The 143,226-nt window shown below is 41.9% G+C and overlaps 8 protein-coding genes and 3 long non-coding RNA genes across 22 annotated transcripts in view; 4 read left to right on the top strand and 7 right to left on the bottom strand.

Annotated features, from left to right (window-relative positions):
- Positions 1–8,248: 8,248 nt before the first annotated feature.
- On the top strand, positions 8,249–10,337 carry LOC113568881 (uncharacterized). 2 transcript variants are annotated; one of them, XR_014119138.1, is made up of 5 exons: positions 8,249–8,351; positions 8,550–8,724; positions 8,908–9,146; positions 9,663–9,787; positions 10,040–10,337. It is a non-coding gene; the product is annotated as an uncharacterized LOC113568881 (long non-coding RNA). The 2 variants fall into 2 exon arrangements; XR_014119139.1 differs by having other exon boundaries at positions 8,285–8,351; positions 8,533–8,724.
- A 13,027-nt stretch (positions 10,338–23,364) lies between these two features.
- On the bottom strand, positions 23,365–27,825 carry LOC145652867 (kallikrein 1-related peptidase b27-like). Of its 3 annotated transcripts, none has more exons than XR_014119143.1 (6): positions 27,811–27,825; positions 25,306–25,508; positions 24,928–25,108; positions 24,538–24,776; positions 23,911–24,029; positions 23,365–23,659 (listed from the first exon to the last, which is right to left on the bottom strand). XR_014119143.1 is itself a non-coding variant. In XM_081704590.1 (5 exons), exons 1-5 carry the CDS (start codon positions 25,346–25,348, stop codon positions 23,622–23,624), a joined length of 585 nt encoding a protein of 194 aa, XP_081560716.1. In that variant the 5' UTR covers positions 25,349–25,430; the 3' UTR covers positions 23,365–23,621. The 3 variants fall into 3 exon arrangements, 1 of the variants encoding a protein (XP_081560716.1); XR_014119144.1 differs by lacking the exon at positions 27,811–27,825 and having other exon boundaries at positions 24,538–24,598; positions 24,716–24,776; positions 25,306–25,430; XM_081704590.1 differs by lacking the exon at positions 27,811–27,825 and having other exon boundaries at positions 23,946–24,029; positions 25,306–25,430.
- An 8,867-nt stretch (positions 27,826–36,692) lies between these two features.
- Positions 36,693–38,459, bottom strand: LOC145652868 (uncharacterized). Its single transcript, XR_014119145.1, has 4 exons — positions 38,270–38,459; positions 37,874–38,112; positions 37,244–37,368; positions 36,693–36,992 (listed from the first exon to the last, which is right to left on the bottom strand). It is a non-coding gene; the product is annotated as an uncharacterized LOC145652868 (long non-coding RNA).
- Positions 38,460–60,842: 22,383 nt separating this feature from the next.
- LOC118240544 (arginine esterase-like) lies at positions 60,843–62,927 on the bottom strand. Its single transcript, XM_035521246.2, has 5 exons — positions 62,803–62,927; positions 62,422–62,605; positions 62,036–62,274; positions 61,398–61,522; positions 60,843–61,146 (listed from the first exon to the last, which is right to left on the bottom strand). The coding sequence occupies exons 1-5, from the start codon at positions 62,843–62,845 to the stop codon at positions 60,982–60,984; spliced, it is 756 nt and encodes a 251-aa protein (XP_035377139.1). The 5' UTR covers positions 62,846–62,927; the 3' UTR covers positions 60,843–60,981.
- Positions 62,928–74,960: 12,033 nt separating this feature from the next.
- On the bottom strand, positions 74,961–76,089 carry LOC118240545 (uncharacterized). Its single transcript, XR_004775480.2, has 3 exons — positions 76,021–76,089; positions 75,421–75,545; positions 74,961–75,168 (listed from the first exon to the last, which is right to left on the bottom strand). It is a non-coding gene; the product is annotated as an uncharacterized LOC118240545 (long non-coding RNA).
- A 4,716-nt stretch (positions 76,090–80,805) lies between these two features.
- Positions 80,806–83,986, bottom strand: rpl28 (ribosomal protein L28). Its single transcript, XM_027017749.3, has 5 exons — positions 83,862–83,986; positions 83,144–83,234; positions 82,592–82,715; positions 81,182–81,300; positions 80,806–80,971 (listed from the first exon to the last, which is right to left on the bottom strand). The coding sequence occupies exons 2-5, from the start codon at positions 83,222–83,224 to the stop codon at positions 80,882–80,884; spliced, it is 414 nt and encodes a 137-aa protein (XP_026873550.1). The 5' UTR covers positions 83,225–83,234; positions 83,862–83,986; the 3' UTR covers positions 80,806–80,881.
- A 151-nt stretch (positions 83,987–84,137) lies between these two features.
- Positions 84,138–89,186, top strand: LOC113582132 (uncharacterized). Of its 2 annotated transcripts, none has more exons than XM_035521230.2 (7): positions 84,138–84,523; positions 84,977–85,085; positions 85,470–85,582; positions 85,743–85,842; positions 87,608–87,732; positions 87,886–87,980; positions 88,628–89,186. In XM_035521230.2, exons 1-7 carry the CDS (start codon positions 84,433–84,435, stop codon positions 88,670–88,672), a joined length of 678 nt encoding a protein of 225 aa, XP_035377123.1. In that variant the 5' UTR covers positions 84,138–84,432; the 3' UTR covers positions 88,673–89,186. The 2 variants fall into 2 exon arrangements, with proteins under 2 accessions (XP_035377123.1, XP_035377122.1); XM_035521229.2 differs by having other exon boundaries at positions 87,605–87,732.
- Positions 89,187–89,190: 4 nt separating this feature from the next.
- On the bottom strand, positions 89,191–109,811 carry sec16a (SEC16 homolog A, endoplasmic reticulum export factor). Of its 4 annotated transcripts, none has more exons than XM_027017709.3 (31): positions 109,752–109,811; positions 102,502–105,423; positions 102,005–102,138; positions 101,723–101,817; positions 101,375–101,516; positions 100,865–101,051; positions 100,004–100,160; positions 98,392–98,534; positions 97,996–98,057; positions 97,636–97,774; positions 97,215–97,454; positions 97,032–97,129; positions 96,353–96,434; positions 96,148–96,265; positions 95,878–95,989; positions 95,677–95,782; positions 95,120–95,260; positions 94,797–94,910; positions 94,505–94,694; positions 93,848–94,206; positions 93,682–93,729; positions 93,288–93,452; positions 92,945–93,022; positions 92,793–92,849; positions 92,545–92,686; positions 92,076–92,216; positions 91,899–91,990; positions 91,724–91,777; positions 91,094–91,153; positions 90,497–90,574; positions 89,191–90,280 (listed from the first exon to the last, which is right to left on the bottom strand). In XM_027017709.3, exons 2-31 carry the CDS (start codon positions 105,361–105,363, stop codon positions 90,215–90,217), a joined length of 6,462 nt encoding a protein of 2,153 aa, XP_026873510.2. In that variant the 5' UTR covers positions 105,364–105,423; positions 109,752–109,811; the 3' UTR covers positions 89,191–90,214. The 4 variants fall into 4 exon arrangements, 3 of the variants coding, with proteins under 3 accessions (XP_026873510.2, XP_026873509.2, XP_026873511.2); XM_027017708.3 differs by having other exon boundaries at positions 109,689–109,809; XM_027017710.3 differs by lacking the exon at positions 91,094–91,153 and having other exon boundaries at positions 109,689–109,809.
- A 1,760-nt stretch (positions 109,812–111,571) lies between these two features.
- pdcl (phosducin-like) lies at positions 111,572–115,200 on the bottom strand. 2 transcript variants are annotated; one of them, XM_035521165.2, is made up of 5 exons: positions 115,106–115,200; positions 114,341–114,524; positions 113,822–114,003; positions 113,178–113,453; positions 111,572–112,377 (listed from the first exon to the last, which is right to left on the bottom strand). In XM_035521165.2, the coding sequence occupies exons 2-5, from the start codon at positions 114,513–114,515 to the stop codon at positions 112,099–112,101; spliced, it is 912 nt and encodes a 303-aa protein (XP_035377058.1). In that variant the 5' UTR covers positions 114,516–114,524; positions 115,106–115,200; the 3' UTR covers positions 111,572–112,098. The 2 variants fall into 2 exon arrangements, with proteins under 2 accessions (XP_035377058.1, XP_035377059.1); XM_035521166.2 differs by having other exon boundaries at positions 115,093–115,192.
- Positions 115,201–117,375: 2,175 nt separating this feature from the next.
- stbd1 (starch binding domain 1) lies at positions 117,376–121,260 on the top strand. Its single transcript, XM_027017758.3, has 2 exons — positions 117,376–117,751; positions 118,320–121,260. Exons 1-2 carry the CDS (start codon positions 117,487–117,489, stop codon positions 119,966–119,968), a joined length of 1,914 nt encoding a protein of 637 aa, XP_026873559.2. The 5' UTR covers positions 117,376–117,486; the 3' UTR covers positions 119,969–121,260.
- Positions 121,261–130,310: 9,050 nt separating this feature from the next.
- shroom3 (shroom family member 3) overlaps positions 130,311–143,226 on the top strand; it is a 44,136-nt gene continuing 31,220 nt past the window's right edge. The window contains exons 1-3 of one of the 4 annotated variants that reach the window (XM_027017730.3): positions 130,322–130,789; positions 130,918–131,181; positions 137,928–138,082. In XM_027017730.3, the coding sequence (XP_026873531.2) occupies positions 131,035–131,181; positions 137,928–138,082 (302 nt within the window). In that variant the 5' untranslated portion in view covers positions 130,322–130,789; positions 130,918–131,034. Of the gene's footprint in view, positions 131,182–137,927; positions 138,083–143,226 lie in introns of all 4 variants that reach the window. The other 3 variants (XR_014119066.1, XR_014119067.1, XM_081704333.1) reach the window with 3 other exon arrangements.

The raw sequence follows: 143,226 nt of genomic DNA, 5'->3' as shown, positions 1-143,226 counted from the left end.
GAATGTAGAACAGTACAGTGTAGGGGGTTGATAAGTAAATGTCTATCACATCAAACGGGAGAAAAAAAGACAAAATTGTATTATTACACTTGCAATTAAAGACTTTCAGAGAATTACAGACTATATAAACCATTTTAACAGCCAGTAGAGCAAATAATGGTGCAATTATTCATTTTAGCTTAAGTATAAAAATTATTACACTTGTGGATATGAAATTTAGCTTAAAAAGGATCAGATTAATAATATAATATTGTCTTACCTTTTTTCTACAAGTATCAGTAAAAGCAAATAAAACATATTCTAGTCACAAAGTGAAGTCAGAGTCAGTATGTTTGACAATAAATCTTGCCAAGCTCTTCCAAAACAGTTTCACATGCTCACATTGCCAGATGTAGTGATGTTTCAGGGTTAGTATCACTAAAGGAGCATTTCGGGAGCATACCTCTTCAGTTTAGTCAAGAAATTGTTGGTAGGATAATATTAGTTTTAAACAATATTTCCCTCATTTTGTTCTATATTAAGAATGTGTTATATATAATTCTTTATATAGAAACAGTATCCTTCTGAAACAAGGAACAAATACTCTAATTGTTATTTTTGCATGCAGGGGAGAAACATGTTCTACCAACCAAAGTGTTATCTGGCTCAAGATCTGAGACCAGACCAGACACTTGTGGATAACCAGGTTTTATTTGTAGCAAAATGAGCAATAAATGAAAACAAAAACAGGCAAGGGTATTAGCCAGAAATATATCGGACATGCACAGTGGGACGTGCTCAGCGTTCGCAAAAGAAAAGTGATAATACTTCGCAATCAAAGAACAGAACAGGAAAGACTAAATAACATAACAAAGATGTGATACAGGTGAAACTAGTAAACCGGTGATGAGGATCTGATGAGGTTTAGGGAATACAGGAGTTGTCATGGGCTGGGGTTGGTCGTGTGACAGTAAGTTACAGTGTGCGGGTCTCCCCAGGATATCCAGTCGCCAGGGATGAGTGTGGCCAGGTTAATATCTTATCGCGACAGTTAACAGGTACAAAGAGTTTACCCTCTGGACATTCTGCGGTAATCTCTGTGTCTGTCAGTAACTCCTCAATCTCCTTGTCAATCTCCCAATTTATTGATGCGACTTTAATTTGTGTAGGAAGAATGGCGTTAGGGTCCTCTGTTTCCCCCAGGAGCATACGTGATAGGGCGTGCGCCTTAGTATTGCGAGAGCCTGGACGGTAAGTAATGTAAAAATCTAACAGTGAGAAAAAAATAGACCAGAGGGTTTGACGAGAATTTAGACATGCGCATGTATGCAAGTTTTTATGGTCAGTGACGACGAGGAAAGGATGGTTAGCTCCTTTAAACCAGTGTCTCCACTCCTCCTGAGCTAGTATTACTGCTAAGAGCTCCTTTTATCCAATGCTGTAGTTACACTCTGCATTACTGGCAGCACATAAGCAGCAAAGAATTATATAACAACCGTGAATCAGGTATCCCATATAAACTAGCTAGAGCACTTTCCATCTTTCCAGCGTTTATGAAAGAGGTCTTCCAGGACTATCCGGGCAGATCTGTCATCGTTTCCCTTGACGATGACATCCTGACATTCCCAATGATGTTTCCCTTGACAATGACATTCCCTTGATGAGTTCCATCTGCACGAGTTTAGCTACTTTGGCTACCTCATTTACATATCCATTGTGCAGATGTAGGCAACTAAAGTTGAGTTGGTGACCAACTGGCTCTGCTTCCATGATGCGCCATGAGCTCCTTCAAGGAGCTCAAAATGGCCTTCACCACTACGAGTCTGCAACATCCCAACCGTGCCAGCCCTTTCAATGTGGAGGATGGCATGAAAGGGTGTGTCGTGTACACTGATTTTTTCTGCAACAAATTTTTCAATGAAAAAGAGACAGAAACAGACTATAAACATTCTGACAATGTGACAGGTAAGTATTGTAGTAAAAGAAAAAAAAGGTTGAATAAAGAGATATCAATTCAACTGAGAGGTAACAAAGGGTCAGATGGGATTCATTTAATGCAATTTCTCCTCAGAACTAGAATATGTGACGAGCAGAGCAGGGGAAGTGCTGACCTCTAGTGGGGATATTGTTGGGCAGTGGAGGGAACAGCCCAGTGAACATGTTCTTACAAGAGGCAGTGCCTGAAACCTACAGTGACTCAAATTCCATTTCTGTGGATGAAGTCGCCATGGTAGTTAAAAAGCGATGTAGTGACAGGACAGCAGGTTTAGAGTTGAGCAGAGATGTTGAAGGTACTGAACAGGGTTGCAGTTGTGTAGGGCAGTGGTAGCTCAGTGCTTAAGGTACTTGACTTGTAAACAGAAGGTTGCTGGTTCCAGCTGCCCCACTGCCAAGTTGTTACTGTTGGGCTGCTGAGCAAGGCCCTTAACGCTCAAGTTGTACTTAATTATAAGTTGCTTTGGATAAAAGCGTTAGCTAAATGCCATAAGTTTAAATGTTGTGTGGTTAACATTCAATATCACATGGGTATGGAGCCCAGTTTTATTGCAGCCATGCTGTGTCCAAGAATAATTTAAATATTATATAATACACTGCCTGGACAAAAAAAAGGTCACCGCCTGGATATAACTAAGCAAATAGGTAAGAGCCTCCCATTGGATAATTACGGCATGGGTGATTATGTTTCAGCTGGCAACAAGTTATTTAACCCCAAGTGATGCAGTGAGTAGCTTCTCATTTGTTAAACAACCATGTCGAATGGCATGTTGTCATGGAAAAGAAGTTAATCTGTTTTTGAAAGGTCAAATTATTGGCATGCAGCAAGCAGAGAAAACATCTAAGGAGATTGCTGAAACTACTAAAATTGGGCTAAGAACAGTCCAACGTATTATTAAAAAGTGGAAGGACAGTAGGGAATCATCATCTTCGAGGAAGGAAAAAAATCTTGAATGATCATGATCAGCGATCACTTAAACGTGTGGTGAAATCAAATCGTAGAAAAACAACAGTAGAACTCAGGGATATGTTTAATAGTGAAAGTAAGAGCATTTCAGCATGCACAATGTGAAGGGAACTCAAGGGATTGGGACTAAACAGCTGTGTAGCCTTAAGAAAACCACTTGTCAGTGAGGCTAACCGGCAAAAACGGTTTCAATTTGCTAGGGAGCATAAAGATTGGACTCTGGAGCAGTGGAAGAAGGTCATGTGGTCTGATGAGTCCAGATTTACCCTGTTCCAGAGTGATGGGAACATCAGGGTAGGAAGACAGCTGGCTGAAGTGATGCACCCACCATGCCTAGTGCCTACTGTACAAGCCTGTGGTGGCAGTCCTATGATCTGGGGTTGCTGCAGTTGGTCAGGTCATTTTCACACATGGATTGGCCACCACAGAATCCAGACCTGAACCCCACTGAGAATCTTTGGGATGTGCTGCAGAAGACTTTGCGCAGTGCTCCAAATCTCCCATCATCAATACAAGATATTGGGGAAAAATTAATGCAACTCTGGACAGAAATATATGTGACATTGCAGAAGTTTGTGGAAACGATGCCACAGCGAACGCATGCCGTAAAGCTAAAGGCGGTCCAATGAAATATTAGAGTGTGTGACCTTTTTTTTGGTCAGGCAGTATATTAAGGAAAATTCTTTGGTTGAAATGTGGGAGGAAAACATTTATCAGTCAGAGTAAATGTAGTATGAATTAGTCAGCAGTGTATGCCATAACATATAAGTTCCATATAATATTATACAGAGCCCTGCTGCTCCTCAGTCTCAATGAATATGAATATAAAAACACACGGCAATGCTGAAGCTCCTGCAACTCTTGCATTTGACAGCAGGTAAAACTTCATACACAATCCCTGGACTTAGAAGGGAAAATAAAGCCATGTAAAATGTTTTGTTTACATTCAGAAATATTTTATGATTGCATCAGTGTTGTGATTGCATAATGCTGCTTTCTAATAATATAGATTAACATAATAATATATTGAAATAACAAAATTATTATTAATATTAATAATAATTTAGGAACAGTGGTTAAACATCTTTTGATTGGTGGAGAACCTTGTGACAAGAGTGAGCAACACCACCAAGTGTGGGTTTTTGAACTAAAGAGTTTCTGTGGAGGGACTCTGACTGACAAGAAGTCATGACTGCATCATACTTCAATAATAAGTAGATAATTGGGTATGTAGAGATTGATAAAATGTTATCAAAGTATGTTTATCATTGCCATCTACTTAATGTGTGTTTGTGTGTGTATCCTGCAGAACGGTTTCAGTCTGGGCAGGTGTTCATCCAGACAGAAAATTCCACTTACAGCTGCAGGAAATTTGATCAGCATGATGTCACCTATTTAACATACAGATGTTATCTGACTTAATGCCAAACAATTACACACACACACTCACACACACACACACACACACACACACACACACACACACACACACACACACACACACACACACATCTTGAAGAGTAAATTATTGTGTAAGGTAAGTATTTTTGATCCCTAAACCTTCACATATCCAGCAGTGTTCTTATTGTAACACCTCCCTGCAGTCAACACAGAAACCCTCAGCTGTAGTTCTGTAGTCGTCCTCTTGGTGGCACCTTTTTTTTCTACAGCATTTTCCACCAATCAAATGTTGCTGACTCACAGATGATTTAATTCTTGCAAATCAAGGTCTTTTGGTTTGATTTTTTTGTCTGTTGATTAGGTATCCTGCTTATTGATTTAATAGTACCATTACACAGGACAAAAGTAAAATGTCCTACGCCAGTAGAGCTCCATTAGAGCTTCACATAGGGCCCTGTCCACTCTTCATTCCAGTAACCACAACAAGGCGAGCTCCTCTCAGGGGTCATCAGGTAGGCACTGCCCTTTGTGCCTACCAGTGAGGTCTGGCATCTCAGACCCTCCAAGCTCCCTTTTAAACCAAGCTGCACCTCTTTAAGCATAAACCCAAACTGGCCTTCCTGGTGAATAAGGCTGAACTCAGCCCCACTGCCACCATCAACACATGCTCATTGTCACCAGTTCTATATGGGCTTTATGCACTAACACACCCAACCCATAACATCTATATTGGCCTTCCCAGTGACTAAGGCTGTACTCTGCCCCACTAGCACCACTAATGCATACTTAGTTCCACTAGTTCCACATGGATTTTATGTATTATATCACAAAGCATTCCCCAGCACTGGAGATCCATCCTGGCCTCCCAGTGACTAAAGCCACTGGCACCATTAATGCATGTTCAGTGCCACCCATTCCATCTGGATCTGGCACATTACACAATGACATGACACACCATCACACTCGCTACACAGGCCTCCAGGTACCTAAAACACCAAACCACCAATTATGGTGCGTTTCCCCAACTAGTCTGTGCTCTCCTTATCCACAATCACTGGCTAGCCCTTTCTGCTACTCCTGATAACTCCTTGACAATTACTCTTAATTTAGGGCCTCTAATTCTGAACTACACAAGCAATGATGTAGCAGTCTAACAAAATCATCTCACAGCTCACATCAGCACATTTAAATTCTTCAAATAAGCTTGTCAGCGGTAGCTCCAGTAAATGCCATAGCATACTACACTACTTACACACCAGCCTAAGCACTTTCTTACGGTTTTATTCATAATCCTCTCAAGCTGCAGTACTTCTGTAATTGGGACTTAATAAGCATGATTTCTTCATACCTGATTTCTTTATGTGCTGCACTCAGCAATGTTCTTAAACTCTTTACTGCTTTCTGATAAACTTGATTGATAAACTTCTAGACTTGCTAGATTTAACCTTCATCCTTGCCCACTCAGGATTATCACGTATCTTCTGTCGTAACTGCTGTGCACATGGTACTGTCAGCTTTGTCATGTCATCCATGTTTGCTCTGGTAGCTGGAAATCGTCCTGCAGACTCTCCCGCCCTACAACCCACTTTTAGGTCCTAATTATCACTTCCATTCCCACTGTAAACACTAACCAGCCATTATGCCAATTTCCAATCTCTCCTAGGATGTAACAAACTCTCTTATATTAAAACAAAACTGGATAATCTCAAAATATGCTTTAGCCATCTGAGTGATCATATTCACTGAGTTTTAGTGGAAGTGAAAATGATGTTTTATCTGCTACCAGAAGCAAGAGTTGCAGGACCTTTAGCACTACCATAATTCACTCCTCTGAGAGAAAATATCAGATGGGTCAGATATTTGTATGAAATTTTATCCACGGCATCACCTCCATCACCACAAACCCAGCAATCACACAAAACCATCTCAGTGTTTCCTTCTAAATGCTTGAGAACTTACATATACATAACTTACATATAACTGTAACATTTGTTTCATTTGTTCTGTTTCATGATTGATTCATGTCAGTTTTGCCTTAGTTGTTTCTTAACCTTTATACAGGACAGCTTAAGAAGGCTTGCAGGGTAATACCAGTTTGCCTCTAAGTGCCATCTCTGTATTGGCTAAGTCAGACACAGAGGGGACCATGTGTGAATGTGATGTGTGAAAACCACACTGCTGTGGCACTGCAAGAAGGAAGGTGAAAGTGGCATGCCTATAGTAAGAACCGCACATCTCTACAACTTGAGGCCAAATTCAAAAGATTTTCTGATTTCTACTTCAATGGTTTCAAATGTATATGAAGCAAATACTCCTTGGAACTGCAATGCATGACAGTGAAAAGTTTTAAACTATCAGTTAGTGCCTTCTATCCCTCTAATGAAGAAATTCTGTGAAAGAAACTGTCAGTTTGTGATGGGTGTGACCTACTCAGCTGCAGAACTGCTGACTGGGTCATGGTTCAGTTCACAGCAACATTTTCAGATGACAGTTTGAATATCACAGTTTGGTACAAAGGAACCCCACCCCCACCCCCACCCCAAATGCATATGTCTAGGTTTCTTTTATTTTGAACAGGCAATAGTGCAAGTTACTGTTTGTTCCACCTAGAATCATATAATTCCCCTGAGGTAGTTCTACAATCTGAACTGTACAACTGTTTATTCAGTATACAAATTCATACCACCTGAAACCAAGATAAAAGGCTGTGTTCAGCCAGGATTTTATTAGTGTTTTAACTAACTATTTAATGATGTTATTGTTAAGTATATTAGTAATTCTATTATTTAGTATTTGATAAATATGAATGTTAAGTTGTTTAAAGCACAAGACACCACTGTCTCTTGCCAATAAATGTCTTTTGTAAGTTTTGTCATAACTGACCACACACTCATGCAGGTCATATTAAAATGATATTAATTTCTTATCTTAGAAACAATGCAAGTCATATATATCTATACTTTTCTCTGCCATATGCAAAAAGCTCCTACTAGTATCTGTTCAACATGCTTTTCAACCATTTTAACAGAAGTCTTTTTTTTTTCTTTTCACATGGGCCTTGTGGTTGTAACAGTGCATACTACAGTGGTTCTCTACTTTGGTGCTGCAACAGCAGGTCTGGTTTCACACGTCCACAGTGAAGTTCATGGTCATTATTTGGCACTGGCAGTACAGAGATGAGGATCAAAGACAAACCTTTGTTATGTTAAAACTCTCCAGAATGTGACTACATATGAGCTACTACATTATGAAGTAACAGACAGTGTTGCAATGAACTCCTCTTCAGCTGCTCTTCAGAATGTGTGTTGTGGCTAAATATGAGTCGCTACATTATGAAGCACCAGACACGAACATGAAGTGAGAGAATGGCTGTATTTACAACCTGCCACAGGCGCATAATGTAGGCCACATAGTTAGCTAGTCGTAACAGTTAGTGAATGTAGCTACCTATCTCTCTAGATAAATTATGCCCATAGTCTAATGCTCATAGATTAATGTCTGTAGACGAGAAAAACCAAACAAAATCAGCCTGGCATGTATTTAACCTTTTGCACGGTCAACACCCCCTAATAAACAAACAATAACAACAGACATTTTCTTTTGCTTATAACCCAATTAATTTCTCTCCATTTATCAGTTTGTTCTCCTTATGATGGTGGGGGGCCTCAAGTGCAGTGGACTTTGCTGAACTCAGTGGAAATAAACGATGTATATGTGATATGATTGGGTACTTGGTCTCATGTACTTAGAAGGAAAAAAGATGAGATATTGTGTGATTGGTGAGACTGTGGAAGGGGGCGTGTGATTGGTGAGACTGTGGAAGGGGGCGTGTGATTGGTGAGACTGTGGAAGGGGGCGTGTGATTGGTGAGACTGTGGAAGGGGGCGTGTGATTGTGTGGGTTAGAGTGAGTTTAAAAGTCTTAAACGTTTGATGTTCTGCTGAACTGAAGACTGAGGAGGACATAATGACAATACTGACGTTCCTGCAACTCTTGCTTTTGACAGCCGGTAAAACTTCATATACAAACCCTGGACTTAGAAGGCAAAACATAGCCACGTAAAACATATTGCTTACATTAAAAAATAATTTCAGTCTTGTGATTGTATCAGTGTTGTGACTGTGACTGTGTAATGTTGATTTCTGAGAATGTAGATCAACATGTAGTAATAATATTATTAATAATTGCAGTAATAATAATCATTCAGGAGTTGAATCTGCTGTGGTTAAACATCGACTGATTGGTGGAAATCCTTGTAGCAACAATGAACGCCGCCATCAAGTGTGGGTTTTTCAAGTCACACATTCAGGAAATCATTTCTGTGGAGGGACTCTGATTGACAAGAATTGGGTGTTGACTGCAGCACACTGCTATTTGTTTGGGTATGTAGAGGTTGATTAAAACACTTGTGTGTTATTTTATCATTTTCATTTTACTCTGAATAATGCGTGTGTGTGTGTGTGTTTGTGTGTGTGTGTATGTGTGTGTGTGTGTGTGTGTGTGTGTGTGTGTGTGTGTGTGCGTGTTTGTGTGTGTGTATGTTTGTACATGTATATGTTCTGCAGAAGTGTTGAAGTCTGGGCAGGTGTTCATCCAAACAGAGCATATCAAAAGTTTAACATTCAGGAACGTGACGTCCATATATATGATGTAACTGAGAGAACAGGTGACATCATACTGCTCAAACTTCCTGGACCTGTAAGTGGAATCACTCCTGCTAAGCTTCCTGACTCCTCCTGTCAGACTCCTGTTAATGGAGAGCAGCTGCAGATCGCTGGTCATGGATCTACTGTTAACCAAACTGGTAAAAATACTTCTGAACAAACTGCTCATAGAAGTAAAGGCTATTATTTAAATGTACATAAATCTTTATCTTTGTAGTTTTGTTTGTTAGTTTATTATTTTCTCTTTTATCCTGTGTAAAAGAGCATTCTACAATACTTTAAATTTAAATATTTGACTAATTTAAATATGTGACTGAACATTTTTATGCTTTGGGTGTATAGTGTTCTGCTTGTTCTTGTCACAGCCATACTGTCAAAGTAGATTAAGTTTAGATGCAATTTTTAAAATAGCAGAATGTCACATTCAGTGGCCTTTTTACTTTTTGAAAAGCTGACAATGTTCAACTCTGTGCACTCCTGCATCAGGCGCCTTCACATGTGTTTATTCCTTCTGTATTTCTCACTTCCTTTTTGTTTGTGTTTGTTTTAGGTCTGCTTGTACTGCACTCTGAGCTGTAGCTAAACTACATCAGAATGCTGAATAAGCACTTAGAATAATGTCACACCCTTATTATCATTTCTTCTTCATGTTTTAGGACCTTCCGACCGGAACCAACCTCTGCAGTGTCTTGATCTGCAAGTCATACTCTGTCCTACACTCATAAACAACTATTTCTGTGGTGGAGGTCTTCCTAATAAGCCACCTGCCTACACTTGCAAGGTAGGAGACCTACCATTATGATGTCATATATTATTTCCTTAAATATCTAAAATATAATGTAAAATATAAAATAAAAATAAATAGTAATGCCTATTGCAATTTATTTCAAGTTATTTCAATGCTAGTAGTGCGCCTTTGTGGTGAATTATGTTAAACATGAGTGAATGAGTTACAAGCCAGGTCTATGAGGTGCTTCATATCCATGGAAACAACAATGGAAAAGAGAAAGAACTCCCTCCATCTCTCAAACAGGGCGACTCCGGTGGAGGCTGGCTGAAGAAGAGGTTTGGGAGAAGGAGTGTGATCTATGGAGTTCACAGAGGTTCATATAATACTTCTAGCACAATTGCTTATGCCACAAGTGTGTGTGCTCCTCCTATCAGGAAGTGGATAGATGATACCATGACTAATCACTGAAACAGCACGTCCCATATGAGTCCTATATGAAGCTGTAACAGTAGAGTCACATATGAAGTTACAGACTATGTACTACAGCTGATCTGTCACTTTGTACTTGTGTTACAATTAATAAATGCAAACGAACATTCCATTATGTGCATCTGTTTGACCTTCATTTTTGGACTGATCAATTTTAATATAAATTATTATTAATATTGTTAGTTTTTAAACTAACAATAGTAAAGGGAAAAAAAGATCTAGAGCTCACTGACCACCCAGTGTTTTCCAACACAGACATACTTCTGCTGCATGAATGACAAAATGAGAAGAACAGGACATGTCTATAACTTTTTTTGTGTGTTATATAGAACACGCTCTAATATTTATTCAATATGTAAATTCAAACCATTCAAGCAGAAGTCTTGTAGCCCTTTCAAACTGGTCCGGCAGTGGAAAAGACTGTCAGTGCATGTTGTAGTTGTGGAAAGAAGAGGCAGTGCATGTGGTATTGGTGGTATTGACGTAGGCTGCAATGTGTGTGCTGTATTTGTCTCTTGCAGCCCAGATACTTTTAGCTTGTGTGTGGCTCCTTGTTGTTGACTGATTCAAACGCTGAGTCTTGCGCTTCCAGCAGACTGTGGAATTCACTGTTCATCCATGTGGTTGTTTGGGAGGTATGCATATTTGCTTTGTTTGGATCAAATCATCTACACATTTCTTGATAAATCCAGTGACAGATGTTTACATCAATCAGAAAATCTCCAGTGGCTGCAGTTTTAAACATGTCGCAATCAGACATGACCTGTAATACTGACTCTGCTGCTTCAGGCCATACATGCAGTTTTCACTGGTGTTAGCATGTTTCTTCAGCAGCTGTTGGTATGCGGTATAGAGGTGTGGTCACTCTTACTGAGTGGAGGTAGGGGGGATGTGCTGTAGGCCTCCTTGACATTTGTGTACACATGACCCAGCATGTTAATTTCTCATGCTGGACAGGAGACAAACTGGTGGAATTTGATAGTACTCACCTGAGATCGTTCAGCTTGAATTCCACTACAACGATTAATGCCACTTCTTTTGGGAAAAATATCAGAAGAAAGTTGAAAATGGTACAAAGGAAACTCAACCACCTGTTGCGAAGGCGACATTGTAGAGAGATATGTTACTATTGGTACTTTGGTGGCAGGTATGAGTTAAACAGTTTCAGACAAAGGAGATGATCATGATGGAAACTGACCATAGGAATGTTGAACATCACTTCTTTGGCAAGGAAAAAGCCTGAGTTAGTGAGTGTGATGGAACTGTATGGACTAGGTATAGTCAGCCTGATGTTCACACACAGTAGGGGCTCCAATTGGAAATCTCTTGCTTCATGGTGGTTTCTTTCCTATTCCACAGTTCCCCCAGGAGATATTGCTTTGGGAGGGGTGCGGGTACTCACAAGTCCCAGGCTTTAGGCCACTCAGTTGGAGTTCAGCATGGTGGACAAGAGAAGTGCTTCAGTGAGACTATGGCTTTCAGAGAGGAAAACTCTGGACTGTTGTCTGTATGTATGTACCAAATAGGAATTCAGAGTATTCCGTTTTCTTGGAGAAGGTGTGGGAGTTGCTTGGGAAAGTGACTCCTACTGATTCCATAGTCTTGCTGGGGGATTTCAATGCACACATTAGATTTCATAGACAATTTTATCTTTCATGCAAACAGGATGTCAGTTGTGCAGTGATACCACAGACAGAGTGGAAGAAATTTGACCAACATGTTTAAGATACTACATTTTCTACATTATGTATAACTTTATTCATGCAATAATCATGATATAATAATAATAATCATGCAAAACATGCTTTGTTTGAGAGTTAAGGGACATGGTTCTACTTCATTTGGGATGACAGTTAAAAAGGGGCACTAGCTAGTTAGCTTGTGTTAACAGTTAGCTAATGTAGCTACTTATCTATCTAGATAATGTATGTCCATAGATTAATGGACAGTGCTTCTGACCAAACTGCTCATAGAAGTAAAGGCTATTATGTAAATGTACATAAACCTTTATCTTTGTATTTTTGTTTCAGTTAGTTTATTATTTTCTCTTTTATCCTGTGTAAACGAGCATTCTACAATACTTTAAATTTAAATATTTGACTAATTTAAATATGTGACTGAACATTTTTATGCTTTGGGTGTATAGTGTGCTTGTTCTTGTCACAGCCATACTGTCAAAGTAGATTAAGTTTAGATGCAATTTTTAAAATAGCAGAATATCACATTCAGTGGCCTTTTTACTTTTTTAAAACCTTAATTTTTAGACTGACTGATTTCTAATATAAAATCACTATTGTTACTTTAAGCTAGTAACAGTAAAGGTAAAGAAAGATCAGATTACACGTTAGCGAGATGTCTAACCAGTGAACACTGAAATAATATTGTTCTCCTGCCCAAGATGCTTTTATGATTAACTATGTTTTTGTCAACTGACCAGTACTCACCACAACGTCACGGGACGCTCCGCCCCCCCAAGTCACGGTCACGCATGTATGTAGCCACACCCCCATGAAGGCACGCACCTGTACGGGGTTACGTGTTAATGTGTGTCTATTTAAACCCCCGTCAGTGCGTGCCCGTTGGTCATTGTTTGTTCGCTGATGTATGTTAGTGCGTGTATAGTCATTTGTTAGATATGATTGTACTCTGTCGTTAGTGTTGTGTGTGCCAGCCACTGTTCTATATGCTTTATGTTAAATGTTTCACTTCGAGGGAGTCTGTGTGTCCTGCTCCACGCCCACCGGCACTCAGGCCAGCGACAACGTTACACACAATAAGTCACCACAATAAATCATCACAATAATTTTACTCATAACATGCTCTCATTGAAAAAAAATCACTTTAAAAATCCAAAACAAAAAAAAAAAGGTTTTTGTATGGGAGTTTTTATAACGTTTCTATCAGTGCTTGAAATAGACACAACGTCTTCAGTATTCCCCTTATTCACATGTTGGCATGCGTATAGGCCAGTATCAGCACATCATAAAGTATTACTTTCTGAATTACTTCAGCGAATAAAAGATACTAGGAGAGATCTCTGATGCTCACTACATAAATTTATTTACTCAAAGTGATAATAATTTGGCAAATGGTTATTATACGCAATAATAATATAGAATAATTTAATAATAGGCAATAAGAGGTGAACCCAAGTGCAGAAGCAGAAGGTAGGGGAGAGAGAGCAAGAAAGAGAGAGAGATAGAAACAGAAAGTGTGACTTCTTTCCCGAAGTAACTGGGGGGGGAAAAAAGTGTCAAAACAGGGAGAAAGCCATGCAGGTTGATTTGTATCGCCCCTTTCACACACATTCTTACACAGTAGCAATTCAAAGTGCTTCAGATATAAAAAATTAAAATTTAAAATGAAGTTGAGACACATCTCTTGTTTGTGGGCAGTGCATCTCACCTAAAAAATCCTCTTTTCTCTTTTTTACCCTCCAAAACACATTGAAATTGTCAATAAACTTCAGGTTGTTGGACATGCAGCTTTTGTGTAGCCAAGTGTTTGTTTTCCATGCATGCAGAGGAATACTGATAAATGTTTGAACATCAAACTTTCTAGTTGTGTTGAAGAGGTTATTAAAGTCCCTTGTTAGTTACTCAGACTCCTGCTTTCTTGTATCATGCTGGTCGACGTGCACAATAAGCCACTTTACTGTTGTGTGGTCAGCCATTATTGTTGGCACTTTATCATTAAACTTCTGCATTAATTAGACTTTACAGTGGTTCAAATTTGTTTGGCTGTTGAAATGATACTGTACTGTAGGCTCTGAGCAGCAGTGCTAGCTTTAGCATTAGCAGTAGATGCATGGACAATGAACGGACATACAGTCATTTTCTTGTTCCTGTATCTGTAGCACTAATATTAAAAATGACCAGTTTTGACTTCGTAGCTCTTCTGACTTATCAATAAATAATGCTCTCAGACACTGTAGCTTGCAAAATGACTCTTATATAAGAAAAAAATTGGAAATGGGCAAAGAAGCAGAGTTAAGCATGCGACTCCATCTCTGCACATGCTCAGACCATTACAGAAGAATTCTCATAACTTGGAGTCAGCAATTATATCATGAGTGAACAGCTTGGAGATCTAGAGGACATTATTAGGGAAGCAACTGACTTCCTCAAGCTTCCTAATGGGATGCTGAGGTGAGACATCGGCTAGCAGAGAGTCTGGACCGCAGTGGACAATTTCTAGTCTCCAGGCGGCCTGCTGTCCCTGATGGGTGAAACATTTCACCAGCTGGAAAAAAGTGGTGAAATGTTTTTTCAAAAACAAAAGAAGAAAAATCTAAGAGCCAGACTGAGTCTGTTCCTCAGTTGGAGGTTTCTTGTCTCTTTAAGGGAGTCCCAGCCTGATACTGCCCCTCAGCCCTACCTTGACCTCTTTCCATGTTTTTATTTGGAGGGGCTCTATGTACCTGCGTCAGCACCTTAAGGCCCAGCAGGCCTGCCCCATGGAACACGTGGTGAGAACTAGGGGCTTGAGGAACAGCACACGGGCTTCATTATCTCAGTTTTCATCTCAGGATGCTGGCAGGGAACACAACAGTCAGTTTTTGGACCTCAATGCACTCGGGGACACACAAGCTGCTTGTGCAGTGTCGCAGGACACACTAGCAACAGCAGCCACACCCCTGGACCCACTGCTAAGAGAAACAGTGCCCCTAGACCCATCGCCTGCCACAGCTGTTCCTCTGGACTTTGCCGTGCAACTTGCCGGACAAAAAAGGTTTTTGTATGGGAGTTTTTATAACGTTTCTATCAGTGCTTGAAATAGACACAACGTCTTTAGTATTCCCCTTATTCACATGTTGGCATGCGTATCGGCCAGTATCAGCACATCATAAAGTATCACATTCTGAATTACTTCAGTGAATAAAAGATACTAGGAGAGATCTCTGATGCTCACTACATAAATGTATTTACTCAAAGTGATAAAAATTTGGCAAATGGTTATTATACGCAATAATAATATAGAATAATTTAATAATAAGCAATAAGAGGTGAACCCAAGTGCAGAAGCAGAAGGTAGGGGAGAGAGAGCAAGAAAGAGAGAGAGATAGAAACAGAAAGTGTGACTTCTTTCCCGAAGTAACTGGGGGGGGGGGGGAGTGGCAAAACAGGGAGAAAGCCATGCAGGTTGATTTGTATCGCCCCTTTCACACACATTCATACACAGTAGCAATTCAAAGTGCTTCAGATATAAAAAATTAAAATTTAAAATGAAGTTGAGACACATCTCTTGTTTGTGGGCAGTGCATCTCACCTAAAAAATCCTCTTTTCTCTTTTTTACCCTCCAAAACACATTGAAATTGTCAATAAACTTCAGGTTGTTGGACATGCAGCTTTTGTGTAGTGTTTATTGTCTGTGGGCAGAAAGGCTTTCCTAGATGCCAACTGGCAAAATGTTCCAAGATTTCTAAGAAATTATTGAACTTCCCTAAAAATAAATAAATAAATAAATAAGTAAGCTGAGAGAACTAAAAGGAAAGCTATAAATACAACTTGACAGTTTTCAGCAGCAGGCGAATTTGTACGGTTACTGAGGTGATAGCTAGCTAGCTGGCTAGCTACTGACTTTGCACTGCTAACCGTGCGGCCGGTAGCTAGTTAGCTAGCTAGCTAGCGCAGGTAGCCCGCGAATTTAAAACCGACGCGCATTTTATTCTTTCCCCCTTTTATCCTTTCATACCTCTCCGCTACTTTGGAGAAGAGAGACGCACGCGGGCTCGTTGGAAAGCTCTGGATCTCAGCATTCAGCCCGTGCTAGCGCCATCCGGATCGGACCCACCGTTCACCGTTAATATCTCTCTACTCCCAAGGAGTCCAAAATCTGTTCAGGGCTTTTTGGAAAGGGCTGCATCTCCCCTGTAATCCACTTCGAGCGGCACGCGGATCGGACCCACCGTTTTCACGCTATGATTTTTTAAAGCCGCCAGGGACGGGACGAACGCGTGGCAGGTGGCGTTCGTCAGGGACAGTCATGGAGGTGATGCGCACCGAGTTGCAGGCCATTTGGACCTGGCCCGGCCTAGATGTGAGTATTCAAAGTTTCAAAGTTCTCCTCCAATTCGTTGTAATTGCGTGTCGTGTGTGTGTGTGTGAGAGAGAGACTCGCGGTAACGCAAGTTAATCTATATTATTAGAAATCAGCATTATGCAATCACAACACTGATGCAATCATAATCTAAAATATTTCTGAATGTAAGCAAAACAATTTACATGGCTTTATTTTCCCTTCTAAGTCCAGGGATTGTGTATGAAGTTTTTCTGCTGTCAAATGCAAGAGTTGTAGGAGCTTCAGCATTGCCGTGTGTCTTTATATTCATATTCATTGAGACTGAGGATCAGTCAGCTGACCTCATTCTTTGGGCACATAACATTGCTGAACCTAGACCTGACCAACTGCAGCAACCCCAGATCATAGCACTGCCACCACAGGCTTGTACGGTAGGCACTAGGCATGATGGGTGCATCACTTCAGCCACCTTTCTTCCTACCCTGATGTTCTCATCACTCTGGAACAGGGTAAATCTGGACTCATCAGACCACATGACCTTCTTCCATTGCTCCAGAGTCCAATCTTTATGCTCCCTAGCAAATTGAAACCGTTTTTGCCGGTTAGCCTCACTGACAAGTGGTTTTCTTAAGGCTACACAGCTGTTTAGTCCCAATCCCTTGAGTTCCCTTCACATTGTGCATGCTGAAATGCTCTTACTTTCACTATTAAACATATCCCTGAGTTCTGCTGTTGTTTTTCTACGATTTGATTTCACCACACGTTTAAGTGATCGCTGATCACGATCATTCAAGATTTTTTTTCCTTCCTCAAAGATGATGATTCCCCACTGTCCTTCCACTTTTTAATAATACATTGGGCTGTTCTTAGCCCAATTTTAGTAGTTTCAGCAATCTCCTTAGATGTTTTCTCTGCTTGCTGCATGCCAATAATTTGACCTTTCAAAAACAGATTAACTTCTTTTCCATGACAACATGCCCCTTGACATGGTTGTTTAACAAATGAGAAACTACTCACTGCATCACTTAGGGTTAAATAACTTGTTGCCAGCTGAAACATAATCACCCATGCTGTAATTATCCAATGGGAGGCTCTTACCTATTTGCTTAGTTATATCCAGGCGGTGACCTTTTTTTTGTCCAGGCAGTGTATTATATAATATTTAAATTATTCTTGGACACAGCATGGCTGCAATAAAACTGGGCTCCATACCCATGTGATATTGAATTTTAACAACACAACATTTAAACTTATGGCATTTAGCTAACACTTTTATCCAAAGCAACTTATAATTAAGTACAACTTGAGCGTTAAGGGCCTTGCTCAGCAGCCCAACAGTAACAACTTGGCAGTGGGGCAGCTGGAACCAGCAACCTTCTGTTTACAAGTCAAGTACCTTAAGCACTGAGCTACCACTGCCCTACACAACTGCAACCCTGTTCAGTACCTTCAACATCTCTGCTCAACTCTAAACCTGCTGTCCTGTCACTGCATCGCTTTTTAACTACCATGGCGACTTCATCCACAGAAATGGAATTTGAGTCACTGTAGGTTTCAGGCACTGCCTCTTGTAAGAACATGTTCACTGGGCTGTTCCCTCCACTGCCCAACAATATCCCCACTAGAGGTCAGCACTTCCCCTGCTCTGCTCGTCACATATTCTAGTTCTGAGGAGAAATTGCATTAAATGAATCCCATCTGACCCTTTGTTACCTCTCAGTTGAATTGATATCTCTTTATTCAACCTTTTTTTTCTTTTACTACAATACTTACCTGTCACATTGTCAGAATGTCTATAGTCTGTTTCTGTCTCTTTTTCATTGAAAAATTTGTTGCAGAAAAAATCAGTGTACACGACACACCCTTTCATGCCATCCTCCACATTGAAAGGGCTGGCACGGTTGGGATGTTGCAGACTCGTAGTGGTGAAGGCCATTTTGAGCTCCTTGAAGGAGCTCATGGCGCATCATGGAAGCAGAGCCAGTTGGTCACCAACTCAACTTTAGTTGCCTACATCTGCACAATGGATATGTAAATGAGGTAGCCAAAGTAGCTAAACTCGTGCAGATGGAACTCATCAAGGGAATGTCATTGTCAAGGGAAACATCATTGGGAATGTCAGGATGTCATCGTCAAGGGAAACGATGACAGATCTGCCCGGATAGTCCTGGAAGACCTCTTTCATAAACGCTGGAAAGATGGAAAGTGCTCTAGCTAGTTTATATGGGATACCTGATTCACGGTTGTTATATAATTCTTTGCTGCTTATGTGCTGCCAGTAATGCAGAGTGTAACTACAGCATTGGATAAAAGGAGCTCTTAGCAGTAAAACTAGCTCAGGAGGAGTGGAGACACTGGTTTAAGGGAGCTAACCATCCTTTCCTCGTCGTCACTGACCATAAAAACTTGCATACATGCGCATGTCTAAATTCTCGTCAAACCCTCTGGTCTATTTTTTTCTCACTGTTAGATTTTTACATTACTTACCGTCCAGGCTCTCGCAATACTAAGGCGCACGCCCTATCACGTATGCTCCTGGGGGAAACAGAGGACCCTAACGCCATTCTTCCTACACAAATTAAAGTCGCATCAATAAATTGGGAGATTGACAAGGAGATTGAGGAGTTACTGACAGACACAGAGATTACCGCAGAATGTCCAGAGGGTAAACTCTTTGTACCTGTTAACTTACTGTCACACGACCAACCCCAGCCCATGACAACTCCTGTATTCCCTAAACCTCATCAGATCCTCATCACCGGTTTACTAGTTTCACCTGTATCACATCTTTGTTATGTTATTTAGTCTTTCCTGTTCTGTTCTTTGATTGCAAAGTATTATCACTTTTCTTTTGCGAACGCTGAGCACGTCCCACTGTGCATGTCCGATATATTTCTGGCTAATACCCTTGCCTGTTTTTGTTTTCATTTATTGCTCATTTTGCTACAAATAAAACCTGGTTATCTACAAGTGTCTGGTCTGGTCTCAGATCTTGAGCCAGATAACACTTTGGTTGGTAGAACATGTTTCTCCCCTGCATGCAAAAATAACAATTAGAGTATTTGTTCCTTGTTTCAGAAGGATACTGTTTCTATATAAAGAATTATATATAACACATTCTTAATATAGAACAAAATGAGGGAAATATTGTTTAAAACTAATATTATCCTAGCAACAATTTCTTGACTAAACTGAAGAGGTATGCTCCCGAAATGCTCCTTTAGTGATACTAACCCTGAAACATCACTACATCTGGCAATGTGAGCATGTGAAACTGTTTTGGAAGAGCTTGGCAAGATTTATTGTCAAACATACTGACTCTGACTTCACTTTGTGACTAGAATATGTTTTATTTGCTTTTACTGATACTTGTGGAAAAAAGGTAAGACAATATTATATTATTAATCTGATCCTTTTTAAGCTAAATTTCATATCCACAAGTGTAATAATTTTTATACTGAAGCTAAAATGAATAATTGCACCATTATTTGCTCTACTGGCTGTTAAAATGGTTTATATAGTCTGTAATTCTTTGAAAGTCTTTAATTGCAAGTGTAATAATACAATTTGTCTTTTTTTCTCCCGTTTGATGTGATAGACATTTACTTATCAACCCCCTACCCTGTACTGTTCTACATTCTCTTGCTTCAATAATTGCACACACAAATAAATAAATATACAAAATGAAAAATAAATAAATAAATGTTGCCTGACTTAATGTCAAACTTTTGGAATTCTCTATAATGATGAACACCTGCCCAGACTGAAACAGTTCTGTAGGACAAATAGCACCACATGAACACAAACATCATGAAAGGAAAAAATAAATGACTGTATAAGCTTAAACTAACTAAGTGTATTTTTAACCTCTCACATAAACTCATATTGTAACAGTGTCCTGCAGTCAACACCCAGTTCTTATGTCCCAACACAGACGTAACGGTCTGAGAATGTGAAAAGACGGAGTCGCATGCAGTAAGGCAAATGCAGCTTTATTAGAGAATGGGAATACCACAGATGTGATCCAAAGTACACAAGCCAGGGTCAAAAATTCAAAAAGCAATCAAGGAAGCAAACCAAAACAGACAGGAATCAGGCTAAGAGGGCTATCCAATGAAACAGGCAGTGATCCAATAAGCCAGAATCAACAAACACAATGTTTCTGAGCTGGATATCATAACACAGGTAAACAAGACTTTGCAAAGACTGAACACAAACATGGGGTATAAATACAGAGACTAATGGGGACTAACACGATTCAGGTGAGTACAATAACAGGTAGGTTAAGGGAACTAACTAGGGGGCAGAATCAAAACAAGGAAGCAGGAGGAAACAAAACCAGGAAGTAAATAAACCGAGACATTGCCATGGGAACCGCAATGCCAGGGAGGGGCAAACGAGTCACTGGCCGGCTGCAGGATGTCTTGGGCATCACAGGAGGCCCACACAAAGGAGATCCTCGAGGTGCGGCCAATGGAACAGGCCTGGTACGAGGCATGGGGACAGGCTGAGAGGCATCCACTATGTCAAGAACAGGAACAGGCTGAGAGGCGTCCTTCATGCCAGGAACAGGAACTGGAATACACTGGGTGGATTCCTTCCACGGTGGTGGGTCCAGGAGGTCCGAAGGTTGTCCGGCAAGTTGCACGGCAAAGTCCAGAGGAACAGCTGTGGCAGGCGATGGGTCTAGGGGCACTGTTTCTCTTAGCAGTGGGTCCAGGGGTGTGGCTGCTGTTGCTAGTGTGTCCTGCGACACTGCACAAGCAGCTTGTGTGTCCCCGAGTGCATTGAGGTCCAAAAACTGACTGTTGTGTTCCCTGCCAGCATCCTGAGATGAAAACTGAGATAATGAAGCCCGTGTGCTGTTCCTCAAGCCCCTAGTTCTCACCACGTGTTCCATGGGGCAGGCCTGCTGGGCCTTAAGGTGCTGACGCAGGTACATAGAGCCCCTCCAAATAAAAACATGGAAAGAGGTCAAGGTAGGGCTGAGGGGCAGTATCAGGCTGGGACTCCCTTAAAGAGACAAGAAACCTCCAACTGAGGAACAGACTCAGTCTGGCTCTTAGATTTTTCTTCTTTTGTTTTTGAAAAAACATTTCACCACTTTTTTCCAGCTGGTGAAATGTTTCACCCATCAGGGACAGCAGGCCGCCTGGAGACTAGAAATTGTCCACTGCGGTCCAGACTCTCTGCTAGCCGATGTCTCACCTCAGCATCCCATTAGGAAGCTTGAGGAAGTCAGTTGCTTCCCTAATAATGTCCTCTAGATCTCCAAGCTGTTCACTCATGATATAATTGCTGACTCCAAGTTATGAGAATTCTTCTGTAATGGTCTGAGCATGTGCAGAGATGGAGTCGCATGCTTAACTCTGCTTCTTTGCCCATTTCCAATTTTTTTCTTATATAAGAGTCATTTTGCAAGCTACAGTGTTTGAGAGCATTATTTATTGATAAGTCAGAAGAGCTACGAAGTCAAAACTGGTCATTTTTAATATTAGTGCTACAGATACAGGAACAAGAAAATGACTGTATGTCCGTTCATTGTCCATGCATCTACTGCTAATGCTAAAGCTAGCACTGCTGCTCAGAGCCTACAGTACAGTATCATTTCAACAGCCAAACAAATTTGAACCACTGTAAAGTCTAATTAATGCAGAAGTTTAATGATAAAGTGCCAACAATAATGGCTGACCACACAACAGTAAAGTGGCTTATTGTGCACGTCGACCAGCATGATACAAGAAAGCAGGAGTCTGAGTAACTAACAAGGGACTTTAATAACCTCTTCAACACAACTAGAAAGTTTGATGTTCAAACATTTATCAGTATTCCTCTGCATGCATGGAAAACAAACACTTGGCTACACAAAAGCTGCATGTCCAACAACCTGAAGTTTATTGACAATTTCAATGTGTTTTGGAGGGTAAAAAAGAGAAAAGAGGATTTTTTAGGTGAGATGCACTGCCCACAAACAAGAGATGTGTCTCAACTTCATTTTAAATTTTAATTTTTTATATCTGAAGCACTTTGAATTGCTACTGTGTAAGAATGTGTGTGAAAGGGGCGATACAAATCAACCTGCATGGCTTTCTCCCTGTTTTGACACTTTTTTCCCCCCCCAGTTACTTCGGGAAAGAAGTCACACTTTCTGTTTCTATCTCTCTCTCTTTCTTGCTCTCTCTCCCCTACCTTCTGCTTCTGCACTTGGGTTCACCTCTTATTGCCTATTATTAAATTATTCTATATTATTATTGCGTATAATAACCATTTGCCAAATTATTATCACTTTGAGTAAATAAATTTATGTAGTGAGCATCAGAGATCTCTCCTAGTATCTTTTATTCGCTGAAGTAATTCAGAAAGTAATACTTTATGATGTGCTGATACTGGCCTATACGCATGCCAACATGTGAATAAGGGGAATACTGAAGACGTTGTGTCTATTTCAAGCACTGATAGAAACATTATAAAAACTCCCATACAAAAACCTTTTTTTGTTTTGGATTTTTTAAGTGATTTTTTTTAATGAGAGCATGTTATGAGTAAAATTATTGTGATGATTTATTGTGGTGACTTATTGCGTGTAACGTTGTCGCTGGCCCGAGTGCCGGTGGGCGTGGAGCAGGACACACAGACTCCCTCGAAGTGAAACATTTAACATAAAACATATAGAACAGTGGCTGGCACACACAACACTAACGACATACATGACTTATACATTTAACTAAACACAGACTACAATCAAATCTCACAAATGACTATACACGCACTAACATACATCAGTGAACAAACAATGACCAACGGTGAGGTTTTTTGTTTTGGATTTTTAAAGTGATTTTTTACAATGACAGCATGTTATGAGTAAAATTATGGTGGTGATTTATTGTGGCGACTTATTGTTGTGAGTACTGGTCAACTGACAAAAACAATTAATCATAAAAGCATCTTGGGCAGAAGAAGAATATTTCAATGTTCACTGGTTAGACATCTCGCTAACGTGTAATCTTTGATCTTTATTTACCTTTACTATTACTATCTTAAAAAGTAACAATAGTAATAATTTTATATTAGAAATCAGTCATGAAATCAAAAATGAAGGTCAAACAGATGCACATAATGGAATGCTGTTTGTATTTATTAATTGTAACACAAGTAGAGTGACAGATCAGCTGTAGTACATAGTCTGTAACTTCATATGTGACTCTACTGTTACAGCTTCATATAGGACTCATATGGGACCTGCTGTCTCAGTGATTAGTCATGGTATCATTTATCCAATTCCTGATAGGAGAAGCACACACACTTGTGAATCTGGCATTACTAGTACATTGAATCCAGCGACTATTGAGAACTCCATAGATCACACCCGTTCTCTCAAACCTCTTCTTCAGCCAGCCTCCACCGGAGTCCCCCTGTTTGAGAGATGGAGGGAGTGCTTTCTCTTTTCCATTGTTGTTTCCATAGATATAAAGCACCTCATAGACCTGGCTTGTAACTCATTCACTCATGTTTAACATAATTCACCACAAAGGGGCACTGCTAGCACTGAAATAACTTGAAATAAATTGTAAGAGGCACTATTACTTATTTTATTTTATATTTTACATTATATTTAAGATATTTAAGGAAATAATATATGTCATCATAATGGTAGGTGTCCTACTGGGCAGACGTAGACAGGTGAGTTAAGACCTTCACCACAGAAATAGTTGGTTATGGGTGTAGGACAGTCTGTGACTTGCAGATCAAGACACTGCAGAGGTTGGTTCAGGTCGGTAGGTCCTAAAACATGAAGAAGAAATGATAATAAGGGTGTGACATTATTGTAAGTGCTTATTCAGCATTCTGGTGTAGTTTAGCTACAGCTCAGAGTGCAGTACAAGCAGACCTAAAACAAACACAAACAAAAAGTGAGAAATACAGAAGGAATAAACACATATGAAGGAGCCTGATGCAGGAGTGCACAGAGTTGAACATTTTCAGCTTTAAAAAAGTAAAAAGGCCACTGAATGTGATATTCTGCTATTTTAAAAATTGCATCTAAACTGAATCTACTTTGACAGTATGGCTGTGACAAGAACAAGCACACTATACACCCAAAGCATAAAAATGTTCAGTCACATATTTAAATTAGTCAAATATTTAAATGTAAAGTATTGTAGAATGCTCTTTTACACAGGATAAAAGAGAAAATAATAAACTAACAAACAAAACTACAAAGATAAAGATTTATGTACATTTAAATAATAGCCTTTACTTCTATGAGCAGTTTGTTCAGAAGTATTTTTACCAGTTTGGTTAACAGTAGATCCATGACCAGCGATCTGCAGCTGCTCTCCATTAACAGGAGTCTGACAGGAGGAGTCAGGAAGCTTAGCAGGAGTGATTCCACTTACAGGTCGAGGAAGTTTGAGCAGCATGATGTCACCTGTTCTCTCAGTTACATCAAATATATGGATGTCACCTGCCTGAATGTTAAACTTTTGGTATGCTCTCTTTGGATGAACACCTGCCCAGACTTCAACACTTCTGCAGAACATATACATGTACAAACATACATACACACAAACACGCACACACACACACACACACACACGCACATTCAAATACACACACATTATTCAGATGAAAATGAAAATGATAAAATAACACACAAGTATTTTAATCAACCTCTACATACCCGATCACTGACTTATAGCAGTGACCTGCAGTCAACACCCACTTCTTGTCGATCAGAGTCCCGCCACAGAAACTTTTTTCTGAATGTGTCACTTGCAAAACCCACACTTGATGGAGGCGTTCATTGTTGCCACAAGGTTTTCCACCAATCAGTCGATGTTTAACCACAGCAGATTCAACTCCTGAATGATTATTATTACTGCTATTATTAATAATATTATTACTACATGTTGATCTACATTCTCAGAAATCAACATTACACAGCTACAGTCACAACACTGATACAATCACAAAACTGAAATTATTTTTTAATGTAAGCAATTTGTTTATATGGCTTTATTTTCCCTTCTAAGTCCAGGGTTTGTGTATGAAGTTTTACCTGCTGTCAAAAGCAAGAGTTGCAGGAACTTCAGCATTGCCATTATGTCCTCCTCAGTCTTCAGCTCAGCAAAATATGAAGTGTGTTAGTCACACTTTTAAACTGATTGTAACCCACACAATCACACACCCCCTGCCACAAACTTACCAATCACAGGACACCTTCTCAGCCCTTTTTCCTTCTAAGTGCTTGAAGCTGAGCACCTAACCATATATAAATGCAGTCTGTTTTTTTATATTGAGAAAATAATTATCAATTTACTTACACTATCTTGAGGCATCAATCTAAAAAAAACACTTACTACACTGAAAAGAACTTGTGCAGCACATTGTTTTGCTATTTTGTTAATAAACATGAGTCCAACCTGTTCATCAGAAAAGCTTAAAAAACCACAGTGGTTTGCAAATGTATTTTTGGAAAGTAAGATTTTGCTGAACAAAGCCGAGGTACATCATAAAGTTCTCAGTGATGCATTCTAGACTGGTGACCACAGCCCAGGTACATCGTGAAGTTCTCAGTGATGCATTCTATCTACCATAGATACTTGCTGGACAGCCCCACCACAGATTTAGGTAGGGATGGTAGGGAAATTAATCTTCTAACTTCCACATAAACAGAAAGATCCCTATCAATATCTTAAGCCTGTGATCGAGGCTACAACATAGAAATTTGTTTCTGAGTTCTGCAAAGCCTCTGCAGACTGTTTTCAATGTACTGATTGGGACATGTTTAAAACTGCAGCCACTGGAGACTTTCTAACTGATGTAAATGAACTGATGTAAACACCTCTCACTGGATTTATCAAGAAGTCTGTAGATGATGTGACTCAATAAAAGCAAATCTGCACTTTCAAACCACAAAACATGGCGGAAGAATTCTGCCGTAGGCGCAAGAAGCAGCCTTCAAATCAGCCAACAGCAAGCAGCCAGTCACAAGCAGAAAGCTGCCATCCACAATACAAAGAACAAACCTTCTTCAGCACTAACTCGGATAGCCAACGCATGTGGCAAAGGATCTAAGCAATCACAGATTTCCAGAGCAATGTGAGTAACTCGGCGACCACCGACGTCTCCCTCCCTACTGCTATGTATCATTTCTATGCTTGTATTGAGAACACGTCTCAGACTCAGGTAACCACCACTGCCCTGCACCCAAACTTATGAGAAATGAGGTAAGAAGAGCACTGGTGAGAGTCTCTACTCGGAAAGCAGCGTGCCCGGATTGTATCCCAGGTGAGGTCCCCTGGAACAGTCCACAGTTCTTTCCTGCTTTAAAACCACAGCATCATTCCAGGCCGTAAGAAATCCATCACATCAAGATGTGATTCTTTTCTGGTTGGTACAGTCTTTCCCTTGTCTTGTTATATATGTTTAATTCTTGGGTTACACAATTATTTTCTTTTTGGTCAGCACACTAGCTACACATAAATTATTGTAGTCAGAATGTGTCTCTGTTGCCTCATTGAAAGGTCTTTGAAAAAATCCCAATCAATGCAAAAGAAACACCCTTTCAGTGCTGTCATCCTTAAACAGTCAAAATCTCAACTACTGGCTCGCACCTTTTAAAGACAGAATTGAATTTGCATATTGAATAAATATTGTGGCCTGTTCTGTATGACATGAACAGTTTCAAATATATGCTCTGTCCTGATTTTGTCCTTCATGCTGTGGAAGAAAGTTTGCATGTGTGGTTGAAAAACCTTGCTAGTCACTGAGGTCTAGTCAGCAGCATCAAACAAGTTACAAAGATCGTTATCAGTAAGTGGTATATTTATCAGACAGTGGTGCCTTGTGTCCTATCAAGTTGTTTTTTTTAAACAAAAACAACAGAATTATCAATTACTATACTAAAAAATTATATATATATATATATATATATAGCCCCACAAGCGCAATAGTGCAATAGACAATAACAGATTAAGTGCTATTGAGGTGGTAGATAATTTTTCATTTAAATTACTCCTTTATACTGATATTTAACAAGTTAACAATATTCATAAGAACATAGGCAAACATCAACGTCATTATTATTTTATACACCTCCTAAACAGTGGTGCCCTTACTCTACTATAAACACCTAAACAGCGGTGTCATTAGCAGGTACCATGAATGCCATTCAATGTCATACTGTGACATATTAATGAAGTGAAAAGCTTTAGCTTTAAAGGTGCGGGGTTATAAAAGACACTAACACTATAACAGCTTTTAGATAGTAGTAGACAAGTTATGTTTGTGCCTGCTTGATTATTCTCACTCATCTGGTCAGTTTCATCTTGGTGTTTTACCACATGACCATATGTAGCATTTACCATATCATGTATAGCATTTGTCTTAAAGTCTTTAGATGATTTAGAAGACTCTGGTCTCCATCATAATGAAAAACCACAAAGTGACTGGCCTCTTTTAATTAGACCAATAAAAGATCACAGGCTCATAGCATGTAGCTCATATATATATACACATTGCACATTTTGAAAACAAGCTGAAGAGGAACTTATCGTAATACATCTTAGCCTCTGATCTGTGTCTCCATACTGCCTGTGTCAAACCGTAACCATGAGCTGTGAGTGTGTGAAACCAGACTTGCTGTTAATAAATTCAGAAACAGGAAGTGTTTTTATATGACATAGAAAGTTAAGATTTACATGAGGTGCATTCTTTTTTTACTTAAGATTTTAAGATAATTTTCGATATAAACTGTGATCAATTATGACAAGACAAAAGACATTTATTGGCAGAAGATGGTGCCTTGTGTCTTTTCAAGTTGTTTTGTTTAAGCAACTTTACATTTACAGGTATCAATTACTATATCGAACAATAAAAATTAAACATCAATAAACGGTAAATAACACTAATAATATCCTTCCTGAATACAGCCTTCTGTCTTGGTCTCAGATGATCCATGTTCAGGTTTTGCAAAGCCTGTAAAGAATGACAAGGTTTAAATAGTCACGTTTGTTCCTCCCGACCCACCTGTTTCTTCCACACGGACTCCAACTCCCATGATCCTCTGAACAGTTTAATCAGACGCAATTGTAACGTTGAGCGGTAAGGAGGCGGACGCGTCTGCGGAGAAGAGCGAGATTTATTATGTGTAAATCCAAATTCAGAGTTGTTATAGCAGTCCAGGGACATTGAGATTACGGGGATACATGATGAACCAAAGATAAAAGTACACGAACGCAGACAGGGGAAGCAGGCTACAACCGAAACTAGGAAATAACAAACGGAGGTAAGGAAAAACAAATGGTTAAGATAGCACGGGCTAACAAACGCAGGCTTCGAAAAACAGACGGGCTTCCTGACACATTCAAACATACAAACACATAAACGCAACCATTCAAATAATGAACAGCCGAAAACACAGGGAATCAGACAGGGTTTAAAAACATGAACCTAACAAGGTAGAAACGAGCGACAGTTGTGAGCAATCAAACGAGGGGCCGAGAAAACGAAACTAAAACTAATGGAACTAAAATACACAAGACAGGGAAAACATGGAAGCTGGGAGGGACTAACCGTGACAGCAATTCCGCCACAAACATCACACCTGTTTCTCATTAACACATCAGTCCTTGCATCTTTAAGTTTAGATTTTCTGTTTTGTATATTGCAAATTCTCTGTGTATCTACATACATGTCTTCTTTGCCTAGCCATGCCTGGATTTGTTTGCCCTGTTTATGTGATTATGTTACTGAATCTCTGCCTGGATTATGACTGTTTCTAGATGTCTGACTGTATTTGTTTGCCAACCTTATTAAATGAGTTGTTATTCACCAAACCTACTTTCTGCTCTGCTTCTGCATGTAACAAAAGTCACCTAAAGTGGTAGTGTAATTCAGTAATTAAGGTAGTTGACTTGTAATTGGATGGTTACTAGTTCAAGTCAAGCCACTGTTGGGCCCCTGAGCAAGACCCTTAACCCTCAGTTGCTCAAGTTGTACTCAGTCGTAATTGTAAGTCATTTTGGATAAAAGCGTCAGCTAAATGCCATAAATGTAATGTAAGCTATAACTTCAAAAACTTTAGAATAAGCAAATGAACTTACAAGCAATCAAGTCTGAGTGGGAGAATTCCTCCATTCTGAAATTTAACTAATCTAGTGACAGAATACTTTGTATTTCTAAATGTAATAAGATTCATCATACAAATCTGGCCATACATATGCAGAACACTGTTTTATGAAACAGCTAAACATGGGTGTATCGTAACAATAATGTTACCTAATATCCATGACTGCAATCTTCAGTCTGGATGTAAGAAATGTGCTGTTGCTTGTAGTGGAGCGCTGCTCAGCACGTACCACCAATACAACATACACTGCATCTCTTTTCTACCAATACAACACACACTGACTCTATTTTCCACTAATACAACACACACTGCCTCTATTTTCCAGCAGTACAATCACAAGGTCAGTTTGAAAGGGCTGCAAGATTTCCTGAATGGTTTGAATTTGCATATTGAATAAATATTAGAGCCTGTTCTGAATGACATAGAAAGTTTCAAATGCATTCTGTCTTTCTGATCTTATCCTTCATGCTACAGAACAAAGTTTGCTTGTGTGTTTTGAGTCAGGAAGGTCTAGTCATCGGCAACTAACAAGTTACAAAGATGTTTATCAGTCAGTGGTGCGTTGATCGGATTCAAGATTAAATAGCTTTATTTGTCACGTGCATTTGTAGCTGGAACAAAAAAAAAGAATTGTAAGGCAGCTGCTCTGAAGACTGTGTGAGAGGTGAAGATATTTTTAAGTAGGCGTAAACGTAAAGCAAATAAATATAGGAACAGAATAAAAAGGTAAAAATATATATATGCATGATTTAGGCAAACCACATCTAAAGGGGGGATTGTAAACTGTTGTAAAAAGCACTATAAATACATTTGACTGGAAGTATAGGCCACGTGGGAATATTAAATAAGGGATGATACAAATAGTGCAAATAAACACGGGAAGTTAAAGTGGCCACGTGTACCATGTAACTGTCCAGTTCAAGTAACTCAGTCGTGCTGTTCGAGTGCAAGTATGGAGATGTGCTGAATGTGTGTATGTGCAGGTGTAGGTGTGAGTATCTGTATGCCTTGCAGTGGGGTCCTGTTCGAGTGCATGTGTGAAGTTGTGGTGAGTGCAGATTTCACCTTTGTAACATACAAAGGATTCGGCCATTTGTCTCGCAGGAAGCTGCCCAGGTGCTTGTGCAGTCTCTTGTGATCTCAAAGCTACACTGCTGCAACTCGCTACTTACTGGTCTTCCTCTAAGAGCCATCAAACTTGTCCAGAAAGCAGCAGCATGACTGGTCTTCAATCTTCCGAAGTTCACACGTTACTCCACTGCTGCGCTCCCTTCATTGGCTTCCAGTAGCTGCATACATCAGATTTAAAACCTTGATGCTTGCCTACAAAACCAAAAATGGACCAGCCCCTTCATACATGAGGTCAGTGGTCAAAGCCCGATCCGTACCTCGAGTACTTCAAACCTCAAGTACGGCTCGGCTTGAAATACTTGCTTCAGGTCTCATGGACAACAAGCATCGAGACTGTTTTCTGTCCTGGCTCCAAGATGGTGGAATGAACTCCCACTTGCTGTCCAGACAGCAGAGTCCCTGCAGTCTTCAAACGCAGACTGAAGATCCATCTATTCGTGGAATATTTAAAGGACAACTGACCTTGCTCCCATTTTGACTGACTAAATTAGTACTTATTGTAGGGTATTGTTTATTATATTGTTTAACAAACTCTAGCACTTATTGTTTATGGCACTTATCATTGTTTAAGACCTTATGTATTTTGTATTTTGTACTTCTAGGTATCAGCATTGATCTCTGTATTTCTACAGTATTCTAGTTCATTGGTATGTTGGTCTCTAACCGACTGTACTGTAATAGGATATATTCTATATGAGTAAATAACAAAGCACTTTTGTAAGTCGCTCTGGATAAGATGCTGTAAATGTAATGTAAATTAGTGTATCTGTTTGTGTGTGTGTGTTGTGTGCCTCACAGAATTTATGTTGTGAGCTGTTTATTTTTCATAGTGTCTGGGGGTAAAAGCTCTAAGGACTGTAAACTCTCCGTCCTGGCACTGATGGAGTGGAGACGTTTCCCGGCGGGTAACCACTTGATCACATTGTGATCTGTGTAATTAAAGTCGTTGATGATCCGATTTCCTGATGGCCTTGCGCTGCCTGGAATAGATGTCCTTTAGTCCGGGCAGTGTTGTTCTGCTGATGTGCTCAGCACTTTGGATCTCTCTGTGGAGGATCTTCTTGTCCTGAAAACTGATGTTGCCATACCACACAGTGATAGTCCCAGAAAGAACTGACCCTACTATTGCAGTGAAGAAGGCTTTCCGCAGTGGTTTAGAGATCTTGAATTTCCTCAGCTGCTTGATGTGATAAGTGCTGCCTTGCCCCCTTTACCAGGGTGGAGATGTGTTTGGTCCTCAGAGATATGGGCTCCGAGGGAACCTGTAGTTGCTCACTCTCAACCTGGGTTCTGTTGCTCCTTAGTGGTGCATATTGGCAATCATTTTCTCCATCCTGAAGTCCACAATCATTTCCTTGGTCTTGAAAACATTCAGGACCAGGTTGTTAACATCACACCATGATGACACAAAGCTCCACGTCATCCAAGCAGGCAGTCTCATGATTGTTTGAGATCAGGGATTCATATCCCTGATTCAGTGTGTCATCTGTGAATTTCACAATAGTGTTACAGCTATGAGTGGCTGTGCAGTCATGAGTTGAGTATAGTAGAGGACTTAGGACGCAGCCTTGGGGGGCACCAGTGTTGAATGGCTGCATATGAGGCTTCCAATTTCACTACATGGGGTCAGTCAGATAGGAAGCTCTGGACCCAGGAACACACTCTCCATGTGGCTTCATGCTTTTGTTTTTGTTCTGTCAGCATGTCACCATGTGCCTTGTGTTTATACTCCTTTAACCACATGTTGCCTTTAGATATTTATTGTTAGGTTTATGTACAGGTACAGGTTCCATGCTTGCAGGTGCTTGGGTATGTTGTTTTATGTATGGTCTAAGGAAATGACACAAAGAGGTAAATTACAAGCAGGACCCATAAAATCTTGAGAAATATATGTAAAGGTTAATTATACCCTCAATAATAATAACAAATAATAATAACTACATGCCGTGATAGTCCGTTTACAGTGATGTACAGCAGGCATGATGAACTACCAGCTGACTAAATCCCAACAATCTGCACATAATGAAAATACAAACATGAGACAACATATGAACCCAAATATACAAAAGGCATTAGATTTGAGCAATGGCTGATAATTGCAATGGCAGGTGAAACATTAATGCACACATTAACAAACACACATACGTTTGTACTCATAAATACTGATTCAATATTTTAGATTCTGTGACATAAACAACAGGGAGGATAGAAATGACAATTACTCAGAACATGGCAAATTTCTCAAACTAGTGGCGAGGTCAAGCTCCCTGCGCTTTAAATCCAAATTTTATGTTATTTCTCTACTCACCGCAAACTAACACTCCCTAAGCAAAGACAGTGGGGTTTTAAAATCGATTTATGACAAAATGGTAGAGTAGAATCTGGTCATAATTGCACTGCTGATAGCCAAGGGCTCCTACTCTTTTGTGGTAGTGGAATTGTTTCGGCATTATGGGAACATTTTTGAGAAATAGTTATCCATACTGTCTCAAACCTCTATTAGGTTTTTGAAAAAAATGGTAGAGTAGAATCTGCCCAAATTTGTAGTGGTGATAAGCAAAGGCTTCTACTTTTTTATATTATGGGATAATTCAGAGAAACTAGTAACCATACATCTTCTGAATTAAATGGGCATTTAAACCACATAACAATACAAGCACTTCATTATAGATTTATTAAAAACTGGTGCAGTAGAATATTTTCAGGCTTGGTCTGATGAGAGCTAAGGACACCCACTCAATTGGCAGTGAGGTTCTTCAGCCCTGGAGTTCCCCCTGCCCAACACTTTTGCAACAGAAGTTTATTACAGCGCTTGACTGCCAGATAAAACCCCCTGTTTGTTCTGGAAGTCAAGCTCTGTAATAAACTTCTGAGAAACTTTATGTAATGTAATGCTTAACATTATCCTTAATGTAATGATGCAAATAAACTTGTTCAGTTAAGTAAACTGTAATTTGTACTTAGAATGTGGTAAAAGTGTGTGTCGACACCAAAGCTCTTCAAAAAAAAAAGTCACTGTTTTATATTTTAATAACAAGTGAGGCTTTTTGGTTTCGTAGCTGACCATGACCTATTTTTGTTTTTTAACAGCTCTACATGAAATATGATGTGTGAGAGCTTATGTTCATGGTTTCCATTTTACTGTGCAATACACTGCAGATTGTATCAGCTCCCTCAGGTGGGACTATATAACACTAGATGGAACAAACTGTGACTTTCAGTGTTGTTTGTTTAAAATAAATGACAGGAAATTGAACCATAAAGTCTTTGTACTGTTACAACCGTAACTGACTTTTTTATATTATATTCCATCTCACTGAATTTTCCAACAAAGACGTTGTTAAGAGAAAGTTTTTTTTTATTTACTTTTTTCATTGTTTAAAGCACAGAAGGCAAATCTGTCTCATGTCTAAATTTTGTAACCCTTCCTCAGTTGAGACATTCTGTTTCTAGGAAGGCCACACCAACCACAAACTAACAGTTTCTTCCACAACATTTATTGATTACAGGAATGGAATCCATGACCTGTCAGTTTAAAATGTTTCACAGTCATGCAGTGCAGTTCATAGGAGTATTTGCTTAATATCAATTTCAGAGGATTGAACCAGAAATCAAGAAACCTGTTCTTCAATTGGGTCTTGGGTGGTACAGATGTCTAGTTCTTGCAGTAGGTGAGCTGTTATCACCTTCCTTTTTGCATTGCTGCAGTGGTTGGACTGTGAACGTTTCTGGTTTTCACACTGCAGCAATAGTTCTGGTCTTCACACATCGCATTCACACGACTCCCTCTGTACCTGATGCAGGCAGTTTAGAGATGCCACTTAGAGGCAAACTGGTATTGCCCTGTAAGCCTTCTTCAGCTGTCCCTTAAAGGCTAGGAAACAGCTAAAAGTAAAGCTGACATTAAACAATCAGGAAACAGTTTTAGTTATAAATAAAATTCTGATGGTTATACATGTTAGATGGTTCATCTCAAGCATTTTGAAGCAAAAGAGACAGAGGGTGTTGTGTGATTGGTGGGTTTGTGGTGGTGGAGATGGTGTGGAGTAAATTAGTTCAAAATTTAAACTGAAACAACCGATATTTTCGCTCATAGGAACACATCATGGCAATGCTACAGTTCCTGCAACTCTTGTTCCTAGTAGCAGGTAGAACATTCATCAAACCTGAGCTTAAAATGGAAACCTTTGCAGCCATCAACTGTTTACATTGCAGACTTTCTGTGCTGAGATGTTGCGTTTGTTGTGTTGTGCACTGTGTTAAGGTCTATGAATGTAGGTCACCTTACAATATGAAAGTTATATAAACCCAAGATCTGTTCCACAGTAAGGACTGAAGCTCACCTGCAAGGAGAGATGCTTTACTGATAGTTTGGTGACTATCTAGACAGATCTGACATTTACTTTATGTTTTACGTATAGTCTGTTAACATTTTAAATCACCAGTGGGATGAAAAAATCCAACACGCAGTCTTTTGCCTTTAAGGGGTGCTTGTCATAGAAATAGTGACTCTCCCAGGATTTAAACAAAGGTGATCTCACCCACCTCTTACATGATTGCGATGTGGTTTGAAATGACAATCCCTGATTATATGACTTGCTGATCCACAATACAGACACACCTTCCTGGAACCGACACCTCCGTTCTTCCTCAGATAAACGGGATGAATCGCAATGCATGTACTCCACTCTGGGTTCTTGTCTGAATCCATATCTCAGACTAGGGTGGGGGTAGGTGGGGCGAGAATTACCGGTTATTTGTGGTCTCCGTTCCTGAAGATAATTATCCAGGCGGCTGGCAAGAGCCTTAAGTTGATCTAACTTGAGCTCATCAGCCCGGCACACCAGCTCGTGCAATACATCAGAATTCAGGCCATGTTGAAATTGTACAATCAGTGCGGCCTCATGGAGGTGGTCAAAAACTGCTCTAGACAGAACAATAAATTCCTTATACGTGGAGTGTTTTATACCATCCCAAACGGCGGTAGCTCAATCTAGTGCTTTATCTGAAAGACGTGAAGTAAGGAATGTAATTTTCTCTTGGCTAGAGCAGCGGGGAGTACTATTGAAGTATATGGAATGTTGTAATATAAAACCTCAACACTCCTCGTGGGATCCGTCGTATTTCTCGATCGTGTCTATAGATCGCGTGAATCCCTCTAGCACCTGCTGGTGCTGATTGAGTAGTTGGCTTTGGCTGGTAAGGGTTTCCTTAATAGCTTCTGAATCTGCTGTCTGCGTGGAGGCGAAGTATTCTGTGACGGGTCGGGCAAAAACAGACGGTTGCGGATATAAGACAGCAGGTTGGTTTAATCGTTGTACAGGGGTTGTGCAATAATCCTATGTGATGACAAAAGGGTAAGATAAAAGGGACAATTCAAATCGTATAGAGTTTTTACCAGTCCAAGTCAGAAACCAGAAGATCAGTGACAATGTAACCAGGCAGACAATCCAAAAGGGGCAAAATACAACAAAAAGACAACCCAAATACACAAAAAGACAACCCAAATACACAAAAAGACAACCCAAATACACAAAAAGACAACCCAAAATAATGCTCGGTTTGCTTCTAGAGACTATTGGCAATACTAAGCAAAGACTTATAGTTAGAAACAGTCTTATATAATACAGATGAGTTCAGTATTATGGTGACACTGATCTGATTGGACGCCTCTGATTGCTTGAGTCGTTGACTGGCTATTGTAGTCTGTCCGGGGATTTGGCATTATGACAATTATTATTATTATTATAGATGATAAAAAGCAGTTTGACAAATTTTTGTCATTTTGAGTAAATGTTCTGAACATTAGTTGTGAGTGTCTTTTATTCACTGCAGAAATTCAGAATATAATATTTAATCATTTGCTGATACCAACCAATAGTTTAAAAACTTTTAGTACTTTTTTCAACAAGAGCATGTTATGAGTAACATTATTGAAGTGATTTGTAAATACTAGTAGTACTGTACTAGTCAGAAACTTAATATTAAATTCATCTTGGGGAGGAGAAAAATATATTTCAATAATCACTGGCTAGACATCTCACTAATTCCACTAAGCAATTTAAAATCAAAAACATTCGTTTGAATTCTTTACCTTAATTTTGTTTTATAATGATAAAGTATAAAAATAATTTTATATTAGAAATCAATCAGTCTAAAAATGAAGGTGAAACAGATGCACATAATGGAATGCTGTTTGTATTTATTAATTGTAACACAAGTACAGAGTGACAGATCAGCTGTAGTACATAGTCTGTAACTTCATATGTGACTCTACTGTTACAGCTTCATATAGGACTCATATGGGACGTGCTGTTTCAGTGATTAGTCATGATATCATTTATCCACTCCCTGATATGAGGAGCACACACACTTGTGGAATAAGCAATTGTGCTAGAAGTATTATATGAACCTCTGTGAACTCCATAGATCACACTCGTTCTCCCAAACCTCTTCTTCAGCCAGCCTCCACCGGAGTCCCCCTGTTTGAGAGATGGAGGGAGTTCTTTCTCTTTTCCCTTGTTGTTTCCATAGATATAAAGCACCTCATAGACCTGGCTTGTAACTCATTCACTCATGTTTAACATAATTCACCACAAAGGGGCACTGCTAGCACTGAAATAACTTGAAATAAATTGTAAGAGGCACTATTATTTATTTTATTTTATAATTTACATTATATTTAAGATATTTAAGGAAATAATATATGGCATCATAATGGTAGGTCTCCTACCACGCAGGAGTAGGCAGGTGGGTTATTAGGAAGAGCTTGACCACAGAAATAGTTGGTTATGGGTGTAGGACAGTCTGTGACTTGCAGATCAAGACACTGCAGAGGTTGGTTCAGGTCGGCAGGTCCTTAAACATGAAGAAGAAATTATAATAAGGGTGTGACATTATTCTAAGTGCTTATTCAGCATTCTGATGTAGTTTAGCTACAGCTCAGCGTGCAGTACAAGCAGACCTAAAACAAACACAAACACAAAGTGAGAAATACAGAAGGAATAAACACATGTGAAGGAGCCTGATGCAGGAGTGCACAGAGTTGAACATTTTCAGCTTTTGAAAAAGTGAAAAGGCCACTGAATGTGATATTCTGCTATTTTAAAAAGTGCATCTAAACTGAATCTACTTTGACAGTATGGCTGTGACAAGAACAAGCAGAACACTATACACCCAATGCATAAAAATGTTGTTACATATTTAAATTAGTCAAATATTTAAATTTAAAGTATTGTAGAACACTCTTTTACACAAGAGGAAATAATAAACTAACTGAAACAAAACTACAAAGAGAAAGGTTTATGTACATTTACATAATAGCCTTTACATCTATGAGCAGTTTGGTCAGAAGCATTTTTACCAGTTCGGTTAACAGTAGATCCGTGACCAGCGATCTGCAGCTGCTCTCCGTTAACAGGAGTCTGACAGGAGGAGTCAGGAAGCTTAGCAGGAGTGATTCCACTTACAGATCCAGGAAGTTTGAGCAGCATGATGTCACCTGTTCTCTTGGTTTTATCAAATATATGGATGTGACCTTCCTGAATGTTAAACTTTTGGTATGCTCTCTTTGGATGAACATCTTCCCAGACTTGAACACTTCTGCAGGACATATACATGCACACACACACACACACACACACACACACACACACACACACACACACACACAAACACAAACACAAACACACACGCATTATTCAGAGTAAAATGAAAATGATAAAATAACACACAAGTATTTTAATCAACCTCTACATACCCACTCAAATAGCAGTGTGCTGCAGTCAACACCCAATTCTTGTCAATCAGAGTTCCTCCACAGAAACCCCTTGATGTAAAAACCCACACCTGATGGTAGCGTTCATTGTTGCTGTCAAAAGCAAGAGTTGCAGGAACGTCAGTATTGCCATTATGTCCTCCTCAGTCTTCAGTTCAGCAGAACATCAAACGTTTAAGACTTTTAAACTCACTCTAACCCACACAATCACACGCCCCCTTCCACAGTCTCACCAATCACACGCCTCCTTCCACAGTCTCACCAATCACACGCCCCCTTCCACAGTCTCACCAATCACACGCCCCCTTCCACAGTCTCACCAATCACACAATATCTCAGCTTTTTTCCTTCTAAGTACATGAGACCAAGTACCCAATCATATCATACACACATCGTTTATTTCCACTGAGTTCAGCAAAGTCCACTGCACTTGAGCCCCCCACCATCATAAGGAGAACAAACTGATAAATGGAGAGAAATTAATTGGGTTATAAGCAAAAGAAAATGTGGGCATAATTTATCTAGAGAGACAGGTAGCTACATTCGCTAACTGTTACGACTAGCTAACTATGTGGCCTACATTATGCGCCTGTGGCAGGTTGTAAATACAGCCATTCTCTCACTTCATGTTCATGTCTGGTGCTTCATAATGTAGCAACTCATATTTAGCCACAACACACATTCTGAAGAGCAGCTGAAGAGGAGTTCATCGCAACACTGTCTGTTACTTCATAATGTAGTAGCTCATATGTAGTCACATTCTGGAGAGTTTTAACATAACAAAGGTTTGTCTTTGATCCTCATCTCTGTACTGCCAGTGTCAAATAATGACCATGAACTTCACTGTGGACGTGTGAAACCAGACCTGCTGTTGCAGCACCAAAGTAGAGAACCACTGTAGTATGCACTGTTACAACCACAAGGCCCATGTGAAAAGAAAAATAAAAGACTTCTGTTAAAATGGTTGAAAAGCATGTTGAACAGATACTAGTAGGAGCTTTCTGCAAATGGCAGAGAAAAGTATAGATATATATGACTTGCATTGTTTCTAAGATAAGAAATTAATATCATTTTAATATGACCTGCATGAGTGTGTGGTCAGTTATGACAAGACTTACAAAAGACATTTATTGGCAAGAGACAGTGGTGTCTTGTGCTTTAAACAACTTAACATTCATATTTATCAAATACTAAATAATAGAATTACTAATATACTTAACAATAACATCATTAAATAGTTAGTTAAAACACTAATAAAATCCTGGCTGAACACAGCCTTTTATCTTGGTTTCAGGTGGTATGAATTTGTATACTGAATAAACAGTTGTACAGTTCAGATTGTAGAACTACCTCAGGGGAATTATATGATTCTAGGTGGAACAAACAGTAACTTGCACTATTGCCTGTTCAAAATAAAAGAAACCTAGACATATGCATTTGGGGGGGGGGGGGGGGTTCTTTTGTACCAAACTGTGATATTCAAACTGTCATCTGAAAATGTTGCTGTGAACTGAACCATGACCCAGTCAGCAGTTCTGCAGCTGAGTAGGTCACACCCATCACAAACTGACAGTTTCTTTCACAGAATGTCTTCATTAGAGGGATAGAAGGCACTAACTGATAGTTTAAAACTTTTCACTGTCATGCATTGCAGTTCCAAGGAGTATTTGCTTCATATACATTTGAAACCACTGAAGTAGAAATCAGAAAATCTTTTGAATTTGGCCTCAAGTTGTAGAGATGTGCGGTTCTTACTATAGGCATGCCACTTTCACCTTCCTTCTTGCAGTGCCACAGCAGTGTGGTTTTCACACATCACATTCACACATGGTCCCCTCTGTGTCTGACTTAGCCAATACAGAGATGGCACTTAGAGGCAAACTGGTATTACCCTGCAAGCCTTCTTAAGCTGTCCTGTATAAAGGTTAAGAAACAACTAAGGCAAAACTGACATGAATCAATCATGAAACAGAACAAATGAAACAAATGTTACAGTTATATGTAAGTTATGTATATGTAAGTTCTCAAGCATTTAGAAGGAAACACTGAGATGGTTTTGTGTGATTGCTGGGTTTGTGGTGATGGAGGTGATGCCGTGGATAAAATTTAATACAAATATCTGACCCATCTGATATTTTCTCTCAGAGGAGTGAATTATGGTAGTGCTAAAGGTCCTGCAACTCTTGCTTCTGGTAGCAGATAAAACATCATTTTTTACTTCCACTAAAACACAGTGAATATGATCACTCAGATGGCTAAAGCATATTTTGAGATTATCCAGTTTTGTTTTAATATAGGAGAGTTTGTTACATCCTAGGAGAGATTGGAAATTGGCATAATGGCTCGTTAGTGTTTACAGTGGGAATGGAAGTGATAATTAGGACCTAAAAGTGGGTTGTAGGGCAGGAGAGTCTACAGGACGATTTCCAGCTACCAGAGCAAACATGGATGACATGACAAAGCTGACAGTACCATGTGCACAGCAGTTACGACAGAAGATACGTGATAATCTTGAGTGGGCAAGGATGAAGGTTAAATCTAGCAAGTCTTGAAGTTTATCAATCAAGTTTATCAGAAAGCAGTAAAGAGTTTAAGAACATTGCTGAGTGCAGCACATAAAGAAATCAGGTATGAAGAAATCATGCTTATTAGGTCCCAATTACAGAAGTACTGCAGCTTGAGAGGATTATGAATAAAACCGTAAGAAAGTGCTTAGGCTGGTGTGTAAGTAGTGTAGTATGCTATGGTATTTACTGGAGCTACCGCTGACAAGCTTATTTGAAGAATTTAAATGTGCTGAAGTGAGCTGTGAGATGATTTTGTTAGACTGCTACATCATTGCTTGTGTAGTTCAGAATTAGAGGCCCTAAATTAAGAGTAATTGTCAAGGAGTTATCAGGAGTAGCAGAAAGGGCTAGCCAGTGATTGTGGATAAGGAGAGCACAGACTAGTTGGGGAAACGCACCATAATTGGTGGTTTGGTGTTTTAGGTACCTGGAGGCCTGTGTAGCGAGTGTGATGGTGTGTCATGTCATTGTGTAATGTGCCAGATCCAGATGGAATGGGTGGCACTGAACATGCATTAATGGTGCCAGTGGCTTTAGTCACTGGGAGGCCAGGATGGATCTCCAGTGCTGGGGAATGCTTTGTGATATAATACATAAAATCCATGTGGAACTAGTGGAACTAAGTATGCATTAGTGGTGCCAGTGGGGCAGAGTACAGCCTTAGTCACTGGGAAGGCCAATATAGATGTTATGGGTTGGGTGTGTTAGTGCATAAAGCCCATATAGAACTGGTGACAATGAGCATGTGTTGATGGTGGCAGTGGGGCTGAGTTCAGCCTTATTCACCAGGAAGGCCAGTTTGGGTTTATGCTTAAAGAGGTGCAGCTTGGTTTAAAAGGGAGCTTGGAGGGTCTGAGATGCCAGACCTCACTGGTAGGCACAAAGGGCAGTGCCTACCTGATGACCCCTGAGAGGAGCTCGCCTTGTTGTGGTTACTGGAATGAAGAGTGGACAGGGCCCTATGTGAAGCTCTAATGGAGCTCTACTGGCGTAGGACATTTGACTTTTGTCCTGTGTAATGGTACTATTAAATCAATAAGCAGGATACCTAATCAACAGACAAAAAAATCAAACAAAAAGACCTTGATTTGCAAGAATTAAATCATCTGTGAGTCAGCAACATTTGATTGGTGGAAAATGCTGTAGAAAAAAAAGGTGCCACCAAGAGGACGACTACAGAACTACAGCTGAGGGTTTCTGTGTTGACTGCAGGGAGGTGTTACAATAAGAACACTGCTGGATATGTGAAGGTTTAGGGATCAAAAATACTTACCTTACACAATAATTTACTCTTCAAGATGTGTGTGTGTGTGTGTGTGTGTGTGTGTGTGTGTGTGTGTGTGTGTGTGTGTGTGTGTGTGTGTGTGTGTGTGTGTGAGTGTGTGTGTGTAATTGTTTGGCATTAAGTCAGATAACATCTGTATGTTAAATAGGTGACATCATGCTGATCAAATTTCCTGCAGCTGTAAGTGGAATTTTCTGTCTGGATGAACACCTGCCCAGACTGAAACCGTTCTGCAGGATACACACACAAACACACATTAAGTAGATGGCAATGATAAACATACTTTGATAACATTTTATCAATCTCTACATACCCAATTATCTACTTATTATTGAAGTATGATGCAGTCATGACTTCTTGTCAGTCAGAGTCCCTCCACAGAAACTCTTTAGTTCAAAAACCCACACTTGGTGGTGTTGCTCACTCTTGTCACAAGGTTCTCCACCAATCAAAAGATGTTTAACCACTGTTCCTAAATTATTATTAATATTAATAATAATTTTGTTATTTCAATATATTATTATGTTAATCTATATTATTAGAAAGCAGCATTATGCAATCACAACACTGATGCAATCATAAAATATTTCTGAATGTAAACAAAACATTTTACATGGCTTTATTTTCCCTTCTAAGTCCAGGGATTGTGTATGAAGTTTTACCTGCTGTCAAATGCAAGAGTTGCAGGAGCTTCAGCATTGCCGTGTGTTTTTATATTCATATTCATTGAGACTGAGGAGCAGCAGGGCTCTGTATAATATTATATGGAACTTATATGTTATGGCATACACTGCTGACTAATTCATACTACATTTACTCTGACTGATAAATGTTTTCCTCCCACATTTCAACCAAAGAATTTTCCTTAATATACTGCCTATATATATTTATCTGTATATATATATATTTTTTCTCTATGCACCCCTGGTTCTCTTCCTCAGTTTGGACAGAGCACTCTCCACCATTTCACTGCGTGTTGTACTGTGTATGACTATGTATGTGACAAATAAACCAAACTTGAACTTGAACTTGAACTTGCCTGACCAAAAAAAAGGTCACACACTCTAATATTTCATTGGACCGCCTTTAGCTTTACGGCATGCGTTCGCTGTGGCATCGTTTCCACAAACTTCTGCAATGTCACATATATTTCTGTCCAGAGTTGCATGAATTTTTCCCCAATATCTTGTATTGATGATGGGAGATTTGGAGCACTGCGCAAAGTCTTCTGCAGCACATCCCAAAGATTCTCAGTGGGGTTCAGGTCTGGATTCTGTGGTGGCCAATCCATGTGTGAAAATGACCTGACCAACTGCACCAACCCCAGATCATAGCACTGCCACCACAGGCTTGTACAGTAGGCACTAGGCATGGTGGGTGCATCACTTCAGCCAGCTGTCTTCCTACCCTGATGTTCCCATCACTCTGGAACAGGGTAAATCTGGACTCATCAGACCACATGACCTTCTTCCACTGCTCCAGAGTCCAATCTTTATGCTGCCTAGCAAATTGAAACCGTTTTTGCCGGTTAGCCTCACTGACAAGTGGTTTTCTTAAGGCTACACAGCTGTTTAGTCCCAATCCCTTGAGTTCCCTTCACATTGTGCATGCTGAAATGCTCTTACTTTCACTATTAAACATATCCCTGAGTTCTACTGTTGTTTTTCTACGATTTGATTTCACCACACGTTTAAGTGATCGCTGATCATGATCATTCAAGATTTTTTTCCTTCCTCGAAGATGATGATTCCCCACTGTCCTTCCACTTTTTAATAATACGTTGGACTGTTCTTAGCCCAATTTTAGTAGTTTCAGCAATCTCCTTAGATGTTTTCTCTGCTTGCTGCATGCCAATAATTTGACCCTGCAAAAACAGATTAACTTCTTTTCCATGACAACATGCCATTCGACATGGTTGTTTAACAAATGAGAAGCTACTCACTGCATCACTTGGGGTTAAATAACTTGTTGCCAGCTGAAACATAATCACCCATGCCGTAATTATCCAATGGGAGGCTCTTACCTATTTGCTTAGTTATATCCAGGCGGTGACCTTTTTTTTGTCCAGGCAGTGTATTATATAATATTTAAATTATTCTTGGACACAGCATGGCTGCAATAAAACTGGGCTCCATACCCATGTGATATTGAATTTTAACAACACAACATTTAAACTTATGGCATTTAGCTAACACTTTTATCCAAAGCAACTTATAATTAAGTACAACTTGAGCGTTAAGGGCCTTGCTCAGCAGCCCAACAGTAACAACTTGGCAGTGGGGCAGCTGGAACCAGCAACCTTCTGTTTACAAGTCAAGTACCTTAAGCACTGAGCTACCACTGCCCTACACAACTGCAACCCTGTTCAGTACCTTCAACATCTCTGCTCAACTCTAAACCTGCTGTCCTGTCACTGCATCGCTTTTTAACTACCATGGCGACTTCATCCACAGAAATGGAATTTGAGTCACTGTAGGTTTCAGGCACTGCCTCTTGTAAGAACATGTTCACTGGGCTGTTCCCTCCACTGCCCAACAATATCCCCACTAGAGGTCAGCACTTCCCCTGCTCTGCTCGTCACATATTCTAGTTCTGAGGAGAAATTGCATTAAATGAATCCCATCTGACCCTTTGTTACCTCTCAGTTGAATTGATATCTCTTTATTCAACCTTTTTTTCTTTTACTACAATTCTTACCTGTCACATTGTCAGAATGTCTATAGTCTGTTTCTGTCTCTTTTTCATTGAAAAATTTGTTGCAGAAAAAATCAGTGTACACGACACACCCTTTCATGCCATCCTCCACATTGAAAGGGCTGGCACGGTTGGGATGTTGCAGACTCGTAGTGGTGAAGGCCATTTTGAGCTCCTTGAAGGAGCTCATGGCGCATCATGGAAGCAGAGCCAGTTGGTCACCAACTCAACTTTAGTTGCCTACATCTGCACAATGGATATGTAAATGAGGTAGCCAAAGTAGCTAAACTCGTGCAGATGGAACTCATCAAGGGAATGTCATTGTCAAGGGAAACATCATTGGGAATGTCAGGATGTCATCGTCAAGGGAAACGATGACAGATCTGCCCGGATAGTCCTGGAGGACCTCTTTCATAAACGCTGGAAAGATGGAAAGTGCTCTAGCTAGTTTATATGGGATACCTGATTCACGGTTGTTATATAATTCTTTGCTACTTATGTGCTGCCAGTAATGCAGAGTGTAACTGCAGCATTGGATAAAAGGAGCTCTTAGCAGTAAAACTAGCTCAGGAGGAGTGGAGACACTGGTTTCAGGGAGCTAACCATCCTTTCCTCGTCGTCACTGACCATAATAACTTGCATACATGCGCATGTCTAAATTCTCGTCAAACCCTCTGGTCTATTTTTTTCTCACTGTTAGATTTTTACATTACTTACCGTCCAGGCTCTCGCAATACTAAGGCGCACGCCCTATCACGTATGCTCCTGGGGGAAACAGAGGACCCTAACGCCATTCTTCCTACACAAATTAAAGTCGCATCAATAAATTGGGAGATTGACAAGGAGATTGAGGAGTTACTGACAGACACAGAGATTACCGCAGAATGTCCAGAGGGTAAACTCTTTGTACCTGTTAATTGTCACGATAAGATATTAACCTGGGCACACTCATCACTGGCGACTGGATATCCTGGGGAGACCCGCACACTGTAACTTACTGTCACGCAACCAACCCCAGCCCATGACAACTCCTGTATTCCCTAAACCTCATCAGATCCTCATCACCGGTTTACTAGTTTCACCTGTATCACATCTTTGTTATTTAGTCTTTCCTGTTCTGTTCTTTGATTGCGAAGTATTATCACTTTTCTTTTGCGAACGCTGAGCACGTCCCACTGTGCATGTCCGATATATTTCTGGCTAATACCCTTGCCTGTTTTTGTTTTCATTTATTGCTCATTTTGCTACAAATAAAACCTGGTTATCCACAAGTGTCTGGTCTGGTCTCAGATCTTGAGCCAGATAACACTTTGGTTGGTAGAACATGTTTCTCCCCTGCATGCAAAAATAACAATTAGAGTATTTGTTCTTTGTTTCAGAAGGATACTGTTTCTATATAAAGAATTATATATAACACATTCTTAATATAGAACAAAATGAGGGAAATATTGTTTAAAACTAATATTATCCTACCAACAATTTCTTGACTAAACTGAAGAGGTATGCTCCCGAAATGCTCCTTTAGTGATACTAACCCTGAAACATCACTACATCTGGCAATGTGAGCATGTGAAACTGTTTTGGAAGAGCTTGGCAAGATTTATTGTCAAACATACTGACTCTGACTTCACTTTGTGACTGGAATATGTTTTATTTGCTTTTACTGATACTTGTAGAAAAAAAGGTAAGACAATTATATATTATTAATCTGATCCTTTTTTATCTAAATTTCATATCCACAAGCGTAATAATTTTTATACTGAAAGTAAAATAAATATTGGCACCATTATTTGCTCTACTGGCTGTTAAAATGGTTTATATAGTCTGTAATTCTCTGAAAGTCTTTAATTGCAACTGTAATAATACAATTTTGTCTTTTTTTCTCCCTTTTGATGTGATAGACATTTACTTATCAACCCCCTACACTGTACTGTTCTACATTCTCTTGCTTCAATAATTGCACACACAAATAAAAAATATACAAAATGAAAAATAAATAAATGAATGTTGCTTGACTTAATGTCAAACTTTTGGAATTCTCTATATGGATGAACACCTGCCCAGACTGAAACAGTTCTGCAGGACAAACAGATGCACATGAATACAAACAACCTGAAGGGAAAAAAATAAATGACTATATAAGCTTAAAGTGACTAAGTGTATTTTTAACCTCTCACATAAACATTCATATTGTAACAGTGTCCTGCAGTGAACACCCAGTTCTTATGTCCCACCACAGACGTAACGGTCTGAGAATGTGAAAAGACGGAGTCGCATGCAGTAAGGCAAATGCAGCTTTATTAGAGAATGGGAATACCACAGATGTGATCCAAAGTACATAAGCCAGGGTCAAAAATTCAAAAAGCAATCAAGGAAGCAAACCAAAACAGACAGGAATCAGGCTAAGAGGGCTGTCCAATAAAACAGGCAGTGATCCAATAAGCCAGAATCAACAAACACAATGTTTCTGAGCTGGATATCATAACACAGGTAAACAAGACTTTGCAAAGACTGAACACAAACATGGGGTATAAATACAGAGACTAATGGGGACTAACACGATTCAGGTGAGTACAATAACAGGTAGGTTAAGGGAACTAACTAGGGGGCAGAATCAAAACAAGGAAGCAGGAGGAAACAAAACCAGGAAGTAAATAAACCGAGACATTGCCATGGGAACCGCAATGCCAGGGAGGGGCAAACGAGTCACTGGCCGGCTGCAGGATGTCTTGGGCATCACAGGAGGCCCACACAAAGGAGATCCTCGAGGTGCGGCCAATGGAACAGGCCTGGTACGAGGCATGGGGACAGGCTGAGAGGCATCCACTATGTCAGGAACAGGAACAGGCTGAGAGGCGTCCTTCATGCCAGGAATAGGAACTGGAATAGACTGGGTGGATTCCTTCCACGGTGGCGGGTCCAGGAGGTCCGAAGGTTGTCCGGCACGTTGCACGCCAAAGTCCAGAGGAACAGCTGTGGCAGGCGATGGGTCTAGGGGCACTGTTTCTCTTAGCAGTGGGTCCAGGGGTGTGGCTGCTGTTTTTCTTCTTTTGTTTTTACACTTTTTTCCAGCTGGTGAAATGTTTCACCCATCAGGGACAGCAGGCCGCCTGGAGACTAGAAATCGTCCACTGCGGTCCAGGCTGTCTGCTAGCCGATGTCTCACCTCAGTATCCCATTAGGAAGCTTGAGGAAGTCAGTTGCTTCCCTAATAATGTCCTCTAGATCGCCAAGCTGTTCACTCATGATATAATTGCTGACTCCAAGTTATGAGAATTCTCCTGTAATGGTCTGAGCATGTGCAGAGATGGAGTCGCATGCTTAACTCTGCTTCTTTGCCCATTTCCAATTTTTTTCTTATATAAGGAGTCATTTTGCAAGCTACAGTGTCTGAGAGCATTATTTATTGATAAGTCAGAAGAGCTACGAAGTCAAAACTGGTCATTTTTAATATTAGTGCTACAGATACAGGAACAAGAAAATGACTGTATGTCCGTTCATTGTCCATGCATCTACTGCTAATGCTAAAGCTAGCACTGCTGCTCAGAGCCTACAGTACAGTATCATTTCAACAGCCAAACAAATCTGAACCACTGTAAAGTCTAATTAACGCAGAAGTTTAATGATAAAGTGCCAATAATAATGGCTGACCACACAATAGTAAAGTGGCTTATTGTGCACGTTGACCAGCATGATACAAGAAAGAAGAGGTCTGAGTAACTAACAAGGGATTTTAATAACCTCTTCAACACAACTAGAAAGTTCGATGTTCAAACATTTATCAGTATTCCTCTGCATGCATGGAAAACAAACACTTGGCTACACAAAAGCTGCATGTCCAACAACCTGAAGTTTATTGACAATTTCAATGTGTTTTGGAGGGTAAAAAAGAGAAAAGAGGATTTTTTAGGTGAGATGCACTGCCCACAAACAAGAGATGTGTCTCAACTTCATTTTAAATTTTAATTTTTTATATCTGAAGCACTTTGAATTGCTACTGTGTAAGAATGTGTGTGAAAGGGGCGATAAAAATCAACCTGCATGGCTTTCTCCCTGTTTTGCCACTTTTTTTCCCCCCCAGTTACTTTGGGAAAGAAGTCACACTTTCTGTTTCTATCTCTCTCTCTTTCTTGCTCTCTCTCCCCTACCTTCTGCTTCTGCATTTGGGTTCACCTCTTATTGCCTATTATTAAATTATTCTATATTATTATTGCATATAATAACCATTTGCCAAATTATTATCACTTTGAGTAAATAAATTTATGTAGTGAGCATCAGAGATCTCTCCTAGTATCTTTTATTCACTGAAGTAATTCAGAATGTAATACTTTATGATGTGCTGATACTGGCCGATACGCATGCCAACATGTGAATAAGGGGAATACTAAAGACGTTGTGTCTATTTCAAGCACTGATAGAAACGTTATAAAAACTCCCATACAAAAACCTTTTTTTGTTTTCGATTTTTTAAGTGATTTTTTTTTATGAGAGCATGTTATGAGTAAATCTATTGTGATGATTCATTGTGGTGACTTATTGTGTGTAACGTTGTCGCTGGCCTGAGTGCCGGTGGGCGTGGAGCAGGACACACAGACTCCCTCGAAGTGAAACATTTAACATAAAACATATAGAACAGTGGCTGGCACACACAACACTAACGACATACATGACTTATACATTTAACTAAACACAGACTACAATCACATCTCACAAATGACTATACACACACTAACATACATCAGCGAACAAACAATGACCAACAGTGAGCTTTTTTGTTTTGGATTTTTAAAGTGATTTTTTACAATGAGAGCATGTTATGAGTAAAATTATGGTGGTGATTTATTGTGGCGACTTATTGTGGTGAGTACTGGTCAACTGACAAAAACAGTTAATCATAAAAGCATTTTTGGCAGAAGAAGAATATTATTTCAGTGTTCACTGGTTAGACAGCTCGCTAACGTGTAATCTTTGATCTTTATTTACCTTTACTATTACTATCTTAAAAGGTAACAATAGTAATAATTTTATATTAAAAATCAGTCAGTCCAAAAATGAAGGTCAAACAGATGTACATAATCGAATGCTGTTTGTATTTATTAATTGTAACACAAGTACAGAGTGACAGATCAGCTGTAGTACATAGTCTGTAACTTCATATGTGACTCTACTGTTACTACTTCATATAGGACTCATATGGGACGTGCTGTCTCAGTGATTAGTCATGATATCATTTATCCACTTCCTGATAGGAGAAGCACACACACTTGTGAATCTGGCATTACTAGTACATTGAATCCAGCGACTACTGTGAACTCCATAGATCACACTCCTTCTCCCAAACCTCTTCTTCAGCCAGCCTCCACCGGAGTCTCCCTGTTTGAGAGATGGAGGGAGTTCTTTCTCTTTTCCATTGTTGTTTCCATGGATATAAAGCAACTCATAGACCTGGCTTGTAACTCATTCACTCATGTTTAACATAATTCACCACAAAGGGGCACTGATAGCACTGAAATAACTTGAAATAAATTGTAAGAGGCACTATTATTTATTTTTATTTAATATTTTACATTATATTTAAGATATTTAAGGAAAGAATATATGGCATCATAATGGTAGGTCTCCTACCGGGCAGACGTAGGCAGGTGGGTTATTAGGAAGACCTTCACCACACAAATAGTTGTTTCTGGGTGTAGGACAGTCTGTGACTTTCAGATCAAGACACTGCAGAGGTTGGTTCCGTTCGGCAGATCCTAAAACATGAAGAAGAAATGATAATAAGGGTGTGACATTATTCTAAGTGCTTATTCAGCATTCTGGTGTAGTTTAGCTACAGCTCAGAGTGCAGTACAAGCAGACCTAAAACAAACACAAACAAAAAGTGAGAAATACAGAAGGAATAAACACATGTGAAGGAGCCTGATGCAGGAGTGCACAGAGTTGAACATTTTCAGCTTTTAAAAAAGTAAAAAGGCCACTGAATGTGATATTCTGCTATTTTAAAAATTGCATCTAAACTTAATCTACTTTGACAGTATGGCTGTGACAAGAACAAGCACACTAGACACCCAAAGCATAAAAATGTTCAGTCACATATTTAAATTAGTCAAATATTTAAATGTAAAGTATTGTAGAATGCTCGTTTACACAGGATAAAAGAGAAAATAATAAACTAACTGAAACAAAACTACAAAGAGAAAGATGTATGTACATTTACATAATAGCCTTTACTTCTATGAGCAGTTTGGTCAGAAGCATTTTTACCAGTTTGGTTAACAGTAGATCCGTGACCAGCGATCTGCAGCTGCTCTCCATTAACAGGAGTCTGACAGGAGGAATCAGGAAGCTTAGCAGGAGTGATTCCACTTACAGGTCCAGGAAGTTTGAGCAGCATGATGTCACCTGTTCTCTTGGTTTTATCAAATATATGGATGTCACCTTCCTGAATGTTAAACTTTTGAGATGCTCTCTTTGGATGAACACCTGCCCAGACTTGAACAATTCTGCAGGACAGATACACACACACACACACACACACACACACACACACACACACACACACACATGAATTATTCAGAAGAAAATGAAAATGATAAAATAACACACAAGTATTTTAATCAAACTCTACATATCCAATCACTGATCCAATCATTTATCATATATATGGACATGACAAAGCTGAAGGTCAAACATTTGATATCTCTTATGTGGATGAACACCTCCCCAGAGTGAAACACTTCTGCAGGACATGCAAATGTGTGCACACAATGGCACATGTAAGGGAAATAAAAATTAAAGCAAATTATGAATTATTTCTGTTCCTCAACTTTTATCCCTTAACCAGTGACAGGTTCAGCAAGCTTGATTAGCATGATTAGCATGATTAGCTTGATATGCTTGATTAGCATGATTAGCATTCATGGTGAATTCGTCATATACAACTCTGGAAAAAAAAGTCCTTCAAAATGACACTCCTTCAAAATGATCAGTTTCTCTATTTTTACTATTTGTATTAGGTATGCATTTGAGTAAAAGGAACATTTTTGTTTTATTCCATAAACTAGTGATAACATTTCTCCCAAATTCCAAATAAACATATTATCAATTAAAAATCAGTATTTGGTGGAATAATCTGGATTTTCGATCATAGCTTTCATGAATCTTGGCCTGCTCTTCGCCAGTCCTTTATGTTTCTTGTTAAATAATATTTGGGTCAGGTGAACACCTGATCAGTACATTCTTAAGTAAACTTAGGTATGCCTGTGTTGGAATTTGACTGGAATGGGTGCTGTATATGTAGAGATGAAGTTTTCACACACACACTCACACACACACACACACATACACACACATTTCTAAAGGTCACAGATACAGATTATGCAGCACAAAACTGGGCTAATTAAGATACAATTGTTAATTGTGTACATTGTAAAGCAAACTTAAATTCCTTCATAGGCGCTATATAAAGATAACTTCATTCATTCATTCATTCATTCATTCATAGATTCATAGAAAGCATGTAATAATACATTTCTATAATAGCCCAATACATACCTGCCTACTGTTATAACAGTGAGATGCAGTCAGTACCCATTTGGCATCTATTACAGTCCCATCACAGAAACCATGGTGAAAAATCCATACTTGACGGAGTCGTTCTGTGTTTGTACAGGGTCCACCCCCAATCAGACGCTTCCCAATCTCAGCTGATCCAGGACCTGGAATTATTTTGGATTTATATTTTTGCTTTTTTTCTATTGTTTAGTGATGAAAGTATAGAAATGCATAACAAACAAAAATTTGAGTCATGTTTTTTAGACATAGTACACATATTAACGTAGGTAAGCTACAGGAAATATGTTTGTTTTAGTTCAAAATTATAAGACCAAGCTATTTTAAAGTTATTTCAGTATGGTTCATAATTGAAAACTCTTAACATAAAAATTCACAATTGACAGTCCATACAAAATGTAGCATATACTTGTTATGAACAATTTAATCAGCATTTCTTTGCAACAGAGACAGGAGTTTTATTTGTTCCACAATCTGTGTATTGTTTACATGTCATGCTTTACCTGCCAAGAGAAGCAAGACTTGCAGGAGAAAAAACTTTGCCATGATTGGTCCCCCTCTCAGTCTTCAGTTGAGTGAAGATATCAGAAAAGTTTCTGATGCTTTTAAACTCTCTCTAACCCACAATGCCACACCTCCTTACACAAGACTCACCAATCACACTGTACACAGAGCATCGTTTTACGACTTGTGTCAAATTGCTCACTGGGATTAGTTAAAATCAAGTAAGATGAACTACAAACATTCTCACAGAAAACACCATTCATTTACTGCAACAATGTAATGCTTTTAAAATATATAGAGACCTGTTGAAACCGATAACAAGGACATGTTTATGTAAAATCAACATTTTAATTGTTTTTAAGAAATTAACATTTCATAATTCATATCGAAATGCTTTATTTTAATATAAAACATCAGGTTATGAAAAAAAGCAGGTTGTTACAGAACGACTTGTCTAGTTATCTTCAGGTGTCTTTATCCTAAGACACAGCTGCAAAAACACTTAATTAAAATAAAAAATAAAAACAAAATTTCAACCACAGGACGCACAGACGTCTTTCGACGAAGACAGACATTTATTAGGCACAACGAAACAACGGAGACTATGAAACTGAGTAACCTTTATACCTTTGAACTGTATGCTAACAAGGTCTTTCTGGTGTTTCTAATATATGCTCTCACTGAGCACTTTAACAGAAATATTTAACAGCTTTCCATGACACTTTTCATAGTAAAATGGTTGCACGAGTCACCCTGGTCTGAGCATCTGACATGATGAGTAACCTATCAAATTACATGGCAACTATTCACCTGCGTAAGTGTGTCTACAAGCTACTCTACATATTTCTAAAGTTGGTGAGTGCATGTAAATATGTTAAATAATTCTATTAATAATTCCTATAATTGTTAATTTGAGATTGAATTTACATCCCCTGGAGCCACACCTGGTGGGCAGGCTACCCACAAAACCAGTCAGGCGCAACCTGAAAAAGGAGATGCAGAGTCATTGTGTTGGTCCACCACCTCCAAGGTGGAGCGTGGGGTCGGCTGCAGTACCAGTTGTGTGGCAGGCATGGGTTAGGAAGTTTCAGATGGACAAGACCTTGGGGATGGAAACTGACTCCAAGGAATGTGGAACATCTCTTCTTGGACAGTGTGTGATATACAAAGGTCTGTTGATGTTGAAGGTTGGGGTTGCATTGAGATGAGGCTCTGCCTGATAGTTTCTGATGTGGGTTCTGCCCACGTTGTGGAACAGTGGATCAGCTTCGCTGTCTTAGCCTTGTGAAGAATTATGGGAGTATGCCAGTGTAGTCTGCCTGTGCTTTGTAGACTTGGAAAGGGTCATATGACTGTGTACCTCAGCATTAGTTGTGGGAAGTGATGCAATATTATAGGGTATAGAGGTGATGCTTTGGGTGGTCCAGTCTTTGTTTAAATGCAATAAGAGCTGTGTCCTCTTTTTTAGCATTAAGTCAACGTCGTTCAAAATGGGTGTTGAGCTCTGCCGAGGGACTGTCGGATCATCACTCCTATTTGTGTGGGGGGTTTTATTAAAAAAAACAAGTACAAATGTTTCTGCAAAAGAGGAGAGATGATGTTCTAGCACTGGAATGATCATCCTTGTTTAAGACGTCATAAAACAACACATCCTTTTTCTACATGTCTTTTCCAGTAGTACAGCACACCAAGACTCATTATTGTCTGGCACTGTATCGGCCAAGCTGACTTATCCTGGATTGCATTTGCATCATCGGTTGAACTCGTTTGGAAGTTCTTGAGAATCTTGTTTGATTATACAAATGAACACAATTTGGTGAAGTCTTATCAGTCCACGCAGAACAAAGAAATTTAGAGGATTGCAAGCACATTTGTAACAAATAACAATAAACCAACAAAGCAGGATACAAAGATAGGTTCTGATAAATAGGAGACACATTCCTGTACCAGCTTGATCATCCCTTCCTGTCATGTCTTTGACTATCTTGGCATTCCTAATGCAACACAGAAACAGGTGTGCAGAATTTCTATCAGGTCCTGAAATAGGGATGAAATTCTGAGTGGTAGGACTTCAGCCTTACCTTTTCTTCTTCTTAGATTGAGATGTGTTCTTACTGATTCTTTTGCTGGTATTGCTCTTCACTTCTGTGTAATGTGTTGTACTGAAGTTATGATTTCCTTTTTACATGGACACAGCAACTGGGAAGCTGAATGTGGAAACATTCAGAAACATGTCTAGTGTTATCATGCTTGTATGCTGTCAATCTTGAAAAGTGGTTCCTAGGGGTTAAAACCTCACAAATGAGAGGTAATTGTCATTGTTACTACTTTACAAATTACAAATTACTTTACAAAAATAGATTCAGCTTTTGTTAATTGAGTCTAAATAGCACCTTAGTAGGTTTCATCATTCATAAGTATAGGACAGCGAACATCACAGAACTTTTCAAATATCAAAAAAGCTCTAGTGTCGTGTCATTCATACACAAGTATATCAATGATCAAAATAAAATTCTTTCAGGGTTTTCATACAACAGACAGGATCTATATTTAAAAGGCAATGCAAAGAGATAGCACTGTATACAAGCACTACATATAGTCTGATTAGACAAGGAGTGCAGGAAAAAACACTACATTACAATACAGAAAATACATTAAACATCATGCTGAACAGGACAGATTGAGAGAGACAATTTCAGACAGATCTGTTGAGTCATAGTGTAGCAGTTTGGTCCCCGCTCAAACACACCATCTTTACCTTATCAGTTAATTAGCAGGGCTGGGTTTCCCATTGTAAAACAAAGATCATTTTCAAATTCTAGAGCGAGTATAATACTGTACACACTCTGTCTTATTTAAATTGATCACAACACTATGATGATGTTGGGAAATAGGCCCTGATTAGTAGGTCTGTTGGAGTAGTATGCAAATCTAAAGAAAATTAAGCAAATTACATGTGAGGCAAACCATCTCGGCAGCATTTGATAAGTACGCCGTCAAGTAGTATAATAAGAATGCGCTTAAAACATGACATAACAAGCCAGACACTTGTGGATAAGATTAACCAATAGAGTGTTATCGATTTTAGGGCAAACCAAACACATGTTGAAACACAGGCGAGGGTCAAAACCAGTACAAAATTATTACAACCAAAGGGGATGTCCGGAGTGCAAAAACAGAGCAAACTTGAGCTAAAATATTCAAATGAGAGCTAAGTACATCTACTAATTTATTATAAGCTGTTAATGCTTATTAATTGTTAAGAAGGCCAAGTACTTATTCTGTATACTGCAACACTGTAATTTATTCTGTAATCTGTATTATGTATTTTCTGTATTATCAATTGCATACCTCCAAAGGGTCCTGGATGGCAAGCGCCTGAATGATGGGATAAACGATGCGTAATAAACCTTATTATTCATATTCTGCCCTAGCTCAAGATTACGTAAAGAAACAGCAGAGCCACCAGTCATAGACGATTTAGTCATCTCATTTAGAAGTTCTGATGTCATGTGTAAGGGATTTGTTACTATATTGTTACTCTATTTATTTACATGTGCCTCACTTAACTACAACCAGTTTCTGTTATGCGCTCATTTCAGATAGGCACAATGAAATGGAGCAATGTAGCATTATACTGTAAGACACTACAATCATTCCTGATAAGATCAGATCCAGATTATGTTTGAACTGTTGCATCAATTGAAGCAATTCTTACATCAGCTCGTTAATGCACAAAGAGTGCCACAGTGCGAGAGGAAGGCGTCTGTGCCACCTAGTTTCCTCAGCGGTTCCTGGTTCTGTCTTCGCCCTGGTAATCTGTTCCCAAGTATTCCCTCGTCTTGTTGATTCCTCTTGCTCCGTTCGCCCTGTTGTTTCTCTGTCTCATTTTTCTCTGGTCTGCTTTCCTGAGCTAGTTAGGATTCTCTGGCTTGTTCATGTCACTCTGTCATTTAGTAGTTCTGGTATTTGCCTGTATATTCTAGTTTCCCAGCTGTACTCCTGTATGTCTCCTATCCTTGTGTTTGCCTGTTTTCTGCTTAGCGCTTCCCCTGCTTTTCCGTTCTAACTGGTTAACCCTTCTAATCAGAGGGGCTAGTTCTCATGCATTTGTATCTTGAGTTTATGTACTTACTTTATCGCTCTTTGTAGCCTATCAGTTCTCCGAAGTGTATTATTTGGCTTATCTTCTCAGTTTGGTTTGACCCCTAGTATGTGTTCATTCAATAAGCATTGTAAATGCCATACCCAATCATTTCCAATGCTGAGTCTCTGTATTCGCTCATTAGCAGTCGTGCACCTCTGCCAGTGGGTACACCGCTGCCTCTGCAATCATTACAATACGTACTGTTGTCTCTGTCTCTCTCCCTTTCTCTACTCACTCTTCATCACTCTTCCCCTCCTCCGTTCCTTTGATCCCGCCATTATCCCGTAAATGTCTCCCCGCTAGGTATAGCGAATGCAAACCATTGGTGCTAGTTTCTATGTAGCCAAGGGAACAAGCCCGGATAGCAAATTTGGTATGGCCCCAATCTGGGCCACATCCGGCACTTACTTTCAGCCCGCATACTACATGGAATGATGGCACAGAAGTGGGCCAGATGGGGTTGTCGGAACTCAGTCAGTTTACCACCATGAGAGCACCGCACCGCAGAGACCTTTAAGCCACTAGTGCCAGAAATGACCCACAACTCAACCACATTATTGTGTGTTACGCTCCTGGACCGCTGCAGTGCGCTCCTGGTCCTGTTTGGGATTTGAGTCTTTCTGTGCACCTCGTTACTGGCTCTGCCCTGCCTTAAGTGATAGCTGTGGCCTGTATAAGGACTCTGCAGGTAGAAGCTTGCCCAAGCTCACACTAGGATCGCTCTAGCTTTGTGTGGGTTTGGCTTAGTGTACCATTTGCTTGTTTGGTTTATGTGGTCTTGGCTGTGCTCACCTTGTCTTTTGATATCTATAGTCAGCTTGTGTTTGTGTGTTTGTAGAACTGTATGTAAGCGCACACTGAGTTTCACTTGTGTTCTCTTCCTGTGTTGTGTTTAGAATTATGATCCCTGTGTTAGAGTACATGTTCTAATATATGCGTCCGTGCATGCATGTGTGAGTGTGTGTGTGTGTGTGTGTGTGTGTGTGTGTGTGTGTGTGTGTGTGTGTGTGTGTGTGTGTGTCTGTGTGTGTGTGGGCGTGTGTGTGTGTGTGTGTTTGTGTGTGTGTGTGTGTGTGTGTGTGTGTGTGTGTGTGTGTATGTGTTTGTGTGTGTATGTGTGTATGTGTGTGTGTGTGTGTGTGTGTGTGTGTGTGTGTGTGTGTGTGTGTTAACAATTCTTTCTTCAGTAAAGTCACTTCACATACCACACATACCATTCCACTATCAGCTACTAGTCTTTCATCATCACATTGCTGTTACAATAACATGTGCCATATGTGACCCAGATCTAAATATGACTGATGCCTTTCTCATTACCTTTAAATTCAATTCCTTTGATTAATAATTATCACATAATTATGTCAAAATATCAACACGACAAAGATGGAAATGGCTTACTTTAATAATTCCAGTAATGAAACACCCATTAAACTGAAACATAAACATAAATAAAATCTGGTTTTGATGTATGAGCACAAATCTACTTAAAGCTGATCACAGTCAATGTCTTTATGAAAACAAAACATATTCAACATTCAAAGGCTTTTAGTGGGCAACAAGTTAAAGAAAAATGTCCAAATGATGAAGTGCTCTCCTTTGCATATTTACATGTGATGTGTTCTGGTTTTCTAGCTCGGCTCGTCTCTGCTACTCTCTTTCTCCCCTTCCTCCCTCATGGTCCATCTCTTCATCCACATCTCAGTTTCATGAACAGTGGCTTTTGATGTAATCCTGTTGCGTCTTACCTCACCTATAAATGATCCAACTGTTGTACATGTCAAACGTACTACCCTGGTTCTTAAGGCCTTTTCACAATTGCAACAACTATGTAGAAACCGGTATACCTGGCATGTTTCACTTATATGAGTGTGATCGGGATTCAGGTGAAGGGGAGCAGTGACGTGTGCGAAGTGTCAGAGTGTGAGTGCACACTTCCTTGTGGCTGGTGTGACAACACTGCCCCATCCTCCTACACTCTTCCCCCCGTGTGATGTCCTGTTGGTGTTTGTTAGTGTGTATGTGTGTCTCACTGGCCACGCCCATCCTTGGTATTCGATTATGTGTTGCACCTGTCCCTCGTCATTAGTGTGTATATTTAAGTACTTGCATGTTCGTCAGACCCTGTTTGGCCCCGTGTGTTCCACACGTTACTTATGTTGCCAGTGTTTCCAGTGTCGTGCTGTTTACTACATTGGTTTGGTTCGCTGCGTTTTGTTCTTGTCCGTCTTGTTTTGTTTCGGTTTTGTTTTGTTGGTCATAAAACGTGAAGACTATTATGAAGACTTGCCTCAGCATCCCACTTCATCACGTCTCAGTACATCTGGCATAGTGTCCGTCAGGACATGACATTCATAAAATTTGTAACTTCATAATTCATAATATATTTTTATTGTGTTTAACGTATTTATCTTCGACTCTAAAAATCTAGAAAAGTTGTCTGTAGCTCTTTGTGTCAACATATTGTATTATTTGCTTAGAATATCCTTACCATCTAACCAAAGAAAATTTTTTAAATGTAAACAGAGGACGTTTTGTCTCTTAAAAGACTTTATGAAGTCCAAAAATGTTTTGTGGGTGAAAACAAATGTTTCAAATCTACAGGCTTTTGAACACTCATAAAGGACTCAAACATTTGTTTGTATTTTCATTTGTTCTGTCTATAGTGCTAAAACCTAACTTGTTGAAAAACCAACAACATTATGAATAACAAAAAAATAAACAGTTACAAAAAAAAGACCAGGACAATACCAGCAATTATGAACATAGCAGTTATCCTGCAAATCTTCAGTATCGTGTGTGTCCTCCTCAGAGCAACATACTCCTCCTGTCTGGTCAGAGATGCCTCGGACAGGTCAACAGCACAGAGCTCATCCCACACTCTCCTACCACTGCGCAGGGACTGTGACTACAGTCATTCTCCTCTAGCACTACAAGTGGCAGGACGGAAATGATTTTGCAGATGGACCGATCAGATTTGTTCTTCCTGCTCCGGTGTAGGCACACAACACTACCTAGACCCTGGACCTGCCTGTCCACTGAAACCTTGTTGAGAAGCAGTGAAGAGGCTTCTTCCATGATGCCTGCAGGATGTCAGAATTGTACACCATATTTCCTATATTTAGGAAACTAGGGCACTGCATCAGAAGACAGCTAGAAGAATTGTGCTGCAGTTATATAGCAAGTGAACATTCAGTAGTGCAAATATTAAACATTGTACAGATGTATTTTTTGCAGTATTATCTTTCATTCAGCTTTGAAATATTTTATGTGATTAAAGTTGTCTGCTACCACTAGAGGGCTTGCATATGCAAGCTACAGGCTTTTGAAAGGTCAGCTCGTTTGAGATTTGAGTGTTACTTCCAAACCATTACAAATTTCTGTTAAAATGTTTACACTACTCTAATTATTTTTCCACAGCCCATTTTAATGACAGTTGTGACTGGTCAACAGTACAATGAAATCTGCAAATGCTTTTGTGAACTGGGTTGCAAAATATGTTAGTGACAGGACACAGATAGCAGAAGTAAGAGGACAAACCTGCTTCAGAATTTTCCATTTTTCTGAACTGCTTCTGGATTTTGGAAACAGGACTCATGAGAACCTGATCTGAATTTTAAAAATGAGGCTGCTTTATATTCATCCATTTGATTACAAACAGGAAGAGGGATGTACACAAAGACCAGGACTAGATTAAAGTGTCATAGATCGGCCTCTGGACTTAATGTAACAATAGTAATACTTTTATATTAGAAATCAGACATGAAATCAAAAATGAAGGTCAAACAGATGCACATAATGGAAAGCTGTTTGTATTTATTAATTGTAACACAAGTACAGAGTGACAGATCAGCTGTAGTACATAGTCTGTAACTTCATATGTGACTCTACTGTTACAGCTTCATATAGGACTCATATGGCACCTGCTGTTTCAGTGATTAGTCATGATATAATTTATCCACTTCCTGATAGGAGGAGCACACACACTTGTGGAATAAGCAATTTTGCTAAAAGTAAGATGTGAACCTTTGTGAACTCCATAGATCACACTCCTTCTCCCAAACCTCTTCTTCAGCCAGCCTCCACCGGAGTCGCCCTGTTTGAGAGATGGAGGGAGTTCTTTCTCTTTTCCATTGTTGTTTCCATGGATATGAAGCACCTCATAGACCTGGCTTGTAACTCATTCACTCATGTTTAACATAATTCACCACAAAGGGGCACTGCTAGCACTGAAATAACTTGAAATAAATTGTAAGAGGCACTATTATTTATTTTATTTTATAATTTACATTATATTTAAGATATTTAAGGAAAGAATATATGGCATCATAATGGTAGGTCTCCTACCTTGCAAGTGAAGGCAGGTGGGTTATTAGGAAGACCTTTACCACACAAATAGTTGTTTATGAGTTGAGGACAGCGTGTGACTTTCAGATCAAGACACTGCAGAGGTTGTTTCAGGTCAACAGGTCCTAAAACATGAAGAAGAAATGATAATAAGGGTGTGACATTATTCTAAGTGCTTATTCAGCATTCTGATGTAGTTTAGCTACAGCTCAGAGTGCAGTACAAGCAGACCTAAAACAAACACAAACAAAAAGGAAGTGAGAAATATAGAAGGAATAAACAAATGTGAAGGAGCCTGATGCAGGAGTGCGTAGAGTTGAACATTGTCAGCTTTTAAAAAAGTAAAAAGGCCACTGAATGTGATATTCTTCTATTTTAAAAATTGCATCTAAACTTAATCTACTTTGACAGTATGGCTGTGACAAGAACAAGCACACTATACACCCAAAGCATAAAAATGTTCAGTCACATATTTAAATTAGTCAAATATTTAAATTTAAAGTATTGTAGAATGCTCTTTTACACAGGATAAAAGAGAAAATAATAAACTAAGAAACAAAAATACAAAGATAAAGGCTTATGTACATTTAAATAATAGCCTTTACTTCTATGAGCAGTTTGTTCAGAAGTATTTTTACCAGTTTGGTTAACAGTAGATCCGTGACCAGCGATCTGCAGCTGCTCTCCATTAACAGGAGTCTGACAGGAGGAATCAGGAAGCTTAGCAGGAGTGATTCCACTTACAGGTCCAGGAAGTTTGAGCAGCATGATGTCACCTGTTCTCTCAGTTACATCAAATATATGGATGTCACGTTCCTGAATGTTAAACTTTTGGTATGCTCTCTTTGGATGAACACCTGCCCAGACTTCAACACTTCTGCAGAACATATACATGTACAAACATACATACACACAAACACGCACACACACACACACACACGCACATTCAAATACACACACATTATTCAGATGAAAATGAAAATGATAAAATAACACACAAGTATTTTAATCAACCTCTACATACCTGATCACTGACTTATTATAGCAGTGTGCTGCAGTCAACACCCACTTCTTGTCGATCAGAGTCCCTCCACAGAAACTTTTTTCTGAATGTGTCACTTGAAAAACCCACACTTGATGGAGGCGTTCATTGTTGCCACAAGGTTTTCCACCAATCAGTCGATGTTTAACCACAGCAGATTCAACTCCTAAATGATTATTATTATTGCTATTATTAATAATATTATTACTACATGTCAATCTACATTCTCAGAAATCAACATTACACAGTCACCGTCACAACACTGATACAATCACAAGACTGAAATTATTTTTGAATGTAAGCAATATGTTTATATGGCTTTATTTTCCCTTCTAAGTCCAGGGTTTGTGTATGAAGTTTTACCTGCTGTCAAAAGCAAGAGTTGCAGGAACTTCAGCATTGCCATTATGTCCTCCTCAGTCTTCAGCTCAGCAAAATATGAAGTGTGTTAGTCACACTTTTAAACTGATTGTAACCCACACAATCGCACACCCCCTGCCACAAACTTACCAATCACACGACACCTTCTCAGCCCTTTTTCCTTCTAAGCGCTTGAAGCCGAGCACCTAACCATATATAGATGGAGTCCGCTTTTTATACTGAGAAAATAATTATCAATTTACTTACACTATCTTGAGGCATCAATCTAAAAAAAACACTTACTACAGTGAAAAGAACTTGTGCAGCACATTGTTTTGCTATTTTGTTAATAAACATGAGTCCAACCTGTTCATCAGAAAAGCTTAAAAAACCACAGTGGTTTGCAAATGTATTTTTGGAAAGTAAGATTTTGCTGAGCAAAGCAGAGGTACATCATAAAGTTCTCAGTGATGCATTCTAGACTGGTGACCACAGCCCAGGTACATCGTGAAGTTCTCAGTGATGCATTCTATCTACCATAGATACTTGCTGGACAGCCCCACCACAGATTTAGGTAGGGATGGTAGGGAAATTAATCTTCTAACTTCCACATAAACAGAAAGATCCCTATCAATATCTTAAGCCTGTGATCGAGGCTACAACATAGAAATTTGTTTCTGAGTTCTGCAAAGCCTCTGCAGCCACTGGAGACTTTCTAACTGATGTAAATGAACTGATGTAAACACCTTTCACTGGATTTATCAAGAAGTCTGTAGATGATGTGACTCAATAAAAGCAAATCTGCACAATTTCAAACCACAAAACATGGCGGAAGAATTCTGCCGTAGGCGCAAGAAGCAGCCTTCAAATCAGCCAACAGCAAGCAGCCAATCACAAGCAGAAAGCTGCCATCCACAATACAAAGAACAAACCTTCTTCAGCACTAACTCGGATAGCCAACGCATGTGGCAAAGGATCTAAGCAATCACAGATTTCCAGAGCAATGTGAGTAACTCGGCGACCACCGACGTCTCCCTCCCTACTGCTATGTATCATTTCTATGCTTGTATTGAGAACACGTCTCAGACTCAGGTAACCACCACTGCCCTGCACCCAAACTTATGAGAGATGAGGTAAGAAGAGCACTGGTGAGAGTCTCTACTCGGAAAGCAGTGTGCCCGGATTGTATCCCAGGTGAGATCCCCTGGAACAGTCCACAGTTCTTTCCTGCTTTAAAACCACAGCATCATTCCAGGCCGTAAGAAATCCATCACATCAAGTTGTGCCTCTTTTCTGGTTGGTACAGTCTTTCCCTTGTCTTGTTATATATGTTTAATTCTTGGGGTACACAATTATTTTCTTTTTGGTCAGCACACTAGCTACACATAAATTATTGTAGTCAGAATGTGTCTCTGTTGCCTCATTGAAAGGTCTTTGAAAAAATCCCAATCAATGCAAAAGAAACACCCTTTCAGTGCTGTCATCCTTAAACAGTCAAAATCTCAACTACTGGCTCGCACCTTTTAAAGACAGAATTGAATTTGCATATTGAATAAATATTGTGGCCTGTTCTGTATGACATGAACAGTTTCAAATATATGCTCTGTCCTGATTTTGTCCTTCATGCTGTGGAAGAAAGTTTGCATGTGTGGTTGAAAAACCTTGCTAGTCACTGAGGTCTAGTCAGCAGCATCAAACAAGTTACAAAGATCGTTATCAGTAAGTGGTATATTTATCAGACAGTGGTGCCTTGTGTCCTATCAAGTTGTTTTTTTTAAACAAAAACAACAGAATTATCAATTACTATACTAAAAAATTATATATATATATATATATATATATATATAGCCCCACAAGCCCAATAGTGCAATAGACAATAACAGATTAAGTGCTATTGAGGTGGTAGATAATTTTTCATTTAAATTACTCCTTTATACTGATATTTAACAAGTTAACAATATTCATAAGAACATAGGCAAACATCAACGTCATTACTATTCTATAATCTCCTAAACAGTGGTGTCATTACTATACTATAAACACCTAAACAGTGTCAGTAGCAGGTACCATAAATGCCATTCAATGTCATACTGTGACATATTAATGAAATGTGTGGCAGGCATGGGTTAGCAAGTTTCAGATGGACCAGACCTTGGGGATGGAAACTGACTCCAAGGAATGTGAAATATCTCTTCTTGGACAGTGTGTGATATACAAAGGTCTGTTGATGTTGAAGGTTGGGGTTGCATTGAGAGGAGGCTCTGCCTGATAGTTTCTGATGTGGGTTCTGCCCAGGTTGTGGAACAGTGGATCAGCTTGGCTGTCTTAGCCTTGTGAAGAATTATGGGAGTATGCCAGTCTAGTCTGCCTGTGCTTTGTAGACTTGGAAAGGGTCATATGACTGTGACCTAAATAGTGGTGTCATTACTACACTATAAAAACCTAAACAATGATGTCATTACTATTCTATAACCTCCTAAACAGTGGTGTCATTACTATACTCTAAACACCTAAAGAGTGGTGTCATTCCTATACTATAAAAACCTAAACAGTGGTGTCATTACTATGCTATAAACACATAAACAGTGGTGTCATTAGCATATATATATATAGAGCCCCACAGGTGCAATAGACAATAATAGGTTAAGTGTTATTGAGGTGGTGGACAATTTTACATTTAAATTTCTCCTTTATACTGATATTTAACAGGTTAACAATATTCATAAGAACATAGGCAAACATTGACATCATTATTATTCTATGACCTCCTAAACAGTGGTGCCCTTACTCTACTATAAACACCTAAACAGCGGTGTCATTAGCAGGTACCATGAATGCCATTCAATGTCATACTGTGACATATTAATGAAGTGAAAAGCTTTAGCTTTAAAGGTGCAGGGTTATAAAAGACACTAACACTATAACAGCTTTTAGATAGTAGTAGACAAGTTATGTTTGTGCCTGCTTGATTATTCTCACTCATCTGGTCAGTTTCATCTTGGTGTTTTACCACATGACCATATGTAGCATTTACCATATCATGTAGAGCATTTGTCTTAAAGTCTTTAGATGATTTAGAAGACTCTGGTCTCCATCATAATGAAAAACCACAAAGTGACTGGCCTCTTTTAATTAGACCAATAAAAGATCACAGGCTCATAGCATGTAGCTCATATATATACACATTGCACATTTTGAAAACAAGCTGAAGAGGAACTTATCGTAATACATCTTAGCCTCTGATCTGTGTCTCCATACTGCCTGTGTCAAACCGTAACCATGAGCTGTGAGTGTGTGAAACCAGAATTGCTGTTAATAAATTCAGAAACAGGAAGTGTTTTTATATGACATAGAAAGTTAAGATTTACATGAGGTGCATTCTTTTTTTACTTAAGATTTTAAGATAATTTTCGATATAAACTGTGATCAATTATGACAAGACAAAAGACATTTATTGGCAGAAGACGGTGCCTTGTGTCTTTTCAAGTTGTTTTGTTTAAGCAACTTTACATTTACAGGTATCAATTACTATATCGAACAATAAAAATTAAACATCAATAAACGGTAAATAACACTAATAATATCCTTCCTGAATACAGCCTTCTGTCTTGGTCTCAGATGATCCGTGTTCAGGTTTTGCAAAGCCTGTAAAGAATGACAAGGTTTAAATAGTCACGTTTGTTCCTCCCGTCCCACCTGTTTCTTCCACACGGACTCCAACTCCCATGATCCTCTGAACAGTTTAATCAGACGCAATTGTAACGTTGAGCGGTAAGGAGGCGGACGCGTCTGCGGGGAAGAGCGAGATTTATTAGGTGCAAATCCAAATTCAGAGTTGTTATAGCAGTCCAGGGACATTGAGATTACGGGGATACATGATGAGCCAAAGATACAAGTACACGAACGCAGACAGGGGAAGCAGGCTACAACCGAAACTAGGAAATAACAAACGGAGGTAAGGAAAAACAAATGGTTAAGATAGCACGGGCTAACAAACGCAGGCTTCGAAAAACAGACGGGCTTCCTGACACATTCAAACATACAAACACATAAACGCAACCATTCAAATAATGAACAGCCGAAAACACAGGGAATCAGACAGGGTTTAAAAACATGAACCTAACAAGGTAGAAACGAGGGACAGTTGTGAGCAATCAAACGAGGGGCCGAGAAAACGAAACTAAAACTAATGGAACTAAAATACACAAGACAGGGAAAACATGGAAGCTGGGAGGGACTAACCGTGACAGCAATTCCGCCACAAACATCACACCTGTTTCTCATTAACACATCAGTCCTTGCATCTTTAAGTTTAGATTTTCTGTTTTGTATATTGCAAATTCTCTGTGTATCTACATACATGTCTTCTTTGCCTAGCCATGCCTGGATTTGTTTGCCCTGTTTATGTGATTATGTTACTGAATCTCTGCCTGGATTATGACTGTTTCTAGATGTCCGACTGTATTTGTTTGCCAACCTTATTAAATGAGTTGTTATTCACCAAACCTACTTTCTGCTCTGCTTCTGCATGTAACAAAAGTCACCTAAAGTGGTAGTGTAGTTCAGTTGTTAAGGTAGTTGACTTGTAATTGGATGGTTACTAGTTCAAGTCAAGCCACTGTTGGGCCCCTGAGCAAGACCCTTAACCCTCAGTTGCTCAAGTTGTACTCAGTCGTAATTGTAAGTCATTTTGGATAAAAGCATCAGCTAAATTCCATAAATGTAATGTAAGCTATAACTTCAAAAACTTTAGAATAAGCAGATGAACTTACAAACAATCAAGTCTGAGTGGGAGAATTCCTCCATTCTGAAATGTAACTAATCTAGTGACAGAATACATTGTATTTCTAAATGTAATAAGATTCATCATACAAATCTGGCCATACATATGCAGAACACTGTTTTATGAAACAGCTAAACATGAGTGTATCGTAACAATAATGTTACCTAATATCCATGACTGCAATCTTCAGTCTGGATGTAAGAAATGTGCTGTTGCTTGCAGTGGAGCGCTGCTCAGCACGTACCACCAATACAACATATGCTGCCTCTCTTTTCCATCAATACAACATACGCTGCCTCTATTTTCCACTAATACAACATACACTGCATCTCTTTTCTACCAATACAACACACATTGCCTCTATTTTCCAGCAGTACAATCACAAGGTCAGTTTGAAAGGGCTGCAAGATTTCCTGAATGGTTTGAATTTGCATATTGAATAAATATTAGAGCCTGTTCTGAATGACATAGAAAGTTTCAAATGCATTCTGTCTTTCTGATCTTATCCTTCATGCTACAGAACAAAGTTTGCTTGTGTGTTTTGAGTCAGGAAGGTCTATTCATCGGCAACTAACAAGTTACAAAGATGTTTATCAGTCAGTGGTGCGTTGATCGGATTCAAGATTAAATAGCTTTATTTGTCACATGTGCATTTGTAGCTGGAACAAAAAAAAAGAATTGTAAGGCAGCTGCTCTGAAGACTGTGTGAGAGGTGAAGATATTTTTAAGTAGGCGTAAACGTAAAGCAAATAAATATAGGAACAGAATAAAAAGGTAAAAATATATATATATGCATGATTTAGGCAAACCACATGTAAAGGGGGGATTGTAAACTGTTGTAAAAAGCACTATAAATACATTTGACTGGAAGTATAGGCCACGTGGGAATATTAAATAAGGGATGATACAAATAGTGCAAATAAACACGGGAAGTTAAAGTGGCCACGTGTACCATGTAACTGTCCAGTTCAAGTAACTCAGTCGTGCTGTTCGTGTGCAAGTATGGAGATGTGCTGAATGTGTGTATGTGCAGGTGTAGGTGTGAGTATCTGTATGCCTTGCAGTGGGGTCCTGTTCGAGTGCATGTGTGAAGTTGTGGTGAGTGCAGATTTCACCTTTGTAACATACAAAGGATTCGGCCATTTGTCTCGCAGGAAGCTGCCCAGGTGCTTGTGCAGTCTCTTGTGATCTCAAAGCTACACTGCTGCAACTCGCTACTTACTGGTCTTCCTCTAAGAGCCATCAAACTTGTCCAGAAAGCAGCAGCATGACTGGTCTTCAATCTTCCGAAGTTCACACGTTACTCCACTGCTGCGCTCCCTTCATTGGCTTCCAGTAGCTGCATACATCAGATTTAAAACCTTGATGCTTGCCTACAAAACCAAAAATGGACCAGCCCCTTCATACATGAGGTCAGTGGTCAAAGCCCGATCCGTACCTCGAGTACTTCAAACCTCAAGTACGGCTCGGCTTGAAATACTTGCTTCAGGTCTCATGGACAACAAGCATCGAGACTGTTTTCTGTCCTGGCTCCAAGATGGTGGAATGAACTCCCACTTGCTGTCCAGACAGCAGAGTCCCTGCAGTCTTCAAACGCAGACTGAAGATCCATCTATTCGTGGAATATTTAAAGGACAACTGACCTTGCTCCCATTTTGACTGACTAAATTAGTACTTATTGTAGGGTATTGTTTATTATATTGTTTAACAAACTCTAGCACTTATTGTTTATGGCACTTATCATTGTTTAAGACCTTATGTATTTTGTATTTTGTACTTCTAGGTATCAGCATTGATCTCTGTATTTCTACAGTATTCTAGTTCATTGGTATGTTGGTCTCTAACCGACTGTACTGTAATAGGATATATTCTATATGAGTAAATAACAAAGCACTTTTGTAAGTCACTCTGGATAAGATGCTGTAAATGTAATGTAAATTAGTGTATCTGTTTGTGTGTGTGTGTTGTGTGCCTCACAGAATTTATGTTGTGAGCTGTTTATTTTTCATAGTGTCTGGGGGTAAAAGCTCTAAGGACTGTAAACTCTCCGTCCTGGCACTGATGGAGTGGAGACGTTTCCCGGCGGGTAACCACTTGATCACATTGTGATCTGTGTAATTAAAGTCCTTGATGATCCGATTTCCTGATGGCCTTGCGCTGCCTGGAATAGATGTCCTTTAGTCCGGGCAGTGTTGTTCTGCTGATGTGCTCAGCACTTTGGATCTCTCTGTGGAGGATCTTCTTGTCCTGGAAACTGATGTTGCCATACCACACAGTGATGGTCCCAGAAAGAACTGACCCTACTATTGCAGTGAAGAAGGCTTTCCGCAGTGGTTTAGAGATCTTGAATTTCCACAGCTGCTTGATGTGATAAGTGCTGCCTTGCCCCCTTTACCAGGGTGGAGATGTGTTTAGTCCTCAGAGATATGGGCGCCGAGGGAACCTGCAGTTGCTCACTCTCAACCTGGGTTCTGTTGCTCCTTAGTGGTGCATATTGGCAATCATTTTCTCCATCCTGAAGTCCACAATCATTTCCTTGGTCTTGAAAACATTCAGGACCAGGTTGTTAACATCACACCATGATGACACAAAGCTCCACGTCATCCAAGCAGGCAGTCTCATGATTGTTTGAGATTCATATCCCTGATTCAGTGTGTCATCTGTGAATTTCACAATAGTGTTACAGCTATGAGTGGCTGTGCAGTCATGAGTTGAGTATAGTAGAGGACTTAGGACGCAGCCTTGGGGGGCACCAGTGTTGAAGGGCTGCATATGAGGCTTCCAATTTCACTATATGGGGTCAGTCAGATAGGAAGCTCTGGACCCAGGAACACACTCTCCATGTGGCTTCATGCTTTTGTTTTTGTTCTGTCAGCATGTCACCATGTGCCTTGTGTTTATACTCCTTTAACCACATGTTGCCTTTAGATATTTATTGTTAGGTTTATGTACAGGTACAGGTTCCATGCTTGCAGGTGCTTGGGTATGTTGTTTTATGTATGGTCTAAGGAAATGACACAAAGAGGTAAATTACAAGCAGGACCCATAAAATCTTGAGAAATATATGTAAAGGTTAATTATACCCTCAATAATAATAACAAATAATAATAACTACATGCCGTGATAGTCCGTTTACAGTGATGTACAGCAGGCATGATGAACTACCAGCTGACTAAATCCCAACAATCTGCACATAATGAAAATACAAACATGAGACAACATATGAACCCAAATATACAAAAGGCATTAGATTTGAGCAATGGCTGATAATTGCAATGGCAGGTGAAACATTAATGCACACATTAACAAACACACATACGTTTGTACCCATAAATACTGATTCAATATTTTAGATTCTGTGACATAAACAACAGGGAGGATAGAAATGACAATTACTCAGAACATGGCAAATTTCTCAAACTAGTGGCGAGGCCAAGCTCCCTGCGCTTTAAATCTGAATTTTATGTTATTTCTTTACTCACCGCAAACTAACACTCCCTAAGCAAAGACAGTGGGGTTTTAAAATCGATTTATGACAAAATGGTAGAGTAGAATCTGGTCATAATTGCACTGCTGATAGCCAAGGGCTCCTACTCTTTTGTGGTAGTGGAATTGTTTCGGCATTATGGGAACATTTTTGAGAAATAGTTATCCATACTGTCTCAAACCTCTATTAGGTTTTTGATATGGATTTTTTGAAAAAAATGGTAGAGTAGAATCTGCCCAAATTTGTAGTGGTGATAAGCAAAGGCTTCTACTTTTTTATATTATGGGATAATTCAGAGAAACTAGTAACCATACATCTTCTGAATTAAATGGGCATTTAAACCACATAACAATACAAGCACTTCATTATAGATTTATTAAAAACTGGTGCAGTAGAATATTTTCAGGCTTGGTCTGATGAGAGCTAAGGACACCCACTCAATTGGCAGTGAGGTTCTTCAGCCCTGGAGTTCCCCCTGCCCAACACTTTTGCAACAGAAGTTTATTACAGCGCTTGACTGCCAGATAAAACCCCCTGTTTGATCTGGAAGTCAAGCTCTGTAATAAACTTCTGAGAAACTTTATGTAATGTAATGCTTAACATTATCCTTAATGTAATGATGCAAATAAACTTGTTCAGTTAAGTAAACTGTCATTTGTACTTAGAATGTGGTAAAAGTGTGTGTCGACACCAAAGCTCTTCAAAAAAAAAAGTCACTGTTTTATATTTTAATAACAAGTGAGGCTTTTTGGTTTCGTAGCTGACCATGACCTATTTTTGTTTTTTAACAGCTCTACATGAAATATGATGTGTGAGAGCTTATGTTCATGGTTTCCATTTTACTGTGCAATACACTGCAGATTGTATCAGCTCCCTCAGGTGGGACTATATAACACTAGATGGAACAAACTGTGACTTTCAGTGTTGTTTGTTTAAAATAAATGACAGGAAATTGAACCATAAAGTCTTTGTACTGTTACAACCGTAACTGACTTTTTTATATTATATTCCATCTCACTGAATTTTCCAACAAAGACGTTGTTAAGAGAAAGTTTTTTTTATTTACTTTTTTCATTGTTTAAAGCACAGAAGGCAAATCTGTCTCATGTCTAAATTTTGTAACCCTTCCTCAGTTGAGACATTCTGTTTCTAGGAAGGCCACACCAACCACAAACTAACAGTTTCTTCCACAACATTTATTGATTACAGGAATGGAATCCATGACCTGTCAGTTTAAAATGTTTCACAGTCATGCAGTGCAGTTCATAGGAGTATTTGCTTAATATCAATTTCAGAGGATTGAACCAGAAATCAAGAAACCTGTTCTTCAATTGGGCTTTGGGTGGTACAGATGTCTAGTTCTTGCAGTAGGTGAGCTGTTATCACCTTCCTTTTTGCACTGCTGCAATGGTTGGACTGCAAACGTTTCTGGTTTTCACACTGCAGCAACAGTTCTGGTCTTCGCACATCGCAGGCAGTTTAGAGATGCCACTTAGAGGCAAACTGGTATTGCCCTGTAAGCCTTCTTCAGCTGTCCCTTATAAAGGCTAGGAAACAGCTAAAAGTAAAGCTGACATGAAGCAATCAGGAAACAGTTTTAGTTATAAATAAAATTTTCTAATGGTTATATGCAAGTTAGATGTTTGGTCTCAAGCATTTAGAAGCAAAAGACAGAGGGTGTTGTGTGATTGGTGTGTTTGTGGTGGTGGTGGAGATGGTGTGGAGTAAATTTAGTACAAAATTTAAACTGAAACAACCGATATTTTCGCTCATAGGAACACATCATGGCAATGCTACAGTTCCTGCAACTCTTGTTCCTAGTAGCAGGTAGAACATTCATCAAACCTGAGCTTCAAATGGAAACCTTTGCAGCCATCAACTGTTTACATTGCAGACTTTCTGTGCTGAGATGTTGCGTTTGTTGTGTTGTGCACTGCGTTAAGGTCTATGAATGTAGGTTCACCTTACAATTTGAAAGTTATATAAACCCAAGATCTGTTCCACAGTAAGGACTGAAGCTCACCTGCAAGGAGAGATGCTTTACTGATAGTTTGGTGACTATCTAGATAGATCTGACATTTACTTTATGTTTTACGTATAGTCTGTTAACATTTTAAATCACCAGTGGGATGAAAAAATCCAACACGCAGTCTTTTGCCTTTAAGGGGTGCTTGTCATAGAAATAGTGACTCTCCCAGGATTTAAACAAAGGTGATCTCACCCACCTCTTACATGATTGCGATGTGGTTTGAAATGACAATCCCTGATTATATGACTTGCTGATCCACAATACAGACACACCTTCCTGGAACCGACACCTCCGTTCTTCCTCAGATAAACGGGATGAATCGCAATGCATGTACTCCACTCTGGGTTCTTGTCTGAATCCATATCTCAGACTAGGGTGGGGGTAGGCGGGGCAAGAATTGCCGGTTATTTGTGGTCTCCGTTCCTGAAGATAATTATCCAGGCGGCTGGCAAGAGCCTTAAGTTGATCTAACTTGAGCTCATCAGCCCGGCACACCAGCTCGTGCAATACATCAGAATTCAGGCCATGTTGAAATTGTACAATCAGTGCGGCCTCATGGAGGTGGTCAAAAACTGCTCTAGACAGAACAATAAATTCCTTATACGTGGAGTGTTTTATACCATCCCAAACGGCGGTAGCTCAATCTAGTGCTTTATCTGAAAGACGTGAAGTAAGGAATGTAATTTTCTCTTGGCTAGAGCAGCGGGGAGTACTATTGAAGTATATGGAATGTTGTAATATAAAACCTCAACACTCCTCGTGGGATCCGTCGTATTTCTCGATCGTGTCTATAGATCGCGTGAATCCCTCTAGCACCTGCTGGTGCTGATTGAGTAGTTGGCTTTGGCTGGTAAGGGCTTCCTTAATAGCTTCTGAATCTGCTGTCTGCATGGAGGCGAAGTATTCTGTGACGGGTCGGGCAAAAACAGACGGTTGCGGATATAAGACAGCAGGTTGGTTTAATCGTTGTACAGGGGTTGTGCAATAATCCTATGCGATGACAAAAGGGTAAGATAAAAGGGACAATCCAAATCGTATAGAGTTTTTACCAGTCCAAGTCAGAAACCAGAAGATCAGTGACAATGTAACCAAGCAGACAATCCAAAAGGGGCAAAATACAACAAAAAGACAACCCAAAATAATGCTCGGTTTGCTTCTAGAGACTATTGGCAATACTAAGCAAAGACTTATAGTTAGAAACAGTCTTATATAATACAGATGAGTTCAGTATTATGGTGACACTGATCTGATTGGACGCCTCTGATTGCTTGAGTCGTTGACTGGCTATTGTAGTCTGTCCGGGGATTTGGCATTATGACAATTATTATTATTATTATAGATGATAAAAAGCATTTTGACAAATTTTTGTCATTTTGAGTAAATGTTCTGAACATTAGTTGTGAGTGTCTTTTATTCACTGCAGAAATTCAGAATATAATATTTAATCATTTGCTGATACCAGCCAATAGTTTAAAAACTTTTAGTACTTTTTTCAACAAGAGCATGTTATGAGTAACATTATTGAAGTGATTTGTAAATACTAGTAGTACTGTACTAGTCAGAAACTTAATATTAAATTCATCTTGGGGAGGAGAAAAATATATTTCAATAATCACTGGCTAGACATCTCATTAATTCCACTAAGCAATTTAAAATCAAAAACATTCATTTGAATTCTTTACCTTAATTTTGTTTTATAATGATAAAGTATAAAAATAATTTTATATTAGAAATCAATCAGTCTAAAAATGAAGGTCAAACAGATGCACATAATGGAATGCTGTTTGTATTTATTAATTGTAACACAAGTACAGAGTGACAGATCAGCTGTAGTATATAGTCTGTAACTTCATATGTGACTCTACTGTTACAGCTTCATATAGGACTCATATGGGACGTGCTGTTTCAGTGATTAGTCATGATATCATTTATCCACTCCCTGATATGAGGAGCACACACACTTGTGGAATAAGCAATTGTGCTAGAAGTATTATATGAACCTCTGTGAACTCCATAGATCACACTCGTTCTCCCAAACCTCTTCTTCAGCCAGCCTCCACCGGAGTCCCCCTGTTTGAGAGATGGAGGGAGTTCTTTCTCTTTTCCATTGTTGTTTCCATGGATATGAAGCACCTCATAGACCTGGCTTGTAACTCATTCACTCATGTTTAACATAATTCACCACAAAGGGGCACTGCTAGCATTGATATAACTTGAAATAAATTGCAATAGGCATTACTATTTATTTTTATTTTATATTTTACATTATATTTTAGATATTTAAGGAAATAATATATGGCATCATAATGGTAGGTCTCCTACCTTGCAAGTGAAGGCAGGTGGGTTATTAGGAAGACCTTCACCACAGAAATAGTTGTTTCTGGGTTTAGGACAGTCTGTGACTTTCAGATCAAGACACTGCAGAGGTTGATTCCGGTCGGAAGGTCCTAAAACATGAAGAAGAAATGATAATAAGGGTGTGACATTATTCTAAGTGCTTATTCAGCATTCTGATGTAGTTTAGCTACAGCTCAGAGTGCAGTACAAGCAGACCTAAAACAAACACAAACAAAAAGTGAGAAATACAGAAGGAATAAACACATGTGAAGGAGCCTGATGCAGGAGTGCACAGAGTTGAACAGTTTCAGCTTTAAAAAAGTAAAAAGGCCACTGAATGTGATATTCTCCTATTTTAAAAATTGCATCTAAACTTAATCTACTTTGACAGTATGGCTGTGACAAGAACAAGCACACTATACACCCAAAGCATAAAAATGTTGTCACATATTTAAATTAGTCAAATATTTAAATGTAAAGTATTGTAGAATGCTCGTTTACACAGGATAAAAGAGAAAATAATAAACTAACTGAAACAAAACTACTAAGAGAAAGGTTTATGTACATTTACATAATAGCCTTTACTTCTATGAGTAGATTGCCCCGGAAGGGGCGGCTCCTGATGCCCCAAGACCAGCCGCACAATCCCGCCGAAAAGCCCGAATGAGGTCATGGTCCAGGATGTGACAGAAGGGGACCCAGATCTGCTCTTCGGGCCCATGTCTCTCCCAGTCCAGCAAATACTCGACTCCATCACAAACCCGCCGGATGTCCAAGAGACGCTTGACCATGTACGTCGGTACACTGTCCACCATGCGTGGAGCCGGCGGGTCGGAGGAGCCCACCGAACACAATACTGGCCTAAGGTGAGATACGTGGAAAGTGGGTTGGACACGCAACGACGGGGGATGGGCAAAACGATAAGAAACAGGGTTTATGCGGCGAAGAACCTTGAACGGCCCGATGTGGTGACTGCTTTGTCCACTGTGCAAATTAACAACATGAAAAGGAGACATATTCAGGTTTGTAATTGTGTCCGTAGGTCTGTTGGGTGGAGCTGGGATGTTCTTCACATCACGGAGGAAGTTCTTTGTACTTCCAGCTCCCCTCACGGTGATCTTACTGGGGATAAACAGACATTGTATTCAATCTTTAAATACTTTACACATAAACATTAAATTATACCTCTATAAACTTCTTATTCTATGCAACATTCTCTTAATGCAAATAACACATACACAAACAAGATTTTACATAGTACAAAAAGTGCATATTAATAATATTGATCATTTTGATTATATATATTATTGAAATTTGTCCATTGACACATTCTCTTAAATTGAACTATACAGCATTCTCCTTATCTAGGCTAAACAACACATAAATAAAACAGAGATTTTACATAATTTATAAGTATACTTTCTTTAGTATCCCCTTCGTCGTCTCTGAATCTAAACAATTTCATCTTGACACCTAATTAATTACAATTATAATTAAAATCCCTATAAATTTTAAAGAGCTTCCTACAGCTCTTATTGCATACTAATATATATATATATCACTGTCTAATTGTATCTAACTGTTTCTACTAAAGAATGTTTCTGATTAATCATTTTACATAACACATAATTTGTGTATACTATTTGCATTTTACTTTATTATTTACTTGTATATTATTTTCCAAAAAACCCTTAGATGATATCCAACTACTCTTCAGCAAACGTTTGTCATGATAAGGGCTCGTTCCCACTGATCACGTGGTACGCCCCGCCACGTGCAGTGGGAGTTCACTGTTGACTGATCGGTGTGACGTGCGTCTTGTTTGTAAATACGCCGCCCTTGTTAGCGCACACCTGCACGCGGTTCTTCGTTTCGTGTGTGTGTGTTTCGTTCGATGTCGGTCATCGTACATGTGTACACGTTCGTGTTAGTGTTATTGTTCATTGTTTACTGGTTGTACTCGTTGTGTGTGTGTCTGCCTGTCCCTGTGTTCACGCTGCAATGGTTTGTTACATATGAGTGCAGTTACCGTTGATTACTAATCTTTCGTGTCTAATAAATGTTTGTCTGGGACGAGAGAGGTCTGTGAGTCCTGCTCCTTGCCCTGCAGGACGCGGGCCATGACACTTTTCTTAATCTATTCAATATTCTCTTAAAATGATCAGCACACAAGTAACACTTTTAATTTGTTCATGGGCATATGCGTAAATTCTGATGGGGATGCTACATGTCACTACGGTTGAAAATCAGATTGTAACATTCCTAATTGGCTGTTTTTATCCCCAACACTTTTTGGAAGTGAAAATGTTAGTTTCCTCTACAAGCAATCTTTCCTTAATTTATTAAATAATTTAAGTAATATGCTTTGTTTTAGTCAATAAAATGTATCCTATCATGCTTGTGATGACATAATATGAAAACATTCGTTTCATAATCTGAAAACTCTTATAATTTTCACACAATGTCAAAACGCAGCGCAACTGATATTTCGTGAAACGAAAATAATTTTTAAATAATAGAAAACAGTTGTAAAAGGGACGCGAATTTAAGGGACAGCTAAAATTAATGCAACATCCGGGCTCCAGCACTTTACAAAGCAAAGATTACGCTTTGTACATAAAGACACGATCGTCTCAATCTAAACGACATATGGAAAGAAATTAGTTCCTTTATGCACTCTTTTCATAACCATGACAACAGATGAGCCTTATATATATATATATATATATATATATATATATATATATATATATATATATATATATATATATATATAATGAGAATAATAATAATAGTTATTATTATTATTATTATTATTATTAATAAGAATAGTAATCATGTTGTTGTTGTTGTTGTTATTATTATTATTATTATTATTATTAATAATAATAATAATAATAATAATAATAATAATAATAATAATAATAATAATAATAATGGCAGCTTCCAGTCTAAACAATCTGTTTCATTCTATGTGAAACATACCATCACCCCCAAAACTGCTACTACTGGACCATTTTGGTTTTTAGAAAATCTGATCATGGAATAAAATTCACACTGTGCCTAAGAACTGGTGAAAAACAACGGACTGAAATGTTGTTTAATAAATGTGTAATATTTAAAATACTGTGTTTGTATTACCATGGCATAGGATCATAAACATGAAATTTTGGGCTTACATATTATTTGTTTAGTTATGAATGTAGTCCAATAGAAAGAAATATTGCCATACATAAAAGTGCAGATGTTATCTGTAGGCTACCAGGTTTATGGTCAATTAAAATAAATTAAAAATGACCTCACTAAGTCAAAATGGCACTGCACAGTGCTGCTATAAGAAGAACCACTGAGGGCGATTCTCTTTTACAGGGCACTCTATACAACGAACAACAGCAGATACAACATTTACGGCATTACGGCAACAGATACAGTCAACACAGAAATTGTAAAAGAACATGCCAACAGACTCTTATCACATGTATTTCCACATACAAAGATGTTAGATTCACATCAGGTTAGACTTAAGCATGATGAACACAGACATACAGTACATGAGGAGGTTTAATATCTGTAAAGGTCTCCAGATCTAAAATCATTTCACTCAAAGTAAAGGGTCTGCAGTCTGTAGATGTGACATAAACACATGAAGAGCATGATGATTCATTCTGTTCTCTGTCTTCAGCCCCTGTTACTCTGGACCCCAACACTGCCCATCCTCGCCTACACTTGTCTGATGATCTCACTACTGTAGAATACAGACCACAGACATCACTGCTTCCTGATAAACCGGAGAGATATGATGAGTCTCTGAGGGCTTTTAACTCAGAGAAGCACAGCTGGTACACTGAGGGTTAAATGTATGTCTACACTGAGAAAGAGACGATCGTTCTGGGATTCCCAGTGACAGTAAAACATTGATGAAAACTCAACGCACTGTTCAGGACAAGGAGTTCACCACCTGATACCTACAGAGAAACTGCCGAGGGTGAGAGCGCAGCTGGACTGGGACAGAGGGAACGGGGCATTCACTGAACTTCTAACCAGTACACACCTGCACACTACAACACACACCTTTACTGACACACTTTTCTCATTATTTATGGATTTATTTTTTTTTTCCTCAGAAAATCTTACCAGTAAAAATAGCAGTATGAGTAGAAAACCAGTCTGTGGTTTGCTGAACATGTCAGTGTCTACTGCGTGTCTAAGATGTTGTATTACCTGTAAGAACTCGGTGAATATTGAGTCACAGCAGTATTGAGTGGTTTGCTATCATGTAAAGCAGAGGTTCCCAGTCCTGGTCCTCCAGTTCCCATTGTGGTGAGATCCCTGTAAACCCAGAGTGAGACTGGACCCATTACGGACCCGAACACTGAACACTGTGGAGCTGAATGGACCACTGCTACCACCTGCATGTTTACACAGGGGTTTATGGGGTCAGTGTTAGTGTACAGCTGATTTATTTTTCTTTGACCTTTGGCCACAGAAGTGAGGCTGTCCTTTAAGGTCAGTAAGACAGACTCTCATATTTCCTCAGATCTTAGAGTGGAACTGAGAACAATGCTTGTGGACACATGACAGTAATCTCATTCATCATCTTAGAGTGGCAGGTTGGAGAGAGGTGCAAGGCTGTTATGGTTGGAGTTCTTTTTGTTTATAATTATACCCATTTCAGTATGTCAGATTATTCTGGGCACACATTTAGAAAATAGAGACATTTGAGCCAGTATATCATAGCACATCTGCTGCAGATGAAGCAAGATGGCAGTGCCCATCGAGACCTACCTTAAAACAGCAGCTTTACTCACAAATTACTACAGGTCATTTTTATACTGTATTGACGAACATGGAGGCAACCTTTTCTATTTCGTCAGAGTTCAGAATTGTTTAATGTCATCCGGAACTGTCCTGCACATCTGTGGCCTATGGAACTATAGAGTGAGCCATTCTGGCCCAGGCCATCTGCCAAGCACTGTAAATGTAAGAATACCAAACTATGAGACCCCTCTTGTGATAAATCTCTCCACTGCAGAAATAATACTTTAACCAATAGTAGGTGAGGGACAGCTACAGCTGAAAAACAAGCTCACAGAGCCTGGCTTGTCTGGGACCATAAAAAGATGTTCAACACTTAATCACTACACTTAATCGTGCGCTTCGTGTGCAGCCACATTCCAGTCTTCGATGCAGTTACACTGCCTTCAAAACTCAACTGAGACAAAGTCACATCACGCTCTGAAATGCACGAAAAGTGCTAAAGCGCTCTCACTCAAAGCTCTTAAACTCGGGCAAACACTCAACCACGGCCAAAACTGGAAGACTCGAAGCCAAAGTTTCTACTGGCAACGCTCCAAATGAGGGCACAGGTGGGACATTTGACCAAAAACGTTTTATTCCTTTTTATTTAGACTCTGGGCGCAAGTGTGTGTGGGGAGGTGGTGTGTGTTTATGCGCTCTTGGCCGCTCTGGAGCGCTTCTTCTTTACCACCACGGGCTTCTGACTCCTCAGGATGGCACTGGCACGTCTCAGAGCAGCCTGAGGAAAAGGAGCAGAGAGAGGAAGAGGACAGAGGGGAAGCATCTCTCACTCAAAAGTCCAGCAGGAGCGTTTCAGTGTAAAATCTGTAAATTTATCAAAGGTCAGAACGTATCTACCGACTTGATGACGATAAAGAGTAATGCATGCAAGGTGTACAGTTTGAATTCCCACATGCCCTTGCTGTGATACTGAAAGCGGAGCCCTCACCATGCGGAGGTCCTGCCTGTAGTTGTTTTTGCGGATGATGTTCCTCAGGCGGTTCAGCGTAGTGCGCGAGTTTTTGTTGATCGTAATCTTCTCGTACATTTTCGCAGGCTTGCGCTGACCTGAGACACAGTTCGCTTCAGTTATAAAAAATTAAAAACTAATACAAACCAACAGAATAAATAAATAAAAGCATTCTAGCCAGGACCTTTAAGACACGGCTTAGAACACACATTTGCGCGTGCGCTATGCTAGGAACTTCACCAAAGCAGGACAGTCTGTTCCACAAAGTAGTGTCAAACTACAGCCACAAGAGCAGGAACCACTACAGTGTGCTTACAGTCTGCTCCACAGAAATAGATACAAAATTAAGGTGGAATCACTGGTTAGTGAGCAAGCTTGAAGTTTAAACATGATGAGCTGAACAAATTCATTTCACCCGTCCCTTACAGCAAATTTTAGCATCGGTGTTTAGCAACCTCGGCAATGGGGAACCCACAAACATAATGAACTACTACAGCGGTCGAACACGCCTGACTTTTTACCCACGTCTTCAGTAACTGATGAGGTGAAAAACAAAGAGCAAGAAAGTAGGATGAGGAGCACAAAAGTGCTCCAGAACACTGTTCATGAGCAGGCCAAGGTGTTCTGGGACCTCGAACAGAACAAAAAGCAGAGTGGATAGGGATTCCCAAGGACTGGCCTAACAATGTGTGTTCCAACTTATGACCCCAGTGTAATATCCCGTCAGTAGTTAACGTATGACCCCAGTGTAATATCCCGTCAGTAGTTAACGTATGACCCCAGTGTAATATCCCGTCAGTAGTTAACGTATGACCCCAGTGTAATATCCCGTCAGTAGTTAACGTATGACCCCAGTGTAATATCCCGCCAGTAGTTAACGTATGACCCCAGTGTAATATCCCGCCAGTAGTTAACGTATGACCCCAGTGTAATATCCCGCCAGTAGTTAACGTATGACCCCAGTGTAATATCCCGTCAGTAGTTAACGTATGACCCCAGTGTAATATCCCGTCAGTAATTAACCAGGCGTTATGGCCCATCGACACAAACAGGCTCACACTGAACAGTAACGTTGAGACCTACTTATTTTGGATCACAGACAGGTAGAAGTGCCGCATTTAAAATTCTGCCTGTTCAGAACTGAAGTGAAACCAAATCAAAACGACAAGCTGGTTTATCAATCCCTGACTGTAGCCATGAGTGTTGATATAATGGTCAGGGGGCACAAGAAACAGTGCAATCTACAGGGCTCAATCAGACTTCTCAAGAGAGCTTAGCCTGATCTAGGATCAGTTTACATCCAACCTCCAAAGGGCGTGTTGGACTAGATAAGTGTCAAAGGTCCTGGTACACTGTTGCTCTTATTGGGTAGGAGACCCTGATGGTTACCTGCACGCTTCTTCAGGATGACGACCACACCCTTGCCATCAGCAGCCTGCTCCACGCCGACCGTCTTACGGTGGATGAGACCGTTAAAGCGGAACGTGTTCCTGGCCTTCAGGTTATTCGGCTCCTGAACAAGAAGCAAACAATTTCTCACACGCAAACAAAAACAACCCAAAATAAATCACGATGATCCGTTCACCACCAGGACTTGTGGAGCTCTACAATGTTTCAAGGATTCCCCCACAAAAGGTGATGCCTTACAGGACTTGGTCACTTACACAGATATCAGCCTATTTACCCAACAAGCAAAGATGAAGGGAACCTAAACAAGAATTACTTCAGAAACAGTTGACAACAACAATAACTGCATTAACAGCACGTTTTTGGCTGGTTGCCAGTGTTTCAAAAGCCTCAAAATCACAAGGACAGAGAACGTCCCTTTAGATCTAACCCTCATCTTTAAGCAGTTCTGAAAGCAAGTTTAGACGACCAGGGACACACAGAAGGTGCTATTGCAGTGTACAGCAAGTTAGTGTGATATTGCGCGTTACTCACGGTACTGTAGGTCTGTCCGTTCCTCTTGATGAGGAAACTGGAATTGTTCCTGATTACCATCCACTGCAGGTGAGACGACATTATTGCGTTCCTGGGGAGCGAGGGGTGATTTAAATGAGTACTCCTGCACTGAAATAGCACAATTCTGATCCAAATTCTTGATCCCAGTTCCACAGCGCTCGACTGTCAACTACACGAGTAAAAAGGTGTCAAAAATGCCTGTCTGAAAGAGCATAAGCAAGCCAGTTCGTATTAACCTAAACTTTATTTTGTGCATCTTCCCTGGCTGATGCATTTAGCCCACCAAGAGGCGAGGTATGCCGCATGTTCAGCACTCCCGGTGGCTATCTAGTTCGCTAGTTACTCTAGTTTACACATGCCCGTTGTCCATTATCAACAGCTGTATCTAGCCATCTTACAAACTAGTTAAAGGTGACACTGCACTGCTATAACCTTATAACCGCTGTGAATTACCACTAGCTAGGTGAACATGGCTGAAGTGATCTTACCCATTAGCATTGCATGCTAATGGGCCTTGCTACGGACGACGTCGGTATTTTTGACGTGTAATACACGAAAGGCAAAGCCATAATCCGGTTTTTCATTTATCAATAAATCCATAACTTACAAGTCACGTATATGTGGAATTCGTAATTAACTAAGCGAGGAAATTCGCGTTTTGAAGTGTATGAAGTATAACCCAGGTCGACCACGTTACCTTTTCAGCGGAGGAAGAGAGAGAGAAAGGAATGAGCGCCGTTTCCGGCAAAAAACCTCAAAGATCCTTGCGCCTAATTAAAAAAATAATATACAATATATTTAGTATGATTAAAACTCATAAAATACAGAAAATACATTTACGATTCTTATAAAAATATTTCGTAAATGAATTCTGTATAAAGGCTGTAAAAAAATATCAAAATCTATTTTTAAGAAGGACCTATGTATGCGGATGGACATGGCGTTGTTAAGCCATTTTGTAAATGGGTTCGACCACAAAGTTGTACGCGTCATTTTCGAGCGCCGAATTTTCATCATAACGAAGTAAACCTTGATCAATAGCTAGCTAACGGGCTATTTATCTGCTTTAATGATTATCTATTAAAGTAGATTGCATTGGTTTGGTGTTGCGGAGTTTATGTTGAAACTAATAACGGGGTGTCACTAAGGTGTTAGTTGTAGAGATTTAGCTTCAGTCTGTGGCGATGCCAGCAAGCTCCCCTGGTACCCACAATATGGGGTAGTGTTAGTATGATCTGCTCTGAGCTGATCACACACGCACTTTAGTGATGGACACTGAAAAGGATCTTGAGTCCCTCGGGGAGAAATTGTATGATCTGATTTATCCCAAACACTCGGACATGACTCCAAAATTAACAGGTGAAGCTTCCTCGCACTAATGTTGTTCAGTGTTGGTCGAAGAATGAAGAATGTATAAAGACTGTATGAAACAATAAAGGATTGATGGTTGCGATTGTATTTATGAATACAGCACAGTTCGTCTGCCTATGATTTAATAAGATGATATGTCATGGATTAGCATGGGCATTTCATGAGGGTGTTGACGAAATGTAGCTACTTATATAAACAATAAACCTTTATGGAAACTTGTTTTTAAAGTATTATGATTTCTGTATGATGCTGTAACGGGTTGAGTTCTGATTGGCTGACTTTAGTGCTGGATGCTGTGACTGGTTGAGTTCTGATTGGCTGACTTTAGTGCTGGATGCTGTAACGGGTTGAGTTCTGATTGGCTGACTTTAGTGCTGGATGCTGTAACGGGTTGAGTTCTGATTGGCTGACTTTAGTGCTGGATGCTGTGACTGGTTTTAGGCATGCTGCTGGAGTTGCCAGGAAGTGTGATTGATCAGATGCTGCAGGATGAGGCTCTCCTAACTAAAGCACTGGACAGAGCACTAGCAGCCCTGCAGCCTGACAACAGGTAACACACACAGACACACACACTCACACACACACATTCCCTTGAAATTTGACAACATAACACAGTCCTAAAATCTAACAGCAGGTAACACACACACACACACACACACACACACGTAACACGTGCACACAGACACACAGATTCATAACTTTGCAACCTGACAACAAGTATCACACACCAGTCAACAGACTCCCAGCCTAACATGTAACACACACTCACTCATCTCACAACAAGATTCTCTTGTTCTCGCACACAAAAAAAAATCTCTTGAAGCCATTTAGAAGAGTACAATGCATAAGACATGTGTATACACCCTGTGTACACACAGGGAACGAGGTTAATGTGAAGACTATGTTGTGTTTGTCTGATATCTTGACCCATCAGTAAACTGGCATCGGAAACTGACGATGCGGACTCTGTGTCCTTGGACTCTCTGGGAGAACAGCTGTATGACCTCATCGACCTCTACAACACGGGGCACACTCAGAAAATAACAGGTCATCCAGTCTATCCAGCCATATGACTTATTAATCCACATGTCTACCAATCCATCCACCTTATGAACTTGCAGATCATTGGCTAAAGTCTGATTGCACGTCTTTTAAATCACTTTGAAAATGAACCGGTACCTCTAACGTTGCTTTGGACGCTTGGCAGGCATGCTATTGGAACAGAAAAGGGAGTCGGTGCGTCACCTGCTGTCGGACCCCGCCCTGCTGGAGGAGAGGGTCAAAATGGCCCTGGAAACTTTACAGGAGTGAGTGAGTGTGTGTGTGTGAGTGTGTGTGTGTGTGTGTGTGTGTGTGTGTGTGAGTGTGTGTGTGTGAGTGTGTGTGTGTGTGTGTGTGTGTGTGTGTGTGTGAGTGTGAGTGTGTGTGTGAGTGTGAGTGTGTGTGTGTGTGTGTGTGTGTGTGTGTGTGTGTGTGTGTGTGTGTGTGAGTGAGTGAGTGTGAGTGTGTGTGTGAGTGTGTGAGTGAGTGAGTGTGAGTGAGTGAGTGTGTGTGTGTGAGCGTGTGTGTGTGAGCGTGTGTGTGTGAGCGTGTGTGTGTGTGCGTGTGTGTGTGTGCGTGTGTGTGTGAGTGAGTGTGTGTGAGTGTGTGTGTGTGAGTGAGTGTGTGAGCGTGTGTGTGCGTGTGCGTGTGAGTGCGTGTGAGTGTGTGTGTGTGTGTGTGTGTGTGTGAGCGTGTGTGTGAGTGTGTGTGTGTGTGTGTGTGTGTGTGTGTGAGATCAAATTATTACAGTGTAACTATCCATACAGTATAAATATTACTGAAGTACACACTGCCAAAAGGCTTCTTAGTAGTGCAAAGGTAAGTCTTATTGCGGGTCAGGTTTAAATCCCAGTAGTGCTGTGTGATGTATGCTCAGTGGTGTATGGGACATTGCAGGGTGCCTCTCCTAATTCTAACCATTCACTAGAAGACACTGAAAAGACTAAACTCTGACAGTCCCTCACATCTGAAGACAATATGTCATTAGCCACAGAGTTCTTAATCACAGATGATGATTTTGGAGAGACTGTGGATCTTGTAGGGACAGATTTACAAGACTGCAGATAGATTCCCATCATGCTCCTGTTGCAAATGTATAAAAAGAGAAAATGCTGAACAATGGAGCAGAAACAGAAGCAGCTTTTGGCCACAGCTCCCTTGTAATGTGTGCCACGGCCAAGGATTCTGAGGTCTCCCCATGTCTCATCTACCCTCCCCAGACTCTCCTCCAGGTCTCATGTCTCATCTACCCTCCCCAGACTCTCCTCCAGGTCTCATGTCTCATCTACCCTCCCCAGACTCTCCTCCAGGTCTCATGTCTCATCTACCCTCCTCAGACTCTCCTCCAGGTCTCATGTCTCATCTACCCTCCCCAGAGTCTCCTCCAGGTCTCATGTCTCATCTACCCTCCCCAGACTCTCCTCCAGGTCTCATGTCTCATCTACCCTCCCCAGACTCTCCTCCAGGTCTCATGTCTCATCTACCCTCCCCAGACTCTCCTCCAGGTCTCATGTCTCATCTACCCTCCCCAGACTCTCCTCCAGGTCTCATGTCTCATCTACCCTCCCCAGAGTCTCCTCCATGTCTCACGTCTCATCTACCTGCTGGAGATGTTCCGGTACCCACTTTCCTGCTTCCTGTTTGGTGCTGGAAAGAGCTCACCTTTTGGTTGTCAACAATGTCCATATCAGTATTTACATGAGCCAAGATTAAAGCATGGTTGAGACAGCTATCCTACCACCTTGCAGCAACTGACCATGAGGACAGGCGCATGCTACAACTCTATACAGCTGTGTGTATACAGTTAAACTTAGGAAATTTGTCTGCGACGGTGAAATTACATGAAAAGCCATTTGGTAGCTAATTTGGTAAAAGTCATTAGATAATTAATGGGCATCTGGCCTGGTGTCTGGCAGTCACACCTTGGAAGAGACACCTGCTAGAGCTGCCTGTTTCTAAGCAGGGGGGGAACATTTGGTTGAAATAATGGTTGCTTTTGTGAGTGAGTGTACTTTCACTATTGTCTAGCAGTAGGCGAGGCCAGGAGGAAACAGACATGAGTGACAGCTTTGACAAAGAGGATTTGGAGGCAATGGGAGAGAGGCTGTTTGTCCTCGTACAAGACATGGAGCCGACTAATTGTGCTGACATCACAGGTGAGCTGTGCTTTTATGTGTGGTGGTGAACTGCATGTGGCTTAGTGAGGTATTCTTGTTTGTTTGTAGTAGGGGGTTTTCTGTAATGTTTGTAACATAGTTTGTGTTTTTGCGTATGGATTGAAAATGTATGGCGATTGTGTGTATGGGTAGGGATGCTGTTAGAAATGGACTCCAGAACTCTACAGCAGATTCTGTGTGATCGGACCATGCTGGAGGTCGCAGTGCATCGAGCAAAGAATGCGCTGGTACACACACACACACACACACACATACACACACACACACACAGATTCTAGTTAAAACTGTATCATCCGCCATATGATATGCCGCCATCACTGATGCTATCGCAGCGCTGTGTTCGAAGAACCTAGGGGCACTTTAGACGGATTATATGTAGGCTTTTCCTGTTCCATTTTTTGTTTAACCCTGTTTTCTTTTAAAATTAGTCATAGCCATTTGCCACTGGCCAGCATCACTCAGTGTCAAGGAGAACAATTCATTTCCTGGATTACTTTACGATTATTTTATACAGTTGTTTCTCATGGCATTAAACAAAGCTTTAATATATGTATCATGTATATGTATCATTTTATATATATCATTGTTTTTCATGGATGATTCCCTTTGACAGTTAAAGCACAGGTTGTATTGTCACTTTTGTTTTGAAAAATGTAAATTACACTACTGCAATTAAAATTGCTGGAACAAATCAGTGTTACTTGAGTGCGTGTTCTCTTAATTCACAAAAGTCCAATTTTATATTTAATGTAATATTTTACTTTCCTCCAAATTACGTAAGAGACGGGTGTACTATAAGATGAACTTTGTCTGTAAATGTTATCCTGTTTGCGTACACGTACTTATGTTTTTGTTTTTCTGTTCTTGTCCACAGGACGGCGCACACGCGTTGAGTCAAACGCAACCGGAGACCCAGTAAAGGTTATACAACTGCTCAGTGACTTGCGTCTCTCATCCAAACACAGCGGAGAACTGTGGACCGAAGATCGCAAGGGAAGACTTGAAAGGGCGGCACTGCCACGGATAGTACCGCTTCAGAAGGGACTGTGTCACTGTCTTTCTGGTCCTTTCTGTCTAAAAGCATGAACATTAATGCTAATATACGTCTCCAGTTCAGACACGTATTTAATGTAGATCCATCATATTTAGGTCATACTAGACCTTGCAAGGGATCTGTTCTAAGCCATCACTGTTTTAAGACAGATTTTTAGGAGACATGCTATTAAGATTAGAAATCTAGTTACATTCCGTTAAATAAGTAGATCGCTTAGGACTATACGGATATTTGTTTATAATAAAGTACAGTAGTGTGCTGTTATTATAAACCATGTAGTTGGGCAATAACGTAGGATTTAGGATGAGTAATTAACGGATCGTTCTGCTGTAACACTCATGGTATTAAAGCTCAAAGAAAAAATACAATCCACACACAATCCAAAGTGTTAAAGAGCTCAAAAATATCTTTATTTTCATCACTTGGTTTTTTTGGGGGGGGTAATTTTTACAGTCAATTCTAAACACAATGGAGAAGTCCAGGCTTCCTTCAGGAGAGAGTGTTCCTTTGGAACACCTCACTGCCCCACACAAAATAAAATATTAAAAAAATAACAACCGTTGCCAGCGTAACAAGACGTGGCTGCTCATGGTAAGTGAAATCGAGGGAGAGGAAAAATAAACCCATTAGCAATCAGAAATGTATATTTTGATTACAGAGGAAACAGATGATCAATGTTCTTGGAAAAAACTGATAAATGACAAGTAAGCAGAAACGTGTGAGTGATTCATGGATTTTTAATATAAATCATGAATGTAATAAAATGCAACTAATTGTGAAAATTGCAGGTTGAATCAGGTAAAGGAGAGTGAGGGTGGGGTACATTTCTCTGACTACAGCTCATAAATATTTATTCTGATATACAGACTGTGGGGGTGTGGTGATTTTAAAAAGGACTTGTTCCATCAGGAAGCTGCAATAAATAGCGAGAACATTTCAATGAGCATAACCTCATGTCGCGTTCCCACGACAACAACAGGCCAGATGCTCACACTGGGTTCCTCCCACCACCCCTCACCCCCCCCACACTAGTTCATACAAACCAACAGGGCTGAAATGCAGTTACTATTAGGCAGAGAGGTCTAGCAAAGCGAATCTAAACATTATTGCACTTAAATGTCACAAGGTTCCAAATCAGAGAAAAGCATTCGAGAGAGAGAGAGAGAGAGAGAGAGACAGAGAGAGAGAGAGAGAGAGAGAGACTATATACTCTATCAGTAAAAATACACGGAACAAATCTGGACAATAACAATGCTGACAGGTGGTGGTGGCAACGATGACGATCATGACGACGACGAAGACAGTTACAGTTACGAAGGCTGGGAGGTAAGGCGGTGGCACACTCGCCAGCTCGGAGTCTGGGACAGAAACTCAGCCTGGCGTGAGCTGGCACACAGCGGCTGGGTGTTATTTCATTTTGGGGTACTCTCTGTGGCCGATCCTCCCAGGACGGGATCGAGCTGCAGAAACAGGCTGAGAGCAAGCGAGCACGTGAGAGAGAGAGAGTGCAACGGCCAGAAGGAAGATTTGTAACTTGTAAGGAGAGTAATGTCACCAACTCCGGGTCAACACACCAACAATGTTCAAAGACGCGACCACAACTATGAATCGTGATCTTATTTATATACTTGTAGATTTATATGTATACATATTTATGTACCACTCCTACCAAATTGCCACAACTTTTACCTGTGCAAACTGTGACGGGTTATAGAAAGTCACGCCCCCTGGGGGCGGAGCTCCTTGGGTTGTCGGCTGCGGGGGGACCTATAAGAACACAGACACCGTTACCACAGCGACACTCGGCAACCAACAGGCATGAACACACAGAGCACAGAGCCACCACATACATGGATAGTACATCTAGATAGCTGACGGGGACCACTCAGCAATAAACTCACGCGCAATTAAATGAGTCTGCAAACAAAATGACCCAAATATTGCATTGTTCATTTTTTGGAAAATCAGATTGACATTTTTGCCCTTCAGATCCACTGCCAAAGAAGTGGCTTCAATTGCAGCACCAACAGCTGGAAAGGCTATCTAGGTCTACTATGCTCATCACTGACAACAAACGAGGGAGCTCATTAGCATGCAGAGGAGGCGTGGCTAGGGTGCGCATGCTTGATGAGAAGGCAGAGCAGGAGAGTGGGCCTCTGTCGTCAGCGCTGCTGTGTGCGCGCATGTGAGAGAGAGTGCGTGTGTGTGTGTGTGTTGCGTGTGCACGAGCACGTGTGTGTGTGTGTGTGTTCACATATACATGTAATGAAACCCAGCTGTAAGTACCTGGTTTAAATGCTGACTCACTTCTCGTGATAAAGAACTCATTGAGCTAGAACGTGATAGCTAGAACAGCAGGAAAACATCACAAAAAAAAAAAACAAAGAAAAAAAAACAAAAAAAACCACAAACCAAAATTAATCCCATGCAGATCCAGCCTGTCATTCATGACACAAACGCATCACACAGGAATCAGATGTCTCCATGACAACTACCCACTTCGGTGGCTAATCAGCGTGCGTGCAGAGGTCACGTGCATGCATTTCCTCGGGCACGTACGCACGCACGCGAGCAGTGTCATAGGCCTCAATAAAAAAAACATAACTGTTCCAGTTGGAGAGTTGGACAGTAGGCACAAAGGAGGACCTTCAGTTGTATCACAGATGTGGTGTGTGAAATGTTTTTGTGCATTTTGTGGTGTGTATTTATAAAATTTGTGCAAATGTGGAACAATATGACAATATGTGTGAAAATCTGCATAACTGCTCCGTGATGTATGTGAGGTATGTGTATGTTAATATTTAAGCTCATCATGTGCAAGTGTGTGTGCTCATGAGAGTGAAGACAGCATGAAAGGATGATTTGACTTTAACGTCTATAAGGGGTCATGGGTCAAAGGTCAAAGAATGACCTTACCTCCCCTGACTGCGTTCCCTCTGGGCCTGGTGGCAAAAGGGTCGGATTGAACATCTGAAGGAACCAAAAACAAAGTGCACACACACAATCATTATAAAGTGAACAGCAAGTGTGTGTGTGTGTGTGTGTGTGTGTGTGTGTGTGTGTGTGTGTGTGTGTGTGTGTGTGTACGTACCTGTGGAACAGTAGCTGTGGGCTGTGTGTGCTGTGCATTGTCTCCACTGCTATCTGGAACATTTCCTTCAATTGGATGCTGGTCCTCTGGAGCTGAGATAGTATAACAATACACAAATGAGAGAGAGGGGGAGAGAGAGAGAGGGGGAGAGAGAGAGAGAGAGAGAGAACCCTATACCTGCGGTGGGAACGAAGAGGTTGGCTGGTAAGGTCATGGGGGCAAGGGGAGCGAACAGGTCAGCAGGAGGAGCAACCGCAGGAGCTGGTTTACAATCTCCACGTCCTGGATTCAGCACATCCACGTAGCGAGACTTAGTGCCTGAAGCGCACACAAACACGCACGTTATTTGTTTAGCTAAGGCCTGCACATTTCCTCGTAACCCTAGTTAGTGATGAGCGACCGTTTCAAATCTTGGCTGTTGCTGAACCCCGTTAGGTGGCTGTTACAAAGTGGCCCTGGATAGGTTAGGAACAGTTGCTACGGTCTCCAGCAGGCAGCACAGACACATGCCTCCCAGACAGGGTTCAGTGTTGCATCCCTAACGTAGTGGGCAAAAATGGAAATCTACGCAAAAACAGGCCAAAAGCTTCGCTCTCACACACACCCACAAACCCACCCACACACCCCTGAAGGATGAGCAACTCACCTGCCTTCCTGGAGAACATATTAACAGATGGTCCCGCCCCTGGTCTGCCCGGTGGCCCGGTCATTCCTGGACCCACCCCCAGAGCCGGAGCGCCCGTCGGAAGTTTTGGAAACATTGTAGGGGGAGGGGGAGGTGGCTTATTCTGTTAGAAAGGCATACGGACAGTTTTAAGTGGGCAAGTTAGCTCAGTGTAAATGAAGGTGAAATACTCGTTCACGCCCACCCAGAGACGGTCAGACTGTGCCCACCTCTTCCTCTGGTTCATCCAGATTCACCCATCTCTGCTTCTGTTCATCCCAAACAATCTGGAAAACAACAGGTCATTTTATTCAGCGCTTCACGGCGTTAAAAATGACGTCCTGAGAAGGAGACGGAAGTGCTAGACTAGTAGGAGACGTACAGATTTATTCTTGTCATCTGGAAGATGGGCTTCATTCTTTCCCTTCAGAAACCAACTCAGAAAGCCTCCACCCCCTCCCTGAGAGAGAGAGAGAGAGAGAGAGAGAGAGAGAGAGAGAGAGAGAGAGAGAGAGAGAGAGAGAGAGAGAGAGAGAGAGAGAGAGAGATGCATTTTTCACACCTTAGACAACTAAACTGTATAGTTTTTAATAAGGCAAAAAGAGACATTTTTGTCTGGTTTTCGTCATGTCATGAGAAAACACCTGTGTAGCTTTTAGGTACTGAATGCTTGCAATTCCAGAATGATGTCAACTCTGAATTTGGTTGCATGAATGTGTGACTACCTTTTTGGGAGAATCACTCTTAGTTTTCTTGGGCACTTCCTGAGGCGGTGCTTCTGGAATGGGCGGTGGCGGAGGAGAGCTCTGATTGGCCATAGAGTTGCTGCGCTCCCGGCCTGCCGAATGGGTGGAGGATTCCGACACAGTCCGAGAGCGACGTCCTGCCGCCTGAGGAAGCGACACAGACACAGTCAGCATTTAGCCGACGCTCCGATCCAAAGCGCCTCCGTTAAAGATGCATAGAAAAGAACAAGAGTTTGAATAGAAAAAGAGTCTGTGTGTGTGTGTGTGTGTGTGAGTGTGCGAGAGAGCGCGAGAGAGAGTGAGCGCGTGAGAGTGTGTAAAAAAATAAATAAATTAGTTTTAAAACATTTTTAAGAGAGATTTTATTTTTTACCAGGTGTGCAGAAGACTGAGAAGTGCTTCTGGACCGTCTTCCTGAACTCTGAACACAAAATCAGTGACCAACAACAGTTAAAAGAACTACAACTCCCAGTATTCCAGCTCTGCACACATGAAAAACAAGACGGGAAAGCCAAGTTCTGCTTTCCGCTCGTTCTTACAATATGGGCCATGCTGTCGTAGAAGTCCATCGGCGGAGGGGCGCCGCGTGAGGGCGGGGATGGCTGAGGAAGCTGCAGAGGCGAGGCCGGCGCAGGTGTGGAGTCCACCCCGGCCACCTGGGGGGGCATTTCCATGGGTGGGTAGAGGGGGAGCTTTGGGGGCATGCTGGAAGGCGAATGGGCGGCGTGCTGCGTTGGCACGGGCCCGTAAGGCTCCGTGTGCTCAGGCTGGTACTGCGGGAGGAAGCCGGGCTGGGCCGGGGGAAGAGGGGATGCTGGGTAAAACGGAACAGCCTCTGCGTTGGGAGGAGGGCCCTGGGGCAGCAGGCCCACCCCATCTCGTAAAATGACAGCTGGAGCTGGAAGAGGCAGGAGCACACGCATTATTAACTCACTACGTGGATAGGAAGAGACTGCCACAGAAATCTGCTCCGTGAATATTTCCACGGCGATGAAGCTCGAACACAAAAAGACCAAGATATTAAGTCTTTTTTTTTTCGCCTTCTCGTTCCGCATAAAAAAAAAAAAACACCCAACACCAACCCACGATATTCACATTTAAATTCTGAGAGCCATTAACCCGTCGGTTTGCTGCGCCCGCCAGAGAAACATTGCCAGGCTTTCACCGGGTGTAGAAATGCAAGCAACTACACCCACCTGGTGGCATGAGCTGCACCCCTGGTGTGGGTGGGCCCGCCTGCGGCATGAGGGAGGTCATGAGGGGGTTGTTGGGGTCAGAGGTCATAGCTGAAGGGTCATGTGGGTTACGCTGGTCCTCGGAGCTCGGTGTGGGGGAAACGGATGGCTGGAGAGGACTGTGATTCGTACGCAACGCTATCACGCCGTCCTGAGAGACGGAAACGAGTTAGAATGTACACGCACAAGAAACGCACACACACAAACACACACTTCTCTTCATAACCTGTACCATGGCCCCACGCACACAAACCTTGATCTTGTTGTTGAGCTGTCGGAGCTGCAGTAGCCAATCAGGCTCTTGGAAGAGCTCCTGCTCTGGCTTCTCCTTCAACTGGGGATCAAAAAATCTCAATCGCGCAGACATCTGAGAGAGAGAGGGTATGGTATTGGTCATCAACTACAAAGAGAGAGACTGAACAACTGCAATTGTGATCTTACAGGAATTAGAGAAGTCAGAATTGTCATGTGAATTTTGCTCAAGCGATACCGGCATTGCTGGTATGCGTCTGTGTGTGTGTGTGTGTGTGTGTGTGTGTGTGTGTGTGTGTGTGTGTGTGCATGCCATTTGAGTACCTGTATCAGCTGACCAATAAACACAGGTGAGTGGTAGTCAGGTAAGGTCAGCAGTGCGTGGGATATGACCTCACAGTAATGGAAGGCTTGAGCACAGAGACCTGCCTCCGCCAGCCAACAAGCATAGATGAACTTAAACACCTGCAAGGGGCAAAATTTATGGCTTTTAAACATTTACGGCGTTTAGCTGATGCTTTTATCCAAAGTGACTTACAATTATGACTGAGTACAACTTGAGCAGTTGAGGGCCTTGCTCAGGGGTCAAACCGTGGCAACTTGGCAGTGGTGAGACTTCAACCAGCAACCTTCCGGTTACAAGTCAAGTACCTTAACCACTGAGCTACCACTGCCCCCGCACCATACACACACCAGAATCTACCACACGTGGAAAACGTCGGCGAGGCCGCCACGATCCCCGCCCCTTGGGAGGACTATTTAGAGTCTGTCAGTTAACAGATCAGTGAGCCTGTCCCATGATCCAGAAGCTGGAAACTGGGGTGAGGTCGTGTGCCATATGGAGCTTCGGGAAGTGCAGAGTGTTTGTGAGTGCGACGGACCTGGAAGTTGTGCAGGGAGAGGGGGGGGGAGCCCAGGGACTGAGCGTACTCGTAGGCCTCCGTCCTCTGGATGGCTTCTGTAGTGCAGAACTTCACAAACGGCAGACTGGGTGAACAGAGAAAGAGAAAACTGAGCCATCATTCATTCTGTATATATGCTTGAACTTTTGAGTGTGTGTGTGTGTGCGCGCGCGCGGGTACCTGTGGTTGGAGCCAATGAGGACCATCTTGGTGCTTTTCTTAGTAAAGACGCCAAAACCCACCTGAGCCATCAGGTAACAGAAATGAGCCGCATCCATCAGACCTTTGGAGGCTGTAACACACACACACACACACACACACACACACAGTGCATCATAACAGCGTTGTAAAATAAAACATACTGTGTTCATAATCCAAAAAATTGTGTGTGAATCCTACGTGTGTGTGTGCGCGTGCGCGCGCGCGTGTGTGTGTGTGTATATAAATTACCCAGCGTGTCCCCCATCGTTGAGATGGTGCGCGTGTCCAGATCTAGGATGTGAGTGAGGTTAGAGAGCACCATGGCCAGATGAGGGCGCCAGTCTCCCCACTTATCATCCCCACAACACTGCCAAAGAGAGAGAGAGATATTTTTAAAGATTAAAAGATGCATTCTTAGCATCTGACTCACTCTCTCACACACACACTCTCTTACCGTAGCTGCAGCAGGCATCCTCCCGGACATAAGCTGGTAGACTGTCTGCAGGGGGTCGTTGATGGGCAGACTGTTGGCAAACCTATAACACACACACACACACACACACACACACACACACACACACACACACACACACACACACACATTCACCTTGTATCAATACAATGACAGATGAGGAAAGAGAAAATCCCTGAGTTTAGCCAAGCAGGCAACCGCAGAAGACAGACATGCCTCAGACACCAGCTGCCCACTGACCAGAATCGGTCTCAGATCCGACGTCCTCTTCATCAACTGTCGCACATGCGTAATCCTGCCTGACCCAGCTAACATAACGGGGCATTACATTTATGGCATTTAGCTGACACCTTTATCCAAAACAACTTACAAGTATGACTGAGTACAACTTGAGTAATTGCGGATTAAGCGTCTTGCTCAGGGGCCCCAAGAGTGGCATCTTGGCAGTGGTGGGGCTTGAACCAGCAACCTTGCGATTACAAGTCAAGTACCAGTGCCAATACGTGACTGGCACTAGTTCAGGAGGCAGGCAGGTCAAAGCGGTAGCAGTTACAGCATATGACGACACTGCAGGGAGTCCTAGATGTGAGGAGGGCTCACTTTTCTTAATAAAGAAGTTTAGACACATGTGTGTTTGTTAGTGTGAATGTGTGTGGGTTACCTGGTCATGACTCTTGCATGTGTCCTGCTGTCCATCTTACTGGCCAGAAGAAGGGCATGTCCCCAAAGTCCATTCTTCATAGCAGACTCCAGAGCATCCTAAACCACACACACAGACACACTTAATACATATTTGTTGAAATCTACTGAGTGTTTATATATGGGTGTTTGTATTTTTTCCTGCCTTTTTTCGCCCAAACAGCAGAAGTTCTCTAAAGCGCTCCGTTTCCTTGCCGACGTTCTCGGGTACACTCATGACAGTGTCTGACAGGAGGGAGAGCGGCCCCGACTCCTCCTCCTCCGGACGCTCCAGCGCCTCATTGGTGAAATCGATTAGGTTTGCCTCGTTGGGCGACTTCCCAGGCAACCACACAGAGCGATGCTCCTTCAGCAGCAGGTCAGCGAGGTCTGTCCCAACTACCGTCTAAGCGAGAGACACACACACACACACACACTCCAGTAACATTCACACAATTATAACACTCACTTACTACAAATAGAGTATTTAATTAAACATAGTTGGAACAAATGAAGAGTGTGAAAACTGAATATGGTCAGTGTGCACACAGACATGTTTACACACGCGCGCAAACAAGCGTACACACCCCATTCTGACGACAGAGCAGCATTATGAACTCCCAGATAAGGCAGGCAGAGTCCTTGTCTATGAGGCCGTCGTTGCGCATGCACTCCTGGGCTTTGTTCTGCGCAAACTTTATAACATCCACCTTGTGGGTCTCCTCCCTGAGAACACACACACACACACACACACACACACACACACACACACACACACACACACACACACACACACACACACACACACACACACACACACACACACACACACACACACACACACGTAAAGATGACTAAAGACAGAAGCATGTGCATTCAGGTGTTTATACATGTGCCAGAAGAGCAAGGGACTGTAGTAGGTCCAGAGGTCAAAAGATCAGCCTTACTTGACAAGCGGTCCTGGGAACGCTCGCAGGTCAGACTGCTCTGGAGAATCCTGCATTATTACCTGGAATGACATCGCAGCAGAGACGAGCACGCTCACACGCACGTTTAAGGACGGGCACGCGCGTATCCAACGGCAACAAAGCTAATCGTAACTGACCAAGAGAATTCAGCACTCTCTTGAGCCAACTCGTTTTCAAAAGCATCACGCTAACTCACTGAGTCAAAAAGCAACACAAAGAAGAAAGGGATAGCTAAGTCACAAAGAGCAGCAGCAGGGTACTAAATTCAGCTCCTCCAAGTCCAACCAATCAAAAATGCACTCAAGTTGTGCACGTCACAAGCTTCCTCTGTGGCTGACCAATCAGAGGGGGCGCAGAGGCCACGTGACGGGTTACCTCCAGGCTGTGAAGCTCCACGAGGGCCGGCTGGCCGGCCGAAGGCAGGTTGGGCTGCACCAGGATCAGCTGACCCGCCGGGCCGAAGCGGGCGCAACAGTGAGGAACGGAGTACTTCTCCGGGGTCACCGGTCTCGGAGGGGCTGAGAGAGCGAGAAAAACACACACACAGACACACACACAGACACGTGAGTACTGGGACAGCAACACAGACTAATAAGAATATGCCATCATCTTGTTTGGTATTATACTAATTTTTTAAAATCTGAATACTAAATTGAAGCACAAACAAAAGACAAGTCAGTTCTGTGCACGTGATGGGGGGCTTTAGGTGGTTTGGCTGAGTTCAAGACCTTACTGCATCAACCAGATTACTCAACGCCAAAACTCTTATGTTTGCAGTAATCTGACCAAACGTAAGCACTAAAAGTTAATTTGCTGGCCAAATTTAAGGTATTTTTATTTTATTTTTTTGTACCAAGTAGTCACGACATCCATCTCGTCAATGGGCAGAATGCAGATGAACACAAACCGGTCTAAGCTTTCAAAACATCTTACAGTGCTGAACAGGCCATCGTAAATCATCACTATCTTGCAGGATTACGGGAGATTGACTTGATGGGGCCTAAAACGAACCATGGCGACAGTCAAGAAAGAATCCTTACTAGGAACGGGACAACTCACTAAGTATGCTAAACTATGAGAGTCGACTGTCTGCCAATCACACGATAGATGAAGACATGAGCCACACCCAGACATTCTCGGCCTCGAGACATCCAAAAAGATCTACTGTGGATCGAAGCTTCTCGTCCAGAACAAGGTAGAAATGTTTCAGCATTGCACGATTCTTTCGCTTCTGTGCTCAAATAAGTGTGAATGGTGCCAAGCAGGCATTGGACCAGGAGCCGTAAACTACCACGACCAAGAAACAATCACAATATTAATAAAGATCTATCAATATTAATACAAATCTACCTATATTATTAACATCAATATCTCTCAAAATTTTCCACACCCACCCATAAATGATGTAATGGCAGCAGTAAGGGCTCACGCTGGTCTGATTTGAAAGGCGAGAGAACAAACCGATGGTAATCGTTTACGCTGGCCATTTTCACTTCAGGTGTATGAACAGTAGGAGGTCCGGGCTGACAGACGGAGGACGGAGTTCTACGTTTGCAGCGTCACTGGACCTCTCTAAGCCTGGAGCAGCCAGCGAAGCGGACGGACTCGTTTACTGCTGCGAGGCGGAAAACCTCGCCCGCCGGACGACGGTCCTGCTGCCCAGTGGTTTGAGCATCCTCTGCATCTCAACATGGTTTGAATAAAAGGTGCCATTTCTTAAGCAAGCAACACCACTGCGTGTGTGCGCATGACCAGAGTGCTGACCGCCCTGCACGTGTGCGCATGTCCACGGTGCTGACCGCCCTGCTGGGAGTGTGCCCACTACTGGACTGAGAACTACCGTCTCAGTTTCTCAACAAACACAGGAAACCTGACCGCAGCTACTGCTTTTTTATTTCATTCTGGCAACATACATTTGTTACTAGAGATGACTAAAGTAGATTAAAATACAGAAGTAGCTATTTGTGTGTGTAAGAGAGATAGTTACGTTGTTCTGGGGCAGTCCAGGTGGTGTCCGTGGCATTGTACTGGCTGTAGTTATGAGTGTTAGACTGGTCAGGATACTGGCCATAAGAATAGTCCACAGGCACCGTGGAATCGTAACCCGCAGCAACCAGATCTGGCTGACTCCTGTAGACCTGACTCTACAAAGAGAGATTACACACACAGGTTGACCGATGTATACACAGACAAGCATACACACAAACACAAGAGACAGCAATAAATCATAATCGCAAAAGTTCCCAACACAGAAAACCGTACGTACACACACACACACACACAACACACACACCACACACACACACACCACACACCACACACACACACCACACACACACACCACACACACACACCACACACACACACACACACCCCTCTGTAAAAAATTAACAGACCACTGCAAAAATATCAGTTTTACTGGTTTTACTATTTATAGTGATACTTGTTTGAATAAATTGAACAATTTTGTTTTATTCCATTAATTATTTACAACATTTCTCCCAAATTCCAAAATAAAAATAATTATTTGCTGAAAATGACAGCAATGACAAAAGATGCAGCGTTTTCAGACATACAAAGAAAACAAGTTCATATTCATTTTTTTTTTAATTTTTAACCATTTGTAGAAGAGTTCAGAAATCAATATTTGGAGAAACAATCCAGGTTTTCAATCCCAGTTTTCATGCATCTCGGCCTCCTCTCCTCCAGCCCCTCACGTTGCTTGTTAAATAAGATTTGGTTCAGGTTATCACTGGATCAGGTATGTTGGAGCGGTATCTTCATTTTTCCCCAGAGCTGTGCACACTCCCTCAGACTCTCATCCACACCAACCCCCACCTCCACCCACCTGTTGCGAGCGTGAGCTAAAGCTGCTTCGCCGGCTGTGGGCGGAGTGGACGCTGCGGGCGGACTGCTCGCTGTGGACGGACCGCCGGTCGAAGTCGTCTGCGTACGGGTCGCGCGCGCGGTAATCATCATCGAACCTGGAGTCGTAGCCCGGATAGTATCGCCACGGGTCGTCGTAGCCCTCCCGCCTGGAGGCGATTCCCACAGAAAAGAGGCGACTGAGAACAGCAGCACAGTCAGGTTGGGAGTGCTGTATACGCAAACAAACTTTTGGTTCTATACATGCATGAGGCAACCACTGCCACGCACGAGGAGCTTGAGTTTTTTCGCATAACCTTCATTCGTACGGATATCTTTTGGTCGTGTGGCCGGGCCGGGCCGATTCAACAAATCCTGCACCATGATCCTGTTCCATATTCTTCCTGTATTAGTTTTTATACTGCACAAAAACCCCAGCCTATCAATCTAGACAAAGAAAACAAATACTGGGTCCTTTAGGGCAGGAGAGTACCTGCTGGGATACTGCTGGCCATAATAAGGGTCGGCGGTTCGGTAGGCCTCGTGGTTATAGTTGTACCAGCCGTAGGCCTGGTCGTAGTAGGCTCTATAACGGGGGTCATATACAGCGCTGGGGTCATACCACCTGCTCTGATCTACACACACACACACACACACACACACGAACAAATTAAAAAACAAGCAGCGCAAGATTTCCAGGCTGCACACTGAATGAAACTCTTCCAGTGCAATAAATTATGAACAATTTACATTTTAAACTTTACATATTTTCATTTCTGGCGCAAACTCCTAGACTGTTTGAGAATAGGCCGCAAAAGGGCAGGTACAGTCCAGCGTTTACCTGCATACTGCTCGTACTGTTTCTTGTAGTAGTTTGCATAGTACTCTTCATAGGCACTGCGGCTAGGCCTGGTGTAATCCTCACTGTAACCCTGTCTGGGGAGAGACAGAAAGAGAGGGAAGCTTTTTCCTCAAAAACTCAGGGCAAGAGTAAGGTCAGGCAGACAGAGTTTTGTTTTGGTATTTTTGGGGGGGGACTGGGCCAAAGAGACCAGCATCTACACCAACGTCTCACAGAAAGCCACGTGGAGGCACGGTTGACCGCTGTTCTTTCACCCCTCACCTGGAGCTGGGTCGGTCGGAGTACTGACTGGTTCTAGAACTCGGCCTCTCGGGCTGTCGCTCCGTGTCCCGGTAACCGGGATTTGGTCCGTCGTACCGGCTGTAGCGGGGATCCGCTCTCCGGTACGGATCTTCCTGCAGCCGGAACCCAAGACAAGGAGGGAAGAGACAGACGAGGAGAGAATGTGTGATAAGTCTCAAATATAAAAAGAACCACTTAATCTGAAACGTTTCAAAAAATTACATTTTGAACATGAAAGTCTAACAGTAGATAAATAAAAATCCATATTGTGATAAAAAATATACCATCTAAAAAAAATGTGTTTTTATATTATGTTTTTTTTAATCAAGCAGTTTACTTTGATGAAAAAGGAAAAAAAGTTATAAAACTGATCTTATTTCATATTTCTCATCAGCAAAAAGGCTTTAAAATCACCTTCACTAAAATTACAATTGCTTCACTCTTACGTCAACATCTGAAACTGAAACTCAGGATACCTGGTAGTAGTTCTGAGCCCTTGGGTCCATGACCGGGTACTGAGGGGGGTAGGGATGTCTTCCATCTTGATACTCCGGATAGTAAGCACCATACCCAGGCCCCGAAGGCATGGGAGGTGGGGCGTAGCCCCCAGTGACAGAAGGAGGTCTCTGGGGATCATGTGGGGCAGCGGGATTTCCAGGTTTGGGAGAATAGCCGGCAGCCGGGGATGGTGCAGATTCAGGGGGTTGGGCAGGCTTGGAGGTGGGTGGGGTCTGTGATGGAGGCAGACGCTGCACGGCAGCTGGATGGGCAGGGTGGAGGGGGACAGGGGGCTCACTGGTAACTTGACTACTAGGCGGCCTGGGGGCGTTCGCGTTTTGGGGCTGAAGCAGAGGCTCGGTGTCGGCCCGCCCACCCTGCTGAGAGTCTTTGGTGACCTGCAGGTAAAAGCCAGGCGTGTTATTCACAGGGCCAGGCGGCAGAGCGGGCAGATTTGGGATCTGTGGTTGGTGCATAGAAAAATCAAGTAGCTCGTAATTTGAGGGTGGATTTTGATTGGTGGCAGAATCAGAAGACGGGATTTGTGGATTGGGAGGCGGGACCGCTTGACCATCACCTTTCAGTGACTGGGCCCTGAAAAGAGGAGGGTGGGCAGATTTGACAGCAGGCAAAGCGTCTTTGGCCTCCACTGCCAGATTCAACGGACTCTGACAGGAAGGCGGGGGAAAGCTCACTGGCGTCTGTGAGAAAAGAGGCAGCGGCTGATTGCTCAAGGAACTCTGTGGCAGCTGATTAGCCACTGGGGTTTGAGCCAATGGCCGAACAGGGGAGGTGGTCTTCGTGGGACTCGTCTGATTGGCTGTGTGGACAGGGCTTTGAGGAGAAATCACACTGTAATTGGACGAAGGTGGCGCGATTAAGACGGGCTGGTTTAAAGCCTCTACAGGGGGCGTGGCCACCAGCAGGGATGCGTAGCCCAGACTTGCCTGAGGAAGGGAGTCCGGCGGGTTCTCGAGGTTTTCCGAGTGAGGCTGCGCATGTACCCTGGGCGGGTGTAGATCCAGGGGGCCATCCTCCGGCGGCTGGATGACCTCCGCGCTGGCCCGGCGTGCTGGAGCAAAGGTAGCGGCCAGAGGGGGCGCTGCAGGCGCTAAGAGAATGTTAGCGCCGAGACTGGTGGGATCACTCTGAGCCCAGAGGGTTGTGGCAGGGCTATCGCAGGGTCGTCGGGACCCCTGGGCACGAGACGAAGGCCTGCGATCCTGCCCTCCTGGGAAGCAGATTGTCTCCATGTTGTCCGGAGGTTGCTCCAGATTGCCGGGTAACCCGTCGGCGCCGATCTTCTCCATCACCATTCTAGCTTGGTCAACTTCAGCAGGCCGGACCCCAACACCGTGCGACCGCACCGGCTCAAAGGAGGAATTAGCACTTGGCTGGAACACACCTACTGGCTTGGGGGGGCTCGGGGTAGGAAAGATGGGACTCAGCTCCAGGGCAGGTGCAGAATCTATCTGTTCAAAGTATCCAGTCGTGGAGGGGTGCGAGGCAGCTGGATCAGGCGGGCGGGGGCTTTCTTGTTGGATAAACGTCCCGATAATGCCCTGATGCCGCCGAGCTTGGTGACTGCTACTGTGGAGGGTGGGGCCACTGCTGTGGCTGACGTTGCTGTAGCTAGAAGAGACACTTGGAGGGCGAAGAGCAGAGTCAGGCATCTCCAAGTTGGGCCCCGCCTCATAGGCGTGGCTAGGTGGTGGCTCACTGGGCAGCACTTCCTGGTTGGGAACACATTCCAGATTCTCCACAGTGTCACATGGACCTGTGCTGGCTCTGATATTCCCACTGTCATTCAAATAAGGAGCCTCCGTCGCGACCCCTGTGTGAGGAGGATGCGATACTCCATTTAGACGGCCCTCCCCAGAAAGGGTTTCTTTATTCTCTACGTCGTTGCCCTGGAAAAACATAGACACTGTTCCAGGGTCACCGGGGGTAACATTACAAGGGACAGGACACGCATCTTGAGATGGGTCCTGGGGACCGTGACTGAACCACGGATCTGAGGCTCCACCTGTCTGGCTGAAGTAATTCTGTGTTGAAAAAAGGGAGTTCTGTTGCTGGGAAACAGGCGGCCCGCTCGTATTTAGCATGGCTGCGTGAGCACGACTGTGGGCGTGCGTCTGGGGTGGCGCGTGATGGGGCAAGGGCCCAGGAGGTGGGGCCTGTGATTGGAGGGTGGCATGGAATGGCTGAGGTGTATCGCTCGTTGGCTGAAAGTAGTTCTGAACAGAAGGAGGACGGCTCCCGCGATCAGGAACCAAATGAGGAGGAGTAGGGGATGTGGGCTGAAACAGAGGGGTGCTTTGAACTGGTGGCGTCGAGGCCGCAGAAAGGGGCTGCAATTGGCTGGAGCTGAAAGAAGGGACGGGGTTAGGCAACTGCGCGATGTAGGGCATTGGCTCTTGGGAGCTGAAATAGCCAGGCTCGGCAGGAGGTGGGTTAGGAGCTGGTGGCTGCCCTGAGGGACCAGGATGAGGGGTGAAGACAGCAGGTGGGGGACAAACTGCTGCTGCTGCTGCTGCTTGGGCTCCAAACGGTGGGCCTTGAGGAGGAGCAGTCTGGAGAAAACCTGCCAGGGAAGGAGCTTGCATAGGAAGAGAACTACTGTTTGTAGGCGGAGCCTGGCTACCCAATGGCAGCAGAGGAGGAGCTTGCCTCCCAAAGGCAAAGGGGTCAGTCATTGGCTGCGAGGGCGGAGCAGGTGATGGTGCTGTAGCTACTGCGCCATGCTTGTGAGGTCGGGTCCTCCTATACGCATTAGGTCCTCCAGAGGTCGGGGGTGGACCACATGCTCCTGGGGGAGCTGGACGAGGAGGGGGCTGCATCTCCGCTCACTTAACCAGGCCTCCAGAACTCAAGTCACTGAGGGTGCGATGACAACGTCCCTGTGGACAAAAAAAAACAAAACAAAAAACACACTGACAGGTTGAGTTTATAGTAGCGTCTTGCAGCATTTTAAACGTTTTGGAGTAAAGGGTTTTTTTGGCAATTAATTTTGTTGACAATTACACTAGGACTTAACAGAGCCACAGTGCTGCAGCGTTTTTCCTGGTTTAACACACTACAGGGTTGTCGTCCTGCATCACTTGAGTGCGACACCTTACAGCAAGCTCTGCTGTTTTATTTAGAGAGAGAGAGAGAGAGAGAGAGAGAGAGAGAGAGAGAGAGAGAGAGAGAGAGAGAGATTCGCTGTCTGTCCCTATACCCCAAAGGGACCACATGTTTCTGTCCTGAGCCTGTACAAGATTACAGCGCTAACTCCAACATGGCAGCGTTCTAAAGGTATTGCCTAGGGAGACCTAGGGAGTGTTTACCCAGCTTTTATATGCAAGATGGCGCACCTCATATGAACTAAGTGCTCTGTTTAATGTCAGGAAATTAAGTATTGTATTTAAGTCACACACACAATTGGATGATATAAATGAAATATGAGAAATATACTTCTGATAAATAGACAACAAGACTTCACAGACTAATGGCATACCAATGTTTCAAGAAAAACAGAAACGTGCCTTAAAGCATATTGGAGAAAATTACGTCTCCAACATTCATTTTGTTTGCTTACCTGGCTTAAAAATTCATGAAGGAATGAAAATACAGAACTTACCGACAAACACAACCTTCAAAAAAATGTTAGAACTGCATGTTTTTCTTCATATGTAGCAAATTTACATGCAATGAGATAGTCAAGCACAGTCATCATGTAACAATTCAATAAAGTGAATACACATGTAGTAGCTAAAAATAAATAAATAAATAAATAAATAAATAGAAATTTAAAAGTCATGTTCGTTTTGTTGCTGACAATAGATTTCGCCATTTTATCAGCGTCATTACCAACCTCTGATTTCGCCTTCAGTGCTCCCATCACTCTCGGTGAGGGCATGAAACATGAGATCTAGCATCTGAGCATCATGTTTTGGGTAATCAACTGTGAATTACTCATACCTGGATAAAGGTAGGTACAGGAAGTTGAGCCTAAAGGTAACTTAATAGACTGACTGAAGTAGCAGTAGCACCAGCCTGCTGGTTGTAAATACCATAAATAAAAGGACAAACGTGAGAGAAACTGCAGGTGTGGCCCTCATCCAGACATGTCGCTTGTGCACATTAGGCCACATTAAACTTTAATCTGTAGCCTACTGATTTTGCTCTCAGAGGCCTAAAGGATACAAAACATTATCCATAACAGCAGATTTACAAAACACATCTGTACATTTCGCCTTTATTTTTTCGACTTATGGAATGTTTCTGAAAAACATTAGAAGGAATTTAAGAATTACTAAAATCTTAAAGTTTAAACTAAAGGCCCAATATTCTACTAGGTAACTGTACTTAAAAGAAAATGGGAAATGTGGCCATCCAGGCAGGTTCTGACAATATGCCAGAAACACATTTGAACATACCAACAGTAAATGAACTGCATGTGCCCTGCAGGTTAATGACATTCTGTGCTCGATTGTTGCATGTTTCTGATGAGTGATGTTGGAGAGGCAACAGGGCCAGCTGCAGGCAACATGTATTCATCAGGACACTACATATTGCCCAATGCTGAAATCATCAATACACTTGCTATGGAACTGTAAAACGTTTCAACAGGTTGCTGGCAAAAGTAACATTCAATTTCATCATCTAAACATCACTGATATTAGTATTAATATATTAGTAACCCTGTTATTGTTTTTTTTTTTTTTTGGTTTATTAGTTTGTTGGGAGTATGTTAAAATGCTTTATAATGCTTTCTGTTAGGATACTACACCACACGTTACAAATGAGTCTTTTTTTTTTTTTGTTACTGAGTAACCGCTCTTTCAAGTTTTCTACAGAGACCAACTGGCAGCTTCATCACCTCTGGTTAAAAATGCATCCAAGAAAACAAAAGGATACCGGTCAGGCATAGATGGACAGTGAAACCGAAATGTCTTACAAACAGCTAGCCTTTTGGATTTAAGGATTAAGTAAGAGTATTAATTAATGTTTAACCATTAGGGATGCCTCCTGAAATGGTAAATAGCCACACATATTAGGCTAGCACAGGTTATGGGCATGTCTACTTTTAAATAAATAGCTGTTACACAATGTGAAGAACACTTGAGTAACACTAGACCTAACCAAAACACACAGCCATTCAAACGCCACTTTTAAGGCCATCCACACACACACACACACACACACACACACACACGGCAAGCAAACATGCACAGATATTCAAATACAACCAGTATTCTTCTGCAAACACACCACCACTCCCACTCTTGGTCTCAAAAGCCAAGTAGGAAGCACACTGACTAAATCCAGAGATACACCACTTGCATACTTCATCGTGTGAAGGCCAGTATTCATCACGCATCTCAGACTACTGATCCACAAAGCATAACTGTTATCTTTAGAACATGGAAGGCATTTATCTATGTTTATATTACTGTGTTATCCATGTTTATATCACTTTATTTTTCTGCATTCAAATACAATATGATACAGCTCACAAAGAGGCCTCTCAAACTGAATATTTGGTTTATCTATCAAATTTTGGGGTTGTGAATTGAATTAAATGTACAATATCAATTTAGCACTTCTAGCATTTTTCCACCACTGACCATTAGATGATGTTACTTACTCTGGCACAAAAGCCAACACACTAAATTGCCCAAACACCGAAAACTTACTGGATTTTATTTAATATATTCGTTTTCATAGTTGCACAGGGGTGATATAAGACAAGGTGCTGAAATTCCAAAGAAGATTACTGACCTATTCAGAAAACACTGCCTCCATTAGAAGTCGCACACCACAGTACGCAATATTCATACTACAGGCTAACAATCATAAACTTTTTGACGAGCAGTATAAGAAGAAATTAACGTTACAACATGAACGTGATTACACGGAGACATGAATGTCGAAAGAGAAACCCCCATTCTAAATTACAGAGAACTGTGAAACCTTTAGACTTTTCTAAGAACCCGTTTTTGTTAACGTGGACTGCAGGCCGGCTCTCATAGATGAACTCCGTGCCCGGTAATGTGAACAACATTGATCTTATAGTCCACAAGGCCGCTGACAGGTTTACTACTCTACAACAGAAACAAAACTATAAACTAAAAACTATATACAGACATTGGGTCATGCTTGCCTAGAGTGCCGGTACGTTAACCCTAATCGATGCGACTTGTCTATTCTTGTTTGGAAACTTGATAGAACCGATCGGGGATGCATGTAAACAAAGTTGTATAAAGAGTAAAGTCGTGAATAGGCAACTAGGGCTCGTTGGAAAGGTCTGGGACAAATACGACGACATAACGGCTGCGAGATACATTAATCAGACTAAAGTGACAGCCATGTAGCGGACACATGTACACCTCTCACTGGATGCTTGCTTCTTGCGGCGTTCAAACCTCTGAGGTCACGTCCTAGCCAGTCTCTTTAAAGCTAGCCAGCCCGCTAACTGGGTACCTAGCGAGCCTGCTAAGCTTACAAGTGCTGTTGCACCGACACAGAAGTCAAATTCCTTTTACCGTGTGCCATCAACACACTGCTTATAGAGGAACGAGGAACTAAATTAGTTTGAATATTCAGATGTCCTCAACATTAATACTAGCACTGGCAACGCTTGCTGGCAATCCATAAAATAAAGCCAATACAGCTAGCCAGCTAAATTAAAATAATCGTACACAAGCGGTGAGTAGCCTTGACCTGGGTATATGAAAGCACACGACAGATTATCATGTGACTGTGTAAAGCAGAAATACAGACAGCAGGAAACTATGTAGCTTAACTAGCTAGCACAGCTGGCAGAGGAATGAACAGCTACAACCACCAAAGCCCAGAAACCAGCAAGCCGGGCTGGGTGAACGTAATCCAGCTAGCAAGCAGCAAAATACAACAACGTTGACGTTTATGTCAGATAAGGTCGCACACGTAGCAACAAACCGGACAAAACCGCCGTACTACGAGACTCTAGCTAACTTTTTGGGACATCACAGCTACAACCTGGTGCTGAGTGGCTAGGCTAGTTAGAGCTAGTTAGCCACGACTGCTAGCCAGCTAGAGATAACACGCTAGCTCGAATGAGACCATAAGTTGCGAAATATAACATTCAGAGGAAAAAGCCACCCGAAAACAAGATCAAAACAACAGTGAAATACGTCACCTCCTTTTCTAACGTAGAGAAACCAAAACCCGATATGAAATGATTTGGCCTATAAATCCTTACAACGGGACCGGACACCGAGGATGACACTTGTCCGCCATCTTCGCTGAGCGACGTGTACATGAAGCGTCACCGCGGCGCGTCGTGTTTGACTTTAATGACGAACTGCACTCAAGCTCGGATTTGTAAAATAAAATATTTACATTTATACAGTCGCTTAATTAATTAAAAACTTTTCGAGAAAACGATTCTAACATTCAGTACAATCGGTTTTCAGATGTCAGTCCCTTTCAAATGATAAATTCTTTTTTTTTTTTTTTAGATTTTATTATATTAGCTTTTTATTTGATTATATTTTTTATTTGGGTTTTATTGGATCGTAAGTTTGCTTAGGGAAGAGTAGGACCGTTTGAAAGGAAATAAATATACAGAATAATCCGCAAAAAACATAAAGAATTAAGCAACAAAAAAATAAGATTTGTGTATTATGGCGTTTTATTTCCCGTATTATTTACCGTGCACTGAAAACACATTCAAAACCTGAATGGAAACAAATGTCAAATGTTAAACTACTGCATAATAAGTTTGCGTTTCTTTATATTCACGAGACATGCACTTTATGTGTTTTACCCCGATTTTACGTCATCCTGAGTCTTTTCGCGTATGCGTAAGAATGGCAGCAGTTCTGTTAAACTGATGTGTGGTACATCTGATAGGTTTAATTTAATCTAGAGTAATTAGAGCTGCTCAGCCTCTCCCTGTGTTTTCCTGGTAGTGAGTGAAATTCTGTCTTAAGATTTTTATAGCTAGTACTATAAAGGGTATTTTTGATTGGTAGTAAATTAATTTTTAACACAATTAGCTGATGATAGTATCCTCTCCCTCCAAAATGAACATCAAATTTCAAATACTGAAGTTATTAATGAATTCTCAAGGGCAAGTCTTCTCAAGGAAAAGTCTCAAGGGCATTCATGGTGTATTTCTCAATTTTAATAAGTATGAATTAATGCCAGTTAAGGATTGCTGTAAGTTTTCAGATTCCAGTGAAAACAGACATTTTATATTTAGGAATAATGATTACAATGGCTCAAGAAGCCTTATAAATGTTAATCATGGCATTGGCAATGCTTGTTAACTGTGTAGCAACTATCCAGTGACGGTTATTTATTTACTTTGGCATTGTAAATATGTAAAACATTTTGGCAAATTTTTTTGTGCCTTTAGGGTCTGTAATAATACTGATGAACAGTATTGCTTTTTGTGGAAATGTGTATTATTTGGTCTTTTTAAAAATTGAGTTAAACACAAATGTGAATATATGATAAATCTTATTCTTATAGTGCCTGAGTCATACAAATGTAAATTCACTGGTAAAAGGCCAATTTTTTTTTTTTTGCCTTTGAGATGGCTTTATACTGAAATAATCCAGACATGTTTGAATCCAAAATTTTAAAGACTGTTAAATCATATATGTCCTTTAAGATTTTTGTAGTATATCACACTAGCAAATTTATGTATGTGTAAACTGTTATATGTATACTTTTATGTATGCATTTGATGTTGCGCATGTTGTCTTTTGAAAAGGAAAAAACCTTTACCAAAACATGTGAATGAAAACCCAGTATGTAAAAAGTACCCAAAACACTGATATGGAGTTTACACTAGACTGTGGTCTTGTCATTGTTTATCTGGGAACATCACTGGTTTCTCCTAAAATGACTATAAACCGGATTTAGTTTGGCTGGATAGTCCTAAATTACAGTAGCTATACTTATAAAAGTGTACTTATGTTAACTCTTTTTCAAATATTATATTAACTAACTTATCAAAATTGTCTCTGATTCTAACTCTTCATTGCAATAAATCAGTACATATGAGAATCATGAACATCACAAACAGGTTTATTCATTGTGGACATAGTGGGAACATTTATAAAAGGTATAAAACTAGGTTCTGGAACAAAATTCATATCTAAAAGGAAAAACAATGCACATTCAAAACAAAAACTAAACTCAATCAACTAAAAGTAGAATAAATAGATACACATGCATGGATGTTTATGACTGGTTCTGCCTCCTGAATTGCATACAGCAGAAACTAAATAATTCACACTCAAGAAATACATGGTAAATAAACAGGTTTCTGGTATAATTATGTGGTGACCCACATATTTGTCTGCTCATTTATTTAATTCAGTGATTTAAGTGTAACTTAAAGCTCACCTTACCTCATATTGGCTGATTACAGTAAAATATTAGAAGGGTTCTGATTAAAGTGCACCATGAAAGTTGGTGTATCTACATGTGTGTTTATACACAGACATGAGTCCTGTCTTGGTCACCTCAACTGCTCATTATGCGATAGTGAATCAGCTCTGTGTGCACACCTATCTGTGCATGTGTCTGCACGTCTAGTCTATATCCAGATCGCTGTCCGAGTCGCTGGCATGTGTGACGGCCGCATTGCGGATGGTGGAGTGCGTTGGCGGGGCTTTCTCTGGAAGCAGCCCATATTCCTGCAGCAGCGCCTCCACGTCTGTGGCGTAGAAGTCGTCACCCAGCTGGTCAGAGACACGCACAAGGTTACCCACCAGCTCTCCACCGCGGTACAGCAGGAGGGCAGGTAGGGCGGAGCTCCGGAACAGGGCACTGGTGCCCAGCACAGAGCCCCTCGCCTGGCAGAACTTCACCTGCATGGAGCGGAGACAGGGAGGACCATTACCATAGAGACCATGCAGAGAAGGAAGTACATTTATTCTACGCTGCAGAGTTCTCTGAATGACACTGAGAATGATCCAAGCACATCACACTGCCTCCAAAAAGTCAGTGGCACTACATCGGAAACACTGTCAGTTTCATGTTCAAGGAAGTGCCGGATGACGTACTATTTCCACCAAATATTCCAGTACACGAGCTCTTTGAAGTGTTACTGCATCCTTTCATACAACGGTGATGGAAAATCTTTCCCAAGTTGGCTGAACCCTCAAACCTTCACGTGACATATTAAGGTTTGCATTTGTTGCATACTGGATGCTATACGGCATACTACTACTATACGGAACTGGATACTATACTGCATACTAAAGCATATATACTGAATGCAGTATGCAGTATACAGTATGTAGTAGGCTATTTGAAACAGAGCGCTTCACTGACTGGTACTGAAGCTGCTCAACCTAAACACTGCTTGTTTCTTGGTAATTTTCATGCAGTTATTTAGTGTTATTTAGGGCAAAAATGAGCTCTTGCTTCCTTTTAAGGTCATCAACGCTAGTACATCTGCATCAAGTACTATGAGGTGCTGGACAAGGCAGTGACCAAGCATGCTAAACAATCTACACTGGCTTTCATTCAAAGCTAACAAAGTTTGCTTGTTTGAATCGAGTACAACTTCACACAGGGGAAACGGAAGAGGCCGTTTACTTGTGGCGACCGGCTGTGCTAACCGAGTTTCGCTGGTTTTCGCTGGATGTCAGCGGCGGTGTCTCACCTGGGGGTACTGCAGAGCCAGACAGAGGAGGCTGCCCTCCATCGCCTGGCAGGCTGGCACGTCTGGCTCGAAGATGTGGACCAGCACCAAGGTGCTGCGGCCCTCTTCATCGATAGCGCGCAGGAACTCCTCGCCCGAGGAGACGCCGATCACGCGCTCGAAACGGCGGCCACCACTCAGTTGCCGCCTCATCTCCTCCATGCGCTGTTGCCGGTACTGCTGGAGGAAGGCCTCGTCGTCATCGTCCTCCTCCTCCTCCTCGACCCGCAGAGTGACCTAAAAGACGAGGTGAGCAATGGGGGGGAGAGAGCACGAATGAACAAAAGAGATGATGAAAAACAGAGGCGTCAAAAAAAGAGAAACACAAATTAGTGAAGAAATGGAAAAAAGGAATGAAAGCTAGTGGAGCTCAGTAAAGAAGAATCTAGCAGCGAAAATGCAACATTAGCAACGTCATCATTTTGTGCGCTGAATTTTAGGTAACCTCACATTTATAACTATTAAATGGCACTTTTTGTATTCTTTTATTTTTTTTATCTGTGACAGTTTCTGTATTCTATTGTATGTTTTTACATTCTCTAGATCGCATTCTGTAAACCACTGCACCGAGCGTCAGATGAGAGGGAGGCAAGATGGAGTCACACCTTGCCGTTAATCTTGTCCTGCAGCTCCTGTTGATTCTGCTTCTCTGCCTCCTCATCCAGGTTGGACCGGCAGGTCATGCTCAGCTTCCTGATCAGGCGCTCCATCTCCTTCTGCTGCTCCACCCGCTGCTCCGTCTCCAGCTGCTTGTACTTCCTCCAGTCATTGATCACGCCCTTTGGGCCTAAGGAGAGAAACAAACACGTGATATGCCAGCAAATGTGCAAATAAGACAAGAGAGACATTAAGACTTGTGCTTTGCAGTGTGTGCATGGAAAACCTTTTTAACTTATCAAGTTTAAGTTGGGAGGTCTGTTTCGATGAATCGTGCAAAAATTAAGGAATAAAATTGACAGATATGTGTAAATAATTTAATGTAACAAGTGCGCCGACACAGGTGGCCACAATTCTGATATCCCTCACAACACGGAAGTAACAGAAGCCAGCCATCTGTAGGTAAGGGTAGTGAAACCTCCCTTGTGCATGGGGGTATCCTCAGGAATGCTCCGGAGGTAACGCACCGGTGTTGACAGCGGTGCCATCGGGGCTGTAGTCGATCTCTGCCTCCAGCGTGTCCTGGTCCCGGATGCTCTTGGACTGGCACTCCTCATCCTCGTGATCCGTCTCTTCATCCTCGCTGCTACTGCAGTAGTACTGCAGCTTCTCACCCAGGAGCTTGTCATCCAAAGTTGTCATTATTGCACGCTGGGAGGTTGGGGAGAAGAGACAGATATAGAAAACGTATCTCGTGTGCACTTATATACAAGTGTTACAACGCCAGGACAGTGCAGATTTAGTGTGGGTAAGTAATCGACTGTTCGATTTGAATGTAATTTTTGATGTAAATCACCCCTTATGATTTGTTTATTGGATTTAGATTAACTCCACTAGGCAGCATTCAGTGAGTAGATGCTTTTGATCCCGAAGACCACTGCCGTTGCTGCCACTGTTTTGCATTGATCAAAGCACCTGTGGTGTTTACTTTCTGGTGCCCTAACAGACTTTATATCAGGGAGGCATCATCTACGGGCAGAGAATCAACACACTCTTTCCCCTTTCTCTGTTTAAATATTATGAGGCATAAATAAGGCGTTAATTCCTTTAGGAGCAGCCACCTATCGCGCTGCACACTCAACTAGCTTTAGCGACATAGCTGGGACCCATCGCTAGCTAGCTAACACGCCAGATAATTGCGTCAATATAATAAGACGCAATACACAGTCGTCTAAAATAGCGACTAGTTCAATAAGACGCTATAAAGTCAACAACATACATTATAATCTTACCAGGAAAATATCCCAGTGGGAAAAAAAATGGTTGAAATTTCCAAGACCTAGCTTATGAAAACAAGTCTCTTCCTGTCACTGTGACTATATGACGTTCCTGTTTCAGCGTTAACGAACCAATCAAAGAAAAGAACAGGCAAACGACTACAGCGCCAACCAATCAAAATAAAGAAAAGGGCCCGCGTCATTGTGTATTCCATCACACGTCACCTTTTATTAATTTTTCTTATTCTTAGGTGACTGTCATTACTATTGTGAATGAAATTGATGTATGTGCAATTGATGACAGATCAAAATGTTTTATTTTTATTTCCAGGAGCCAACTAAAAGGAGCCATTTCCTAATCTTCAAATATTGTGAAACCTTAATTTTTTTAAAAACCTCAACACAGCAAGATATAATTTTGCTATATATAGGCTACAGTCTTTTATAATCAATCGCATACCAAGCATTTTGCAGTGAGAAAATGCATGCCCACGGGTGTCACATGGCTAACCCTAACCCTCTTACTGGGGACCAGTTCACAATAAGCACCCTCCTCCCAGCACCAGATCTGACCGTCCTCCACTAGGACGAATTTCCGCTCCGTGTGGCTCCCAGAGCACAGGGCCATGGTTTCAGTCCAGAACCTTCCCTCAGGAACAGAACGAAGTTGTCCCAGGGCCCAGGTCCTGCTGGCTCCCTGTCACAGACAGCAGCAGGCAGGGAAAGCGCATGTACTCTGAAGGGCAACAGGACCTCCTTCGGAGACTGGCTCTTAGGACTGAACGCCTGGGCGTCTCCTGGGTCAGTGCAGCATGGTGCAGGGGTTTTCACCTCCGAGGCTCTCTCAAGGTCGTCCGGCTACATCTGCGGCCTGGAGGGGCGACGCTCCAGACCATCTGAGCTCACGACTGGGAGCCATCGGAATGTCAGACACATTGACGCGCGGTTTCCTGGGCCGCGCGGTGCTTCTGGTGGCCTCTTCTCAGCCCTTCCTGGCTCTCCTCTCTCCACCCTCACTCCATACCCACCCGCAGACCTGGATGTTCAAGGATCTCATTCTGGCTCCTGTAGACCCCAGCCGAAGCAGAAGGTCACAAAAAGGTAGAGCTGGCGAAAGAGAGTGATAGAAAGAAAGAGAGGGGACCTCCGAATTCAAGAATTCTGATCAATAAACTGTTGCTTTTATATCCATCTTCACAGTGTCTTGCCCATCATGCCACTTTAATCTGGCAGTCATGGCAGAAGCAATGATATCCTCAAAGAGAGTGATGTTGAATGATAAATCCACCCAAGCCAATGATTCAATCAATCACAACACTGTCTAGTGCAAGATGCAACTCAAGTGCCAATCGCCCAGGTAGATTTACTCAAAACCTCTCAAAGCAGCTTTGAGAAAATCGAAATAAATCCTATGAAAACTGCATTTTAACACTGCGTTCAGCCTATAGATACTGCAGTGTCCAGCAGGTGGCAGTGTGTGTATATATATATATATATATATATATATATATATATATATATATATACACACACACACACACACACACACACACACACACACACACACACACACACACAATTACAACACAGTAAACACACAGACAAGGAACAGAGCACTATATCAGATTTAAAACCTCAAACATCTACATCTATAACATAAAAAATATTGCATGGAGACGCGCAGTTCACTTACTTATATTAGGCTAGTTTTTGATATATTAGAAGTGGAATTTTCATACCATAAATGAAAATATGCATACAAACGCATGCAAGGGAGGGGGGAGGGGGGAGGGGGTTATGTAATCTTCATTTGCATCCAATAAGTCAGTAACAGGGATAGTGATGTCATTAACAGGGGCAGTGAGATGCCAATCAGTTTTGGGTTAAAAAAGACTATGGAGACACACTCTTAATTCAATAGATTTTTTCAGCACTGCCTGTTTCCCAAACAAAGTAATGGAACACGGTTATGTCCCGCTTTACAAAACACCATAAACACAATATAGTGAAATTGGCAAGCATTCATCAGAATATGTGTGTGTGTGTGTGTGTGTGTGTGTGTGTGTGTGTGTGTGTGTGTGTGACGCAACCGCTTGGGTTTGTAAGTAAAACTAAACTGATAGGTTAACGTATATACTATGAAGCTGATAGTATCACAATGTCTAAAATCAAAGGTGTTGGACGATGTTTAATCAGCTATTCACCCTTGACGCCATGGATCTGTTTGGGTGCGTGAGAGAGGGGGGCGAGAGGGAGGGGGGAGAGAGAGGAGCCAATTGGCAGAGAGCTCACCTGATCGCGGGGAGTGTTTTTATCTGTGCCGCAACAAGAGGTCACATTTCGAACGCTTGGCGTAGAATGTAGTGACCACCGACATCAAAAGAGCTATCGCAACAATGTCCGCGAAAAACAGGATACCCGTCGCGTTGGACCGGAGCAGTATGAATTCACTTTTCGGTTTGGCCGGGGGATATGGAACCGTGGTCACCGTGGGGATTATTGCTGTGCTGTCGGTGTGTGCTGCGTTTTTCATTTACCGATCCTTCAAAGGAAAGAGAAGAAAAGGCTGCGGGAAAAAAGTAAATGAATCGAGGGAAACGGAGGGGAAGAGTCCGCTGTGGGGAAAGGGGCGAGACGATGACCCGACAATCGAGTCAACAGGTAAAACGGACAATTGTTGAAACGGTTCATTTTAAGATATGTTGAATATGATGATTCTGCGACGCCATGGAAGCATTGCTGGTTTTGGTGTGGGCCGCGTGTGCCACTTGTTAGCCTATTAACAGGATGATGTAAGCCGTGCTTCCAGCGTGCACGTAGCACGCACACGCACTGATGCAGGTAAAGGTTTGCCATGAAGCCGTCACGTGATTGAGCTGACGTCATCGCCTTACCTTATGAATGGGTTAAAACGTCTGTATCAGTCTTGCTTCATTGTGTGGCCTTCTTTTTTTTTTGGGAGTTTTTGACAAATGTGTAGCAGGTTGGACACACCAGATTACCGTATCTATTTTTTGGTTTATTGATGATGGATACATGTCTATTCGCATATGAATGTGCTATACTATGCATTGTAGCAACAAACAAATCAATATGCATTTCTGTATATAAAGTGGATGGGTCTTGGTAAAAATTCTTAGACTATGACTAGGTTCATTAACTCTACTGAAATTGCTTTCTGATGCATATCCTGAAAGTGGTCTCACTGTCCAACTGCTTCCTTTCTCAGAAGGAAGTGATGACGGAGCCTCTGAGGACTTTGAAACGGACTCTGGCGAAGCAGTAACCCTGTCCACGGCAAACATGCAAATGCCTTCTGACCTTTTAGTGGAGGACCTTGGAGAAACCACCCAAAATGACCAGACCGCACCCACCGAGGACCATCCGGCGATCTTGATATCTGACCTGAGTCGTCAGCATAGCGAGGGTCACGTGAAGCGTGACGGTGGGGCTGGTATTTGCGACGATCCCGAGAACATTAAGGTGCAGCCTGATTTGTGCGAAGATCATCGTGAAGGCAGTAAACCCCCAGAGGACGAGCTCGAGGTCCGTCTGAAGGAGAATGTGTTTAACGGCGAGGACGAGAGCGATGAGGCGGAGACCCATGGAGACGCCGATGAGCCGTCTGAAACGGAGAGCGCCCAGGAGACGATGGATGCCAAAAATGTCCCTGTTGACAAGTCCCAGTTGGAAGAGGATCTGCTGGACGGCACTCTCTTGACACCAGAAGCTGTGAACAAGCTTGCTGAGGAAGAGGTTACAGTGGCGTCTGCGCTGAATGTTTCTCCGGACCAAAACAACTGTTTGGAGGTCAACTGTAAAACTAAAGAGAAGGAAGACTTGGAGGCTCCGAACAAAGGGTTGGAGAAAGGATCCGACTGCCGTTTTTCCCGGGAACCTGAGGCTGGCTGCTGCGCCCGTGATGAACGGTCCAACCTGCCTAGCAGTAGCTTGGTGTCGGAGAAGCGAGATGATACGGAGGTTCAGGTAAAAGGCTACCGAGGCTTTAGTGACAGTTTTGGCAGCTTTGGGCCAACGCTGAGCAGCACTGGAGGGAATTTGGCCTCCCCGAGCGTCGGGTACGAGCACCTGCTTGCCAGTCCGCTGCAGGGTTACCTGGGCTTTGCCACACCCTGCCCGGTGGGCGTGACCACGGCGAATGTGGGCAGGGAGAGGGCAGCGGTCAGGGGGAGCTGCAGTGTGGGCACACCAGTGGAGGCGAGCCGTGACAAGAACGAGATCAATATCATGGAGGCCATTATGGACAGCAATGAGTGGCTAAGCACTGGACCCGAGACCAGAGACCTGTCCTGGCCAGCTCAGACTCAGAGTAACGCCGGCCACGGCATTAAGACCAACGCGTCTTCAGTAACATCAACCGCAAGTAATACCGTTTCCGCGCCCACCACAGACGTAGCTTTGCTTAATCGAGCCACGACTAGCAAAAGTAACGAGGAAGAGGACCAGTCACACGAAGAGAAGATGGTCACACCAGAGCAAGCCATGGTGGGCGTCGTCGACGACGACGACGATGATTTTCCCAATAAGAGAGTTGCGGCAGTGTCTCCGATGCCCCAGCTGGTGCGGGTGAGCTTCAGGGTGCACTACATCACGCGGTTCCAAAACCAGCTCCTGGCTGTGACGGGGAGTCTTCGTGAGCTCGGGGAATGGGACAGCTTCGTTCCTCTCCAGAGAGGAGAGGGTGGCTTCTGGGCCGGCACCGTTGCCCTTCCCGCGGAGAGCCACGCCGAGTGGAAGTTCATCCTGGTGGAGGACGGGAAGATCCGACGCTGGGAGGAGTGCGCAAACCGCCATCTTCTGGTGACCGGTCAGGAAGGGGAGGAGATTCACCTTGATAAAAGCTGGGGGTGCATGTAAGGGGAAAAAACCACCACCAACAACAACAACAACAACAAACCGACTGTTTCTATAGCAATAACAATAATTGCAGGTGCGTTATTCTAAGCAAATGTTAACATAATCATTGACTATTAGGCTAATGTGTTATCCAAATGAAGCATGAGGCTGCGGTACTGTTATTGTAGCAATAATCTAACATATTTACAAATATGCACATTTTAACCTCAATCAGTGATTTGCTTGTCTGTCGATTTGTTTCTGGTCATGTTAAAAGCATCTGTCCTGTTTTGAAACTTTGGCTCTTTAACCAGCAATAACAGTATTTAGACATTTAACAGGAAATGGCTTGTCCTGCCCAACTCAGAGAAATGGTTTATTTTTAAAGTGACTTGGGTGTAATAGTATTTATGCAATACCATTTTGCTATATATAGATATTTATGTAAATATGAGAATATTTTGTATGTAGGCTGATCAGACATCTATATACCTACCGAAGCAGCATCTGGCTATTAAACGCGCTAATCTGTATTTGCACAAAACTGCTCAGTGTTCAAGCCAGAGCTTTTCCTCGTTGTTGCCACATTGTGAATGAGTCACTTTTGCATGCAAGTGTTGATGCTTACGTAATCGGGGAAAGCGGCTCCCTCGGTGTCGGGGCAACAGGTTCAACGGGTGGTGGCTTTTCTGTAGTCTGGCACCTCACTCGGATGGGCAGCCACCTGCTCCGCGCTAGTCTGAGACCAGTTTATTCATCCGCCGACCCAGATCCCAGCCTATGAGGGACTTTCACAAAGGAGGATTTTTCCGTCAGGTCCAATAGCCGTGTGTTCCTTTTCCTGTTGGCCCACGTGGGCTTCCTGCCTTGAGGTGTGTGACGAGCGTCTTTGTTAGCTGACGAAATGTGTCTGATGGAATGGAAGAACAGGAAAGTGGTCTCAAAGTACAAAATGCAACATGAATATTTTATGATTTTTGTCCTACAGCCAGGCAGAAATGTGTGCATTAATGATATGAAAATGTGAAAGATACATTTACTGATGGCTTTCAGAACCATGGCTCATTAATATTAATGCATTTACCACCACAATTTTGCCTTACAAAACAATGTTCTGCTTTTTTCTTTTTTTTTTTTTTTTCCTTTTTCTTTTTTTAACTGTACATATATATGTTTGTGTCCTAAAGTCATGTTTTATATTTGGTTTAAATCACAAATTGTACCACTTGTGGGTGTGTAGCTTATGGTTATTAATATTTTCCTGTAGTATCAGTGGAAGTGAGTGGATCTAATAAAAGTCATTTTAAGGCAAATATGACTTATTTCATATTTACCCCCCAACGCTGCATGCTTTGAAGGCAAACAAATGGGACCAAAATTGTCCTTTCACATTTTTTCTAATTCTAAAATTCTGCATTAACAACAAGGTCCCACTGACTTGTCCTGATGCAGCTCAAACCTGTTTCTGCATCTCATGAAGTCTACTCATACTGACTTCTGACCTGACATGACCTCCTGTACGTGTATGTCATGGTCTCCAGTCCTTATAGATAGATTTTTAAAATGGGCCTCTCTTGTCAGTGGCAATCTTGGCAATCAGAATAAAAAGTAAAAAGAACACAATAGAAAAGTATAGGAGATGTATAATTTTATTTAATATGTACATGAATAATGGAGCAAAACATTTGCCTAGATTTAAGAGCTAGCAGGTCTTCAAATTAAAAAAAAAAAAAAGCTTTGTAATAGAGTGAAGATTTGCAATATTATCACAGTGCTATGCGTTTATATGAAGGGGGAACCGGGTCTTGTGGCCGAGGCTGGCTGCAGTTGTTTGTAGCTAATCACCCTCTCAGCAGATCGGATGATGCATGGCCTTTGTCCTTGGAGGCAGCAGTGTACCAAATGGTGATGGAGGAGGTGAGCACGGACCCGATGATCACAGCGTAGAAATGCACCCTAAGCAGCTTTGGGAGGTTGAACTTCAACTGCTGCAAGAAGTGCATCCTTTGCTGTGCCTTCTGGTGATGGAGTTGATATTTTGCTCCCACTTGAGGTCATTGGTGATGGTAGTGCCCAGAAAGCAGGAACATTCCTCACTGACAACTGGGGAGCCACCCAGAGTGATGGGGTGAACTTCATGAAGTCGACATCCACCTCCACTGTCTTTAAAGTGTTCATCTCAAGGTTATTTTGGCCACGCCAGGATATTAGATGGTCAATCTCCCCACCTTGAGTTCTAATCTCCATATTTCTTTAAAGCTGCTTTGTGACGATGTCTGTTAAATATAGCTACACAAATAGCACTGTATTGATCTGAGAGCTGTTTGTTGTGTGTATCTGCCCTTTATATGTACATGTGAATAAGAGATGGGGTTTGTGTGTGTGGGATGTGTGTATGGGGGGATACAAGCTGTTTTGCCAAGCTCTGTAAATGATTAATTTGGCCTGAATCAAGAGAGAGCATTTTAAGATCGAAAAGAGGCTAGAAGTGACAAAACTGTTTAGTCACAGAACAATCACAAGTCCTGTAACTAACCATCATCAGCCACCCCTAAAAGCTGGAACAGGGGTGAAGAACCTTATCAGCAAAGAAGTGCTGTGATTGTACGCTGTCTTTCCAAATAGGCAGGAGCACACAATTCCACTTGTATAATCAACTGGGCTGATCAACAGTTGAACAGTAGATCTCTTGCTTACTTGGTTGGATCAAAAACCTGTAATTATTGTATATGTTAATGAAAAAATCTCAATCAATTCTGAAAAAAAAAAAAACAACAAAAACCCAAGAGTGGCCTGGAAACACTGGTGGAGTCCAGCTCAAAAGCTTCTGGGCTATGACATCATCCAGAGCAAGGGTAGGAGTCCAGGAGTTCTGTGATGATGATGATGTAGAATCCAGATTAGACTACAGACATCTTGTATGCTCAGAAAAGAGGCTCTTCTCCAAATAGCCCAGTTTACCTGTGAGAGGACAGGAAAAGGCAAATGATCTGATATTGACTTGCCCTTCGTGGTGGGTTCAGTAGTCTACTTTCAAACAAGGCTGGACCGTGAACTTTCATAAAGTTTCAAAAACGCTTGGTCAAGGTCTCATGGATAAACCTGTTAAACCCAAACAAGTCACTATAAGAAAACATTCCAAATCTGATCCGAAAGCAGCAAGTGAGCACCACACCCAAGATCAGTAACAGTTACATTAGTCATGACTGAGGGTCTGAAAGCAGAAGCTGGTGAATAAATGCTGATCTAGGGCAGGCGTCATGAATGAAATTGTGATGTTAAAAATCAGCACTGCAAAACAGCCAAAATGGATTCTGTTCAGAGCATGGCTGTGCTCATGCAGCATTAAAAAGAACTATTCAGCTGTGTCCTAAAAAAGACATCAAACACAAGAGAATGGGAGAAGAGAACCTCTACCCCAAAGTCAATAAATCAAATCAACTCTGGAGAAAGGAGAGCTGTATAAGAGGGTATCGGATTTGTTAAAAATAAAATTAATATAGAGTCAAACATGGACATAGACCTCTATGGGTGTTTTGGAAATTCCTTAATGATCATATATTTATTTAGGGTACTAAAATACTGCATTCTGATACAAATACACAAGCATGCAATAAGACTAACCACACAAATGAAGCACTACAGATACAAAAAAATTATGAGTAATTATACTGACACCTAGTGGCCTGGATGTTACAGAGATTCTATACTAAATCTATTTTAAACATGGCTGCCTCTATGTGAAGGACCTGCTCTATGGAGTACAAACATGTTCATTTTAGGACTACAAACCAATTTGATTCTTCATCTCATACGAGCTGCACTTTATTAACAAAAATAAATAAATGATCACTTGTTTGTTTCTTTATGTTGGAAGAAAAATTATTTATTGTTCCTTTAAAACATGGGCATGTAAATGTATTGTACAGTCACCTATAAAGGGAGTGATAGCTGCAAATTTTAGAACTTCTCATTTGAGCAATAAAAGTAATTTGGTTTCACTCTGTACAATCTCTCACGTCTGCTTATTTCTTAATTTGGAGTGAATTTCTCCCACATATCCATCAGTATTGCTAAAGTCCAAATGCTGTTTCACCCTCTTTGTGATGCGTGTGCTTTTTCAGGTAACACCGCTCCCCAAGTTAATCCTTTTCCATTGTTACCGTTGTGCTTGTTAAATAAAGTGTTTCATTGAAATTAAATACAGCATTCCTTCGTGGCAACACTGAAATATGATTTGGGTTTGAGGCACCTGACGGGAGCATTTACGTTCCCCTTACAATGCAAGCGATAGGTGTTAAATCAACAAATGTAATGCTGGAATTAAAATGAGGGTCAGCCTCATGCTTATGTCATAAAAGTCGGTCAGTGCTTCCTCATTCTAATCATGTGCAGATTTGGCTCAATGTGGAAGCCATTTCAGTGCCAATAATTACTTACAGTCGTTTCTTAATAATATGCCTTAAGATGAATAGAAAATAATGAGCCGTAATAATATGGGTTTACGAGCTTAGCGCTTCAAATTGTTAGTGCCTCTGCATGGTGTTAATTTGGTAGAATGGTTGCGGGTGTGTGTTACTGGTCTCATTTTCATGGTCCAGGATATTAAGACTATGTGCATGCACAACAGAGAGAGAGATAGAAAGAGTCATATGAGAGACAGGATGTAATTCTAGACCTAAAGGGTGACACTGTATGGTAGCAAAGAGACCTTTGACCTTAATGATCTCTCTCTTAGAATGGGTATGATGAAAATGTTGGGTTTGACTCCAGTCACCTTTGTTCAGGATAGTAACTTTCTTGAACACCTGGAGTAGTTCAGTAGTGCAGGTCTGTTGGAAACGGATAAATGATTTCGACCTAAAATACGTTCTCAGTCCATACATATGTGCACACGCACACAAATAACTATAGCTGGCATTAATGGAGAATCCTATGCATTTCAGTGACTATTAATAAAGCATTCTCTCCCCTCCCCCGTCTCCTCCACGTCTCCACCAGCACACACACCCCTTATCTCCCCCTAACGCTCCTGTTCCCCCACCCCCAAATGGTAGTCCAGTAGCTGCAGCCAAGCTTTCTTCTGGGACATTCTAAAAAAGGAGGATAGGTTGGTGCAGGACACGTGTCAGAAATAGACTCCGCAGATAGCGGGAGTCACCCACAGGACTTTAGCGCGTTCGGCGGTAAGATTTAGGAGCGAGCCGCACCGCTTTGCAAATGATGCTTTAGCGAAAGCCCCGCAAAAGGTTCCCAAATTGCAGAATGAGCCCGGGACCACATATGTTCGCCGTGTTCCTACTGGTGTGACTGCTGCTACTGGAAAGGACTTGTAACACTCCCTCCCCCCGATCTGAGCTTGTTCCCCGATAAGAACCTAGCAAAGACTTTAGCCCAGGACCAGGCTTACGCAGTGTGTAGAAAAACTAGAACTATCAAATGCGCTAATGAGGGCTTGGCTTCATTAATGAAGCGGGCAGAAAAAATCCTTGGGCCGTGTTGCATTAAAACAAAGCATTTCAGTGGCGGGAGAGATTTATCACAACACCTGATACGTTAAAGGTCCCATGAGTAATCAGACTCGGAGCCCTTCTGCTGATTCATGTGTCTCTTCTTCTCTTCCCTCTGTCTATTTTAGAGCAGTAGATGGTGGTTTGTAGGTCATGCGAAGGGAAGAAAAGAACAGCACCATAGCTCCTGGTCCATCTGTAGGCACTGAGAGTGGTAGCCTTCAGATTGGTTGTCAGGGCAACAGTACAGTGGTGATAAAATGTTCTGTTGTTACTATTTGTTACATTTCTTTTATTATTATAGTTTGCTCTGGAAAATGAATAACTGTACTGGGGGTGTACATGTATCTATGTGTGTGTGTGTGGGGGGGGGGGGGGCACATATGTGTATGTGACCATGTTTATTATATCACTGACATAAGACATTTATTTTCATTGAGTAGAATTTAAAAAAGGTAGTCTGCATCCACTTGGCTGGCAACAGTTGGTACGTGTCACTGTCTGAGGCTTCTGTCCAAGTTTCATCTTGTGTGTGTGTCTGTGTGTGTTTGAGTCTGCACATTTGAGCACAAACATCCCAACAATAACAGAGTCTGTAAGTGGTGGTCCAGGGTCACTGCTTGTTATTTGCTCTTGTAAACATTCCACTCTAATAAAACTTCAGAGAGGGAGTGTTTTAAGACTGAAGTTCATAACATTAACATGGCCTCCCACACAATTAAAACTTGGCCCAAATTTAGAGTTTAGAGGAATTGTATGCATGGTGTGTGCGTGTGTGTGTGTGAAAAAGAGTGTAAGGAGAGAGAGTCTGTGTGTGTGTGTGTGTGTGTGTGTGTGTGTGTGTGTGTGTGTGTGTGTGTGTGTGGTCACATGTGAATGAATTACAGGCTGACTTGTCTCTTCCTCAGCTGTCTAAACTACTGAACCCCTTCAGTCACATTTTTTTTTCTGTTCCACCGCCCCCTGCTGGTTAGACTTAGTAATACACATTTCTTATCAATGGTTGTCTACCTACGGTTCTCCTTAGTGATGAGAAAATATCTACACTTACACACAGGACAGGATGTTAAATAGATTACAGTTTCACATAGGGTCTAGCCCATTTACTTCATGCTAGAAACCACAACATCACAAACTCTTTACAAGGGTTTCACTGAATTAAGCCTACGACACCTCCAGAAGGCTCAACAGTGAAGTCTGGCATCTCAGACCTACTCCCCTACATACTCACTTTTAAACCAACCACATAGGAAAAAATGAGTAAAACTGAAACAGTTCAAGCCAGTGTCAAAGCACAGATGACAATCTCTTTGTCACTTTCTTTGTGGTCTTCTTTGTGGTAGTTTCACTGGCAAGTCAATGTCATAAATATTTTACATCTCCCTCTTTTATTTTCCAGTGATGCACTGCTGAATGTGGTACCATGCGATGCTCTTCTGAACCACAGTGAAAAGGCACAGGTCCATCTCTCCGAATGCCATTGCCGAGAGGCACCACTGTGCGCCGCGACTCTCCTAGGAAGTGAGAGGGGGAAATCAATCTCATCTCTGGGTTATTTACGGTCACAACATGTTTTCCCACCATGAACTGAACGCCATGTTCAGTAATCAAGAGCTTATAGTCTAAACAGAGAGAGAAAGAAAGAGGCAGTGAGATGGCAATGATTATTCCTACTTTGACTGTGAATTTTCCGTTTTTACCTGTTGGTGTCCTTGGTGCCAGTATAAAGCTAGATGAATATGACTGAGCTATAGTAATGCTGGAGTGATGAATAGTAATTAATTTACTGTCCTCCAGTCCAGAAGAACACTTTTGCCTCATATGTATCACCTCCTGTTGCCATAGATATTTTGTTGTTATAATATCTTTTAACAGGCATCCTTCTTTTCAACTACACAACCCAGTGACTGAGGCCACATATGATCTGATCTGAGGTCAGTTCATTACTTTTCCACTCCCCAAGCTCTACATCAGAACTCCAGCAGGTGAACACTGGTTCTGGATCAGATCAGTGTCACACTAAAAATTAAGTAATTATTTGATGTAATTGAATAAATGGTCGACACAAACATACAATAACAAACAATAACTCAAATACACTGAGTTGGCCAATAGCTGATTAAACGTTTTGCTCCTCTGGGTATTATGGTATGGTGATGTAAACTACACCTCTCATATAGACTGGGTCTAAGGAATTCTCTGCGTTGACATAACTAATGCTGGTTGGGAGATCTCTGAAGCTTTAACACTCGCTGTCTGCGGTAAAGGTACAAGGCTCAGATTAAGCGTTACACCACACACACACACACACACACATACACACACACACACAGTACAGTACTGCCTACTGTAAGTAGTTTCCTCACAACATGCACAACTGTCCTGTGTAAGTACATTATCACCATAACGTTATGTGTCATCATCGCTGCATAATCCCACCTTCATTTTTTCCAAAATCTTTCTTGTCAAATGCCATTCCAAATGACATCATTCTAAAAACAAACACAAAGTCACACAGACACACACATATAGTGAGGCTTTATTTATCGACTTTTGTTCTTCAAAGCAGTGCTAGAAGAATAACCTCGTTGGACGGACGGTGGCAAGGTCATCAGAAAAAGTGATCAGACGGGTCTCGGCCACGCCCGCTGCGTCATGCTGCAGGTGCACTTAGGTGTGCTAGCAAATGAGTCGTGTCCTCGGACGCTATGCTCAGATGTGATTTAGGATGAGAGGTGTAGCGTTGGAGGCTACGCTCACATGTGCTTCGAGGCGCGCAGGGTAGTGTTACCCCGAGGTGTTTGTGAGCGTTTCTTCTCCGCTCTGTAATTGCACGTTTCAGCTATCAGAAAAGAGGTTTGGAGACCGGCTCGAAACTACCGACGTCATAGTTCCTTAAAAACTACTTTTCTGACTGGCTTCCAAGTTCCAAAGTCCGTGTGATATTTGTAATCCAGTGTTACTGAATGTATAGAATGTATTGTTTCAAAATGTATAGATATATGTAAAGCAATGAAAAAAATTATGATGAATTTGACATTAACAGGAGCTAAACGAGTTCAGATCAGTGTAGAAGTTAAGCCTTACAGCAATAAGGCAAGGTGTGATTTCAAATAATTAACTACCTCATTAATTAAGAATAAAAGGTCTGTTGCAACATGTGGACAAATATCTATCCACTGTATATAAAACAGACATGGCATTATATTTGGAATTGTGTGTTTAGAGTGTCTGTGTGCGAGAGAGTAGGAATAAATGGCCTGTCACAAGAACACTTTAGCATACATTATGAAGTCTGTCAGAATATTTTGTATGTTTTCCTGTGAAAAACAATTTGAAACAACCAGAGTGATCTAACACTAGTACGTAGAATGTTCCAGAACAGAAGATCTCATTAGCAGCAGGTTGTGAACAGTATTAATAATGCATAGCCTGTCCATTGCTGGAGCAGCAGAGAGACCCCTGACATCAGTTTCCCCCAGGGAACTCTCCCACCCCCTTGGGTGATCACCCGCCAGGTTCATCCACTTTGGGTCGATTCGGCTGCAAGTGGAAAGATTATTAATCCAGTGGGCCTTTTTTTCTGAAAATGCTTTGGCACAAGAAATTTCTTCACTGAAATAAACTGAAAGCATCACTTAAAATGCTTTTAAAATGCCATGTGTAAGTTCCTATGAAAACAGAAGGCAGAATTCTTTGCTCAGATATAGTGCTTGCTGCTTTTGAGCGGTTAGCCTGGTTCCTATCGTTTATCTGCATCTGTCTTTATACCCACCATCAGGGTTGAAGCCCCACTGCTTCTAGCAGTAAAATAATCACAAACTATTTTATCAAACCAGGATCTTCCAACAACCCAAACACACGTTTGGAGCTTCTCAGATACAGGCGTAGCAGAGCTGTGGTGATGCTTTGGCATTTCTTGGTTTGAACTTTAACACTTTGATCAGGAATAGCTATAACTTGCAGGAGTCTTGCAGGAAACCTACCGCCTACTCTCTGATAGCGGAGCCTTGCGGCCGCCACACGTCCCACAATGAGCGCGGGGGGTCTCCCAACGACTCACTCAATACTTCCCCCTTCACAGCCAGTAACCCCGCGCCCAGATCCCGTAGTGTAACCTAATTGTTAACGCTAGTCCAACTCATATTTTGCGAAGTTCAGTATACATCCTACTTTTCGTGCCTTTGTCATATAAATTTATGTCACGCAGTGTGGCAAACAATCTCACTCGTCTCGGTCAGTCTTTCTGGGATGCCTTGGTTAAAGCTATTTTCTAGCATGTAGTTTATTTTAAAGTTATTGTCTATAAGGTCATTTTCATAAGAGTAGAGCAAAATGATCTTTGAGATAATGAGCGTCATAGCAGATGGATCAAGCATAATGATCTGAAAATAATCTCCAGCAATGGCGACACTCCTGGGCATTTAGTCTCTGCTCTCTAATGGGAACAGTAGTCACTAGTATAAGGTCACGCAGACACCAAGAATGTGTGCCCCAAATATCAGATCACCGGAGGAAATAGCATCTCTTCAGATCCAAATGGTGATATAAGTTTGTAAAAGATTTTTTATTTCATAGGCTTACTTCCTATCTTACCTTGGAAGATTTTTATCAGACGTTGAACAAAGGGTGAACGATGTTCTGTTCTTCTCTAAGTGTGGACTCGACATTGTGAATGAATCAGATTGAAATCAAAAATGACCGGTGCTGATTCGACCATCACACACACACACACACACTACCGCTCTACAGCCGCATGAAGACCCACGGCTAGGCGCATGCGCATTTCGCCTGTGCTCTGACGGGCTATGGAGCGGGGGGGGCAGTCGGGTTCCCCATCCATCGTTTCAAGAGAGAGAAAAAAAAGGTCTCAGCGCAACAAAAGACAAGAAGTCGGAAATGGATTTGACAGATCTGGACTTGACCAATCTCAGCGGGACCTTGGTATAAAGGCGAGATACTGTATCGATTCGGATGGTTGTGGGAAGGCGCCGGGCTGAACTTTCTGACGTGACTTCGCCGAGCAAAGCCTCGAGCAGCCCGTTCGCGAGGCAGCCGAGCGCGCGCTCCTTTCTGTGTACTCGGTGGATTGTGGCAAATTCCTTTGTAATGTTAAAATGAAGTCGGAAGAGGGAAAAGGCTGATTAAAACTAAGCGATGAGACCATTGCTTCGAGAAAAACAAACAAACAAAAAAAACCCCTCTCCCTTAGATTTAGAAAAGAACGGTGACTCAAATCGTAGATGTTTTATTTCAGACATGGCACTGTAAGATTTTTATTTTATTTTTTTTTGTAGTTAGACTACTTTTGCGCTGATGGGAGGACTCTGAGGTAAATAATGTGCGAAAGGTGCAGCCTTACAGGAAACTAGTTCTACCTCGTTTCGTAACTCAGAACGCGATAATGCGAAGAAATGGTTGACCACACTGAGGTGACCGTGCATGTTTTAACATGTGCAGGTTTTTAAAAGGAATCGCAGAGGGACAGACCGGACAGCAGGGCATCCTCTGTCGTCTTGCTTTCCCACAAGCCGCTTTTGGCGGACCCGGTAGCCTGGGACTACCTGTAGTCCGACCATGGATTGCAGCCCGGCAGCCATCGACAGCACCATGGTACAGAGAGGAAATTCGCTGCTTGTTGAGGCTCGGTTGCAGGGCGGAGCGCCCTGGGGTTTCACGCTCAAAGGTGGCCTGGAGCACGGAGAGCCGTTAATCATCTCAAAGGTAGGGTAACGGTCTGTCCGGTATCGGCTTACCGCTCAGTCTTTCAAAAGAAGACGGGCTTTTTGTGTGTGTGTGTCCGCTCGCCCGGTCACCATGGTTACCTGAGTACAACGGCGCCTGTCTTGAATGATGTCAATATGCGTCAGTCGACGGGTCGTCTTTATGAAGCTTTGAAAGAAGAGGAGTGGGGTGGTGTGTATTATGTCACAGTGTAGGTGCCGAAAGGAACCAGGGTTATGACTGAAGGCAGGCCAAGGGGAGGTATCTCAAGTCTTTGTGCATGATTTAACTTATAGCCTATACCATTTTTTTTTCATATGCGTCGGGTCCAGCGTGTTTAATAAACACTTCACCCAGAAGCAGGACCCTTTCATTTTTGCTTATGGTTCTTGGTCTAGAAAAGTAGAATTTAGAGCTCCAGTTGATCTTTGTTGGGGCTTGGGACATCTAGAATTAGTCTGTAGACGTTTTAACAAGTGTTGGAGAACTCTGTGGGCGGTGGAGTGTGGTGGACACATTTTCCCTCTTAAAGCCCTTTCCTGGCTCCACTGAGTGCTGCTTCGTGTGTGTGCGCGCGTGTGTGTTTGTGTGTGTGTGTGCGTGTGTGTGTGTGTGTGTGTGCGTGTGCGTGTGTGTGTGTGTGCTAATCTCTACTCGCGTGATCCCTTTTTAGCTAGGACACACTGTATGCATACATGATTCATTTCAATTGTTCCAGAATTTGGGACTGAATCACAAAGTGCAGCAATGATGGTAACATCACTGAAAGGAGGAGGTGAGCAGAAGAAGGGAGAGTTGATGAAAGAATAGAGTCAGAGAAAGACAGAATAGGGAGAGAGGAAAAAAGAAGAGAGGAAAGGCCTAAACCCAAGCTTGATTCATATGCTTTCATGCATACACAGTCTCTCTCTCTCTCTCTCTCTCTCTCTCTCTCTCTCTCTCTGTCTCTCTCTCTCTCTCTCTCTCTCTCTCTCTCTCTCTCTCTCTTTCTGTCTGTCTCTGTCTCTCTCGCTCTCATTTTTTCCCTTTCAATAATGGCTTGTTATCACCACGTCTTATATAATTGTCTTCTATATACAGTCACTAGACCATTGTTTGGACAGTATGCGTTTCTCCTACTGTGGTATCATGAAGTTTATGTTTCATTTTCAGCTATATCCAGCTGTTATACTGCTTCATGACAGATCCAGCTAAAAAGCCTGTCTGTTTTACAACACTTGTTTAGTCACAAGGACATACTTAAATTGTTTTTTCTGATTAGACAAATCTCTTTCAACAAGTACTTGTTATATAATGACCAATGTTCCCAAAACAGTCTAATTTTGCTCCAGGCCCTTAAGATGATGTTCTGTCACAAGGTGTTAAAAAAGTGTAGTGGTTTATTCCTGTGACCATAGACCAGCAGTTTTTCTGCTGTGTCTGGTATTTTGTGGCAAGTGGCCTGTTGATTATAACAGTAAAAATATTTTAGAACAGTGCACAAGTTATTGCTTGCTTTCTAGTTGAGGAAGACTTATAGAAATAGCTGTAATTAGTCTTGGAACCTGAGCCAGCAGGAATCAATATTAATAGTGCTAGAGTGTCAACCTCTAAGTGCTCGGGATTAGCGGGAGGGAAAGAGGCAGCTACCTTCCCTGAATTTCTCACCTTTTTCTTGACTATTATTAGCACACTGCTTAATCATTCCTGCATGTTTTTGGTACATCAGCAGACTGTTTACAAGTTCCCACTGCAGACATGAAGAGGGAGTCACAGACAGGCATGAAGAGAGAGTCTCAGACAGGCATGAAGAGAGAGTCTCAGACAGGCATGAAGAGAGAGTCTCAGACAGGAATAAAGAGGGAGTCTCAGACAGGCAAGAGAGTCTCAGACAGGCATAAAGAGGGAGTCTCAGACAGGCATGAAGAGGGAGTCTCAGACAGGCATGAAGAGGGAGTCTCAGACAGGCATGAAGAGGGAGTCTCAGACAGGCATGAAGAGGGAGTCATAGACAGGCATGAAGAGGGAGTCATAGACAGGCATGAAGATGGAGTCATAGACAGGCATGAAGAGAGAGTCCCAGACAGGAATAAAGAGGGAGTCTCAGACAGGCAAGAGAGTCCCAGACAGGCATGAAGAGGGAGTCATAGACAGGCATCTAGAGAGTCTCAGACAGGCATGAAGACATTGTTTCATGATTTGTTGTGTTTTAGGATTTGTGTTTGGGGATCCTCAGCCCATAACCTACCTGAATCTGACAGACTAAAAAGCAAATATTTGCCCAACATCTCATATTTCCATTACCTTGTTCTGAAGTTTGCGCAAGGATCTTGTGAACAAACTTGTGTGGAAAATTTGCTCGATGGGCATTAAATCTCAAAGAAAACACTGGTCTGAAGGAGGTACAATAAGCAGACGTAGGCCCTCAAACCTTATTTGGAGATGTGCATTTCTTATGACTGCTCCTTGGCCAGCTGAGCTCACAGGATCTGGAGGCCAGAGCATGGAGCCCTCCGAGAGTCTGTGGATTTGCAGATTCTCTGGCGACAAGGAGGTGGTGGCGGGTGGGGTGGAGATGAGCGGGTCTGGATCCCCCAACAGTTCTGGAAGCCCTTTGTCCATCTCTCGTGTTTGTTTACAGACTCAGCAGTGATCGGCACCATGAGCTGCAGTTGCTCATGACGATTCTTCTCCAAGTAGGATGTTATGTAAGAAGAGAACCAAGAGCACAAAAAAGGTGGTTTTAGAATGTTAAGATGGACTGCACATCCCAGGCAACTTTGTTAGAGTTCATATGTGTGCGGCGGACGTCCCTGTAGTCTCACAAGTTCACGTCATTTCAGCCTCCTGCTGTCAGTCAAATGCAGATGAATATGCGTATGCTGTCCAGTACACTGATAGCAGTGATTGTGTAACTGTACGAAAGTGAAGTGCAGGAGCCCAGCAACACACACGAAGACTGTAGCATGTAGAAGCTATAACCTGGGACCAGTGGCTAATAGGAGTTGCCTGCCTTTGCTGAGTGAGTTTTTGCGGGGTCACGGAGTTCATCGTGGCAGCGACCGTAGCGCAGCATCAGCACGGCTTAGCAGCCGGTACTCGGGGAGGTTTGAATGCGCAGGGCCACTTTGATGTGGCTCTCTTTGGAGGGCGGAGCGTTTGTGCTGCGTGTAGTGCTGAATGGTGAACAAAAGTGAAACAATAGCGGAGGAACCCACCCCCACCACCCCACAAACCCGCCGTACACAACCGCCTGCAGGCCGGCATCACCATGGCAACGGAAGGACCCTGGGATGCGGCTTGGTCCGGGGTGTGCTGGGGGCGGTGGTAACAAGTGACAGATGAAATAAGAATCGACAGCTTTGAGGGGGTAACTTCGAGAGGGGTGGACCTACGTGGCGAGATAGACTTGAGGCAAAGAGAGAGAATAGGAGAGGTGGCAGAAAGAAGGAGCGAGGATGAGCAAGGAGAGAGAAAAAGGGCACGTGGCCAGGGAGATTAAGAGGAAAGGAGCAAGCAGATATATCTGGTCACAGTGTAACGGAATACAGCCATGCCAAAAAAAAAAGCTTCTTGGAAATGAACAATGAAGGGAGGGAGAGGGAGGGAGGGAGCGAGGTGGGAATGTGGAAGAGAGGGATGTTAAGGAGGTGAGAAGTTCCCTCTGCGGTGGCGTAAATGTCACTAAGCGGATTCTTTCAGTACCTCGCACTCTAATCTGCTCTTGAGTGCGCGCGTTGTGCGCGCGTTGTGCGCGCGCGTTTAGATGTGTCACTGCACAAAAGCGGTCTCCCCCATGACTTAATCACACAGAGAGTGGACAGTGAAAGAAACGAAGAGAAAGAGGGGGAGAGATGTTTGTGAAGATGTCGCTTTGTTTTAGTTTTTGTTTAGCACAAAGAAAAGGGTCTTATTAGGCAGGCAAGCCAGCTACAGGTTAGAGACGGGGGAGGGAGGGAGAGCGAGAGAGAGAGAGAGAGAGAGAGAGAGAGAGTGTATAATGTGGTCAAGCTGAGTAGTGCCGCCTACGAGGGGCAAAAGTTCAAAACATGAACAGCATAAAACATCTTACACCCGTACAAACACACATACACATGCATGCACACGCATATAGACACACTGGCTCTCACACACACGAGCACACTTTTCATATTTCCTAGTTCACTTAAGGTAGCTTTATTTGGTATTCCCATATTTAGTTACAATATTGCAAAAATGTTGAAAGATATTTCTAATCGCCCCTCGCACCCCACTACACACACACACACACACACACACACACACACACACACTGTCCTTGCCCCCCCTCACCTTCTCATCAAGAACTGGGGAGTGTCGACAGGAATGCGGCCCAGTGTTCTGGCACAGGTCCAGCATAGAGACACAGAGAGAGAGGATAAGAGAGAGTCAAGGGAACTGGAAAGAGAGAAAGACGGAGAGAGAGAGACAGGCGAACAGAGAGAGGGGAATGTTCTACACTGGAATCTGCAACAGGTTTTGCTTTTAAACAAAATACGTGAGGGGGATCATAGAGACACATGCGCATGGCTGCACACATGTACACACACACACACACACACACACACAAACGTCACACTGCTTGGATAATCGATGCACCCTCTCCTCTTAACACGTCTGGGCTCATTCCCAAGTGCATCGTGCCAAAAGCTTCACATTAGCTTGCACAGACCGGTGCCCTCTGACCTCAGAGCCGAGCGTGATGGGAAGGCTACGGGAATTAGCCACCTCGTCCGGCCTGGCTCTCAAAGCTTTGTTTGGGCTGGCTTGGCTCCACTCTCTTAAGCAAACCCGTCCGGAGGCCATTCTCCCGACTCCGGCTCCGCAGGAACAGGCCGTGCTTGTGCTTCGGCTTATCCAGCGGCCAGGGGAGACATCCGAAAGGGCGGAAAGGAACAGAGGGAGGGATGTCACAGGCAGAGTGGGAAGAGAGAGGCAAGTCTCAGATCCAGGTGACCTCAGACATGTTTGGTGTAATCTGGGGCACTTTTAAATGTCACTCTGCTGACTAGTGTGCAGTAAACATTTTCCCAATTGCATAACAGCTGAAAACACATCCCTAACAGGCTGGGACAGGAGGGTTGCCATCATTTGCCATCATTTTCATCTGCTTCCTGTAGCTTGGATTGTTTTTGTTTGTTTGTTTGTTTGTTTTTGCATAAATTACTCTTTGAACTGCCTCCAGCACAAACCCAGCAATCCAACATCTGCACTTCCACTTAATGGGAGAGTTTTTCAGAGGGGGTGTGGTTATACGAAGGGCAAAGCAACTATAGGTATGGGGATAGTATATGAGGGGTGGAGTTATGCTATAAAAAAAAAAAAGTTGGGCTACCAAGAAGATAACTGGTCCATAGTACAAGTACGTGCAATTCCCAACTAAGTCCCCAGAACATCATTTTTACAGAGATACAGAGTTGTGCGATAAATTATGCGGTGTACAGAGAAAAGGCCTTCATTGTTTATACAATGCAGAGTACCTCACTCTGTAACAGCACTTTTAGGGGCTGCTCTGAAACCTCAGATAAAGGCTGCAGCCTGCTTTTTATCTGCGTTTATCGCCACTCAAGTGGTCTTCTTAATGCAGGTCCCAAAAGCTTTTACCTTAAGGGCAATATAAATGTCGCATACTTTGTTTCCCAGTGGGACCGTTTTAACCGTTACGCTGCCTGAGTGCTTCCTGTCACTAGACCTTTTAGATAAGCCAGTGCCAGTGTGGGGCTGAATGGAAGTGCCATTTTATACTGATCTAGGAACAGTTTTTTTCTTTTTCTCTGTAAAGGATAAGATTAGCAAAGAGGGTGCCTGAACTGAAGTACAGTGAAGTATGCGACACGCCCATTAGATTGGACACATGCCGTGTGTTGTGAATGGAACAACATCTTAATATCAAGTCCATAAAATCATATTCTAAAGACTATCAAGGGCAGCATACATATACACACACAGTCTCAAACATACACACACACTACACACACAAATGTTTCCCAACAGTGTCTGGAAATTACCAGGCTTCTTGCACTGCTGCAGAGGACAATGTGCAGATTTTGTTGGCAAAATTAATAACATGTTTTTATTTGTTGCAGTGTTTTATTATTATCTTAAACTAATTTATTTTAAACTGGACATATCCAGGGTATGTGTTTTAAAATATAATTTTTAAAATATATGGTATACATACCAGGTAGATATTAATGGCATTTGATTTGGGGATATATATCTAAGGACATTATAATACTTATTTTAAACCATAAATTTTAAAGGTAGAAATGTCTCGTTTCCTGTAGTCAGATTTGAATGTCTCGTTTACAGTAGTCATATGTAAATGTCTCGTTTCCTGTAGTCGGATTTAAATGTCTCGTTTCCTGTAGTCAGATTTGAATGTCTCGTTTACAGTAGTCATATGTAAATGTCTCGTTTCCTGTAGTCGGATTTAAATGTCTCGTTTCCAGTAGTCAGATGTAAATGTCTCGTTTCCAGTAGTCAGTTGTAGGCCTTAGAGACTGATGTTGCCCAAAGGCAGATTGTTCCAGACACAGCCATTGTGATGAATGACCTTTATATATCACACTGTCACAAGATTATTTGTGCATGTGTGTGTCTGTGTGTGTCTGCATATTTGTAACTCTAAAAAAAGCATTCCTTGAATTTTTGTGTGCATTTATTTATTTTTTTGTTAAAAGACCCCCATCGGTCCCTATGTACGAAAGATTTACACTGTGTGTGTGTGTGTGTGTGTGTGTGTACAGGTAGAGGAGGACGGCAAAGCCAGATTGCTCCAATACCCTCTCCTGGTGGGGGATGAAGTGGTGGTTATTAATGGTGTGGAGCTGAGTGGATTCAGACAGGAAGCCATTTCTCTTGTCAAAGGATCTTACAAAACACTACACCTCACTGTGCGCAGGTAAGAAAGCACACACACACACACACAGACACACACATGTACATGCACACACACACACACACACACACACACACACACACACAAGCCCTTAAATAACCATCAGTTTTAATAGATTGTTCAAACAGTGGTCAAGCTTTGCTGACTCACAGAGTTTACACGTGACTACAATAAAAAGTCTGGCTTCAGTCAAGTCATCAGTGGATCGATTTCATCCTGACAAAACTACTCTGGCCTTTGCCTTAGGGACCGATATTTAATATGACCTGGCAGTAGCACAATGTCGCCTGTAGGGGGAGCACTGTGCAGCGTTAATTCTCTGAAAACATACCAAAACACAAAGAATGTGTTGTGAGAGTGAGCGTGAGAGAGCGAGGCAGGAGGAGTATGAAGGTGTGTGTGTGTGTGTGTGGGGGGGGGGGGGTGTATTAACTAAATAATACTGCTCTAAACTGGCAAAATAACTGAATTACAATGTGGCAGGAACTTGAGGACATTTTAAATGCTCAAGAAGGGGATACCATATGTCATGAAATTTACAGGTGGAGCATCATAGTGTGGCTTTGGTTTCCACCTGAGTAAACTGAGTCATTTACGTGTTGTTAGTGCTCTTAGAAAACCTCAGTGACTCACACACACACACACCTATGACCATACGTAAAACACACACACCATCCCTTACACGTCTACCTTACTTATACTTGTCGCTACGTACTTGCAAATGGTGGAATGTGCTCTTCATGATGGTGTATGCGATGGTTTTGTGATGCATTTTGATTCGTGTGGGCCATTACCAGTTCTTCCTGGGGGGGCCTGTGATATCCATCAAGCTATTCTGATTGGTTGAAGGAGCTGGGACAACCTTTAAAGCATTCTGACTGGTGGAAGGGGCCGTGACGGTTTAATTAGCGAGGTGAAACTGACTTTCTGGAATTTTTGAGTTTAGACAGCATCATTCACACGCTCTCATACACACATTCCTCACACGGTGACAATCTCATATACATACATCGACCCCTCTCTCTCTATCGCTTTCTCTTTCTCACATACACACACTGAGAGACATGACCTTTCTTAGGCTTAGTCACAGTTATAATGGCAGCCATTGTCTACCACATGTTGTGTATGTGGGGTGGGTGGGGGAAGCAGGTCCACAAGCACTAAACACCCAGGAGGAGCGAGAGAGTTGCGAAGGAAAGGAGAGAGAGGTAGAAAGAGAGATGAAGGAGGAAGGAGTGAGAGATTTGATATTTGATAATGCCGAATGTCAGATTGAGCTTGGCAGACATTTGTGAAATAATGAGATAGGAAGGCAGACAGACAGACGAGCAGGCAGACAGACGAAAAGTCAGAGATAATATGTCTATGGTTGTGCTTTAAGAGGAGGCGGGATTAAGATGGGTGCTCATTTGCATATGGGTCCAGAGGTCAGGCCCCGAGGGGAAGGCGGACAAGACAGCTTGGAAGAAAACTCAGCCCGACTCGCACACACACACACACATGCGTGCGCACACTCATACACAAATCTGAGGCGCAGGTTTGTCACTGTAGGTGTTGTGTGTGTTAACTCTGTTAAGCCATATGCAAGCACGTACACACTCTGGTTCTTTGGATTCTTTGGAAGGGTCTAGCAGTTGGTGAGACACACACACACACACACACACACACACAGAGGCTAGCTTCAGCAAACATCCAGCGGAGCCCAGCAACAGTCTCCACGCGGCCAGTGACATCATCCCCAGACTGTTCGGAAGAGGTACACAAGAGCGGACTTGGGACTCTGCGTTCTGGGAAGGAGGAGGTAGAGGAGGACGATGAGGAGGAGGACGAGGAGGCCCGGGAACTTGTGTGCGCGGAGAAGGTGATGTGAACCCACAGCAGATCCTGGCGAACCGGAGCTTCATCACACCCATCTGGGGGCCTTTCCCGACACTCTCTAAATGTGGATGACTGTGGTTGGGGACTTTTCCTGAGAAGAACCTCTAACTGTGGACGCCTGTGTCCAGGGACTAGTTATGCACTGTGCTCTTGTCAGCAATGTAGTTTCACTGTTGCTCCACTACTGTGCACAACAGTGCTCTGAAGTGCATTGTGGACGTTTCGAAGTAGCGCCGTTTATGCTTCCTGAACTAGCGCACTAGTCACTTTTCTGACTAGTTCCCTTTGAACTTTGGTGCACATGTTTATGCGGGGCCTTGGTTCTTTCGTTGGCTTGCAATCCAAACTTCCTCTCCCATGATGGGGCTCTGGGGGATGCCGAGAAGCCTGACACAGGGATCAGACCTGCGTCTGATGTGACTGCTCTCGGGTCTAATACAGGGCTATGGAGAACTCAGACTCTAGTGCTAAGTCACCAAGGTATGTAGCCTCACCTGTTCCTTATGCCACATGCTCACACACACACACACACACACACACACACACGCACACACACACGCGCGCAGTAGGCCCTCCACATTCACAGAGCACAGGACCTCTGCAAAAGGGAAAAAACTGTAAATATCTCTAAGAATGCCCAATCCTCAACTCTTATCCTGTTGAATTCAACACAAAGAGTGTGTGTCCCCACACAGAGTGCGTAGTCCACAGTTCTTTAGCACGCTGAAATGTTTTGCAAGCTTTTTATAATAACTTTGTGATCATATTCATGGTAGTAAATTATACCATGGAATAATAATGCATATATTTTATGCATTTACGACTTACTAAACATTTTTTAGTTTTCATTTTCTAGCAAAATTCCCATTTAATTACTGATGGGAAACAGTAGCCGTACCCAGTCTAATCGACCTGTATACAACAGCCTGCGTTCATTATGCAAGCAATCGGGAGCAGAAAGATTTTTGACAAAGTGTGTCTTTCAGCTGCAGAGTTTCAGTTCTGTAGTCCTACTTTAGGGACAGACCCTGTCTCCTGACCCCTGCAGAGACAGGCAGAGACAGCCGACCTGCCCATGCGCACACGCTGCACACATTCCTTCAAAGCGGAGAGAGGGAGAGCGAGAACGAGAGAATGAACGAGAGAGAGAAAGCGGGTGAGAATGAAAGGCACATTATATCCCCAGTGTGATACTCAGGAATGCCGTAAATATTTAACGAGGTCTTGTTAGGCGACGCTTTCTTGCCAAGTGCCTCACCCAGCACCTGTCTCACTCCGTTTCTTCTTTTTCCTCTGTGTCTCATGCTTTTCTGCTTTCTCCCGCATCTTTTAAATCAACACAACTTGGCAAAGAGTTTGGCAAAAACCCCTGATTGAAATCAAGGACTCGAATTGTGTGTCCACAGTTGAGTTTTGTGTGTGTGTGTGTGTGTGTGTGTGTGTGTGTGTGTGTGTGTGTGTATGTGTGTTCAGTTTCTCAGTGCTGTTAATATGTAACTTGTGTTCACGATGCAGCAGCAGCACACCACCTGTCCAGGACACAGGCGTGTGGTGTTAGGTGGTAAACATCAGCTGAGTGTGTGTGTGTGTGTGTGTGTGTGTGTGTGTGTGTGTGTGTGTGTGTGTGTGTGTCTTTGTGCCAGTGTGGTTAAGGCAGTGTATCTAGCCTTAGATGAGTGTGTGTGTGTGTGTGTGTGTGTGTGTCTTTGTGCCAGTGTGGTTAAGGCAGTGTGTCTAGCCTTAGATGAGTATGTGTGTGTGTGTGTGTGTGTGTGTGTGTGTGTGTCTTTGTGCCAGTGTGGTTAAGGCAGTGTACCTTGCATTATGAAGTTAGTATGCAGTGAACACTGGCCATAAATGTTTCCCATCACTGTGAGTTGCTATGGGAGAGATACGTGTGTGTCTGTGCGTGTCTTTCTTCACCATGTTGCCGTACTCTGGTGAAATGCTGTGGCAGAGATGTGATCTCATGTTGCTTGTCACAGGATGGGAGGGTGGCACTGCTTTGTATGCTAACGACCTGCATATGTTAAACCAAATGCCTGTTTCACTGACGCCATGCTAGCTAACAGACAGCGCATAAAGACAGGATGCTGAATTCATTGTGTGTGTGTGTGTGTGTGTGTGTGTGTGTGTGTGTGTGTGTGTGTGCGCGTGAATGTGTGAGAGAGAGTGTTACTATGATGGTGGTCAGAGCACACAAAGGTGTAGGGTTCGGAACAGGTGTAGAATAGAGCAGGTGCTCCTTGGTTTCAGGTCACGTGCATACACACACACACACACACACACACACACACACACACACACACACATATATATATATATATATATATATATATATATATATATATATATATATATATATATATATATATATAAAATGCAGATATATATATATATATATATAAAATGTCACACTCATCTGTGAGTGTGTGTGTGTGTGTGTATTCTTTTTCACATCTACTGTGTAAATGTGGACTGTAAGAACTCTCCCGTCCTATTGTATTCGCAGAAAGGCTCTTTCTCTGTCTGGCTGTGTCTGTCTCTCTCTGTCTGTCTGTCTCTCTCTCTCTCTCTCTCTCTCACCATGTGAGAGCTGGTTAACTACAAGTTGATGTACTTCCCTAGAAGCACAGATGTTCTAACAGCTTGTAAAACCATGTTACGAATGAGGTGCTCAGGCCTGTGATCGAGAGCACATCTGTTATGTGCAACACTGTCATCTCTCTTGAGAATGAGACAGCATTCTAAAGGGGGAAAAGGTCAGAGGACAGACAGGGAGAAAGAGAGACAGGCAGAGAAAGAGAGACAGAGAGAGAAAGAGAGAAAATTAGGGAGAAAGAGACAGGCAGAGAAAGAGAGACAGGCAGAGAAAGAGAGACACAGAGAGAGAAAGAGAGACCATCAGGGAGAAAGAGACAGGCAGAGAAAGAGAGACACAGAGAGAGAAAGAGAGACCATCGGGGAGAAAGAGACAGGCAGAGAAAGAGAGACAGGCAGAGAAAGAGATACAGAGAGAGAAAGAGAGACCATCAGGGAGAAAGAGACAGGCAGAGAAAGAGAGACAGAGAGAGAAAGAGAGATCATCAGGGAGAAAGAGAGAGAGAAAGAGAGACAGGCAGAGAAAGAGAGACGCAGAGAGAAAGAGAGACCATCAGGGAGAAAGAGACAGGCAGAGAAAGAGAGACAGGCAAAGAAAGAGAGACAGAGAGAGAAAGAGAGACCAACAGGGAGAAAGAGAGAGAGGAGGGACAGCGATTCAGAGAGCA

Source organism: Electrophorus electricus, chromosome 21 (genome assembly GCF_041902795.1).
Source record: "Electrophorus electricus isolate QZ-2024a chromosome 21, ASM4190279v1, whole genome shotgun sequence".
NCBI lineage: Eukaryota > Metazoa > Chordata > Actinopteri > Gymnotiformes > Gymnotidae > Electrophorus > Electrophorus electricus.
The sequence above is the reverse complement of the archived record's forward strand: the minus strand, read 5'-3'. Positions and strand labels throughout refer to the sequence as shown.

Coding starts and splice junctions, on each gene's coding strand:
- LOC145652867 (XM_081704590.1), bottom strand. CDS start 25,348: ATGGCAATGCTGAAGTTCCTGCAACTCTTGCTTTTGACAGCAG. Junction 24,030..24,537: donor ATCTACTGTTAACCAAACTG/GTAAAAATACTT, acceptor TTCATGTTTTAG/GACCTACCGACCTGAACCAA. Junction 23,660..23,945: donor CATAACCAACTATTTCTGTG/GTGAAGGTCTTA, acceptor TCTCTCAAACAG/GGGGACTCCGGTGGAGGCTG.
- LOC113582132 (XM_035521229.2), top strand. CDS start 84,433: ATGGACACTGAAAAGGATCTTGAGTCCCTCGGGGAGAAATTGTATGAT. Junction 85,843..87,604: donor GCCCTGGAAACTTTACAGGA/GTGAGTGAGTGT, acceptor ACTATTGTCTAG/CAGTAGGCGAGGCCAGGAGG. Junction 87,733..87,885: donor TAATTGTGCTGACATCACAG/GTGAGCTGTGCT, acceptor GTGTATGGGTAG/GGATGCTGTTAGAAATGGAC.
- sec16a (XM_027017709.3), bottom strand. CDS start 105,363: ATGCAGCCCCCTCCTCGTCCAGCTCCCCCAGGAGCATGTGGTCCACCC. Junction 95,783..95,877: donor CTCATTGGCTCCAACCACAG/GTACCCGCGCGC, acceptor CTGTTCACCCAG/TCTGCCGTTTGTGAAGTTCT. Junction 94,695..94,796: donor AGCTCAACAACAAGATCAAG/GTTTGTGTGCGT, acceptor TCCGTCTCTCAG/GACGGCGTGATAGCGTTGCG.
- stbd1 (XM_027017758.3), top strand. CDS start 117,487: ATGTCCGCGAAAAACAGGATACCCGTCGCGTTGGACCGGAGCAGTATG. Junction 117,752..118,319: donor CCCGACAATCGAGTCAACAG/GTAAAACGGACA, acceptor TTCCTTTCTCAG/AAGGAAGTGATGACGGAGCC.
- LOC118240544 (XM_035521246.2), bottom strand. CDS start 62,845: ATGGCAATGCTGAAGTTCCTGCAACTCTTGCTTTTGACAGCAG. Junction 61,523..62,035: donor ATCTACTGTTAACCAAACTG/GTAAAAATACTT, acceptor TTCATGTTTTAG/GACCTGTTGACCTGAAACAA. Junction 61,147..61,397: donor CACCTGCCTTCACTTGCAAG/GTAGGAGACCTA, acceptor TCTCTCAAACAG/GGCGACTCCGGTGGAGGCTG.
- pdcl (XM_035521165.2), bottom strand. CDS start 114,515: ATGACAACTTTGGATGACAAGCTCCTGGGTGAGAAGCTGCAGTACTAC. Junction 113,454..113,821: donor AGGACAAGATTAACGGCAAG/GTGTGACTCCAT, acceptor CTCGTCTTTTAG/GTCACTCTGCGGGTCGAGGA. Junction 112,378..113,177: donor TGGCTCTGCAGTACCCCCAG/GTGAGACACCGC, acceptor CGCTCCATGCAG/GTGAAGTTCTGCCAGGCGAG.
- rpl28 (XM_027017749.3), bottom strand. CDS start 83,224: ATGTCGTCTCACCTGCAGTGGATGGTAATCAGGAACAATTCCAGTTTC. Junction 82,716..83,143: donor ACGGACAGACCTACAGTACC/GTGAGTAACGCG, acceptor CTTCTTGTTCAG/GAGCCGAATAACCTGAAGGC. Junction 80,972..81,181: donor ACAGGCAGGACCTCCGCATG/GTGAGGGCTCCG, acceptor CCTTTTCCTCAG/GCTGCTCTGAGACGTGCCAG.